The 144,179-nt window shown below is 39.4% G+C and overlaps 1 protein-coding gene across 2 annotated transcripts; it reads left to right on the top strand.

Moving 5' to 3' along the window:
- Positions 1-29,641: 29,641 nt before the first annotated feature.
- Positions 29,642-129,646, top strand: TRPC6 (transient receptor potential cation channel subfamily C member 6). Of its 2 annotated transcripts, none has more exons than XM_056329613.1 (12): positions 29,642-29,780; positions 90,465-91,239; positions 100,026-100,211; positions 102,363-102,527; positions 105,092-105,305; positions 107,146-107,373; positions 110,575-110,839; positions 113,731-113,926; positions 115,558-115,761; positions 123,134-123,217; positions 125,099-125,174; positions 126,689-129,646. In XM_056329613.1, exons 2-12 carry the CDS (start codon positions 90,553-90,555, stop codon positions 126,838-126,840), a joined length of 2,457 nt encoding a protein of 818 aa, XP_056185588.1. In that variant the 5' UTR covers positions 29,642-29,780; positions 90,465-90,552; the 3' UTR covers positions 126,841-129,646. The 2 variants fall into 2 exon arrangements, with proteins under 2 accessions (XP_056185588.1, XP_056185586.1); XM_056329611.1 differs by lacking the exon at positions 29,642-29,780 and adding an exon at positions 29,935-30,456.
- The last annotated feature ends 14,533 nt before the right edge of the window (positions 129,647-144,179 follow it).

Below are 144,179 nucleotides of genomic sequence, written 5' to 3'. Positions count from 1 at the left end.
CCCACCTGGGATAAGTTAGATCAACTTATTCCTGCTGTGAGAGGCATAACATCTGAGAAGACTTTGCCCACAAATCCATATGAGCAGGTTTTGTAGTCTCTTTCTTCTAGAGACTTCAAGGCTGTACATTACTGTCGAAGGCCATCTTAGGTTCCTAAAAAGAGGAATAGGCAAGCTGAGGAATTGTTATAATCCTCTGAAAGCACTTAAACTGCTTTTGAAAATTCTGTGGCATGGTCGTTGCCATCATTAGATGCAGACATGCTTTTGAAAGCCTTTCCATTAGCAATTAATAGTATGACCACTTCTTCAAGCTCACATTACCCCACATGTGTTTAACAGCAATGATACACATAATTTGGGAATTCTATATTTGTAAATTTTGTTATTAATCATAGTTCATACACGTTCTATTCAGAAGAATGGCTCGGCATATCTGGTAGTTTCTTTTTGAACTACTTCAGTTTGAGGTTTCAGTTATCTTTTGTTTCTTAGAAGATGCACTTATGAATATTATCCTGATGAAAACAGATGTTCAGTTTTGTTTTAAAAACGTTAAATCCCTTGAGTGCTGCAACTGCTTTTTTAGGCATTTGGCTGACAGCAAAACCATTACTTATCGTGGTTAATTCTTTCTCTTTTACAAGACACCAGGTAGATTAAAATTGTTATTTTTTTGAAATTTTTAAGAATTAGTCTTTTACTGATGAGGGTAAACATTATATAGTAAAATCAAAAACATTATCTTATCTTTCAGGACCCCTTAAATACGGGCTTAACCTGGATGCACATAGTAATTATTTGGCACATGTTTCATTTTTTAGACTGAGTACAAAAATCACAGAGAGGATCATATCTCGCTAGAATATAATTTCTGTTTAACACCAGTATTTTGACAGACCCATCTCTGACAATGGATTTCTTTGGAGTCAGGATTTTTAAATTGATGTAATACCATAAAAGCTTGTAGAATGAGTATAAGTATGGAAAATCAGAGCTGTGTAATCATTTGATATTTCACTTCCTCAACAAAATTCAAAACAAAGTGTATTTAATTCATTCAATACAGTTTGCTTCACAAAAAAAAAAAAAAAAAGAAGCAACAAAAAAGGGATGTGGTCTATTTGGTCCAGTTGCTCATAATCATCAATCAGGAAGTTAAAAACATAACATTGGTTTTAACTCATTTACCAATAAGGTATTCTTCAAAGTATCTTCCTTCTCCTATGAAAGTGGTCAGAATGAAAGTTACAGTGAGACTCACATTTCTGTGCTTTCTGTTGACATTATTACAGCCTCTGAGAACAGTTAAGCATTCACTGGAGCACTTAACTAGGTGCTGGGATCCAAGTGTCTCACTTCTGCAAGGTCTGAACTAGTGGGGTAGAGTATCATTTGCCTTTTATTCCCCCTGTACTCACTGAGCATTTTATAAAAAATCTGAACCATTCCAGCAGAGAAATTGAAATTAATACCCAACTGGCTGCTGCTGATATGTGCATAAGAGATAGAAGATGTAAACTTTCTTAAATACAGAAGAGGAATGGAACCTCGGTCTCCCATATTCTGAACATGTGCTACAACCTTTAATTGTAGGATAATAAAAGGGGAGCATCACAAGAGGTGAGTTCTGACACCTTAATTTAGGTGCCAACATGTGACTTAGGTGTCTAGGTTAATACCAATGGGATGTGTAGCCAACAGGGAGCCAATGGAGCCTGGAGAGTAACTTGTCCTTACAGAGGGATTCGTTGCTGTATCCATTGTATTAGTAGCAGACTGGCAGTAATAACACAGGTCCAACAGAAAAGCTGGAGTGACAGCTGGAGGGCAGGAATGAGATCATGAACTATTTAAAACGGCCCTAGATAGTGCTGAGTGAGCAAGATGAGAAAGATCTCAGAGCTGTCTGGGGTCTCTTGCAATGATTGCAACAGAAACAATCCTGAGATACCTATCTCAAATGTAGACACCTACTTATACAATTTCAGATGTTTTAAATTAGGGGTAGATCCCACTATCTTTGTGCAGGATCTCTGTGAATTTGGACACTAATTTTATGAGAATCAAAACTATCTGAGGGATTCACATTTGTATTAATAATAGAAACTGCAATCTGATGAGTAGTAAATTTAGTTACAACATTTCGTCAGGCTTGTGAAGAGTGAATGAAATCCTGAAAATAAACTGTTACAATAAGCAACAACTAAAAAGTTATTAGGAGATACTTTAAAAGGAGTGAGTACTATCTTATTTAAGAGTAACTTTTAATCTGAAAGATGTAGTCAATAGCACTTCAATAAAATTTGGAGATGATGCTGAGCCACAACAGGAAACCAAACACAGAGGAGACACTTTAGAAAGGAATGTAGCAGTGTATTGGGAAAGACACCAAAGAGTGGCCTACAGAAGTGAAAGACGTGTGTCTCAGATCTAGCAGGCGAACATTAAGAATTAACAATAAGAGTATTCTGCCATGCAGGAACTAAGTGAACCAAGGAAGTCCTCTGTCTTCTGAAATGTCACTCGTGCTTCACAGTAAGAACTAAATATTTTAAGGAAAATTCAGAGATTTGCTTTCATTCTAAGATTTATGAGGAAGTTCTAAGTAATAGGATCATAACTTTTTTTACTCAGCTTGACTCTTAGGGAAAGATCTGTCCTGTTCTGCTAAAGTAATTTCTGATGTGGATGGTGTTTTACTTCTATTGCACATGACAAGATGCAGAATTAATTTCATTCACTCAACAGAAGTCTATACATGGGTTAGCTTTCTGCCAGGCTGTTGTGTTGAATCAGCTCAGAGTTGCCAGGGCCAGCAATAGTCAAATAGAAGATCAAGGGAAGAGAGGAGTGTGGAGCTGAGATGAGGGACAGAAGCTTTTCTGCTTGGAGTCAGTGAGTAGTTTGGTTAGATCACCCCCATTCATGAAACAGCATCTAGAGCTAGGTGACACAGATGTTTCATGCCAAGAATTGGATTCATAACTTTAGTCGTCTGCAACTGAACCAGAAAGTCCAGACATGTGGCAAAACTGCTGTAAATGATCAGCAGTGTCCAGTTACCTGACAGATGCCATAAAGCAGGCTTCCTGGCTCAGCTCTGAAGAAGGGTGGAAATTACAGTCATTTCAGCTTGATTTTGCTAAAAATCAGGCAAGCATTAATAATTTAATTTTGAATAGTCAGGTATAAGTGTGTACTATCACTTTTCAGGTATCCCCTAATGATCAAATGATATTCCACAAAGACTTTTTAAGGAATCATTTTTGTGCAGAGAAGGTCATAAAGGGTTTTTCAACTGAGATTACTGGAAAAAGTTATGCATGTATGTAAATGACCCTTTCTTCACACCTGAAGATGGAACACTGAACTTCAAGACAGAGACAGGCGCAGATTTGTAATAGCTGCTCAGTTTCACTACACTATAATAATAGTATTTTAAACCTTCATTAGGCACTTGCTGATTTATGTGATGTTGGGGAGTTTTGGTAAGGTTCTCTTGGAAATATGCTTAGCAGAAATCCAAGAAAATTATTCACAAAAATGTCTGGTGTGACATTGATATGAAATGAAATAGCTTTGGGCTATTCCATCCAGGTGCATTTGCAAAGGTAGGAATTGCCTTGTTGGTCCTGCAGCAGGCTCTGGAACGTGGGGATGGGACTTGTCTGTCTCTTGATTCAGGTCAAAGTCTCCAAAAACATAAAGTAGCCCAGCACAGTAGAGATGGGGCAAGTGGTGCACAATGAGGGAACTGTGGGCAGGCAGGACAGGACAACTGCTAATGCTTCTAAAGAGTTTTTATTGGAAACTAGCAGAGTTTGGTATTGGGGGCTGTGTAGTTATACAGAGCTGGATTTTCCGCAGGGAAATTAATTTTCACTTTTCAGATGTGAGTGCAGACTTGAGCACTTTCATGTCAGTTTGCCTTTTTTTAAAAGCACACTCTGCTCCTGTGGATGGAGAACAAAATCATAATTGTACTGTGATGTACCAGATAAAGTCCCACTGGACAAATATTGTCCTGTTTCAGGCCTGAAGAAGTTTGTGTCATTATTTCCTTAGCTCTTTGCAAAAATGTTTTAATGAGGTATTTCTCTGTCAGAACTGCCAGAGGCATGAGGTGGACATTCCCAGCTCTCTTAGCTCAGCTCACCTTCTTTGGGTCGGGTGTGATGTGGTATATTGTCTGTAGAACAGGGTGACTTCTTCTCATAAATTGAACAGGAATCAAGCATTTTCTGAAGAATGAAACATTTTGGATTAATCTGAAATTAAGTTTTCCAGAGTTTTAAGAAAGTCCTAAAATATTCCCATTTCATATTAACGTTGTTTCAGCTGTGGCTGGTTTTTTTCTCTTCATTTGGGCACTGAACTAAAGAGGCATTATTCATACAGCTGTACATTTTAAGTCACTTGTATATTTTACAGTGCACATACCATCACTGAAGATGAAGACTTTTGTCTCTAATCCTTTCTAAACATTATATCATATTGTGTTTATAAAATCCAAGCCAAGGAAAATTAACCAGAATTTTACTATGATGATATTTCCAGAATAGAAAACTATTAGTATCTCTGTGTTTGCAGGTGGAATGCCTGAAATCCCCAGAGATTATGAGACTCACTCACTGCCACACAAATAGCCCAAACAGGATTCTGCACCATTTTTCTGGCTTTTAGTATAGCATGCAGTCACGTGTGTTTCCTTCTCTGTAGGAAGTGTAATTACAGAAGTTTATGCAGATAAAACTTCAAGTGTACTTTATAATTTTTTTTTTGTTTTTCCTTAAGAGTGGCTCTGGGAAATCAACCTAAACAAGCAGTAAATAGCAATTGATTTACCCTGAGTTTTTACTAATGCCCTCCATATGTTTTTACATTATATATTTTCTTTATTTTATGGCACTCTGTAACTTCATGATTTGGATGGGAGTACATGCATGGTTAATTCGGCTCATAAAATGCACAAAGCAACAGCCTTTCATCTTACTCTGGAAACATTTTATTGTCTGGTTTTCAAGCAAGCAGAGGCTGATGATGCATAGAAGCAGCTTAATACATTTCTTTAGTATTTTCATGTAGTGGAAATTTCCAGTGTAGTATTTCTATGATCAACAATTTGATTTATATCTCTCAGTTGCTGTTCTTTTCCTTTACAGACAAAAACATTGTTTAAAGAACGTTCACTTCACATGTATTATGGCCTGCACATTTCTATCTGTGGGATGCATCATAAATTGTTAGATGTAAAAGCATTTCATGAAGTACTAGAAAACCAAATTCAAATGAAACCTCTGTCAGCTTGTGAAACACCTTATTTTGGGAATATTTTTATGAAAAGGAAATACTGTGTTTGAATTCTCCAAAATACCACATGATTAACTGATACGTAAGTGTAGCCTGCTATTCTTTCAAGGCACCACAACCCAGAAGGAGGGAGGATAAGTCTGCCAGAGACATTCCTGATTAATCATTGTAAATCATGGCACTTTGCGCTTTCTCCATTCTTGGTTATAGGCTGTGGATAATCTGGACCTCATAAATACTTGGCATGCTTACAAACATTTCTTGGTAATCCTTTCCTAAAAGCAGATATAGAACAAAGCTCAGATAGAGTCGGATGATTTTTTCACATTATTTTTTCATGTAATGATGATTTTGTTAAAAAAACAAAGATTTTGAAGTTTTATTATTATTTTCATAGGAATATCTACAATGCTGTACATAAAAAATCTACTATAAATTTACCAGAAATATTTTCTCCCTCAGAATGCTGAACTATACACAAGCCAAAACCAGCTTTCTATGGATTGCATACTTTGCATCTCAAAAGTTATATAATGATCTGTAAGTATCACCTAATTTTGAAGATGCTTTGCTTGTGTAAAATAACATAAATATAACAACAAATGATGAAAATGAAATTTCTGAATTTTCATTCTTCAATAAAAGATTTTAACAACATCAAAAATGCTCATCCACCTCACAGAACTATAAACATTTCAGGCTAGTAGCAGATCTGCTAAAAGCACACAACATGAAATAGTTTCAAGAAATCTGCGGAAAATTACTCCGAGGCACTGAATGCTTCATCAAGTTGGAAAAATGACCAAAGATAAAGAATAGTTAGTTAAATCAGACTTTCATAAAACATTTTCATCAGAAAGCTGAATTGTTGAATAAAATCAATGGAAGCAAATATGTTCTTATCATTCAGTGCTTGAGTTGATGCTGTTGTGTTGGCACATTGTCCACAAGTCTGTATGCTAAAAACACCAAGCTGAGCTTCTGCATCAGCTAAGTGAGGGAGTTCTCTGTTCCTGCTGCTGTAAGCACCATGTGGGCGTACATTATAAGTAAGCATTAAGGTATATCCCATGACAGCACAAATAAGTCTGTCTGGAAGTGAGATTCCCCTTTTAAGTAGTTTTACACTGGATAGTGGATATCCAGCCAGGGAACAATTGCTGTTATCTATCTTGAGTTGGGATTCACTTCCTCCAGCCTCAGCTATCTGGTCTGTGTAAGTCATCTAGTGTCAACAACAGAATCCATATAGGAGAGGAAAGGAGCTATGAAAAAGAAATGGAAACAGCAATCTTAATCCTTGTATGCCTGACGGCAGCTCTTAGGCCATGTAAAGGAGAAGGCAGAAATATTTTAATGAAGTTTTAAGATTTACTATTTTAAACGTTCTTTCTTAGCAAAATGAACTTTTAAAGTCCCTTTAATAAAACATAAAAAAATGTACAGTGTCCTATTAGGCACTGAGGAATTGGTAGTGGTTAGCTAAGTCTGCACGTCTGTGAGCTTGTGTGCACAGAACTTATATAAATACATGACAAAGCTCAGAGGTTCCTCCTCAGCCTTTTCACACCCAGAACTGAGAAATCTCTGAAATGAATATCTTGTTCTTGAAGGCCTGTTTTCAGTGCTGCTAAGTGTACAGGGCACCTAGCGCACTGTCTTCAAACTGTCTTCATTGTGACAGAAAAAGGACATTAGGACATTGCTGTTCTGTACAGAAGAACTTTCCCAACACTCTCGTTGCTTATGAAAAGGCAGCGTGCTAGAAGTATTTAAGAGGTGGCAATGTTTTTATATACTTTGACTACGAAAGGAGAGTCTTTCTCAAGAAAACAATCATCTCATTTAATGAGCAAAAGCATTACTGACTTCAGGAACTCTAACAAGCGTAACGAGATCAGACCTCTGCTCTTGAGTTTGAAATTATTTTTATAGACTTAGTAGCATTTTGAAAGATACAATAGGCTAAAAAATGTGGTGTTCAAAATAAGGTAGTCAACTCCCCTCTGTTTTTATTGCTGAACATGTTACATAGCATGGAATATTCCTTTGGTCAGTTGGGATCAGCTGTCTCAGCTGTGTCCCCTCCCAGGCTCTCATGCACGTCCACCCTACCCTCTGCTGGGGCAGAGTGGGAAAAAGAGAAAGTCTTGATGCTGTCAAGTACTGCTCAGCAATAGCCAAAATACTGGTGTGTTATCAACACTGTTTAAATCACAAATCCAAAGCCCAGCACTATTCAGGCTGCTATGAAGAAAATTAACTCCATCTCAGACAGACCCAGTACACAGTGTTAGTATTAGCCAATTATGGACTGCATTTTTGAAACAAAATAACTAGAACATACACTGTGATATATTTTAATCACCCTGTATGACTGTGTCAAAAAAGTAGTACTTTCACCTTTACACCTCCAAATAAAAACAATTTTGTATCCACAACATTGAAGTTAACTGATGGTTTATTCTTCTTTCAGAAGCTACACAATAAATAATTTATTTTTTGTAAAGATGAATGTTGTGAATCAGAATTCTTTAGTCGGTCTGAAAATCAAGTCCACATTGAAATTGCCTACTGTCCTGCTTGGGATGGACTGAGAAGAAATTTAGATATCTAGATTTGAGATTTATTATTATTGACATTATTTATTATTATTGACATTATTCAAGTCAGCCTCTGTACGGGAATCTGAAACAGGACAGCTATGAAGTTTAGTGACATATGTGTTCTGAACAGCAAATCTCTTAGCCATGCCCAGCAGCACCCTGAACAGGAAGACCTCTAAAGTCTACTTCCATTAAGATACTGACCTAGGACTATTAAAACCATCTCTGCCCCCTCAAAGCCCCATCCAAAGGTGTTAACTGCTCCTCATTGTGCTGCATTTGAGCATCAATTGGCTTCAGAAAAGCCAGCTGTATTCTAGGCTGCATCAGAAGAAGTGTGGCCAGCACGTCGAGGGACATGATTCTCCTCCTCTGCTCCACTCTTGTGACACCCCACCTGGGCTACTGTATCCATCTCTTGGGCCCCCAACATAAGAAAGACATGGACCTGTTGGAATGAGTCCAGAGGAGGGCCACAGAAAGGATCTGAGGGCTGAAAGGGGAGGTGTCTCCTACAAGGAAAACTGAGAGAGTTAGGGTTGTTCAGCCTGGAGAAGAGAAGGCTCCAGGGAGACCTTATTGTGTCCTTTCAATACTTAAAAGGGGGCCTCAAGGAAAGATGGGAGCAGACTTTTTAGTAGGGCCTGTTGTAATAGGACAAAGTATAATGGTTTTAAATGAAAAGAATGTAGATTCAGACTAGATATAAGGAAGAATTTTTTTTACAATAAGGGCGATGAAACACTGGAACAGGTTGCCCAGAGACATGGCAAATGCCCCGTCCCTGGAAACACCCAATATCAGGTTGGATGGCGCTTTGAGCAACCTGATCTAGTTGGAGATGTCTCTGCTTGTTGCAGGGGATTTGGACTTGATGACCTTTAAAGAACCCTTCCAACCAAAACCATTCTATGAGTCTGTGATTTTTGCTGATATATTAGACTCAGATGGAGTGGACAGTTGGTGATAGCAACATTTCAAAATAAAAAAGCTAAATCTGAAAAAGTCTATGTGCAACAGCCTTTAGAAAGATCAGGTTTTAAAATTCTAATTACAGAGTATTATTGTGATTTAGTATGACATTTGATAAACCATTCTTCTTACAATCTCAGACAGCCCAACTGGAAAATTTAGCTTTTCTCTAAATCAGATGCTTGGTTTGAGCAATTCACACATACAGCATCAGGTGAGCACTGTTCCTGTTTTTCAGAAGTTAACTACTGAATACACTGATGTCTATTTGAAAAAAAAATTGGAATATTAATGGTCTAAATCTCGTAGGTTTCTGCATTTTATCCCTAGGTGGGACTTCAGAAGAGAAAAAAATTAAACATATAGTTCTGTTTAGATTAATTCCCTAAGGATTTTCCCTGTACTTCTGGGGTCTGTGATGATGCTGTTGAATCCCATCAGGCTCTGTATGCACAGGGACCAAGTGTCTCTTTACTAGTCCCTCATTCAACCTGCTGGCAGTTTGAATGCCAGATTTTTCCTGGAAAAAAAAATCTGAGGAACCAGGAAAACAGATTCAGAAAAAAGTAGCTCAGTTCTTCTGGGTTTTTTTTCTGTGATTCTGGTAGGAAAGCAGGAATGATGAACTGTTTCGGGGGTCTCTGCAGATCAGTGACTTCAAAGCACCCAGAGCCCTGGATTTGTGGTGGATTTGGATGTCTCCGCGGGTGTGTGGAAAGGTCAAAATGAAGCAAAGGGTAAAATGTTGGCTTGTTCCCCCCTCTCTTTGATTCTGATTAAAGTCATACAGTGGATGCCTGCTGCACAATTATATGGACATGGAATAAAGCAGAATATGAACCTCAGAATCTGACTTAATACTTCTACTTCAGTTGGATTAATTTTGAGGCCTTCACTTCACTAGGCCAGATACGGCTCTAATATGGTTGGATTCTCATTCCCCAAAGTTAAATTTGTGCTGTTCCTCAACACTAAGAAGATGAAGAGATGCTGAGAAGTTGATTGGTAATTGAGTTAATTTTTAATAGCTTTGGCCTGATTATTTTGTTTTGTTTTAAGAACATGGTTTTTAATGTTGGAAATCAGATAGAATTTGATTACTAACCAGAGTAGGTCTCCTAAATTTAATTGTGATAATTTGAAGCAACTAGTTTTATCCAGGTATTTTAAAGCATTTATTGCTTGTCTATAGAAAGACTTAAACACATGCGTATGGACTACACCACGTTGCACTAGCAAAAGTGCTTGTGTGTAACAGCTTTCTTGGCTCTGCAGACTAAATGGCTGTGAATGAGCAATTCAATCTTTTCTCAGCACATTTTTTTTTATTATGATATTAAAGTATATCTCTTTGCTATATAGATGACTACATTTTTCATAGATTCCTGGACTCTCAAATTTAGGGAAAATAGATTGAAAGTTGACTGAGATGTGTTCCTTATTATTTCAGTTAGCATAATTATAAATGTGGTAGCAAGTACCTGTACCTGCTGTTTGCAAACTTTCATTTATGACTACACTGATGAAGAAAACATCTCTCAAATCAGTTTCAACCTTCCACTGTGGAAACTTCAGAAGGAGCATGGAGTGACAGACACAAGAAGTAGCTCAGAAAGAATACAGTCTGTTAGGGAAACTCCAGCTAGCATCAACAAAGACTGAAATGTGTAAAAGTCATTGATTGCACTGCCAAAGGGTTGCAAAATAGGCATGAAGCATAAGCTAGCTAGAGAAATGAAATCCAGACCTGCATAGAATTCTCTTAGAAAGATTGCTGTTATCACCATGGTCACTCAAAGTGTTACCCTTGCAGGTTTTCAAGCAGTTATCTTGTCAGAATCCAATTAAAAGTGTATTTTTATTCCATACCTAGTTAGCCTTACACTCATTTGCCCCACTACCTGGGCTTTGGCAATGCAAATGCAGATTGTAGATGATGTTTGCAGTCCCTTTCAAACAGTTTTACATTGCTGAAGTGGTGGGAAGGGCTCTTTGTAGGAGAATCAGGCCTGGCATGTCTATTAATATTTTGTTATGAGTTTATAATGAAAGAAATTATTACTGGGATGGGTTTCAGTAAGCTGAGCAGGAATGTGTTTACATACAATTGGGGACTGCTGCCTTTGAGAGGTTTTCAGGCAAAGACTTGTATCTTACAAGGAAGATTTTAATACCTCACGGACAATAGTGGTAAGTCAAGAAAGGACTTACATGAAAGGAAGGAACAGGGGAAGAGTTACTATTTGCAATAGAAACAGAGAAAATTTATTTGGTTGATCTGCAAAGACAACGAGGAGTCTTGATGCAGATAGTGCTGCTCTTCATTCTGCTCCTCATTCGCTATTGAAATTTAGGAAATCAAAATTCTCCTGTGTCTTCATTTATACATAATTCATTCCTGTCTCCCAAAGTTGCTTCAAAGATTCATTAATTAATTAGTGTTCATGTAGTAAAGTCCTTAGCTGAAGTAATTTGTAAGTTCTGTCATGAAAGAAAAAAAAGTATTGGACCCTGTAGAAACTGAAGGGGGAAGTTCAGCAGTAGCGCATTTTATCAAATACCAAATCAAGGGGTGTAGGACTGTGAGCAGTTTTATTATTTGGATTGTGTGAGAATGGGACTGTAAAGTGCAAAAACATGGATATAAAATCAAAGGAGTGATCGTATGTGATGAAAGTAAAACATAATAGCACACCAGACTTGAAATTTTTTTATACAAGGCATCTCTGAAATGCCAGTTCCCCCAAATTATTTATTTAACACAGATGGTTGAATTATTCAGGTTTAACAATATAAAGCCATGCACAAAAAAACTTGTGTGTTGCACGGAGGTACTAAATCCTCCGGGACAAGCTCTGAGATCTTTGCTCAGCCTCCACTCAGCCCAGATTCTCATAGGAAACTTTTAGTAGAGCCTTTGTTGGGTGAGGGCCACACTGGAGCACTGTGAGGATTTTGCAGTAGCTGAAGAAGGTTGATACTAAAGTCAGGTTTTTGTTTAGGGTTTGATGATTAACAGAGGAGAAACAAAGTTCTTAAAACTTCTCAGATATAAGGATCTCACAGGGAAATTAAAGTTTGGCCAGGCTGTTCTTCTAATATCTTAATGGTAAATAAGAATTAAGGGTTTAACGCAACAGCTTTAATGTGTATATGTAAACTGCGGTGCAGCATTAAGTCACTGTCATAAACCGCTGCAAAAGACTCATAAAGCATTGAAGAAGGAGTGCATAGTAATTGCTTAATACTTAATACAGTGTTTCAGTATTTTCAGAAACAGATTGCATAATGATGACTTATCGCTAATGGATGATTAACCAGGAACTTAGATTGCCTTATTTAAATACCATATATCATGGATTCACTTAGGACCATTGAATGGGTTCACTCTCCACTGTATACCGGGAGTAACATCTAATAAAAACCAGTCAATATTCTTGGGAAATGCTGCCGTGCTATGAAATACCACCAACTTTTCTAGACTTTTGTCACAGCCTCAAAACTGCCAGTGGTTTCTGCCTAATGATACAATGAAATAGCTAGCAGTATTTTAAATTATGAAGGGTTCTTATTCAGATAAACTTTGGTACCTCCTTTACCTCCTTTCTTTCCTTGAATAAGATGAAGAAAACTAGTTAGTTCTTTTTCAGCATTTGTTTTTGGCATGCTTGAGAGTGTTATCTGTGTCATACAGATAGAGATTTTAAAACATGGAGAAACAAAATGATTTGGCAGCATACAGCAGTTAATGGCAGAATTAGGAACAGCTCCCAAGTCAGGTGCCAATAGGTCCCAGGCCAGTGTTCAACCCAGTAGATTGTTTCATCTGTTACTGAACTCTGCTGTGAAGTCCAAATAAATGGCTTCAGAGGGAATGAAGATGAGAATGGGAATCCTTTCCATAGCTCTACTGAATGAAGGCTTTGTAAACCCTCTGTTGCTATGGTAAATGAGATCCTGTGCATTCCATGAAAAAGGATAAATATGGTAGTCAGAGATCCCTTTGTACTGAGGCAATTACAATACTTGCACCTGAATCTTAATGTTGTAGAGATGACCTTTTCATCTTTTGATTCAACCTGTCATTAGCCTTGCCACAACTTGTCATTCTCTAGATGAGTGCATTATTTACAGTCACAAAGTAGGAAGGTTTTGGTGTTCAAATGAATCATGAAAACCAACATTACCCCCAAAATAGCTTGGAGGGCTGCTGCATCAGTGGGTAAGAATGGAGGATACATACACACAGAACTTCCCAGAACTGTTGTCTCCAGACTGGAGGTCTACTGCATATATTTTCCCCTTATAACTGGAACAAATTCCTGCTCTGCTTGAAGTCAAAATTAATTTTAACATTAAAACCTGAAAATTATTCTGAACATTAATCCCAAGAGGAATATGAAGTGGATTCTTATTTTCAAGTCTGTCTTTGCAACCCAGAGGACTAGAAGCTTTTTTTCACTGAGAACCCCTGTGCAAGTAACATGAACCCAAGAGATGATGAGTGAAGAAGACAAGCAGTATCTTTAAGACTCAAGTTTCTAAACAGTAATTTTCAATATGAAACACTTTACTCAGAGACAAATAACAGCAGTCCTGTGGTTCAGAAAACAATACTATGGGAGTTTTAACCAAGAATTTATTAAATAAATTAGTTAACCCACAACAATTTATTGTCTCCAGTGAAAACTAACTTCTGAAGCAATCTTGCTGAAAAATCCTGTCTAGAATGCTATTGTGGTCTTGGCTACTTTAGCACTTCCCAGAAATCTCAGTGTTTCAGAAAAAAACTGAAGGAGATAGAACCTGAGGATTCATTTTTGCAGATATTTTCTACTCCCAGCCTTATAGCTCATGTGTTCCTTTCCAGTGAAACAACATAGACTCAGAAAAGTATCATAGCTGAAATGACTTAAAAACATTTAACCACTGTATTTACCTTAGCACAGAAAATGGATACAACCCATCATTAAATATGGGATTTGGAGAGCAATTCCAAAGACCTTCATTTCTGCAAAGATCACGTATTTAGCAATAAGTATGTATATAGTGTCACAGAATCATGGAATCGTCAGGGTTGGAAGGGACCTCTGGAGATCATCTAGTCCAACCCCAGTGCTAAAGCAAGTTCACCTAGAGCAGGTTGCACAGGATTATGTCCAGGCGGGTTTTGAATGTCTCCAGAGGAGACTCCACAACCTCTCTGGGCAGCCTGTTCCAGTGCTCCATCATTCTCAAAGTAAAGTTGTACCTCAAGTTCAGATGGAGCCTCCTGTGTTGCAGTTTGTGCCCGTTGCCCCTTGTCCTGTCCATCGGCACCACTGAAAAGAGCCTGGCCCCATCCTCCTGACACTCACCCTTGAAACATTTGTAGACATTGATAAGATCCCCTCTCGGTCTTCTCTTCCCCAGGCTAACCAGGCCCAGCTCTCTCAGCCTTTCCTTGTAAGGCAGATGCTCCAGTACCCAAATCAGCTTTGCAGCCCTCCACTGGCCCCTCTCCATTAGTTCCCTGTCTCTCTTGAACTGGGGAGCCCAGAACTGGACACAGCACTCCAGATGGGACCTCACCAAGGCAGAGCAAAGGGGAGGATCACCTCCCTCGACCTGCTGGCCATGCTTCTCCTGAGGCACCCCAGGGTCCCACTGGCCTTCTGGGCCACTCGGGCACACTGCTGGCTCATGGGCAACTTGCTGCCCACCAGAACTCCTGGGTCCGCCACAGAGCTGCCTTCCAGCAGGTCAGCCCCCTGCCTGTACTGGTGTATGGGGTTATTCCTCCCCAGGTGTAGGAACTTACACTTGCCTTTGTTGAACTTTATGAGGTTCCTCTCTGCCCAGCTCTCCAGCCTGCCCAGGTCTCGCTGAATGGCAGTGCAGCATTCTGGTGCACCAGCCATTGCTCCCAGTTCTGTATCATCAGCAACCTTGCTGAGGGCACACTGTCCCTTATCCAGGTCACTGATGAATAAGTTGAACAGGACTGGACCCAGCACTGACCTGTGAGGAACAGTGCGGGCTACAGGCCTCCAGCGAGGCTCTGTGCTGTTGATCACGACCCTCTGAGCTCTGCCATTCAGCCAGTTCTCAATCCACCATCCATTTGTCTAACCCACGCTTCCTGAGCTCACTTACGATGTGATGTGAGACGGTGTCAAAAACCTTGCTGAGGTCAAGGTAGGCAACATCCACCACTCTCCCCTTGTCCACCCAGCCAGTGTCACTACAGTGAACAGGGTTACCTACATAGACCTAAAAACCCTGCAGGATTTCAGCTATTACTAGGTGTAAAATGTCATGATATAGCAACCTATTAGGTCCTCTGTAATTTGTTGGCTGGATTTATAACCGATTCAAAAAGTATCCATTGAATATTCATGATATTACAGAATATAATATTGCAAGCACAAATATTCCATGCAATGATAATTTCCAAAGTAATTTCCAACAATTCCCAGTAAGCAACGCTGAAACAATACAATCAAATTCCACTGGGCTGGCTCATAGTTTTGGTAGAGTTTTTGGTATTATTATGAACTATTCATAATACAAAGATGCTGATCTACCTCATCCAGACAGCTGAAATTGGCTTAAAGCTTTTGTCCCAATCCTGCTAATATTCAGCATAAACCCTTCATTCTTTTATAGTCTTGATGATGGTATGATTTCCATGGATTCTGGTAGGATCAGAATTTTGTACCAATAGCTAGTTTTCTGCTGGACTATCTACAGAGGGTGACACCATCAAGTCATTACTTTATCAGTAATTCAAACAGTTCAAACTAATTGTCATTCTCCAAAAAGATAAAAATGTTCCAGTGCTTAAGTGATGGGGAAAAAGATCAATTTTACTTGGCTTCTTAAAGTATTTCATTCTGACAGTGTGTAACTCAATTAATTCTGATTTAAAAATTTTAAATGTAATTACTAAAGGCAAAATAAAGTAATCACACAAAAAATAAAATAATCAAGGTGATACATTTTGAACTGATTAACAATGGCTGTTTTTCAGCTCAGGATTTAATTGCTTTCCAAGACAAAAAAAAAAACCCAAACAAAACAAACAACTTGTGAAGGAGTAACTGAACATTTTGGAGACACTGGATCTGCTGAACATCGACAAAGAAGAGTTCTGTGTGAAAAATTTCATCAGCTTTAGTCAGGATATAATTAATATTATGTAAGTTAGTTTGTATATGTTGGACAAGATTCAGCATTTATGTATTTTTAAATCCTTCAATATACTTTATTTCTGACATTCTTAGAATTGTTTGCTAGGGACACAAATTGCTCTGACAGACTAAATGAACTCCTTTTTGTATGAGTTTATTGTTATTAATCAATATTATGAAGTAAAACAAAGAGTGTCACCTACTTGATGCAATATGGATAGTTTTGTGGGCGCTATTTTTTTCAGGTAATTGTTTGGTTTGTCCTTGTTATACACTTCTTTTTCAGCTAAGAGAGACTACCAAAATCCTGTGGAGACCAGCAAAATATTGTTAGCTGTATTTTCAAAAAACACCATGTACAGTTAAAAATACAGTAGTTCATCTATTTATATCAATAAGCAGGATTTTTCTAATTTAAAAGAGGAGATTGATCCACAATGTAGTATGGAGGACCCAGCCAGGATTAAAAATATATCACTATATCACACAACTCTGGCTCCATGTAGGTAGCATGGAATTTAACACAGCCAGTGTAGGATAGTTACATAGTTTTTATTGCAAATATACTCTTTTTGGATCTCAGTAAAATCTATTTAGGTAAAAAACATCTCAGAATCGAGGTGAACTGTGCAGAACAAACTGCGTTCCATATAACTGATGTGTGTGTAGCTGTGTGCAGTAGAGAATTGCTGTAGTCTGCATACAGTTAATGTATTTTTCGCAGTCTGTTTTCTTAAGCATGGAGGAATCAGCAGACTGGCGAGAATTTGAGAACTGTGAAGTCTGGGGCAAGCAAGATGTTTTGTAACTCCAACTTGACTTGCAACTTCAGCTTGGAGAAGAAAACACAGAGACCTGCTGACTAAACAATCAAAAATCTGTTAAACTTTACCTGGAAACATTGCATGAAAAACTTCCGTTTGTCTCTCAGTAGGACTGAAAAAATTTTTCTCTGAAAAAATTTCTTCAATATATTGAACATCAGTACTCTTAAACATCAATCTTGTCCATAAGATTTAACTTTCAATCCAGTCTTGCTTTTTACATACATATTTATCCATTCATTCCTCATTAATCTTGCCAAGAATGAACTGAATACCCCAGACCCCTGTTGTGGTGTTTGTGCACATTGATACTTTGCAGAATCTCATTATATGTGGTACACTTGGTCTCAGGGGATAAGCAAATATCCCTGCATATTTACTGAAAAAGAAATGAGCATAACAATTCAGTGCATTCATATTCACATTTAATTTCTTTGCTAGCGTATCTACAAATGCAGCAACCACATAGACATTTTGCAAAGCCTGAACAAAAGGTATCCAACCAGATTTTAATATTGCCATTTCATTAATTATTGCTACCAAATAGAAGAGATCAGTATTTTGGAAAGATTTCTTTCCAAAGAAAACAGAATTTTTTTCAAAAAAAGCATTTCAATTGTCCTAAGAAAATAGTTTAAAAACCCTCTAAAGATGTAGGTTTTCTCAAATTCTTAATTAACATCTTTTATTTGAAGGGGAAAATAGTATTCCTTAGAGCTGCTCTGTCTATCCCTCTGCCCTAAGCTAATCCCACTCCTTTTGTGGTCTAATTTTAGATTAAAAAGAGTCTTTACTAAATGTTAGAATTGTGTTGGTTTTTTTTTCTTTTGAGGGTTAAGTGTTCATGGCAGGAAATACAGGTAATATCTCAACATTGCTATTTGCAACAGGTGAGTCTTTAAACAAATATTCCTGTTTAACACATTTCCCAGTGTTATGTATCATGACTTCATGGGATGTGCATGCATCTATTACTACAACACGGTCTAAGTGTTATTGTGATGACTATTGGCAGGGGCCGGGGGGGGGGGGTGCGAGGCAGGGCTAAAATATAATAGGTGAATGCTGAATTTATTTGCTTACATTTTGCATGTTTGCAGTGTAAAAACATCCACTTCTGGGGTAATCCCTTAGGCTTCCCTGCAGATCAGTGGGGGAAAATGCCTTCCTGCAGCATGCAATTAGTCTTAACCTTAATGTATAGACGATTACCTATAGAAGAAGCCTAAATAGCTATACGCCTATGTTGTAAACTTCTAAAGGTAAGTTAAAATGACTTCCCACCCACATGATATTCCTAAAAGCCCAGGGATGTTGTACCTCTGCCTCCAAACATACCTTCCCTCTTTGATACCCAGGCAGCATCCCTTCATTGATACTGCGGATAGTTTGGTAAAGGATTAGGCAGATGAACACCACAGTGCATTTTATAAAGTCCATCAGAAGGAAAATTTCCCACAGAGAAACTGCAGATATGCCATGATCTGTTTCATATTTTAACTTTTCTAGATTGAAATTTATTTTACTTATGTGATGCTGTGTTTAATGAATATATTTCCTGTAGCTTTCCATCGACTGCAACAATGTTGTAGATGCCTTAAATTTCTTAGTTCTGTTACTGTGTTATTTAAATCCTTCCATAGTAGCAGAATTTTCACAGAACAAATAATAGCAGATTTCTCAGAGCAAACTTCCTAACTACAAAAGAGTAGTAATCCAGTTGAAAAGACGTGTCTTGTATCCTGAAGTAGAAATGAAAAGTCTGCGTTAAAGCACAGCCTGTTTTGTGGGCTCTGCCCTTACTTCCTGGAAATATGGAAGAAAATGCTCAAACCATTAGACTTTACCATTGCTTATAACATCATAGTTATATCAAAACTAGAAGTAGCAAGCTTAAATCTATCCATCAATTAAGTTAATAATACCAGTGTAGGATATATACCACACTTCAACAGTGAAAGAATCTTCATTGTATCTAATAAAGGAGTATGAGTCATTGTAATTTTTTTAACTAAGTGGTTGACCTGCATCAAAGAGATTTCACAGGCTGTATCAGCAGTGATCATCACTCCTGAAGTGCCATGATTTAAAAGCAACAGGCAAATGTTATGCACCATGGCCTAGTCAAACCAGAGGCCTCTGTAACCCGTGAATTACTAAAATATTGTAATCAACAACAGTATAAAGTATTTTGTGACACTGTGGTGGCATAGCCAGACACAACAAATAAGCATCTTGCATAAGTATGTCAGCAATGTAACCTCTGAAGGGGATGATGATTTACTGTTTCAAGAATGATCATGTTTGACAAGACCAAGTAGTTTGTCAAACCTAGCGTTCTGGATTCTGGATTTGACAATAATAGATGCCTAAAGGCAGTGCAAAATAAGGCAAACATAAAATGTCATCTTCCTTTTTTTTCCTTTTTTCTGAAGATTGAGTGAGTTGTTTCTCAGAAGCATGTCTGGAGTCAGTTAATATCCATTTGCTTAGTGAAAATTGGCATTAATGCATTTAACTCAAAGATCACCTGTCAGAATAGCAATGTTCTCTGACTATAAAGACCGATCTTTTGCCACCTAGCATTCACTAGCACTTATGCCATCTCAGGGATGCCCACAACAGTGAGGCTGGTTCTCGTGGAACAAGGCATATGAGTTTCCCTCCCAGAGGTGCACTGATCGCTAAATCTGTCAACCCAGGGGTAGAGAAATATTCCAAACATCTGTGATGACTCCAAGCAAAAAAAATCTACAGAAACGCTGTGCATTTTCTGTCCTGCAGTCATGCCATTTTTTCCAAAACCAATATTGTAACAGTCCAACACTTGTGTAGAGACCAGTACTATCTAATACATTTTAACATCTCATATTCCAGAGTTTGTATTTATCCAGGTTTTAGAAAGCAAACTTAGCACTTTGAGAATAAATGAGGTGAATAAGACCCTGCCTTCTTTGGCTAATTACTATAGCAACCAACCAATTTCCCAAAAGAGATCATGAACAGACATGTTACGACAGAAAACTGAAGGGAAGGAATGACATGAAAATCTTCTGTGCTCCATATCACAGTTGCTATTTCATACACTGATGCCACATGAAATTTAAGTTTCATAAACTCAGGTAAAATGCAATTAAACATCTGACTGTTGTCCAGTGGCAGGACACAGACTGACTGCTCACTGAGGTCTGACATAACGATGGGCAGAATTGATTGTCAAAGCATGTCCTGGCAGATGCCACCACAGCTGTCTGTTGGATAGATGTCTTGGTTTAACCTCAGCCAGCAACCAAGCCCGACCCAGCCACTTGTGCACTCCCTCTTCCCATGTCAGCATGGGGGACAGAATCAGAAGAGTAAAAGTGAGAAAACTCGTGGGCTGAGGTAAAGACAGTTTAGTGGGTAAAGCAAAAGCAGCGCATGGAAGCAAAGCAAACCCAGGAATTCATTCACCACTTCCCACGGGCAGGCAGGTGCTCAGCCATTGCCAGGACAGCCGGGCTTCGTCACGCGGAACGGGGACTTGGGAAGACACACACCATAATGCTGAACATCCTCTCCCTCCTTCCTCTTCCCCCAGTTTATATACTCACCATGACATCCCATGGTATGGAATATCCCTTTGGCCAGTTCAGGTCAGCTGTCCCAGCTGTGCCCCCTCCCAGTTTCCCGTGCCCCTCCAGCCCTCTCGCTGGCAGGGCCCAAGGAACACAAAAGTCCTTGGCTCAGTATAAACACCACCCAGTGACAAACCAAAGCCATCAGTGTGCTATCAACGCTGTTTGCACACCAAAGCCAAAACACAGCACTGCACCAGCTACTAAGAAAAAAATTAACTCTACCCCAGCTGAAACCAGGAAAATGGAGGACATATATCTTATCCAGAATGCTGGATAGAACTTGTGAAATTGTTTGTGACAAACTCACTATGTAGCAGACTGAGTTTTCTCATTATTTTCTATATCAGCTCTGTATTCTTCCTCAAGATATATATGTGGCTGCTTTATATATACTATATATTATATTTTATAATTTAGTTCATAGAATTCAAAAATCACTGTATGTAAAAAAACTTCATCCCAGAAATCTGTTGTTGTGGGTTTTTTCTAAAGTTACAATAAGCAAATAATTATCCAAGTTTTATGATATTATTTCTTCTTTATGATTGTGTGGTGCAACTTTCAAAAAAAAAAAAAAAAGGAAAATAATAGCAGTAAGTAAAGGATAGTAACTGTCTTTTCTTGAACAATCTCAGCCACATGTTATCGCTGATATGTGATTACAGACATGCTTTTTCTCTCTAAACAGTTATTCAAACTAACTCTTAGTAATCTAGAAATATGTGAATGCTAAATAATGGCTTCCATGAATGCAGGGGAACCAGAGAGTCACTCAGATGGGAAGGCTGACGGTGCACATAACGGAGGAAAGCCTGTGGTCCTCAGGTGGAGCTGTTTTAGGTGGCACATCCCTTAATGGAACTGAACAATTTTTTTCTTAACTCGCTGTTCCCTGATTTCCAGACAAAACATATCAGTCCAATCATCTGTAGCAAGAACAGAGAAGACAGGGTGACAGAACTACACTGCAAATATATGAAATACAGGCCTGCCTGCAGGAGCCGGCGGGGGAAGTCTCTGACAGTTGGCAGTTGTATAGCATCAACAAACAAATAAAACGACATATCCGAGTTCAAAGACTTTCTCTGCTTGATGCCAGTCAATACTTCATCATGTTTTCTCTGTAACACTGATGCTCTCAGACCTTAGAATTACAAGGAAAAAAAATCAGCATCTTATGTTTTAGAAGGTGGAATCCCCCTAAAAAATTAATGCTGAGAAGCGCAAAAGCCCTTTACTACTGAAGTCACTGAATAAGATGGTACACTGTCTACTTGTAGCAAGAGAAAAAGAAATGAAAAATGGAATATAATTCCAGACTGGATTACTTTATTTCATAGAGCATTGCTAACAAGAAAATTGGGGTATAAACTGATTTACTAAAAAAGAACATGATGTACATGTGTAATTCAGAGAAAACATAAATTAGAGATCATTTGTGAATAACTTAGAAAAGATATCATTGACAGATAGAGTGTTCTGAGTTATAATTTTTAATACAGGAGAATGAAATCAGTGGGGTATCAACAATTATAAATTCCATATTGAAGGCAGCATTGCAACACTGATATCCATCATGTCAGAATCTCTAAATTATAAAGTCAACATAGCAGTGAGACATATTCAAGAGGTACTCACCACAGTTAGTCTGCTTTTAAATAGAACAAATCTGTTGGTCTCCTGTCAACATATTTTTTCAGTTTGTGGTTCTATCTGTTTCTCAAAGGAGGCAGAAATTTGCTAGTGTTATGCTGGGCAGATAACCGATAACTGTTATATGGGTATCATCAATAGGCATGGGAGGACCCCCTCCCAAAATCATATGCTAGTATCCCTATGCATGGTATAGATATGCATATAGGTATATGGTATGACAACTAGAGTATCTGCTGTGCCAGGTAACTGGTGTCATCTCTTCATATGACATAGAGACAAACTTGAATATTAAGCCGACCGGGTTAACCCAAGATTTCTAGTACTCACCAGAAAAAAAATAACCATTCTTTTCTCATTATTAGGAGCTTCACACCTTCAACTTCCAAAGATCACTTAAATTAAAATGAAAAGGAAATAGAAAATGTTGCAACTGCTATGAACCTCATCATTCTCATGGCTGTATGTTGTCATGCCAAGCTAAACAACTTGTTTGTATAAACATACTTCTTTGCCAGTAAAGGTTAAATGTCAGCAATAGTTTGAGTTTTTAAGAGCCTCATTTTGCTAAAGGTCTTATTTATTTGTCACTATTTATGATACTGTTTATTCTTTTTACATTGGTAGGTCTAAATATCAAATGTCCAAGATGAGTACCACATACTGGTTATGGAAAGTATATATGTGAAAAGCTCCAGTGTATCACATTCCTTACTCTTGTGATAAAATCAAGGACAAGCAGAGATGCTTTGAACTGCTTGTGCAGGACACAGAAATTAATAGTATCTTGAGTGAACATGGAACGCACACTGAAAAGCTCTTATGTTACTCATTAAAAAGACAAATGGTTATTGAATGCATTTTATTTCTTTATGTAATGACAAAAGGTAGACAAAGGAAAAAAATCTAATTTTGATCTCACAGTGATTTAATAATGCTGTAGTCCTATTGGTTTCTGTCAGGTTACTCTTGCTTTCAACATACATGATCTCTGGTCCAACATCCCTTTACATATACACTCTTTTTGAAAAGTTAAAACTTTTCCACTTCCTTGGAAACTAACAAGATATTTTCCAATTAATTCTATCTAGTTTTGACTTCAAATATCCTCCTACTGACTTAGAATATAGGAGTATCTTATTATCTGTAATGGCAATAGGGGCTTGATGACTAGTAGTGTTCTTTATTTTTGAGCAGCATGCCTCAGACTACTGAGTTGGAAACACAGTGTTTATTCAAAACTCACAAAATTATGTGTAATGAAACTGCAATGGATTTAATGACAATATTTCAGTTGTACTGACTTTCACAGTGTAGATACAAGTGGGTGTTAGTGCATTTCAGATTTTTAAAACTAATCAAGAATAATTAATTATATCATGCAAACCAAGGCAAATGTAGCATGACAGACCTTGTGTGAAAGTACATAGAGAATTGTACGTTTCTGACAGCAAAAAATAGAATAATGGCTGAGTGGGTTCCTGTAAGTCATGTGTGTGTGTACACATGAGTAAGTGATGGTGACAGAAACATCCCTGGTGGTCCAGCAATAATGATGCTCCTAGAAATCTCTGTCTCCCCACAAACTAGTGTATGAATGTCCAGGTAGGAACACATCCTTAAATTAATTCTTTCTCATCGCAGACCCTACTTAGCTTCCCTCTCTCTTACAATCCAAAAGTCCTTCAGTATCTCCAGTGCCTGAACACCCGAGTCGTCTTAGCCAAGACATTTTAGACAGCGTTTGGAACATTTCTACTGTTCCTGTGATCCACTCCTAGTGCTCTCATCTGGGTGCTCACATCCACTAGCCATCTGAGCCCACCTCCTCATCGAGTTCTCCTTTGCAGAAAAAAGCCCAGCTGCAATTTCTGCCAGTGACTAAAATTTGCACTTCAGTTTCACAAATGTATCCAGGCAGCATTCCAGGAAGAAAAGGAGTACAGGTATGAGAGCTGAATTTGAAGTAGACTGGATCATGACCATAAGAGACTAGACAAAGGAAGAATTTTAGAAATAAAAAGGTTTCTTGGTGGCACGACATGATTCTGCCTTCGTGCACATTTAGACAAAGGCAGAAGTTAGCTGTGATTAGAACTAGTAGTTGACAATGGTTATTCCATTTTTTTAATAGAACTAACACAACTACTGAGTAGCAATGGTTCAATACGCTAGCTTTTTAAAAGCAAGTTTTGTAGTCCTGTACTACACAGTAGCAAGGAATTCCAGCAGGCAGGTTATTACACATCTTTCACACCTCCAAGAAACCAGCATTCCTTTGCTGTATACCATACTTTTCTTTCCAAGTGATGCTCACACCCACAGCAGTGATGCTGCTTAGCCATGGCACAATTACACTGACTTTCTCCTTTCCTGGTTTATTCAAACCTATCTTTGACAGTACTCCCAGTGCAAAACAGGGTGCCAGGAAACTGACTGTGGCGCGGGCTGGAGTACCTTTGTTACTGCAATCTAACCAGCTCAGATAACAAGGCTTTGGTTAAACACAAGCAACTAAACATCATTCTGTGAATCCTTGAAATTTTCCTTGAAAGTACAGGTTGATGTTGCCACTTTGTTTTCTTCCCAAACAGGTTTAGGTTAGCCTGCAAGTGAGCAATACAATTGCACCTATATTGTGCTGTATAGAGATAACCTTTATGTAAATTATTCCGTGAGGCTGAATCATGGCACTGTGCTGTTCTGCACAGCTTCTTTTTCAGCTTTCATTGCCATGGTACCCAAGTGACTTCTAGTAGTGCATTAAGCAATGTGCCTGTCACCCGTCAGGCAAGTTCACTGTCTCTCATCCTTTCTCCAGCACAGGGAATAGGAGCTTTCAGTTTCTGTTTTTCATCTTTCTGAGTGAAATACTTCAGTCACTACACTTGATGGAGTGAGTGATGATGGAATAGTTTGTAACTTGCTGCCTGTAATGAAACTAATTAAGCCAGCTCTAAACTAACCCTTCCTTCCATTTCATACCATTTCGTAAGTTCTTTTTAGCCAAGAAGACAGATGTATTTTCAAATTATGTAATAAAAAAGTTGAATATAAGGGAAACATAAAGTAGATAGATTTTGAAATTTTTGTATTATAAATTGTAGGTTTTGTATTTCAAAAGGTTAATGTGTATACAAGTCAGATAAAGACTCTGTGGTGGGCTGACTCTGGCTGGAGGCCAGGTGCCCACCAAAGCCGCTCTGTCCCTGCCGTCCTCAGCGCTACATGGGGACAGAAAATATAATGAAAGGCTCGTGGGTCAAGGTAAGGACACGGAGCCATCACGCAGCAATCACCATCACGGGCAAAACAAACTCGATTGGGGGAAATTAGTTTATTACCAATCAGGTCAGAGTACGATAATGAGAAGTAAAAACTAAATCTTAAAACACCTCCCCCGCCGGCGCCGGGCCCGGGGGCCGCAGTCGGTGCCGCCCCCGCCGTCCCGGCCGCTCCTGCCCCTCGGGGGAGGGTCCTCACCCCCTGCCCGGCCCCGGCGCGGGGTCCCCCCCACGGGAGGCGGGTCCCCCCCACGGGAGGCAGCTCCCCACGGGCTGCTCCAGCGGGAGCCCTTCCCAGGGGCTGCAGTTCCTCACCCCCGGCCCCAGCGCGGGCCCCGCCGCGGGGCGCAGCCCCTCAGGCCCGGCCGGCCCCGGCGCGGCCCCCGCGGGGTCCCCGGCCCTGCCCGCAGCCCGGCCCCGGCCCGGGCTCCTCCCCGCGGGGCCACGGGCCCTGCCCGGAGCCGGCCCCGGCCCGGGCTCCTCCCCGCGGGTCCCGGCCCCCTGCGGGCACCCCCTGCCCGGGCTGCGGGGGGGAGCTGCTCCCCCGCGGGCTCCGTGGGCTGAGGGGCACAGCCTGCCCCGCCGGGGCTGCCCCGCGGGCTGGGGGAGCCGCTGCTGCGGCGCCCGGAGCCCCCCCGGCCTCCTCCGGCCCGGCCCGGCCCGGCCCTGCCCCGGGGGGGTCGGGGCTGCTGCTCTCGCATATTGTCACTCCCTGGCTAGTTCTGTCCCCTTCTTAAATGCGTTACCCCAGAGACGCTACCCCCGCGGCTGCGGGGCTCCGCCTTGGCCAGCGGCAGGTCCATCTTAGAGCCGCTGGCACCGGCTCTGTCGGACATGGGAGGAGCTTTGACATCTCACCAAAGCCACCCCTGTAGCCCCCTGCTACCAAAACCTTGCCACGCAAACCCAGTACAGACTCAGAATAAACGGCTCTTTTTTTCTAGTTCCATATTCACTCTGATTTAAAATACATATCTGGATGGGAGACACTGCAGTGAAGATCTGATAACTTTTTCTAGAACACGTATGGCAATTTCATTGCAATTCAATTTGCAATTTAAATGTGTAATGGAACACCGCATAGATATCAATAACGGGTAATCCCTTAACAAATAGAATACGTTGTTTATCTTTGCAAAAGAAACACCAAGTTCATTCACAAAGCCAGAACAAAATAAAAATTTCATTTTGTTGTTGGAAAGACCTGCGAGAATTGTAATGAACAGCTGAAGTTGTACTCTGATGGACATCTCTTTTTCTTGCCTCTCACAGAAGGAAAGGACCACTCCCTTGCTTCTTCACCCCAGCATCATGCCATCCGAAGTAATTCTTTGTAACCTCACTAGCTTTCAGGTAGTTACAGAATGGATCATCATTCCAAAGAAGGAAATAGATGGAAATTTACTCCTTCTATATCCTGAACAGTTCTGACACAAATGCATCTAAAGAACCATAAGTGCTACAGGACACATCACCTTTAGCCAGGGTTTCCATCTTGTGACTCTTGGAACATCCACTGATTTCAGAAGACGTGTGTTTATTTAATATCTAGGAGGAGTATCGCCCACTTCCATAGTGCTGCATGTTTTCACTGTAACCAGTCAATGGAGGCTAGACAGCTGCTGTAGTACATTCAGACTCTATTTTTTACAAATCAAGTTGTAGTAATTCAGAATGAAAGCTCAGCATCTTTTTCTCTTTCAAGGATGGTGAACATTTTTTGTTCCTATGACTTGATCTGCCCGATGTTTCGGAAAAATCACACAGCTGTTTAACTCAGCAAGCCCTACCAGTCCTTGATGAAGTGAAACAAAACTGCACCCTACCGAGGTGGTTTCTTAGAGGTAATTCACACTCAAAAGCATGTAGGGATGGAAAATCATAGGCATTTCATTTATCACCTGATCAAATACAAGAAGACAGTGTAAGTACGAGGTTTTTATCACTGTTCCCGAGATAATAGGTACTTTATCTGTTCTAGAGAAAGTGTATTGTCCAGTGCCTGTTCAGTTCTCTCTATGTAAAGATTCCTTTTTATAGTTCATTTTGATAGTAGTGCTATGAAATATGAAGGACCAAACCAACAAACCTGTATCACAGACCATGACCATCACATGCTATTAGTCTGAAATAATAAAAAAGCTTGTACTGAGATGGCCAAGAACTGGAAGAGTTCATAACTCTGCCATGTTTCTCAGCTATCAAATACTCAGAAGCAGCTGTTTGTGGTTAATTTTCAGTAAGTAGTGCCTAAAAATACTGATGTAGGCTTCCCTGTTGACATTGGGTGATATTCTTATGGTATATCAGTTCTACAGCATGTACAGATAAGAACACCATATTGTTTTCTTCCACTTTCCATTACTGCCACAGTTGCACTATGATCTGAAAGAAACCATAAAAGTCATCACTGCAAGATGTGAGTGTGGCTTCCAAATCTGTGGCAGATTTGGGATAGGTGAGCAACTAAGAGTGCCTGGGGTGATACCAGAGCTTATGAGGCTGAAATAAGAACGAAGACCAAGGAAGGCTTGGGATCTAGGAAGGGAAGCACCTGAGGAAATGAGCAAAGTCACTAGGAAGCTGAGAGAGATGCACAAGTATCATGGGGAAGATAGGAAATAATCCTAGAGGCATTCAAACAATAAGTAGAAGATTGAAGGAGGCAGCAGAATAAAGTGGCTGAGCAGGCTCTGAAATCAAAGGATCTGATAACCCATTGCAAAGTAGGATGTTACTAGGTTTTTTTTAAAAAGCAAATATACCAGAGGGTGAGCAAGAAAGAATGGGAGTGGGGGGTGGGTGGGAAGGACCTGGAAGAGAGGATTTGAGATACCAGTCTAGTATCACATAAAGCAATTGAAATAAAATGGAGAAATAACAAAAAAAACCCCTGGAAATATTTTGGGAATATACAAAAAAAAAAAAAGACTACTTGGAGAAGCACTGTATCTCATAACAGAGTAGGCTAAGTGAAATGAAATTGTTATGCACAAGAGCAGTGGAAGACATTAACATTCCTCAAATCGCAAAGTACTCTGTTACTGGTAAACAATATTCTTACAATAAAAGTATGAGGTATTACCAACAGCACATTTCTCAAATGCAAAACCTGCACATAACTTTATAATACCTGTTTTTATAGTAATATGAAATAAGAATTAGCATGAGAACTATAAAATACACGTGGTAACATTGCTACTAAGCCTCCCATTTTTAAAAAAATCCACTATATTTAAAGAAAAAAATGTTTTGCAAAGAGAGGAAAATTTCTAAAATCCGTTATAAGAGCCATAACTATGAGGACAAAAGAAATTTCAGAAACTTTGAAGAACTGTGCAATCACCTTTGACCACAGGTATTTCTGAACCTCATCTGAAGGTCACATAAATACTGTCATAACTTCGGTGAGCTGTGGATCTCTTTATACACCTCCTCCTCTTGCAGTTCGGTGGGTGAAACGGGTCTCGGTGGCTCAGGCAGTCACTAAACCCATGGTCTGGCAAAGGCTGGTGCAGGGCACGGGCAGTGCCCGCCTGCCCACATGCTTTGCAGGTCATGGCGCTGGGTTTGCCCAGCCAGTTCCTCATCCTCTCGCCAGATTAGGGGAAGGGGTGCGTGCCTGGGGAGTGCGGATCTGTGCGCCGCTCCAGCACAAACACGGGCAATGGCTTTGCTGTGTGGACATGGCCGGGGGTGGGGGAGAGATCGTATTGGGATGTACTCAATTTTACCTCTACATTTGCAACATTTAGTTGTAAATATTCCCTTATGAAACAGTAAGTCTGTTATGTCTCATGTGAAAGATGCTTACTGGTGATGTTATTTCTTCAGTGCCTTACATTTTTTCCTGGAAAAGTTTGTCATTATTTTAGTGTGTTTCAGCTATTACAATCTACTAAGTAAAATAAGAATAACGTCAAAAAAATCGCTACCAGTGCAGTAGAACTGGGGAATACAGGTGGACTGTGTTTGGCTGAAGCCTTATTACTCCAGAACTGTTGCTTTTTGGCTAAGAAAAGTGATGGGTTTGCCCCGCTCTTATATTAGAGGCGATAAAAGCAAGCTGTGCGGCGAGGCGGGCGGACAGCGTTCGCAGGACAGCGGCACAGCACCGGCCGTGCTTCCGAGCCGCAGAACAGCGGGACCCGCTCCTGCTCCCTGGCGGGGGGGTCCCCGCTCCCGTCCTGCCCGATTCCTAGGGGAGACTTTGGCGTGTTCCTTCCCGGACCGCCGTGGGCCGTGCTGCATGGCAAGCGGCTGAAGGCGAGCGCCGTCCCCGCCGGGGTCTCCTTTAGAGTACGGCCCCTCTCCTGGGCAGCGCCGCGGCGCGCAGGTACGCACGGCCCCGCGCCGGCGGCCGCACCGAGCGGGCGGGGTGAGGCGCTGACCCCGCGGCGGGCGAGAGGCCGGGGCGGCCGCGGACCGGCAGCTCCGCCGCGGCGGGGCGGGATCGGCTCGGAGCCGGCGGGACCGGGCGGGAGCCGGAGGGGGCGGCGCGGAGGGGGCACCGCAGCCCCTCGGGGGAGGCGAGCGGAGCCCGCCGCCCTCCCACCTCCCGCCCCTTCCCGCCGGCCGGGAACCAGCCGCGCCAGCTGCCGCGCAGCAAACTTTACAGCCCCGGTTCCGAGCGGCGGGCTCGCCTGCGGCGCGGCGGGCGGCCGCTCCCGGGGCGGCGGCGGCGAGCGCGGCCCCTCCCCGGGCTCGGCGGGGCGCGGGGCTCCGTCCGGCCGCGCTGCCCGCCCATCGCCGGGGGACGCGGCGCTGCGGGAGGCCGAGCCGCAGTGCCGCGCTCCGCTCGCTGCCGCGCTCCGCTCCGGCGTCCGCAGGGCGCCGCCGCGCGTCAGGGCGCCTCAGCCGCGGGACACCATGAGCCAGGCGCAGCCCTACGCCCCGCGGAAGAGCAGCTCCCCGGCGGCCGGCGCCCGGCGGAACGACAGCCAGGACTACCTGCTGCTGGACGCGGAGCCGAGCGAGGACAGCGCCTTGCCGCCCTACGCCTTTTACCCCGTGTGAGTCCCGCCGGGCGGCGCCGGGGGTCCCTCTCGCCCTGCCTCCCCCCCTGCGCGGAGCGGGCCGGGCCGGGGCGCCGGGCTCTGCTCTAACTGCCGCTGGAGGGGGAGAGGCGGCGGCGGGACAGGTGCTGGCGGGCTGGGATGGGCCGTGCCGTGCCGTGCCGGGCCGTGCCGGGCCGTGCCGGGCTGGGCTGGCCGCCGCTGCCGGCGGCAGGTGCCGCTGCGCGCCCGCTGCGCTGCGGGTGGGGCAGAGCCCGTGGCGGGACCCACCCGTGGGCCGTCGCGGTGTGGAGTCCGTCAGCGTCCCTCGCCTTCCCCGGTGGGGGAGCGGGGTGATAGCGAAAGCCAGAGGAGCGGCGCTAGCAGCCCCCTGCCCGGCCGGCAGCGTCCCCCCCGGCGCTGAGGCGGGCGAGCGGCCGCCGCTCTTTGCCGGGGGGTGGGGGGGTGGGGTGGGGGGCTGGGGTGGCGCGGGGGCGTCCGTTGCACTTGCAGGGTACCGAACAGGTTTAGTGTTGCCCCAGACACTGTAACTCCTGTCGGCGGTTGCACCCCCAGAGAGCACGCGTTACAGGCGGGTTCATAAACCCATAATCCTTTCATCACTGCATTTTGTCAAAATCATGTAGCCTCGTGTAATTTGTCATTTCATTCTCTTAAGTTTTGCTAAGTAATTATTATTTAAGGCAGGGTGTGAGAACATATGCAATGTAAACTAAATGAAACATAAATTACAAAGGTTCGGGAACCGCGATTTTTAATATCCAGGTCAATTGACATTCGGTGTTGACAGTGTCCCTCCGGTTATGTGTTGTCAGCATGACTTCTGCAATTACCACTTGTTAACGCTTTATCCCACAGAGGGGAAAGTGGGTATGAAGCAGTGCAAGAGGAGTCCTACACCCTCAGATGATTGCCAGAGGATGTGTACTTTCTTTTGTACAAACTGCATTTTATTGTTTAACTGGTAAATTCCACTTATCAGTCTCTCCTAATTTTTGCTTCCAAATACCTGGATATAGGAAAGGAGTAACAGCAACAAAACTGGCAACACTCATGCTGTTTATTTATAAATTTGGCTAAGAAGAACCAGAGTTTTCAGAACACTGCTGTATTGCTATTCCTAAGTGTCTTTGTAGAGTACTGGTTCAGTACGCTCGGGTAGCTGTAAGAGCATACATTATTGCACATTGGACTTAAACCCCATTCCAAAATATATGAATGCATCTGGCTAATGAATACTTTCTGAAGAAAGACCTCATGGCGGTTAGTTCAGGGATTTGTTCTGATCAGTGGACTCCAGCTTTGAACTAATACAGCGGTTCTGAAGTTTCTTTGCTGTGTACTCATCAGAATGGTTGTGCAGTTTTAGGAGGATATATCTTGTGTAAGTGATTCAGAGTAACCCTTCAGTCAAAATCTGCAAGTCAAAATCTGTGGCGTGCTGGTCTTTTCACTTTGGCGGTATAAGCCTGTGCTGGCAGCTCTTGGTCCAGCACACAAGTGTGGAGATCACCTCTCGATGGCTATAAGGAGAGCCTACATCCTTATCAAGTTGCTTTGTAAAACTAGGGTAGCGCTAAATGCAGGAATTTATCTCCAGTTATGTCATGTCACGGTCTTGCCTGATTCTGTAGTACAGGTAGGTCCAGCACCCTGGAGTGCCACGGTGATGGAAGGTGTTTCTGTCTTGTCTTTGGAAGAATAGAGAGAAGCCACCTGATACAATTGGTGGGTATACATTTGAGGAATGTGCTCCTCAAATTTGTGTCATCACTACTAAAAAGGGTACTTTAGTGGGCAGTGCTTGTTTTTTACATCCATGTTAGGCATGGGGAAGCTGTCCTTTGGGGCTTCTCTGGATGTGAAAAAGAGCCACTTCACAGGCACTTCTAGACAATGTCTGCAAGGAACTCTTTGGCTGGCAGGCGTGAATGCAGTGTGTATAGGCTCCTCCAGGGTATGGTGATTACTAAGCACAGGTTTCGAATTTTCCTGCTTAGGCACCACTACATCATATTTTAGGTACATTTTGCAGATCAGAGGTCATTAGTTTTACTATGGCTTTCATATGGCCAAGAACATAATCATGTGGGCCATGTTTGGGATATACTGTTTATGTCAACTACATGCAGTAAAAATACTTTTTTCTGCTTTATTTGAAAATCCTCAAATGACAAGTATTTCCTGATGTAATTATGGTAGAGAGTATTATGTGAATCTTACCTTGTATCTGTAGAGTCTTAAGGTCTCTGGAGAGCCCAAGGATACTGCTGATGAATGGCACGTACTACCCTGACAGATAAATTATGTAAGATCAATTGTTTCATGGGCTTTGAATCTACTTGAACTCGGTGTGCATACCTTATGAAGTCTGTCCATACGTGTTTTGTCAATGTTTATTCTTTAGCTGCTTCTCCAGAACTGCGGCAGCTTGTCCTGTGAGGTGCTATATTTTTCCTTGAAGTCCTTGTTTGAATCTTTAGTGACCATTCGATTATGAGTCTAAACCATGGGGTCTGTGGGTCTGTCTGTTGAGATGGAGCTACGTGTCCCTTGAGATTGAATGGTATGTCCGCATTTCAATGCAGACACAAGAAAATAACCCTCCAGATCACATCATTTGATGTATTCTGGAATTTTATAACTAAAGTGACTTACATTTCACTTAGAGTATTTCTTGGTATATCCAATTGCTCAGGGTGTTTTTCTCAAATGAATTAGAAAGTGGTAGGCATCATTTGCATGTGCAGAAATGCCCCAAGAATGTATTGTGTGATGGTGATTAATGCAGAACAGTAATGCAGAGTACAACTTTGTCCAAAATATCCAAAACTAGACTACCTGTAAGTGTTGTAGTGGCTGGATAATTAATAATAATAATAATAACAACAACAACAACAATAATAAATTAAGATAACTATTTCTTGTATTTGTAGCTAAAGCGTTAATCCATCAAACTGTTAGTTCAGTCTGAGCCTTGATGTAAAGCCCCCTTATAACAGCAAATAATTGCCAGTTTAATAAAAGACACTGAGTTTGCCTTCCCCCTCCCCTGATGATTTTTCAGATGATGCGTTAATTGTAAAATATTGTGGTCACATTAAAAAAAAGAATAATTGTCAATGATCAGGCTAGCTGGCTTGATGGTGTGTCAATGAGTTCAGCAGCACTGATTGGGTTATTCTTTTAAGTTTAGGCTATAGTGTACTTGAATATTGAATTACCTGAAAACTGAAAAAAAATTTGAAATACTGACCTGTTAATGTTAACTGACCCTGTGAGTAGCAAGAGACCCGACAAACTTACTCATATATTCAAGGCTTTGCGTTTCAGTACTCATGCGTAACAATATGCATCATGTCAAATGAGTATGAATTCAGGAGCATTCTTTCTGAAGAACAGCTTTACTGTGTCTGAGGTAGCTGCTACCTTTGTTGCAAACAAGACTTTGGCCAGGTATCCTGGGCTCATCAGCAGTGCCAAGTAGGGTTACGCAGTCTTTTGGCAGTAAGTGGATAGAACACACCTTACCTTTATGGTATGTGATATGGTGAAAAAAAAAAATTCTAATGGGGTTTTTGACTGAAAAATCTTGAGGTTTTTTTTTTTTTTTTTTCAGAACATTTGGTAGGAAAACCACTATCTGCAGAATTTGTAATTAAATAGTTTCCAAAAGATTAGGCTACTTTTTAAGAATCTAATAACTGTATATTAGAAATGATATGCCAGTAAACACTTTCTTTCTTATAGTCCTCTTCCATCTAGTCAAATCTGGCCCCTAATGTATGAAAAATACATTGCAACATACAATACATTGCAACATACGTGTCAGAAGACTGCTTCCTGAAATGCAAAAATGCAGATAAGATTTTTTTTCGGTTTTGTTCCCCCCCCACCCCCCCCATACAAGTATGTCATTGGCAAAGAGCCTGGTTTTGTAGTTTAAAACAGGATGGAAAATGCATGTTAAAGTCTAACCCCAAATCTGAGTGCTGATGTACAGTGCGATTTGAAAGTGATAGTACTTTTATGTAAACTTCCCTGCTGAAAAAATGTTATTGAAAAATAGATTGTCAGCGTACTAAGCTAGTGAGGATCCATTAATTCAGTCAGACATCTGGTTATATTGCTTATTTATACTTTGAAATATTTTGTATCATGAAAAATAAATATGTTTTCTTATACACGTGAGGAAGGATAATTATGCGTTAAAATGTCAGTTGTGAAGTAAACGAGGCACAAAAATTATCAGATGAAAACAGGGGAATAAAGGGTTCTGAATGTGCATAAGTGCCTTGAGGCATAGATTATTCCTCAGCTTTTGTGGTTTTCAGATCAAGTGTTTCTCAACACTATCAAACCCAATGCATACTTTAAAACTTCTTTTTTTTGTTAAATAATATGTTTAATAATTTCTTTCTTGCCTGTAATATAACAGTTTCTGCTATTGGCATTAGTATTATTTTTGTCTTCAGCCTCAACTATCTTGCTTGAAATGACCTGAAAAATTATCTTCCAGCCTCTTCATTAGACATAATCTCTTCAGGGAGTACTGTGCAATGTGGCAGCTGTGTTTCAGATTGCTAGTCTCTTTGCTGAGATGCTACGTCCTCTGAAAATACGTTGCAGTAGTTTTGTTGATAGCAAAAAGGTAGAAGAGTTGGTATGGAAGGGGATCATTTCCTTTTACAGCCTAATGGATGGAACATTTTCCTATGAATTAGGACTAATGGATCTACTTCCTGCTGAGCACAGGAAATAAAAACATGTCTGGAGCTCTCACATTCTGGGTGACTGAATTTAATCCCTGAAGTCCTGGGTAAAAGAATGTGATAATTACCAAACCCCAGAAAATCCAGCTTTTAGTTACCTCTGTGTTTCTTACAAGTATCTGGAAGAGAATGCTTCACTTTTGACAGTAATTGTATCTTTAGTTCAGTTCTGCTTTTTCCCCCCACATATGTTTGTTTTTGATGAAGAGTTGTGGGATTTGTTTGGTTTAGTTGTTAGGCACTTTTGTGTTCATTGCATATGCGTACTAATTTAACAGTGAACTAACTTTGGTCAGCTCCATTACCTGAACGGTTTCCTAAGCTAATACTTCATAATCAGTTTTGCTTGACTCATTGCAGTATTTCTGTAGCTTTATTTATACCCTAACTCGTACTTAGTTACCAAATGAGTGAAAGTCACCTCCCTGTGGGACCTAATTTTATAAAACTGGAAGCTTTCCATGTAAATATAAGTCATTTGTTAAATTTGCATGAGGAGGATTGAGTAGTGATTAAAAAATGTGTGGGATATATATGGCATACTTAACTGTTAATAACAAGTGTGTTCTTTGTCAAACACCCTCCCAGCAGCATTTGCCACCACAAAAGTTGAAGGTTATAATAACTTGGCTACTTGAAGAATTCCTGCCAGCTATCAGTATCCCCAAATAAAGGTGACTTGGCATGGTAGGTCTTCTTCATCAAGCTGTGTTTAGACTTTTCAGCTCTGCAAACATGAGCAAAAGAAAATGTTGGCAGTTGAGCTATATTCATCAAATTCTTTATGACTTGGTTTCATACCTCAAACTGTCATGCAGGGCACAATGACTTAGCAAAGGGCTTCAATCTTAAAGTGCATAAAATGGTTCTTACTTACATGTTTGTGCACATACTTGTGAGTTAAACACGCACACGGAGTACTCAACAGGAGGCTTAAAGGATTTGCTTTGATAAGCAGTATTTAAATGTAAGTTTTGATAACTAAATGTGGACAAAAAGCTTCGTGATAATTAAATTACATGCAGTTTTCGCTGAAATGGATTATCATTTTTTATCTTGCAGTAGAAAAGTTATCGTTTATTTAGCAGTGAGAACTTAAGTACATAATCAAATACACTGGTTTTAGCAAAATAGAAGTTACGGAATATAATGTGAAGATGACTAACTAAAGTCTGGGTTTATTTTCTATATCCATTTCTATACAACAACACTTTTTCATACCGTGAGTGCAACTGACATCTCTATTGTCCCCTGCAACCTACTATATCTAAATAAACATTTGTCAATATAAAAAAACCCAGAAAGGCACTAGGAATGAAATGTGAGATTTGGTACAGGAACCCCAAGTAAGTGGAGCAGCAGAGGAACTGCATATCAAGAATTGTCATTTTAGGTGTGTTCTCAAAGCTATGTGGGAAGTGTGGATAGCTTGTTTTCTGCAAGAGTTGAATGTAATTTCCTTTTGTTTAAAGAAGTTACTAATTTGAACAAAATGGCTGTGGATGTGGGTTTTCTGGGTGAAAGCTTTGTTGTGGATGGGCCACTTTCTTTTAATGTGGAATAGTAGTGATGAAATAAAAATTACAAATAGTAGTAATAATAGTACTCATGAATCACCAAGAAGTAGATGTGATGCCTGCCTCTTTGCTCAAACATTCCTTCAGTAGTGCCCTTAGTCATACTGCTGTTACTGTTTTTCCTTATACATCATTAATTAAAACCAAAACCAACCTTGTACACTCCCGTCTCAGCAGAACATGACTGGAGTTCTTTTTTGCCCTTAGAGATTGAATAAATAGTGTTTTTGATGTCAGTATATACCTTATACGAAAGAACTGAGTTTTTTTTTAAATTACTCAGTATCTGTGAGGCCTTCCTGTGCAGGTTCATGGACCAAAAGATCGTGGTTGATGCAAACTGGGTTTAAAAGTACCCCGGAGAACAGAATATAGATCGCAAGGTCTGGTGTTGCAGCACCAGCAGTTTTACAGAATATTCACACTGGAGAATTTCCATGAAACTTTGCTGCTTTGTTACCAATCTTGAATGAAACGGTGCATGTCTTACAAATGATACCCATGTTCTTTTGAGTTAAGTCCTGGTTTGCTGAAGGTAGCGGGAGTTCTACTGGATAGCCCAGGTGTTTAGCAGGTTCATATTACGAATTGACTTGGTTATAAATGACTAGCAGCAGCAGCAGCAGCCCCTCCTGACCACGTGCCAGTCGTGGTTCCAACACACCTACATGTGGCTCTGTTGTGGTATGCAAATAGTTGTGCACGTGGCAGCTTATAATCCCTGAGCTGCACAGGAGATCTCATTTCTAATCAGATGCTGGTTAATTGCTGCTAGTAAGGACAAGCTACTATTGGAGCCAGCTGAATTGTTACTTTGAAAAGAGAGGACCTTGATTTCGCCATGACGTGAGGGGACCTGCCACGTGCAAGCAGGCAGTGTCTTAACTTGGAGCTGGACAGTAACTAGCCTGAGACTGAGGAGGTGTTGCAAAAACTTGGCAGCCACAGCTGTCCTGGTTCCTGCTGAAATGTTATTTTTATGCATCCTGATCAGCTTAACTAGCAAACAAGTATGTGCCCAGCAGGCTGTCAGGGTGGACTACAGTGCTGGATTGTTGCCTCCCATCTTCTTCTGTCAGCACTGGTGATAGTTCAAATAAACACTTGGTTGTGCTGATTTTCCTCCTGGCCCAGTCTGGGTTTTTTCTGTCAGACACATTAACTGAATTTAGGAATGATGACTGATTGCTTAGATGCGTTTCAAAAGGGAAGATTCCCTCATTTTTAAGGAGTGATTTATGTTTTCTTTTTCTTCTGCAGGGTTTTTGCCTGTAGTGTAAACATTTCAGCTGTTCCAGACATGATTTTTCTCCCTTTTTCTAGAACAGGTGACCAGGTCAGACTGCTATGCTTTGCTAGTCCTACTCTGTGTACGTGTCTTAGGCCTGCCAAGTGGTAACAATGCAATACTTGATGCTTTTTGTGAAGCTCTTGACGTGCATTGCAAACAGACATGTTGCACACCATCCAGCTGTCAGCCTTCCAGCTGCTGGGTGCTTGACAGCAGAGAGTGTGGTACTTAGAACAGCAGTGATTTAAATCACAGATTGCATTAGTTAAGCACCTCAACAGCACCTGACACATCACAGGAGACCCTAACGGCAGTGCCACCAGCATGCATCCATGAAATACTTCTAACTGCTGTGCAGCTTGTGGGAGGATGCTTTGGAAACTGGCGCTGCGAAGCTGGCGAGGTCTTTGCCATTGAGACTCATGCCGTGAACATCATGATTACCATTTCCCTGCTAATCATAGTGTGGGAAAGTGCCCTCCCTACCCCAGATGCCCGCGCATATGCCGAGTCATGTATAGCAGAAGCACGCTTAGGAGTGGGGTCTTGTGATGGAGGCAGTGTTTGATACATCTTGATCACTGGGCTCCTGCACCCGTCCCACATGAAACAGCTGAGCTTGAGAGAGACGTGTGTTAACTTGCACGACCCACCACACAGGAAACCTAGTGCCATGAAAAATTCAGGTATTAGTTAAAATAGTGGATTGTAGGGTTTTTTTCCTAAGCATTTGCAATATGTGCCAACATTTATGGTCACGTTCTGGGAGTTTGTAACCATGTTAAGTGAAATATGTGGGATCAGACTGAAATTTTAATTTTTTTTTGTAATCCTTTCAGAAAACACACTGATCCTGTTTGAGAATTATTCCTAACCAACTGTTTTTCATGACTGAAGACTATAAACAATTTTTCCTACTGTTTTGTGATGCAATAATTTATTTTCTATGTTACTTCAGTTCCACTCTGCTAATCTTTGTTTTTATGCATTATTTCCTTAAGCTAAGCTAAAATTACTTTCAAGTATCAAGTGTTTTCTAACATTTATTAATGAAATATCACATGAAGTAGAAGTTTCTAGTTTATTATCTGCACTTGCTAAGTTTGCTGGATTATACATGAGTTGAAGATACATTTATTTTTCTTGCTGGATTTATTAATTTGTAATTGATTCCAATAAACCTACTATGATCCAAATATATTAAGTACAGAAAGGTGTTTGAAATGGTAATTTAAAGATTGTAGAGATTTACTTTGGGCACATGTGGGATAGAAGTGTTTTTAGAAGTTATTATAAATGTATATAATACAAGTGGCACTTATTCAAAGGGAAATCCTGTGCTCTGAGAATTCTTGAGCTTTTCTTAGCTCTGAAGCAAAGGAAGAATCTGCCTGCACTGTGTTCACTGCCTGGCTTTTGCTTTGCTCTGTCCTGAAGGAGCACATGGACCAGGATGATTGCTCAGAGGGTTCTGGCTCTGTATAGGATCAACATGCTCCACTGTACCAAGGGGGTGAATGAAGTTAACTCCAGTGCAGTGGGGTACTTGAGGACATTTGCAGTTGAACTTCTAAAACTTCTATGCAGACATTTAAGTCCTGCAGGCTGCTGGATGGCAGTGATGACTCTTCCTCTCTGTAGCTCTTTACCTCTCCTTTTAAGAACAAGTTGGCTATAAATTTCTCAAGACAGTTTTTGAAGACTGCTGCTCTTGTAGCTTTCTGAAGTGAGTCTTAGAATCATACTTCTCCCCTTAAAATAGATGATTCCCCCCCACCCCCCCGTCTGTAAGTGTAAAAATCTGAACTAAAAAATGCAACAACTGTTGACAAAAAATGGATAGAAGTGCAGTAGTGGTAACAATAGTTAGTTAATATAACTTCATTTTGAGGTAGTGGGAATGGGATGAAACTTTCCAAGGATACTAGATATTTTGTATGGCCTCACATTGGTATTCTTGCTTCAGCATCTGGAAACTAAACCATGCAATATCTAAATCTCTGGAAAGTTTGGGCTGTAATCTGTGCTACTGTTTGAATCCTGTGGACATTGGTGAGGCTGAGAGTCTGTAACGTCCTCTTGCTGGCTGGGAGACATGCAAGAGTTACAACAACATGGCAGATATGGTGGAGGAAGAATATCAATATCTTGAATGGACATCTAAGCAACAAATAAACCAAGCAAAAATTAGAGTGGCAGAGGAACATAAGTGTCTGAAGATAAAGTCTATATTATTTAAAACATTTTCTAGAGCACTGCTAACAAAATAATCAGCGATAGCAGTATCTCCAGAATGTCTGCAGGGTGAACACTCTCTATGGTACGAAGTGGTAGAAGATTTTTTGTTTTCAACTTTTCTTCAAAAATAGAATTGTAGAGGATTAAGTCAGAAAGGTATTTAATCATTTAGCAACATCTGATGTGAGCACATTGGTAGGTAAACAGCAACTGATGTGATAGTGAAATTTCAGCAGTGCTTTGTATGATAAAATAATAATGATCTTACCTAACAAGTTGATATATAAAATATAGACTGGGATTTCTTACCCCACAGCCACTTCCAGCCTAAAATCAGCAATGGCATTTAATAATAGGAAGGGAAACCTAAAAAATATTCTAGGTAGGGATTTACAGAGACAGCAAGGCTAATGCCTCTAATCTTACAAAGCTATCTGAGGATCTTTAATGACTTGAGGTTACAATGTTATTGATTTTTACATCAAATCTGAAAAACAGCAGAAATTTCCCTAGTTAATCAGTGACAGCATAAAGGGAAATAATATCCTTTGTGGATTAACCAGCTTCAGTTTATGCAGGATTTGTGGCATGTCTGCATGGATCGATGAGGAAGGTGCTGGTACAGGGGTAGCAGCACTGCCGGTATCTGTGTGCCTTTTCTGACCTCTGGCTGTGCTAAGACTTCTTACTCACAGCATGCAGGTCTTTATCTCCAACGGGTCAGAAGAGGCATGGAGGAACACAGCAAGGAGGAAGGGAAACGGGGAATCACTGTGGGGGGCGTATGGTGCAGTTCCTGTCTGGACTTCTTTTTCATTGAAACTTGAGTAGGAGATGGGAGGGATGATGCATGTCCAGGTGTCACCCCAAAGACAGCAAGCATGCATGTGTACAGGGAGGGGCAGGAGCTTGGGAGCACTGCTGCTGTTGGAGATGTATGCTTCTGATTGCTTCATGTTCATGAGTTCCCAATTTCATGAGTTTTGAACTTCTACATCAGGTTATAGGTATTGCGTGTTGTGGATAAAGCACAGTAGGATTGATAAAAACTCCATCCATGGATTATTTTCAAACCACATATTCTTTAGTAAAAATGTCAGGAACCTTACCATCTTCTTTTGCTTTTGCTTTAGACATGGGATTTGAGGTTGGAAGGTAGAAATCTTGCTGGTACCTGCTTTCATCCCTCTGGTGGTCTTCAGGCATTTAGTCTGGCTGCTGCTCATGTGGCAGGAGTGGTAGCAAATGTAGGAGAGGCCAAGAGGTTTGTTTGAAACAAAGCATCCAGCCTGACCCAGTAGTCTGGGCTCCTCCTGTGGTGTGTGAGAGGCAGGCCCCTCCAGGGGGTAGTTCATCAGATCTCTTTCAGGACTGGGTGAATCATGCTGGTAACTAAAATTTCGTGGAAGGGTTGCTGATGAATAGCAAATCTGTATTGCACAACACGCAGACGCACTGGCGCTGACTTTGGTGGGATTTGTGTCCGTATGCCTGTGGAAAATACTATCCTCAGTCTTCAGTATCCCTCAATGTATATTTTGTACTGTGTTTTACTGTTTGTGTTGTAGTGTATCTCAATGATTGATAATTTAAATTTGGAAGAAAAGATGATGTATTTCAGGAACAGACTTTAGAAATGAAAAATAAGTGTTATACATTGAAAATTGGGTATTTCTTTGATTAATGCTGAATTCTGACATGTTTCTGACCTTTGGCTACCGATCTACAAAACATTTAGATTGACTATTTTTTTTTTGGAGGAGAGAATTAAGAGATACTTTTCATGTTAATCATCTAATCATCTGCACTGCATTAGCGAACAGAAGCAGGAAGAGGAAGATGGGATATAAGTAGACCCAAATGGCTTTATCTTTTAGCAAAAGTAATTTTTTTTCTAATCTTAAATTCAAATTTGAGCCAAGCAGCTAGAGGTTAATCTTTAATTTTCATGAAAAGTTTTACTTACAGTTAGCAAAAATATTAAATCTGATTATTTTTTAAATAAATCATAATGGTAGAGATTGCATAAGCATCACAAAAGATTTTACAGAATTTCAGTTCCTCCTTGCTGATTTTCCAGTTGGCTGTCGTGAATAAAGTATCATTGTTAGTGGTGATGTACCTTTGTCTCAAAATAGAACTTCCTACAATTAAAGGTGTTTACTAACATTCTGTGATGTCAGATCATGTTCTTCCCACTTGAGTTACATGCATGGCTTGTTGATATCACCTTTAATTGATTTAATGCTTCTGCAGTTTGCATGCAGGCTAATACAAACTGAACTTGAGAATGTATTTCAGTTGTAACCACAATTTTACGCTGCAGTTATTTAGAATTTTAAAACATTAATTGCATGAAATTTGCATAAAGTTTACATAGAAAACAGGAACATTTTCTGTTTAGGAATAAATGAAAATCTTCATTTTCAGTATCTTGGTGACCTGAAGGTTCATGCAGAATTATTTCCCTCCATTCATAAATTATTTTCATGTGTACAGGTTTTTGTTTCAAGTGGCTAGTGACTGTCCCTGGAATTTAAGGAAGAATCCTGCCCACTAGTAATCATAGCGTAGCATGCTGTTTTCTCCTCAAGACTGAAAGACACCAAAGATACGTTTCATTTAGAGACATGAGGACTGTTTCGGAGAGTCAGAATTGCATGAAAGATGCAGCAGCAAAGTGTCTTTTCTGTGTGAGAGGCAATTTCTAATTTCTTTATCTGGGAATAATTCTTTTAAATGTATCAGTGTTATACTGGGAGAGGGGGAATGTTGCCCCAGATACGAATTGCCAGCCAGACAGCCCCTGGGCAGTGTCACAGTATAGCTGGCTGCTTTTTGTTGTAAGAAATACGGAACAAGATTTGGAGGGCTGAATGCCACCTGAATATTGTAGTGCATCCTTCTTTGCAAGCTCACAGGCAGACTCAGCAGCAGGCTGCTGCTTCTTGGCTCGTAAGGGGTGTGGGGTGGCTCTTCTGGTGTGCAGTGCAGAGCTGGGATCCTGCCTTTGTATCTGCTGGGGTTGTACTGCCCTGCTATGTGATGATAGCAAACGGTCAAGTTCATTGTAACTTTATCAGCATAATATCCCTTCTGTTTGTAGTAGGTGAGCATATCTTCCTGTGATGCTCATTTGACATGTTTGCATGTTGCTATACTTAGAGCAGTGAACAAACGAATCATTAGTGGAATGTGTTCACTGATACCAGTGGGTATCACTGTCTTGGCTGAAGTCAGTGATTGACAAGATCACCTTACCGCTTGCTCTGCTTAGTAACCCCTGAGCTCAAGACAGACACAAGGTGGAAGGAAACAAGAAAGCATCTATTCCTGCTATCTATACCTGAAAGTATCAGTTCTGAGAATGTAAGAGGCAGTGCATACCAAATTATGACTGCTAAATACCTTACAAAAAAAGGTAAGGTGGTAAAAACGATGTAACTGGAAGGAACGTTTCAAAGAAACGTAGAAGGTTAGGGATGTGCAAAACTGACTTTTTTGCCACCTGTGTCCAGTCATCAATTGACATCCTCTTAAAAACTCAAGGTAATTCCCAGAGAACAGCAAAGCCAGCTGAAGCTGCTGTATGTTCTTGTGCCCTGGAACTGGATGTCGCAGAGTGGGGGAGAGGGACCATGAAACTGTTTTCATTACACTCTTTGTATGCAGCATCTACAGAAACAGTATATTGATCAGACTGACTTTTATATCCCAGGGATTATTTCTGCATGACAGCATGACTCTCTTCCTCACACTTCACTTATTGCTGCTCCGGAGAGTAAGCAGTATAACATTTACAAGAGGATCATGGGGGAAAAAAACAACTTGCTAAGTTAAAACTCTGTGAGTGCATGGGTTTTTTTTCGTTTGTTCCCTGCCTTTGTTCTGGGATGTCATCATGCAGACTTGGCAAAACAGAGCAATTTCATTTGTCCAGTAGAGAATATATGTGAATTCTGTGTTCCCATTTTCCCAAGTCCTATGTAAAATTGAAAGCTGAGTAAGTCTGGAATTTCTGTTCACATGAAACATTACTGTTCCTGTATCTGTTTTCATGATTAAAATATTAAAATTTCAAATTTTTCTTTTGCCAAATAAGTCTTGACCACACTGTTCTCAGAAATATTTTCTATTTACGTTTTGATCCAAAGTGTTTCAGTATGTTTGAAGTAAGAATGTTTGTCTGTTGAAACCATACATAAGTCAATTTAATGTTAACTGCTTTTGTTTCCCCCCACTGGCTGGCTGTATAGAAGGCAGTTTCAGCTCTCTGCTGAACCCTGTTTCAAGTAATGCATATGTGGTGTAACTCCCTTGGCAGGCAGCAGCATTCAGAGTGTATCTGCATGTTCCTGTCTGATTGATGTTGTTCTCTTGGGAGACCAGCCCAGGCAAGGCGGTTGTGACCAAAACTACAACTCTGTCTCCTGTCTTTAGGAAAATCTAGTTAGTTGTCTGTGGAGCGGATGCAAAATCTTATCAAAATCGTACATTTCAAATGAGTTACAAATCAACCATGTGAATGCTTTCTTCTCCACAATAAGGTTTTTTTATCCAAGTAACAGAACATCCCCTTCTCTCCTCATGTATTTGGTTAAAATCTGGTTAAGTGAAGTTAGAAGTTAGATGAGGAAGAAAAATTCCTGCTGAATGGTTTTGCTTTTCAGAACCTGTATTTGCCACTGGATGAATGAAGAGGCTACTTTGATTCTTATTTCTCCTGGTTTAGTTTATTTTTCATGAAGAGGCTACTTTGATTCTTATTTCTCCTGGTTTAGTTTATTTTTCCAGCAGAGAACTTTCCTTCCGTCCTCCAAACCTGATGTTCTCTGGGTCTTAACTCTGCTAGTAAATGTGATTTCACACTAAAAAAATGCCTTATGGTATTATTCTGCTTTGATTCTATATAACTAAGACTTAATTACATTAAGTTCTTCTCTAAAGTATGTTGCAAAACCAGTATACTTTAATAATAATTAGGACTAAGTAAGAACTGATTTTGGTTGGTATTTACCATTGCACGGCAAAGTCAGTGCTCCAAAATCTGTGTTTATGTGTCTTGTTGAGTAAATACCCCTTAGGAAGATTTCTCATCTCTTTATTTCACCATAGTGAATTATTTAGCAGTAAGGTGCGTTTGTGGGGTGTCAAAGACCAAGTTGCAAGACCTGTTTCAGCTCAGGCAGAAGTCTCAATCCCCAGTTGCTACCTCCCAGAAAAATGTCAGCAAGTTGGAACAGTTATTTTGTCTGTTTCTTGGGTTTCTTTTTGAAGATAAAGGTCTCATAGTTTTCCACTGTGAAAGTGAACCTCTTGATTTTCATTTAAATGTAACATTGGTCTTTGTCAAGTAGTTGTAAGAGCCTCTCTGTTATTCTATTATTATTACCTAACTGGACAGCTACAAGAAGTAATGGTATCGTCAAATACAGTAGCTCAGGGATTTCATCTGTTCTGTGGGATCAAAGGCAGCATGATGTTCAGTGGATGCCAGAGTTTTCTACTTTCGAGTGGAGGTGTGAGGCAGAAGGTTCTTTAAATTTTACAAATGTCACAGGAAAATATCCTGCAATTATGAAGTAAATGTTAAAGGTCTCATTTTATGTCTTTGATCTATCAAATATGGTCTCTCTTTTACATTGTGCCGTGTATTGGAATTGTTATTACATCTCAGGTCTGAGACCGGTGAATGATCTTTTCTTGCTGGAATTGCCCATGTGTCTTGCCACCAATTCTGTTTTCACTAAGTGTCCCTGAGGTCAGGGTATAAAGTACTTTTATTTGTGCATAGCAGGGAACAATAAACGCCATCATTGTTTCTTTAGCCTTATGAAGTAATTATTTTTCAATAACAGTTAAAACAGTTATTAGAAGTAACCCAAATTAATTGCTTTTTTTACACTGTTGTCCCTTTTATGTAAGCACACATTGAAATGCTAAGCATTTTTGCAGTGACTGTTCTTTATCCTGAAGTTATATTGTGCTGATTTTTAGTGGAGTTTTTATTTTATTTTATTTGGTGTAGAATACATATTTCTTCAACCTACTTTGCAGCCGATAGTGGGTAGCATCTACAGAAATAGCACTGCTCCCTCCTTTTCACATAATTCAGTTTCATGTTTTTAAACTGTTTTTAGTTTTCTTCTGGGTAACACCACTCGGCTTTTCTTTTTGTTGAATACCACTTTGTTTTTTAAGCACTTCTAATGTAAATCATATTACCTTGCTTCTTCCATTTAATTAGCAATATATCACATTTACATAATGAAAATTACTTCTTAACATAAATGCAGGAAGAGTATAGATAGGCACATTTCATTATTTTCCCACAAGCAGAAGTTTTCATTTTGTAGGAATACCTCATTAGACAAACATCTGTATTAGCTGAGGGACACATTTCATTGTGTCACAGGGTATAATGAATTAACAAATGGATAAACATGTTAAGGTCCTTAACTAGTCAAATGTGACTGCTAGAATAATCATACCCATTACCTTTTTGGAATTGTGTTTTTATATATTATTGCTTGTCTGGTTTATGGGAAACACAGTTATCTCTAGGTTAATTGTTGTCTTTAGTATAGTTATACCATCTTCTAGGTTTTGGTTTTTTTTGCATAGAACAGAGAACTTTTTGTCCGTTCTTCCTCAGGTGCTGAGCAGAACATGTATGTGCTGCTTCTTCAGAGGGGGCTTCTTTCACCAAACCCTAGCCACTCATCTAATTCCAACAGGTTCTCCTATTACTATTTCCTTTTCAGACACTTAAAGGACCTGTAGTGCTTTTTCCTGTACTCTGAGTAGTCTTGAGGTTGTTGGTTGTCATTTTCCCAACTGGATATTTACATGGATTTTATTTCATATCAGTCCCTTTTATCCACAGTTCCATCCACTCATAACTTACCATATTAGTCTAGTTTTTCTTCAGTCACATGGGACATTTGTATTCAGCATCGAGTATCCATGATGCTGAAGTCCATATTTTTCTCCCATCCTGATTTTATTGGCAATTTTCTTTAGTTCAGAGGCTTCACCCGTGACAGGTCAAGATCAGGGAGAGACATCTGAAAAGATAAAATATTTTTTAAAAAGAATATTATCTGAATAATATTTCAGCATGAGGAACTGAATTTAGGGACTATACTTAGATGCTGTTTGATGAGATCTTAGGATTGTTATATTTCATGTCTACAGTTCTCGGAAAAAATCAGACACAATTATCGTCAATGGTAGTGATGAGTGGATTACATTGCTTTCAGCTAAATTTGATGTTAATAGTTAGATTTCAAGTAATAAATAGAGACTGAATAGACCTCCTGAGGGTAACAGAATTACCCAGTTTTTGGTTACAATCCAGAAGCTGACAAATACGATTAAAGCACAGTTTATTGCTGTGTTGGAGTGTTAGTTCAGTGCTGGCTGGAGAGCATGCTGGTCTGCCATATCCCTGTTACAGGCTCAGTGGTTTGTGTCATTTCATGGAGAAACCATGCAGGTGTATTTCCCCTCATTCTATTAGCCATATTAGTTTTTTCTTTTTTAATTTTCTTCTACTCTCTTCTATCTTTACTTGCATTGCATTTGGAAATATTGGGGTGATTTTAGTTGCCACATTGTCTCCTGTCTAGAATTCATGCTTCGTGACCTAATAGTTTTTTATTGTTGTATCTGTGCTACAGAGGATAAGAATTATTCTACTGAGGATCAAATTTTTGTGCGTGTTCTTCTTAAAAGATGCTCAGTAGTCTTAAGTTTAGGACAAGCATGATTAGCTAAAATTAATAGAAGTTTGCAAAAATAAAGTCAAAGTATCGTATTCAGACTTCTTACCTTTGGCAGCATTCCTCTGACCAAGCAGAAGCAGCATCTAGCTGAGATACTGTCTTGTTAAGGCATTTTACATTACTTTTATCATGCTTTCTCTAATCCTCTCCAGCTTTTGTATTGCCGAAGTTTTTTGTGTTTCTCTGTCCTTTCTGGTGGTACCGTACCCCATTGCCTGGAACTACAACTGTATATAAACTGTGCTAAAGGTAATGGTGAAAACTGTCTGACTCATGCCAGAAGTAATTCATGCCACTAGGAGAACAGGGAAAAGGAAAAAAAAGTCGACCTTGTGGGTGTGAGCTGAATTCTGATTTAGTGTTTCACCACGTGCTTGAATCTCCCCATGCAGTTCCTGGGTTAGTGTATTACAATTGGATTTATACCCATTCAGTGGCTGCGATGGGCTCTTTGTACTGTGTGATACATGTTTGTTTTCTCTCCTTTTATAACCATATATATAATATATGCATGCACTGATACATGTTCCCTTTTTTCCCTTTTTTGAAAACAGATGGCATTGCTGGTACCCCCAAAGGGCATTGCAACTTCTGAGCTAAGGTACTACTGCCAGGATACCCTTCCGAAACTGGAAAACACAGAGAGGGACAGGGAGAAGATAGAATCATGTCTCTGTCCCACAGGTACATAAAAAGGGTGGCCGAGGTAGCCAGCCTTTTGAGATGCAGAGCAAGGGTTATTTTGCACCTTGTGTATACAGAATTGTTTTATCTGAGTTAGTTTTTGAAACGTGATGTTAGCCACTGCATGGCAGTTTCTTTCTTTTAAATGCCAGCTGACATCATTTAATGTCATTTAATGGATGGCTTGAGCATGTTCAGGGGGAGTCGGGATGTCCTAGCATCACAACTTTTAAATACAAGCCTACAGAAGGTCTGAAGCAGAAAGTCTTCTCAGTTCCCCAAGCACCCCTTGTTATTGTAGTAATATGGCAAAGTGACATGCTTTTAGCATTCGGCAAGCGATTGCAAACATAAACCAAGTGGTTAAGTCAGAATATGGTATTTTCAAACAAGGCCCCACAGAGCTAAAGACACAGATATTTACTGCTTGAGCTTAAATCTGTTGTCTGGAAAGAAGAGAATACCCTTGGGTTTTTGTGTTGACCAGGAATAAAGTTGGGAAGGGAAAAGCTAGAGTCCTAGCAAGCGTTGTCGCAGATGTGCCTGGTTTCACAAGCCTGAAATCTGCTATATGTCCTCTTTTCAGCCTATACTGGCTAATACTTTTGTACTTTGTTGCAGTTGTCAAACACAAGATGTTATTTGTAAAACTCCCCAGGTTATTATGGCTAGGAAAAGATAGTGCTCTGTAAAGCACACCTACTGCTGGTAGATCATGGCATTAATAAGAGAGTAGTTAAATGGAAAATAAATGTCTGTTGAAGTGATTGACAATTGAAACCTAAGAGATGTGGCTTGTGAAATTTTTTAAGAGAAATGTACCAAACATGGGACTGTAGTACTGAAGATGCAATCCAGCAGAATGCCATAGAATCTGTTTTGACAAAAGCAACAGCAGCTTTATGATGCAGATGTTAAAATGGAGAGTGCCACAGCTGCCCCTCTGGTTGGCTTGATTTCTGTATTCTGCTTAATCACAGAAGCCGGACAGAGATGTTTTTGTCTGGGGAGGCAAAACTCCATGTCTGGGAAGGGTGTAGGCAGTGTTACAGAAGCTGCTGCCTCTTCTGAGGCGGTCTCTGAGTATGGGGGCTCCCTTCAAACAAAATAGTGATTGATTGCTGAGCAGGGAAGCATGAAAGGATTGATGTTAGTAGTTTAAAAATGAGAGGACTACCAGGCACTTGTGAAAACAAACTAATAGCTGTCAGGTGTCATTACACATGCTCAAATTGCAGCTCTGTAGAACCTTCTTTTGCTTTCAAATTCGTCTGTACACAAAAGGTGTAGGAAGTAGTAGAAGTAATAGGAAAATGTAAATTATCTAAGCCTACCCTTAAGATTGACTTGCCAGTTCAAAAAGCACTTGAGCTTGTGATTGAGTCTTAATGCTTGTAATGGAACTAAAGTGTATTCTTAAGTTAAAATGACAAAGCTTCTTTTATGAACTTAGACTTTCACTACAGAAGAGCATATGGAAAGAACCCATTCTGATATTTTACTATTCTTATGCTCCTACAAAAATATTTTTTCTAGTTTCATTTGTGTGGTATTTTCATTGTAAAGAGATTAAATAAAAAGTTTTAAATATATTAAAATAGCTGTTTTAATTTTCCTAGTGTAGATTTGACATCACATTCCTGAATCCTGAAGATTCGCTGATACTTATTTTTCTTTTATGGTTTATTACATTGGGAAGCAATAAATCAAGTTTTCTGTAGTATCTGTTTGAATATTAATGAGTCATTTAATCGAGTTGATAATATGAGTTAGAAATTTTGCAAGACAAAAATGTAAGTTCTGGTATTTAACATTAGTGAATAGTATTCTTATGATATGTTAGAAGGATGGATGGGTATCGTACATATAGTAAACTAATCTGTTTCTGTATGTGAATTTTATAAACCATGTTGTAAGGCTTTAAAGCACTTGTCAGTTTTACAAATTTAAAAGAGGATAAAAACGTGTTAATTTGGATAAATAGAGATTGAAAGATGATTTGGCATAGATGGGTGGTAGGACTTACCTGCTAGGAGGTTCTATTGATTGTAAGGTATTAGAATGAGAATTACTTTGAAGTTACATCTCAAGATATATAGTACACTCACAAGCTGTGAGGTTACATTAAGGATTTCTATACTGTGAACTGATCTAATTTTGATTTTGGAGGTTTCTGAACTGGCTAGAGGGCATTATTTGTTTTTCTGCAATAGGTGAAGTTTTTCAACTCAGGGCAAATGGATACTCTTGGCATCCTTATCCTAGGGAATTTAGTGAGACAGATATTACCTATGCTTTCTTTATTAAAAAATGTACATTTCAGTATGACTAAAATTCTTTTTTAGAAGGCATTATATCACTCAACACAATAATTAGAAATTAAACAATGAGTTATATGCTGTGTGAAAGTATTTTTCCATGTTTGGCATTTGTTTAAAGTCTGCAATATTTACTGCATATTGCACAGAAACGGAGGCAGCTTTCAATTAAAATAGGTCCTACTTCTCATTTACAAGGCTGATTCTGATGCCTTTACTGATGTTGGGAAGACCCAGACCCAACATATGCCCAGTGTAATACTTGGGCAAGTTTACTTGTTCCCTAGTTGAGACATCAGGTACACGACTTCTAAATTAGCTTCTTAGAAAGCATCAGAAATACAGTTGACATTACAGGGACTTTGGGTTTGGAAGAGGCAGAGACCCCACAGACTTCTGAGGTCAGTGTCCTCATTGGCCAGTACCTGGGAGAGGCCAGTCCACCTGAGAGTGGAGTCAAGGCATGAATGTCATGGTCAGTGTGTGAAACTTGACAGATCTGCAACAGTTGCCAAATAACTTGACTATGAACAAAGGTGACAGAGAGTGGGGTGTATCTGGAAATGTTAATTGTATCATTTGTTGAACTGCTGAAAGATGTTGAAGTGATACATTGAGGAGTCCAAAAAAAATTCTTAGAAGAGTGACAATATTCAGACTGAAAATAACAGTTATAGTGGTTTCAGTGGTAATACAGTAGTAATTAGCAGAGCTAAATTGTTATAAAACCAGTCATGGGTGCCTTCAAAGAGCAATTCTCTGCTTTGAACTTTCATCATCACTGGACATCCCATTTGTCATCATTTTCTTTAAAAAAAAAAGCTTGCAGGGTGTTGTATATAATATACTTAACAATTGATTGTCATGGTTTGCCCCCAGCTGGTGACTAAGCCCCACGCAGCTGCTCGCTCACTCTGCCCCCCGTTGGGAGGTGGGAGAAAACCAGAAGAGTAAAAGTGAGAAAACTCATGGGTTGAGATAAAGGCGGTTTAAGGGGTAAAGCAAAAGCCACACACACAAGCAAAGCAAAACAAGGAATTCATTCACCACTTCCCATCGTCAGGCAGGTGTTCAGTTGTAGAGGAATGAAGCAGGTTAATTAACATTGATTATATACAGCTGTGGGCTGGCTTCAGGGGCGGTGGGTTGGCCGATGTAGGTAAGGTGCAGCTGTGGCTGGTTCTGTTAAGGGGCTGAGAGCCAATGAAGGGAGAGCAGCCCAGGAAGAGAGAGGAAGAAGCAGAGACAACACATGCCCTGACTGAGGAGAGATGAGAAGAAGGCAGCAGAGGGACTAGCATGAAGAGTATGTTGGTATGAGATGGTAAAAGACCTTGTTGCGGCTGGCTAGTTTGGAGAGTGCTGTGACATTTGGTTATCTTGAGGAAAGGGCTCCCTTATGCACAATGGTTATTTGGGAAGACAAATGCTGTCACTCTGAACATCCCCCCTTCTTCTGTCTTTCCCCAGTTTTTTTGCTGAGTATGATGTCTTGGGTATAGGATATCGCTTTGGTCAGTTGAGGTCAGTTGTCCCAGCTGTGTCCCCTCCCAACTTCTTGTGCACCCCGAGGCCACTTGCTTTTGGGGTGGTCTGAGAAGCAGCAAAGGCCTTGGCTCTGTGCAAGCCCTGCTCAGCAGTAACGAAAACATCCCTGTGTTATCAGCACTGTTTCCAGCACAAATCCAAAACACAGCCCTGTAGCAGCTACTGTGAAGAAAATTAACTCTATCCCAACCAAAACCAACATATTGCTATAACTAGCTAGACTGCTGGAGTCACCCTAAAGGTCCCTTCGTAATCAGTATAGAGAAATAGTCATCTTTGGTGCACAGTTTAAATCAACCTGAATGTAAAACACTAAGGTATCTAAAAGTGCAAAGTGGGTGAGCTGTACCCTTGGGGGTTCTGGTTCTGTCAGTTACACTGTGAGCATGTGGTCTAGTTCATGTGCCCCTTTCCACGTTGTACTTACTATGTAATTGTTATTTAGATAATTGTATAGAAATGCAGAGCACAGCATCTCGGTGGTGGTGTAACAGTCATATACATTAGTTGTGTTTAAATTATTTTTTCAGGCAAATTAAATGGAGTATCTGGACTTCTGTGAATTTATTCCTGCTTCTGGTTAGAAAGGCTCTGTAATGCATTTTCACGTGGGTATTGAAATGTCAAAGGGTCATGTAGAACACCCAGCTAGGGAGCCCATTAGAGTTAGAAGCTCTTCTACCTTGAAACAAGCTTGAACATCTCAAGTATGTTCAACAAGTAGAACAAGACCTATGAGAAGCTCAGCCCTGCCATTTTTTACTCCATTGTGCCAATTAAAATGTGACATACAGAGCAACGCCTGTTCCAAAATAAATCTTTTACAGACTTTTTTTTTCTATACCTTTGCATTTGCTGACTAGTTTAGTCTTTTCTCTTTTTTAATACTATTGATTGTAATAAGATCCCCTTACTATCTTTTTTTAAATTAAACGTCAGTGAAAACTGATGCCAGTAGTACATTAACTGCGTTGGGATTCTTAGATCCACTATTTTTGTTTTGCCATTATGCTACCTTCTTGAATTATAACCATTTCCCTTTCCATTTATTGACAAGGTTCTCATTATCACGACTCAGGCATTTTGATCTGAAACATGTAAAATTAATTTCCTGTTGCTCTTCAACTGTTCCGTAAACAAAACAGTGGATAGATGATTGAAATTAATTTATGAAATGTGATCAATAAAAAGTAAGCTGCATTTCAGTCAGATAGAAGCTCGAAAGAACAATTATAAGACTGTCTCTTAAAATGAAATTTCGTGTTGGTAGAGTTGATTCAAAACATGTTATAAAAAGAATAGGAAAAATATTACGGTCATTTTTTCCAAGGCTAAGAGAACCTTTCAGTTTCTAAAGGCAATCTTTCCTTTCCCATTTCAGTTTTTAATAGATCTATCAAATAGGGGTGATATTTCATGACAGGTGAATGGTAGATGTACTAACCCTGTTTTAGGAGAAGTATACAAATTTTTAGAAAAAAACTTGAAGGAAATAATAATGAGACAAAACGAAATAAAATGCATTGCAGGCTAGTACAAGACTAATTGTATATGAGTAGGAAGGACAATAGAGTTAATTTACCAGAACTCAATAAAGCATTTGATATCATATAGGAAGTGAAGTTGGAAAATACTCTTCTAACTGAAGAAACGGATTTAGTGGAGGGTAATAGAGTGTTGAGTTCTGGTTTCCAAGTCTTTACATTTTACAGTTTTTCTTGATGTAACTCCTTGCCTAGTCCAAAGGAATAGTTATTCCTTTCCTCTTTGAAGCATTACCTATCTTAAAACTTTTTTGTAGAGTGGAAGTCTTCCCAGATTGAGGATAAATGATCCAGTTCCTTCAGTCTTTTCTCAAGAGCTCTTTTCTTGACTTCTGAGAATTTATTACCACGTGCTTGCTGGTGATGATTGGGTTCCTATTCAATCATTTTGCAAAAGAAGTTGTTTCTCAGAAATAGTTCCTGATTCTTATGTTTCTGTGCTTCCAAAATATGCTTATTTATTCATTTTTTTTAGGTGGAAAAGGAGGCTTCCTTTATAATGGTAAATGAAACAGCTTCTGGAAACATTCCAGGGTACTGAAATGCAGTTGTCTATACTATTAAGTTGTTCACAGTCACCAAATCATTGAACAAACGTGGGCTGAAAGGGATCCGTCTAGGTCATTTAGACCAAACCCCTGCTCAGAGAAGGTCCAACTAGATCATATTGCTCATGGCATTGTTCAGCTGAATTTGAACGGTTTCAGTCTCCAGCAGTGGAGATTCCACAAATTCTCCGGCCTGTCTGTGCCACAGGGAGGAATTGTTTCTTTATACCAAATCTAAATTTCCCGTGTTGCAACTTCTGCCAGTTGCATCTTGTCCTTTCACTGTGCACTTCTGAGATGAGTCTGGCTCAATTATCTTTACATCCTTCCAGCAGGTCTTTGTAGAAAGCAGTAGTATCAGCACCTCGGCTTTCTCTTCTTCAATCTGACTAAGCCCAGTTTCTGCAATCTCTGCTTTCATTTCTTGTGCTCCAGCACCCTTGAGCACTTGCTAGACTCATCTCACTATGCCCATGCTTTTTTTTTTTTTTTTTTTTTTTTTGGCCAGAACTGGACACAGTACTCCAGTGTGGCCAACAGAATCTCACCAGTGCCCAATAAAGGGTAAGTATTTCCCTTGACCAGCTGGTAGCAATCCTGCTGATGCAACATTGTAGATGGTTGATTGCTTTTGCTACAAGGGCACATTGCTGAGTCCTTTTCACCTTGAGGATCTTCAGATCCTTCTGGAAACCTGCTTTCTATCCAGTTGTCCTCCAGCTGGTTGCATTGGGTTAATTCATCCCAGACATAAGGCTCTTCAGTTGCCTTTGTTGAAGTTTGTGATGTTCCATTTGGCCTGTTTCTCTAGTCTTTCCTCTGAATAGCAGCCCTACCTGCTAGTGTATCAGACACTCCCACCATCTTGTTAGGGGTGTTCTCTGTATCATCATCCATGTCATACACTAAACACTACTAGCATTAGTATCTTTCCTGGAGGGATACAGTGGTAACCAGCTGCAGTTGGACTTTGTAGTGCTTATTACCACCCTTTGAGCCCAAACATCCTGGCAATTTTCTGCTCATGTTGTCATGTCCTTCTCCAAACCATATCCTGCCAATTTGTCTATCCCACTGTGGGATCATATTGAAGGCCTTGCTGAAATCGAGGGAAGTGGCAGCCATTGCTTGACCGCAGTGCAATGAGCCCATCATCTTGTTTGTCACAGAAGGCAATCAGTTTGGTCAGGTATGATTTGCCATTTAGTAAATCGATGCCGACTATTCCCAGTCGCCTTGTTATCCTTCATATACTGGAAATGTCTCCTGGGAGAATTTGCCACATAGCTTTCCTGAGGAACTGAGACAGGGGTGATTCACCTACAGCTCTGCATATCCTACCTCTGGGGAAGCCCTGCTTTGAAAATGGATGTGGCATTTGCCTTTTCTAGTCATCGAGAATCAGGAACCTTTCCTGATTGTCAAAACCTTTCAGAGATAGTAGGAGGCGACCTTGCAATGGTATTGATGAGCTCCCTCAGCAACTTTGGATGTGTCTGATGTGATCCATTTAACTTAAGTATATCCAATTGGCCCAACTTAATCTTATTGTAATGTTGTTAATGCTTTGCTCCCCTAAATTCTGGTAATTGGCTCAGGGATCTGAGGGGCATGATGACAAACCTTCCCAGTAAAGACCAAGGCAAAGAAAACACCCAGTACCTCAGACTTATTCATGCCTCTAGGTTCACTGACAGTGGTCAGTCTGGACTTTGTTCATCCATGCTGGCATTCATGCTTGTTTGACTTTTGGTACATCGCAAAGGACTGTTCTCAACATTTTGAGCAGGGTGCCCTGCAAATCAACAAGTTCTCCTTGACTTATATTCCCTCCTACAGGATACTGCCAAACAAATCTCTGAACAAGCCCGTGTTTGCTCTCCTGAAGTCCCAGGCTGTAAGTCTGCTTGCCTTGGTCTTGCTGCCTTCTTTCCGGGTTTTGGACAGCACAACCTCACAGTCCCTGCAATGCAGACAAGGCTGTGGTTGACTTTCGTATCTTTAACCAGTTATTTGTTTGTGACTAACGAATTGGAAAGTTCCCTGACATGCTTTTTGCCTAAGTCATCTGCAGTCTCCCAAACAATTCCCTTCACAGTTTGGGAGTTAAGAGTGTTGCTGGAACTGTTCCCAGTTGTTGGTTTTCATGCAGCCACTCTGTTTCAGCTGTGAGAGGGTTTACTGGAACTGAGCACAGTGGTCATAATTGTGGACTGCTAGATGCCAACTGGCATTAGTGACCTGAAACATTCATTTTTACTAGAGCAGATGTAGCTGAGGATTAGTCTTACAAGCCTGCCGTGCAAACAGTTGACTAAAATTGTCAAATACGCTGTACCAGCTAGTGCCAATGAAAAGAACACATTTCTTGGTTCTGCAAAAGCAAACTTTCCTTAGCTCTAAAACTGGGATAGATAACAGAACAAATGATAGAGAAATTTAAGTGTGTGTGTGTGTTCCCCCAAGCACTCAGCCAGTTCTGACGTGGGAAAGTTGTAAATAGAGAATTTGTTGCTGGTAAGAGACAAGTGGTCTGTCTGGTCCACCCATAACTCTGTTGCTATACTGGTTTTCCTTGCTCCAAAAGTTCTCCATTTGACTTAAGTTCGCTCCATGCTGATTCTAGAAGGAAAGCATGAAGGAGTAGCTGATATTCTTTTATGCTGTCTAAACCGGTCTATGCATGCTTCCAAAGCCCTGCATCTAAAACATGACCTGGAAGCTTCCTGGGTCACAGCGTCCTTCCCCTACCTACATCTTCCCCACACCCCTCCTGTCCATTTGGTTTTATAGGACAGAAACTCTCATATGCAGGTTGGGAGGAAGCCATAGTAATCACAATGTAACCATTGGAAAAATAATCTCTGACAATATGCTGAAAGGGAATGTATTTATAGTTGTACAATAGAAGTGTAAATGTGTTCTTGAATCCTAATAAAGTCAAAACATGTCATGGTAACAAAAAAGAGAAATTGGCCTGAGGAACACTTATGAATTTATTATATGACAGTATTTCATTGAAAAGTTATTCACAGTGTTCTAGGCAGAATTTATGTTGGTGTTTTTCTTTTTTTCTTTTTTACTGTTGCAGTATTTCCCGTGGATGTTTTACTTCCCTGAACTCCTCTGTACAGTACTTCTTAAACAGTACCCTTCTATATGGTGGTACTTCTCTGTACATTTATTGAAACTACTTAAGAAGTTTTTGCATTTGTAGTGCTGAAGTTCAAACCTGTCTATTGATGTGGTTCTGCAGTTACGGGCATCTTGTTCTGGATGGAGGTATCCTACTCCACTGTGGCTTGTACTGCCCTGGAGCTCGTAAGCCAGGACAGATCGCTCTTGCAGAATGACCGTGTTGGAACCAGTAGGCATTGCTGAAGAGACATAGTAGCTGGATGCTGCATGATACGTATTTACTGGCTCGTTTTTTCTCCAATGCTGGAGTCAGTAATTTCTTGTGTATCCCAAAGTGCTGGAACATTGTAGGACTCCTATGGACTCAGTAACTTCAGTTGCTCATCAGCTCTAGGTTGGCTTTGGGCAGTGCAAGTTACGTGTCTGTGCAGTACACTCCCGCTGTGCGTATTGTCACAGCTTTTTCATTCAAGGTCAAGGTGCATGTGAGGTTCATAAATGTTCCTTTGTGCTGTGCAAAAGTTTCTTACGGGAATATTTGCTTGTTAGACACAGATTATCTTTTTACTGTTGTGGGTGGGACGGACATTCGCCTTGTTAAACACAGGTAAACCAAAAAATGTCCTGTAAGTGGACTTCAAGACAAGTCACAGCTGAAGTCTGCAAACAATAACAGGCAGCTTGTCAGTCTAAAGGTCCATTGATCCTGGAGGACAGAAAAACTTTCTAGATGAATAACGATGAGTTGAAAACCCCCTCACATTCTGTCACTGCTTTTACCTCCAACGTGAGAAGCCACCTAATATCCTCTTTCAAACCCTGTAGAAGAGATTTTCAAATAACTTTATGAAATACTTTGATTCCATTTAAAAAGTTTTCTTTAATTTCAAACTTCAGATTTCAAAAGTAGGTTTTTTAGTTTACAGTTTTCATAGGCATTTGTGGTTGACTATCTTAGGATTCTGGTTTCAGCAGATAAATAAAAAGAAGTTCAATCAGAAAGTTGTTAGAGATTCATCTTTTCATTTAGATTCTGTTAATGAGGCTGAATTTGAATGAGTATGTGCAATGTTTCATGGTAATCTAAGGACAAGCACCACTGCAATGAAGTGTGCAAATGAGGCAATGAGAAAGCTGAGAATCTCTTCCTCCTCCAGTAAATTCACACCTGAAAAGTGAAGGCAGGTTTTTTGAATGTTCCCCAAAACCATTCCCTGAGGATTACATAGCACCACTGAGATTCCATCTGAATATGAGGAAGAAGCTTTTTACCTTGAGGGTGACAGAGCCCTGGAACAGGCTGCCCAGAGAGGCTGTGGGGTCTCCTCCTCTGGAGACATTCAAAACCCATGTAGATGCAACTCTGTGTAGTCTGATCTGGGTGAAGCTGCTTTAGCAGGGCATTGGACTAGATGATCTCCAGAGGTCCCTTCCAACCCTGACCATTCTGTGATTATGTGGTGACAGAATACAAGAATTGATACTTCTATATAACCAATTCAAATCTACTCTATGCTATCAAATATGTGGGAAAGTTCCTTGCCTAGCTAGAAGTGTCATACTTCATGGAACTTCAAGAATCTAACTTCAGAATTACTAGTAGCCTCTTGCTCTGTTTTCATAAGAAATTACTTGGCATTCTCATTTTAATTCTTCAGCTACTATCAACATATATGCACTTAATGTTTTTGGCTGTCTACAAAATTAGGCATTTTATGTGCACGGTATAGAGGGCTTACTGTTCTGACAGAGAACCTCTGCATGGGTACGTATACACAGTCCTTCACACGTGGATTTGGGCCTGAACTTGCTCTTAGCTTTGCTATGATTTGCCATTGCTATGGTGCATCATTTGGGTTGTGAGCTAAGCTGGAAGGCAGATGGCTCAGACTGAACTTTTGGGCTAGCTGTGGGTACTCAGCTTTGCAGTTGGAGTTTCATGGCAGGCCAGCTTAGAATGTCAGCAGAACAAATGCTCACCTGCAGGTAAAGATTATAAAAATGCCAGAGTGTCATTTTTGATGTCCATTAATGTATCTGCCTAGTAACTTCAATGTGGCTGTTTATGCTACATAAGGAAAAAGGAGAATCTCCAGTGATTACAGGTGTATGGTCTATTCTGCTGTTAACCTTAGCTATAATTAAGGCACTGAACTGTCACCTGGAAATAATATACTGATTACAATCTTTTTTCCCCCACCAAAACATTCCTTTCCTTGCCATTTTGTATTGATTTCACATTTAAGAACATTTTCAAAGCCTTTGTTTCTTCTTACTGCTCTATTTTTTCGCTCAGCGCTTACCTTCACAAACAGGTGAAAGATTGAAAATTGCCTACATAGAAGGATTCAAAAGACCCAAAGGATACTGATATAGCCATTAGTTATGATGAAATTGCTGTGCTGTCCTTTTTGGGTGACTTCCTCGCTTTGTTTAATTTTCTAGAAAATATCGTAACATGCCACTTAACAATTGTAGTCTTAGAGATATCATTGTTGGCTGAAGTTTCAGTTTCTTTCAATTGTTTTAATTTTCCATTCTTCAAACTCCCTCCTATTTACAGATTCTACAAGTTTCAGTTATGCATTGGTGCAGACCCCTTTTGTTAGGTTACAACTATCTTCTAATTGTAAAATTATATTTACAGTTTTACATTGTAGTCAGCATGTCCAGAAAAAAACAGATAGCTGATTTTTTTCTAATAGGTGTAAATATGAATTGATTAAAAAGGAATTAAGGAAGACTGGGAAAATAACTGCTGCTGCTTCTTGTAGAAAGGACCTTTTTTGTTCTAAGAATACTATACATCTGTAATGGATGTGAGACCTCAGGCTTTTTTGTCTCCCTCTTCTTCTCTTAAATCTATCAATAACTGCACAGCATTCTTTCCTCCTCTTTGTTTTGTTTCATTGCTTGTCCATGGAAATATATGGGGGGAAAAATAATCTTGTCATTTAGCTAGCCATGTTTCCTGGGATATGCAAGGTTTATTATTTGTTTTGGAAACACAGGAGCTTTATTAAGGTTATTCTTGGGTATCTGCTCTCTCCACATTTTTCTTGCAGGACCCAGTGTGCCTTTTTCAACTTTCTGTGAATACCCAGGAGTTTCACAAAACACCTGCAAACAGAATCAGTAGGTACGAAGAGTTGAAATGAGATTTATGTTTTTTCTCCCTCATAATCCTGTTGATCACAAAGGTACTGTTTTTTTCTTACGTGTCTGGACAGGGTCTCACAAAAAGGGTTTCTGATCAATGATTAGTGTGCTTAGGCTATGTCTGTACGAATAAATGAATAAGTGCCAGGGAATGTTCCTGGGCAGCAGAACTCAGCCATCTGTACAACTAAATTGTTAACATGGTCCCTGGTATGTTTTTGGGCTAAGCCAACTAGCGCTCCCAAATATTCCCACGCATCGCTTGGGAGTTAACCCAGGGCGTAGAAAATTTCCATTAGGTAGTCTGAATGCTGCCACCCTGTTTTGGTAACTAACAGTGTTTTAGTAAAGGGTCATGGGCTATTCAGCACCAGTTCACTTCAGTGGCCCCAGCACACTTCACTTTTTCGCACAGGTACGGTCTTAGAGCTTTTCCCAGTTCCCAGATGGACATCCCTCTGGTATCCTAGCTTCACATCAGAACAAGACCCAAGAATTCATGATTTTCTTCAGATTTCCCTCCTGCGTCTTGAGGCTTCCAAAGGAAGAAAATGAGTTTGCTGGCTGGAAGGCAACTATAGCATGCTCCAGACAGGTCCTCCGTCTGGACAGAGACAGGACCAAGACAACAAAGCACACAGTAGAAAGTACCTGCCATTCTGTTTCTCTATAGCCTTACATGATGTGTCCCATTCTAAGCATAAAACAATTATTTCAACTCTTTTCCAGCAGTAAAAGGGAGGATTCTGTATTTTCTTGGGAAATTACTTGCGTTGCAGATGCTTGAAGCCTATCATTCTTTTCATAACCCAGAGTGCCAGAGGCAGCTTATTAGCCTTCCCCGTGATCCAGCAGGTCAGTGCACCTGGCGTATGGGTTCAAGAAGTGTGAATGAACAAAACAGTGTAGCAAGTGGAAAGCAGGAGAAATGAATGAGCTCCATCCTCTCTATCTGGGATCCCATCTGTGAACATGTATTTCTTAATTATAGGGTTAAAGTCAAGTGCACACCTCTACCGAAAATGTAATATGTGATTTTTTTTTTTCTACATTTGCACAGACTGGATTGTTTTACGTAGTGCAGCAAAGCAGAATACATTAGTTTTTTAAGACTTGTAATTTTGATCATTACTGAGTGAAATCCCAGCCTCATTAAAATAAGCAGTAAAACTTATTGTCTTTGATGGAGAAAGAGCTTTATCCCCATTGGGTTTTTGGTGGCTTTTTTGTTTGTTTGTTTATTTGTTTGTTTTATCATTGTTGTCATACAGTGTGGTAACTACAGTAAGTTGGCTGCTTGTTTTAATCGTGTTTCATCTTCTAAACAGATGGTATTACTTCATCTTATCACAGGACTTTTCAGACCCTTTTTGACCATTAAAGGCCCAGACCAGTTCCCACACAAGTCAGTAACACTTGGATCAGATCCAAAGAGATGTTTGCCTTTATGTAGCTTATGCTGACATGGTACAAATGCAGCTGCCTGGGGAATTTTCACAGCGTTATTTGACCTTTTGCAAGAGCTGAGATTGAATATCAGAAATGTTTTTAAGAGGGCATTGGTTTTAATGTAAACCTCTGGGATACACACTTTAAATCTAATTTCTGGTATGACTTCAACAAAAATTCTCTGTATTATTTTTGATAGAGGGGCACAGCTTGAAAAACTAGTATGGCTCAGGTTCCAGAGGCAATGTTGTTATAGTCAGAATGCTTTAAGGATGTTGGCAAGATAAGGTTTGTGGATAAAGGCGACAACTTTCCTGGACCAATTAGTGTAGACCTGAGTCAGAACATGCTAAAGTCATCTGAGAAGATTAAGACTTCATCATGTAGGTATCTACATCCCAAATAGGCATGCTTAGCTCATTTTGTAATCGGTGGAGATAAACAGGCATTTCTAATGTGTAGTTCAATTTAGATGTTTACTTGGGGCAATGAATCATGCTATGGGAGGGCTTATTTCTGTCCATCAACAGTGTCGGAGATTTGGGGTGCCTATCTCAGTTGCAGATGTCTGCATTGTGAACATCTATATTTAGTCAAATCAATCCCATCTGATTGTGTCACACATAATAGATATGATTAGACATTATCTAATTTTCCAAGTCAGTTCTGGTGTCAACATGACTATACTCCATTAAAAGCCATCAGATTATTTTCTACTGTGCTGAATGATTAATGTTTAATATTTTTTTTTTTAAGAAAACTAAACCAGACTGACATAACAGTATGTTTCTTGCTAGTGGATTTCTTGTGCAGCTTAAGTCAGAAAGATCTAGTGTGGTAATGTAGACTGTACATAACAGGAGAGAGCATGCTTGACAAAAGAGCTCCCTCCAGATCTTGTTAGTAGAAGAAACATGAGTGAGTCACAGTCCTGAGTCCTTTCAGGGAGTATTTGGAAATGCCTGGGGCATTCTGCTCAGGTGTGTTGAAATCTTCTGTGTAACAATATGAGAACTAAAGGGTAATTTGGTCCTTTTAGGCAAAGCTGCTGGCATCCAAACAGTCCTTCAAAAATTCTGTAACTGTTCAAAGGAAAGTGATTAAAGATTAGTTTGCTAGATTCTATTAAGAACATTTAACAATTAAAATCAAAAGAAGAGGTGGTAAGGAACTTTGAGTTTGAATTAAAAAATAAAGCATTAATTTAGAAATGAAACTTATAAAGTTGTAGACTTAATCATACCAAGCTCTGCTAAAACTGTGACTTGAATTTGTTGACATATCTATTTAGATATTTGTCCCAAGTTATGGCCCAGTGACTGGACTTCAGCGTTGGGAACAATTTCAGTACTTGTTCCTTAGACACCAGTTTTCACATCCCAATTTCTGCACACCCTGTTAATACACAAATGCATACACATCCCTCCCTTGCTCTTGTTGGCTATCTAAAAGTGAAAAGGTTCAAGTGTAGGTGTTAAATGAATGAAATGGAATCCATTGGTGAACAGAAATTTCCTATGACCTGAAATGTGTGTATATGGTAGATTTAGGAAGGAGGCTATAATGCCCTTTAATGGTAAGCTAGACATTTAGAGAAGTTTAAGCAGAGAGATACTTGTGGGGTTGCATGGTGTTGTACTGATAGGTGCTCACACATGAATGTATCTATACAACCAGTTCTTAATCTTTGAAGTTAGAGAGTACTAAGGATACCTGTAAGATAATAAAAGTATGTAATTAAAGGAAATTTTGGGTCCATATGTCTCCCCTTCTTGACTCATCCTGGGGCATTGTAGGGCCCAGGTAGATGGAGTCTGGAGGAGGTCTCAGCGAGGCAGGTCATTCCAGCAGGAGTGGTCATGCACTATTTGAATTTTGTCCCTTTATGAACTGAGTCACAAATAGAGCTGCTTACTTTGGAAATTGAGATGATGTAACACTCTAATGAGGAAACATTCCATGAAACTTACCAAAATGAAACCTACAGAGAGGCAAGGTAATTAATGAACATATGAGACCTGCATTTTTGTACATGCTTGCTCATAGCCAATGGATCAAGGTGACAGGGCATATATAGAGAACCAAGTGACAGCTGTGATAGTTAAGGCTGAAGGCTGCTTTTGATTGCCATGTCATCTTTGAAAAAAAATTATCATGACAGTTGGTACTCATAAAGGTAAGATCAGGATTCTTCTAAGTTCTTGTGAGGCTTCCTGGGTCTCTGTGGAGCAGCCAGCAAAATAAGAGTTAGGAGGCTTTAGATGCTATGTCAGTAAATAATCATAAGGGCAAAACCTTTCTCATAAAATGAGTGAAATTTATTTAGTTTTGCATAGTTTTTTCAAATAACTTCTGTCACATCATTGACTTCAGCACACATGAAATGGAAGTGAGTTTTTATTCTGGTGTAGTGTCAAAAGGGGTTTCAGTGTACACAGTCATAAGCAGATGTGAGTACCTCATGCAAAGAGCTGTGGCTGTCCATCACGAAAGCAATTTCAGAAGCTTAGGATATGGAACACAAAAAGTGATGTTTCACAAAACACAGGACATTTATTAGCTCTTTACCAAGGACAAGATTTAGGACATACTACTTTAATCCTAAGCAAAACAGGTGATTTGGGAACATTATTTAGCTTTGGATAGTGTTCAACAAAAAACCCACCATAGACATATCAATGCCTACTGCCTCAGATATGTGAGAGGTTGCATTTTACTCCAAATTTATTTTTTGTGTTTATTATTCAGTCTTTAATAGGTTTTGGTTTGCGAAGCCTGAAGAAAAGCATACTGTTGCTCAGGGAGCTGGTTACACGATGCTATTGTTTCCAGAAGCAAAAGCAGACAGAAGTTGATTGTTGTATCTCGGGGCCACTATTACCAAGTATGAGATGCTAACACAAGACTTATGTTTCCTTTTAAGGCACAAAAATGACAATTTGGCAACTAGCTTGTGACCTTGAAGGTAGGATTAAAATGTGTCCTTTTGACACTGAGCAAAGCACTTAAGACTTTTAAACTCTGCACTGATGGGCCTGCAGAGAATCCCAAGTTAATATTCAAGTTTTGCTCCGTGCCTGCAGTGACTGGAACTTGTCATTTCCTCGCTAATGAACTTAAGGACAAAAAAAGAAGATCCCCTAGAAAATAAGCAGCTCCAATCTGTTAAGTTCCTTTCGTCCTGTCCCAAATGTGTTGACATCAATGGGAATATTTTCCTTTGTTGTCTGCAGGTTTTGGATTTGAGTTTCTGCTGTTTTGAGGAAAGCAGAATCAGCTTTAATTGTAATTTTTTGAGATAAATAGAATCAGCTAACAGATATAAAGACAAATAGATTATGAATGTCCAGGTAAGTTCCAAGTTCCAGGAAGTGGCATCTGCAAGTTTCTTTCTTGCAGTTTGCTTACTTTCCCACCCTCCACCGCAGAAAGACTAACTCAGCTGGGAGGTCAGCTTGCAAGTTTTCAACGTTTTTGTGGAAGTGATAATAGGTGTAAGAAGCTTTTCCTGGGTACAAGATAATGTGAATTTTGGCAATCTAAGAAAACATGTTCTGACTATTGCCTTATACATTATTGATGTTGCCCATGATTTCATGTGAAAATAATAACCAAAATGCTTCACCACCTGCTGTTTCTTTGACTTTTTTCATGCTGCATACAGAGACCCTAAATGGTAGCAGTACAGCTGTGAGTAGAACTTCTGTAATCCTGTTATGCCATAGAGGGACTGAATCTTCAACCAGGAGCTGTATATTCATTCCTTTCTCACAGTCCATTTATCCTGAAGGATTCTTGCATGCAAGCTTCTGCAGCATGGCTATTGGGGAGTGGCATTTCAAAGATGTGTATCATTGGATCCGTAAATCTTTCACTATCCTGGAGAAGCGCATTTAGACCTCCTCGCTAGTTTCTGTGCTTCTGGGAATGGAGAATACAAAAGATGGCTTTATTTTCTTTTGTATCTCTATAGCTCTTTGGTGATATAGCACGAGAATTCACTGGTCTCTGAATATGCAGATGTGATGAGTTTGGACGGGTACTTTCACTGGCATTGAAATCCAATGAAAAGTTTTGTAGGGCACAAGAATTCTTTGAGGAAAATAGAGTTTGAGCAGAGCAGACCAGCATGGTTTTCTTTCTTTTTTTTTCTTTCTTTGTGGAAAAATGTTGATTTAATGATGCAAAAGGAGAAGGGGGACATACAGCCAGAAAGTGCCCAACAGTACACTATCCTGGCGTATGTATGATCCACATTCAAGCAGTCTATGACACCCACGGATTTTAGTTTTGCGAAGAAACATACCTCTTGCAAAGGTCGTATACTGCTTCAGGAAACTGAGTCTGTATTCTTGAGTAATTTCCTGACCTGAGGTCCTGGTTTTTAACTTTTCCTTGAATTTTCTCATGCTCTCTCCTGTTTAAGGAACATTTTTCCCCTTTGGATTAACTGACTGCCATGTTGTCATTTTTTAAGTGCCTTAGATAATCCAGGTGCCAGCATGAGAAGTATGTTTATGAGTCAAATTTCTTACATTATTTTTCTTCTTGTCAGCGGGGCTTCCTGATATAGCTGTGGAATGATAACACAACCCTTCTAGGTCGTTCAACCAATTTTTTTTTGAGGGCGCGTCCAGCAAGTCCTACTCAGGAGACTCTCTCAGACTTCATTCAGGTTTTTTTTTCTTTAAGAAAAAGTTCTCCAGTGAAGACTGATATTGTTGACAATGTTTCAATTATATAGTTTGATATTTAATACTGTTTTATTATGATTATTTATTTCCAATTTTAGCTAATTTAAAAATATTTTCCCCTTCCCTGCCTTATTTTAATGTTTGCTTGTCTTTTTTTGTTAATTGAAATGGGTCAAAAACTTGAAAAGTTATACTTTAGAGGCAGCAAAAGTGAAAGGAGATCTGTCTCTGTCTTGGGATTGTTTTTCTTCTCTAACTTGTAATAAGTTTAGCATCCTTTCAACAATTTCATTATTGCTATTGTAAAGCTGTCATCATTGCTGTAGTAATTACAGTAAGCAACAATTTCAACAGTTACAGTATACATGAAAAGTTATGCGAAGGAACACTGAAGAGTGTTACAGTTGATGATGCAGACAGAGGAAACATAACATATTAAACGTACTTCCTCCCTGCTGTAGCAATGAAAACGCATCTATTTTCTTGGAAAAGATGAGGTTGACAGTGCTTATAAGCATACTTTTGCTATCATTGACCTATCTATAAGAATGGAATAAACTAAAACCTGGGTTTTTACAGTATTTACAGCAAATTCAAGTAAAATCTTGGCCCTGATTTACAGAAGGTTAGTAAGACTTACGGTGAGAGACCAGTGTAGAAACAGATGATCAGAGAACAGAAAGGAATAGTACGACTTTTATATGAAGACCTAAGAAAGGTCCCTACATTTTGTGTTTGTGTGTTATTATGGGACACCATGCTGTTCTACATACAAAATACCGTAATCAGGAGAACAGTAATATCGATGGAGTTTTTATAAGGAACATTGAGTAATCATTTCTTTGTCATTTCTGCTGTTTCTAGTTTATTTCATCTTTTCCTTTTATTCAGTCTTGGAAGTTATTTTTTTATTTGCTTTTAATTCTCTGTGTAAATTTGCTCATAATGGATAATAGCAGTCTGTTCTCTTTTGCATGATTCTTCTCAGACCCTCTCATAGCGCCTGTCCTTTTTCCCCCATAGTCTTTTCTGTTGTTGTCTTACACAATATCTAAAAGCATGCAGACCTCAGAAAGAGCGAGCTGAGTTCATCTACCTTATTTTTAACTTATTTCTGTAGTGCCAAGCATTACACAACTTTTAAGGGGACACAAAAGGTGTTTCAGTAAGAAATTAATCCATTCTGAAACTAAAGCTAGCATTAAATGAATTTATTCACTTTTTTGGATAGCTGAACTAGTTTTTGTACAGTGGACTTGGCCCAGATGCTTCATATCACTATTACTTATTTATAGGTAAAATGTAAAGTATTTTTAGAAAAAAAAGAAAAAGCTCATTCTTTGCTTACAAGAGTTTTTTTTATTTAGGTCACATAAAAAGAAGGGTGTGGGAAATTTCATTCAATATGCATGAAATATGGATAATGAAATGTAGTTCTGGCTGTGTTTCCAAAGGTACCAGTCTAGATTCAAGCTGCAACGTGATTTGTAGCGAGGTGGAGAGCCTAACAGTTACACCAAACACCAGCTTCTTTCAGCTAAATTCAAAAAATTCTAGATTATATGAATTATTTTTCTGCTTCTACAAGTTAGATCATTTGATATTTTCCCATTTAGTATTAAGTACTTGAATGCTTTCACTTTGGTCTTCTGAGTAGAGAATAATTTTCTGCTGCTTGTCTTGTATGTGGAAATATTGGGATTTCTATAGAACGGTTTTCTTTGGGCAGTGTGCAGGTGGGATGTGAGGACGTTTTGATTTCTACGGAAATGAGCTGAAGTTTAGACTTTGGGATGGTTTGCTTTCTGTGCTTACTGCTAGAAAAAGCAATTCAGGGTGAGCCTGGACTACTGAACAGCTTGACTAATGTTGAAGAAGCGGCTGAATGGGTTGATTAGATACCTTCTAAAATTGTCCAATATGTTTGCTTCATGTTCTTTATCACTGTGAAATTGAAGCATTGCGCAAACTCCTAGAGTAAAATTACAGGATTTTTTTTCTCCGTTCTTCCTTTTTGATATTTCACTGTATTATTTACATACCAGACTGTCTTGCATCCACCGATTTTTCTGCATACAGAAACCAATGAACAAATGAAAGCCACAGCTCAGTGCTCAGCAAGGAGGTGGAATGGCCACTCCACTGGGTTCTGCTCCAGCAAAGTCTTCTGAGTGGAGTAGCCTAAACCTCCGGTCCTCCTCCTCTTAACAGAAAGTTTCTAAATATTTGAAACCCTGTTTGACGACAGCTTGTTTGGATGTAATTACCTTACTTTATCCCAGTCTGTTATATTTTTTTAAGCTGTGAATTATTTTTTTCCACCAAAACTGGCCAAAGGATAAATTAATTTTTTTGTGTATTCCTTGAAGATCAAGACTTGCATAGATTTTAGGTAGATTTATTGTTTGTCTTGTGAGATAGATTTTTAGTGTGATACAGAGAGCAATCTCCTACTAAGCAGAACAGCAATGGTTTAGCTGTTCTCAAATACAGTTTAAGCTTGTATCCCTGAAGTACTTTAGAGTGCCTTTTACTTGCAGAGGTGATGTTGAATGATTCTTTTTAGTCTTCATATATCTGCTTCATCTCTGTATCAGTTACAGATGCATGTTCATGAAGTATGTTCATGTGTTGGTAAGTAAAATCAGGAATTTGTATCAGGAAGATCCAACTAGGGATCTGTCATGTTCTGATTCCTCTGCTTCATTAGTAATCTGTGAAGGCTCAGTCCAAAAAAAAAACAACAAAAAAACACCACCAAGAAAATTGAATGCTTTAAAAGGAATAGGGAGTGGATATGTTTTTTATAAGCTTAATTAAACAGTCTTCAGAACTAATTGCTTGAGGTGGTTAGTAAATCTAATGAAGAACAATGATTGTGGTTCTTTTTTCCCCCATTTTTACTCTGCAGATAAAGTAATAATTGTCTGGGCTCAATATAATACCCATGTTATTACTTAAAAAATGGTCAGTGGTGCTAGAAGGTGACCTGCTCTTTGTACAGGTTTAGCATTGCTTGCTATAAAATGTGTGAATGGAAATTTGGCATGCTTGGAAATGAAAAGTGAATCCAAGCTCTGTATGGCAAGTCCATCTAGACATTAGATTGTGGTCCTCGTTCCTTCTGTGTTATTTCCAGTTCTTGTGCTTCAGTGGTCATCTTTCGTTCTGTTGCTGGATAGTTCAAAGGGAAAGAATGGTTCGTGGAAAAGCAACCATATACACTATACATAACTATAATATTTTAATTTGATAAATTGGTTGTTGTGTGAGCACTCTGAAGTTTCTATGGTTTGAGGTATCAGAGAATCCCTGAAAATAGATGATTTATCTATCAATAGGCAGCAGAGTTGGAAAGCAAGAGAGCATACCTTGTTAATTTTCTGAAGTAATTTTTAAGTACCTTTTTTTTTTTTTAAGTACCAACAATGTAAATGTTGCATCAGATAAGTGATACTCCCTGGAGAGAGCATATCTGTGTTTACTAAAATCACTTGACAAGATTCCTCACTGGAGGTTATGAGCTGTGGTAAAATGATAAGTGGAAGATGAAATAGTATACTGGCTAATTCCCAGGGACCAAGGAACAGCCATAGATGGATCTTTGCATAATGGAAGGGAGCTAAGAATGGAGCAATCCAGCAGCCTATTCCTGCCAGAAGGGGAATTTTATTATACTGCTGGGCTTATCCCTTTCTCAGAGGTGAAAGACAGTTAAGCAGTGGTAATAGCACAGGGAGGAGAGACAAATGCTGACCTACATCCTGAAAAAATCATAGTGTGTGCTCTGGGAAAGTAAACATACCTCCATATTTCTAAGAATCAGAAATAGAGGTGGTAGATGAGCTTTTTTTTAGCTGAAAATATTATCTGGTTGGGATTGTTGGATTTTAGGGGTAAAACCTACATTTATATTTTACATCTCTTGCCCTTATTAGTTATCTGCCTGCCACAGTCTGGTGTATCTCCATGCAGAGTTTGTGCAACTTTTCCCCTGTGTGTATTCTGTGGGGAATTTCAAAGTAAGGTGCCTTTTCTGCATGTTCCAGTTTGGTTCACTGTTAATAGCAGCTATCTTCTAGGTTCAAACCATGTAAAGTACAGCCCATCGCTGCCATAAATATCTTTCATTGTATAAATGAAAATGAAGAACCCAAAGGATTGGGAAGAACGGTGCATTGCTTTTCAAGTTTTGTTCTAGTATTTTAATTTTATTGTATATTATTATTTCCAGGCAATTTGTTAATATCTACTGGCAGGTTTTGCATACAAGTAAAGTAGGTGACAATATTGTCTCCAATGAGTGTTCATTTAAAAATCAGTGAAGGGGTTAAGAAAGTGCTCGGGGAGAAGCATTTCACGAATGAGGTTAATTATCACATATGTCAGTAAGCAGAGTTCAGTTCATGAAAAAAAAGCCCACCGAAAAATGGCAGAATGAGCAAGGACTGTGGTAAAAGGTAGAAAGTTACAATTAAAATAAACTGAAGAGGAGCAACACTAGCAAAAGTGTGAAGTTTCTCTTATTTTAAAATGTCTTCCTGAATGTGGCAGCTTTACAAGCTGAAGTGAAATTAATCTTTAAATATGCAGCTCCGCTGTTATCGGAAGGCTGATGCTTCAGGACCATAATAGGACATCTCTTCATATCTGAGGCATAACTTAAATACATCCTTGTCCAGCATTGCTCAAGGGTTTTTTTTCTCCTTTCCATTTTTTTTTAAAATTTTTTTTGTCAACAATATTCAACCAGGACCTTTTCCTGTCCCTCTGTGCAGCCGTCTACAGATCTGCCTGTTCTAGCAAGCAAAACAGAATACTTCATGAGATGCTGTTACTAAAGGCTGCTAAGTTAGGTTTACCCATCATTTCACAGATTTAGGCAGTTTTTTACATGCTGCATCTACTTACAGCGTTCAGCCGTGGTCACCTAGAGTCACTGCCCCTGCAGTTCCACAGCTGGGACTTTGCTGGAACTTATAAATGTGTAACTGTATTGGAGTATTGTCTACCTCTTCAGTCCTTACTCTTTGCTTTGGGGATATGAGCTGATGGTCACTGAATGGTCTGATGGTCACTGATGGTCACAGTATGGACTACTGATGGTGTCACATCCCTGATCGCAGGCAGCCTGAAGCTGTAGTTCCATGAACTGCTATGTTATTCCAAAATATATATATGAGATCTCCTGCCTCTATTTCACGTTCACCTAGTCCCAGCAGCGTTAAGCCTTAGAAGTAGTAAAGCACTACTAAATGGGATTATTTGTACCTCACTGAAACCCCATGTACTTGCATCTTACGTTTTTTTTCCTTAAAGGTCAAGATATGCCATGCAAAGTGTGTTTCATACGTTACTGTGTGTACTATTCAGAAGTGGGTAGCTACTTTTAGAAAAAGGTTCTGAGCTGTGCTGTCAGATACTTTAAGGGACTTGAATTTCAAAATAGGGTTGGAGGACACAGGGGAAAATTTTCCTCAGCTATATTTTTTACAGTTCATTACTCTTGTAGGTAGAAGTTCATCATCAGAATCATGAGGCTTACATCAGTGTTCTTCTGTAGCTGTGAGCCATAGTTGTACAAGGTTTTGCAAAGCAAGAAGGGCTACATGTAGAGAATGATAGATGATGGTACAGAATATCGGTGTTACTGCAGAGTTTATAGGCTGTTGCTGCAGCATCAAGAGCTCATGCTATTGAACTTTGACATTTCAACTCTGGAATTTGCTGTTGAAGAATGGACTGCTACAGAGGTAATCAATTAATGATTGATCTCCCTGTCTTTCTGATGCATTGCACTCAGATGTTAGCATCTTTTAAAGCTGTTGTTTAATTTCAGACATTGATATTTATTAGAAAGGAGCCTAAATCAAGATCAGCTGTCTGAACATTTGAGTTCTTCAAATTCTAAAGAAAAATTGTAACTCGGGCCAGTTTCTAATCCTTACATTTACTTGCACTAATCTCTTTAGTGTGTTTTTCTCTTAGGCGTGAAGTGATTTTATAAACACAAATGCATTAACTGTAAATTACCATTATACTAAATCAGTTTCCATGTCTCTGTGATAGATTGTGGCTTTACTCAGAGGAGCAATGCAAACATAATTTTGTCTAGTATATAGACGTACTTTCCTGTTGCCTAATTTATTAATCTTTATCCATACTCAAGTTTAGCTAACAAAATGCTCATACAGAAATGAATTTTTATTAAGCTACATTGTCACAGTATGCACATATGTATATTTACAAATTATTAAAATTATTGGCCTAAATCCAAAACTCTTCTAAGTCCTAGTCAGAGAGTGACAGAAGAAACAGTCCTTTGAAGAGGTTCCTGTGATGCTGCTCTTTATGAGGCACCCAAAGAAGAGCTGTTCACCTCTTGGGATAAGATGAACAGCCTTAAAACCCTAGAGAACATGCCACTGTACTGTTCTCATGGTGGGCTGACTGTGGCTGGAGGCCAGGTGCCCACCAAAGCCGCTCTATCACTCCTCTCCTCAGCTTGACATGGGTAGAGAAAATATAATTAAAGATTCATGGGTCGACATAAGGACAGGGAGAGATCACTCCGCAGTTACCATCAAGGGCCAAACTTGACTTGGGGAACATAAATTTAATTTATTACCAATCAGATCAGAGTAGGATAATGAGAAGTAAAAGCTAAATCTTAAAAACACCTTCCCTCCACCCCTCCCTTCTTCCTGCACTCAACTTCACTCCCATATTCTCTACCTCCTCCCCCACAGTGGTGCTGGGGAGGGGGAATGGGGGCTGTGGACAGTTCATCACATGCTGTCTTTATCACTCCTTCCTCCTCAGGGGTAGGGCTTCTCACACTCTTCTTCTGCTCCAGTGTGGCTTACTCCCATGGGACACAGTCCTCCACAAACTTCTCCAGCGTGGATCCCTCCCACGGGACCCTGTCCTTTAGGATCAGACTGCTCCAGTGTGGGTCCCCCATGGGGTCACAGCCTCTTTTGGGCATCCGCCTGCTCTGGCATGGGATTGTCCACGGGCTGCAGGTGGGGATCTGCTCCACCATTAACCTCCATGGGCTGCAGGGGGACAGCCTGCCTCACCATGGCCTTCACCATGGGCTGCAGGGCAATCTCTGCTCCAGCACCTGGAGCACCTCTCACCCCTCCTTCTGCACTGACCTGGGTGTCTGCAGGGCTGTTTCTGTTACATATTCTCACTCCTCTCTCTGGCTGCAATTGCTGTTGTGCAGTAACTTTTTCTCCTTCTTAATATGCTATCCAAGAGGTGCTACCACCGTGGCTGATGGGCTCGACCTTGGCCAGCAGTGAGTTCATCTTGGAGCCAGCTGGCGCTGGCTCTGTCAGACATAGGGGAAGCTTCCAGCAGCTTCTCACAGAAGCCACCCCTGTAGCCCCCCTGCTACCAAAACCTTCCCATGCAAAGCCAATACAGTGCTGTTTACTGCCGTGGGGATGAGATCAGATTATAAGAGAAGCTGTTGGAATCTGCGATGGGCTATGCAAACAGCTGCCGATACGGGAGTACCTTTACGGAATATTCTGTCCAGTGTAAAGGATTCAAAAGACAAACTATTACTTCTCCTTAGTTCTACCAGTAGCCCAAGAAAATCTTTTGAGTCAGACACCTATATACAATTATATATATGATTGCATATGTACATGATTTGATATATGAAAATATATTAACAAGGGGTAAATTACAGACCTCACAATATCCTGTCTCCAACAGGGGCCAAAACCAATGTCTGAAAAAGACTATGAGACTGGTGAAAAGAACCCACGCTTTCCTAGCTTCCTGCAATTTACTTCTTGGAGACTTCAGAAGCTTGGTGTTTAATAGTAGTAGTGGATTTCTGTTTGCTGAATTTGTCTAGTTGCCCCTTGAACCTATTGTTAACTTTTAGCACCCGTAGCACTGTGTGGCAGGTTCCACATGCTCACTGCACAGTATAGAGGAACACCTCCTTGCTTCTTTTGACCAGTTATCTGCTTATTTGTTTACTGCTCTGTTTTCTTCAGTTTGCTTTGTAGCAAAGAGTTACAGGCTCTGCTCGTACTTGTTGTTGGAAAAAAAGAGGAAGGACAGGCAGTGTAAGTCATCAGCTCTCCCTCCAAGTGCTATTTAAAAACATGCCTATGTGTGGTCAAAATCAAAGACTACATGACAGAAGAAAAATACACACTGTAGAAGTGCAATGTTGCATTGCCAGGTAGTTTTAAATATGGTGTTCTGTCAGTTTGTCAGCATATGCTCTCTAGAGGGAAGGGGTGTGTGTGTATGTATATGTGTAAATGGGGCTTTGCTTTTTCTAGGCTCCTGACTGTTCTCTTGGATTCTCAGTAGCAGAAGTTCAGTAGTTGCCTTATGATGACTCAGAGATCTGAGCAAGCAAACTGTGTGTGAGAAGTTCTGGGGACAGGGAATTAGATAAGGGGACTGACTGTAAGCATCTAATTTGTGAACTGTAGGCAATGAGCGGATAGTAAAGCATTAAGTGCTGAGAAAAAATATCCTGGCCTTTCTGGACCCATAGGTTTCAACCTGTTTTCTGTTTAGTATTCCTAAAGCTAGAGATGTTGCTTTCAGGTTTTAATGCAGATCAGCTGAAGGACCACTATTACTGATTTAAACATGAAGAAAATGTCCAGGTTCTGTTTATGCAGTTGTGACATGGACACCTACAATACAGAGCTTGATAGAGAAAATCCACAAGAAATTACATTGTCTATTCTGCTTTTCACCTGTCTTCTGGATCATCTGTCTATTCACTTGATCATCACCATAGGTAAGTCATCTATCTGTTCACTTGATGAGTGAATAAAAATACAAAATATTGATTGAACACCCCCACACACACCCCTACACACCCATTTTGGCATCATAGCCTATTGTTGTGACTAATAGAGTCACAATACAAATACAGTATGAAGCAAAACAGGGTGGTGTGATGGACAAAGGGAGAGCACAAGGAAACAATGAAGTCATACTAAACAACTTTCTAGACAGTAGTCTGTGGCACAGACCAGTATTATTATAGGTGTTTGTTAAGTAGTGTTAGCCTATAGATTTCCATACACTTTGAGGTGACTTTAATGACCACAAGAATCAAGTCTCCCTCTCTTCTCACACCCTGCCACTGATTTCTGTCTGATACTACCTCCTACCATGGGCCAGCACAAGTGTTTACATCTGTATGATAAACTGGGCTGGAGAGCTGGGCTTAGAGTAAGCTTTTCTAAATATTTCTTTTTTCTTCATATACCCACCCACCCCTCAGTGTTAATTTTCATTTAGGTAAGCTGCTTGATTGGAGTCTACCTGCCCCAGTACTTCTGTCAGAATAACAAATGGCATGGTGCAAGTAGCAATGAGCAGGCAAAGCAGAGCAGAGGGCTGGGAGTGTTTCTGCAAGAATGCACATGAAACAACATCCTGACCTAATTTACTAAGCAGCTAGCAAAAGGGGTTGCACTGCTGCACCATATAAATTATGACAGTATAGTAATTAACCTGTTTAGTTGAATAGAAACCAATTTTAATCCTTTGCAAGCTAAAAAAAATAATTTGCCCCTCAGTTTCTATGGGATCAACATTTTGCGTCACCAGATTTGATTTGGAGAGATGAAACATTGAACCTTGTCTGTAATTTGTAGTTTGGAAGACAATTTCTCTTTAAGGATCTCGGAGTTTCCGACAGGGGAGTACCAATATCTAGTTGCTTGTATATAATAGTTTGTAAAGTTTGCTTTGTTTGTATCCAGTTTTAGCATTGGTACAAGTATCTGTGTTCTATTTTAAGTAATTTTATTTATAACCAGTGGGACACAGCACTAAAGCACATACTACACGGTAGCATAACATTCCAGAGATCTATATGAGAAGTGGGTTTGAGCTTCTTCTCACTTTGTTCTTAAGGAACTCTGATAAAATAACAAGGGCTATCTTGTTGATGTCTGTTACTTCTTCACTAATGTAATAATGGTCTTCTGTTCATAGAGGCATGTTTGTCACAGACAGACAGCTGGTTTGTGTTGCAGCCATTATATTGATTGTGATCCTTCTAACTGGACAATGTCTCAGCTTCAATTTAAAAAAACATGACCTGTTAGATTTAGTGATCTAGTCTACAATTCATCAAGAGTAGTCTTATGATAATAATAGTGAAAGAATAGTAACAGAAAGAAGTGACATTAGGAGAGTTACAGAAATTTCAGTGGTGGATTTAGTATGAACTAGATAGGGTTTTTTTCAGTGGATTTACATCTAGGTAAACAAATGGATCCTAAATTGCCATCTCTGATAAAGTCAGACCTTGAATTTTTGATTGCTAACTGCTTATTAACACAGAAACCACAGTGATAATTAATGGAAAGGAGAAGCTTGAGGCAGTGATTCACCTAGCAATTGTTATCTACAGTAACCTTCATGATAATAACTACTGATAGTCATCTCATAATGAGGTGAGTAATGAAAACCCGTAAGTCATCAGAGATGGTGAGCACAGCAGACTGCTTGCGTAACACGTATACTGTACAGTATTATTAGCTCTGTAAAAGACGTGGCTTGAACTGGATAGCAAGCACTTAACCAGAAGACTGAATTCCCGAAAGGGGAAATAGTTTCCAGCACTAACAGAAGGAACCTCAAAAAGAACTGCCAAGTGCAGTGACAAAGTTAGGCACTGCCTGATAACTGAGTGAACAAGGCACAGGACATTCAACTTTGCAAAACATGCAAGCTCTGATGGACCTATACAAATTGTTTAAGCCCCAACTCCAAAGATGCAACCAGAATTGCAGAATGACTGACTGCATCTCAAAATGGCTATGTGTAAAACTGTAGGAATAGATACAGAATGTAGCCTATCCCTTGGAAAATGCTGGAAGTGGGGTATCTCCATAAACACGTGGCAATGAGGGCTGTGATGTACTTTGGGTATTCCATACAAGAAACACAAATAGACAAAGTAGCCAGCTTTTAAAATTATGCTAAAGTCATACTTTGTATTTAATTTGCTTCTGACTTTCCTTTTTTTTCCCAATCTTGTAGCCACAATGCTGGCTTTAATTTGAATTATTAAGACTTTTTGGTCTTTGTTTTACTGTTGCTGAAACCAGCAAACTTTGGATAGTCTGCCTCCAGAGAGGTGGAGGGTGTAACAAAATTATTCAGATGGTACCTCCTGGAAAACATGTAAGGAACCTGGAGCTATAGATTTTTTATGGAGAAGTTGCATATAGAGGGGAATACTGGTGTCGTCAAGTGCCAAGCTTGGTAAGGTGTTCCCTCTGGTGGGCAGACACCAGTATTCTTTGTCACCTTCTGCAAGAACAAATCTGGAAAAAAAAAAAAAAAGCTTCTTGACTTTAAACAACCTCAGAGTAGCACATTGATCAAATTATCTGTGAAACTAGGCAATCATGCTTAAAGCGTATTTTAAAGGTTGAGTGCTTTCAGTGTGTTTCATAGTTAAGGCAAAATGTTTGAGCAGGTTTGTATTAGGTATAAAGGAACTAGTTTTTCAGGCATAGCTAGACACCATTCTGAGCAAAATCAAGTACTGGAGAATAACAATTCCGTTTTTCAGCAATGACCCTAAAATTAGACTTCAAAGTGTATATTTAAGGCTTATGGTCAAAATTTTTAGCAGCCAGCATGAAATTGTGCATGTGCTCAGGTACAACAGGATCTTCAGACCTACAAAACCCAGTTCTGTAGTAGTCTTCTAAAGTTTACAATTATACTAATCCTCAGAGAAAAGGATGATAAAAATAAAAATGTTTTCTTTTGAAACTCTATACTAAGCAGTCCCAACCTATTTCTTAGTGTCATCTGTCCTGCTTTACCATCCTATGCTCTTTAGTCTGCTCCGTTTTCTTTGCTGTGCAAGTGTGGCATAGAACAGGTTCCAGACTGGTAAAGCACTGTTCTCTCTCCCTTTTTATTTTTAGGAGAGAACTTAAATACCGTTTCCCTGTTTAAAATCCTCAAGCAATCAGCTCTAACCTTTTATTTGTTGTTTCTGATAAATCTCCTTTAAGCAGATTCAGTTACAGTTTTCCAGGTTGCCTTTCTTCCTTGGATTATTTTTCTCCAGACACTGCTTTCCTAATCATTCCCCTAAACTGTTCTGTTTACTTGTCATTCCCATTTCAGTGGTGGGCAGCTGCTTCATCAGTAATAAGCCACCGGTTTTATTGCTGGAGTGAAAGATCAGGGTAAAAATTAGGGGGAGTGGAGGAGCCTTATGGTATAGGAGGAGCCTGGGAAATGGTTGCTTATCCTAGGTTGCATGCTTTCTCTCCATCAACCATTAAATAGCCACTGAACCACTTTCCAGGGGAGACAGAAAAATATTTTGCTATCTCCTGAAGAAAACATTTGTCAGACCACTACTCTTCCAGGTTCACATCAACAAATGTGAACTCTTCACCGAGCTGTGGATGAGGAAACACTCTCTAAAATAAAATTGTTTTTGACTGCTTCTATACAAAGGCGTTTCAACAACATAATCAATCAGCTTGGAGTAAACACTTCTCAGCAGTATGTAAACAAAAAGCTATGACAGTCTAGGTCTCAGAACTGCCTCCAGGGCAGTCCCAGAAGACACATCAGTTTCAACCGTAATTTCAAGTAACAGTCTTAAAGATGACTTAGTGTTAGATGTTGGATGCCTCTGTCAACACTCAACAGTTTGCATGCCTTCAGTTTGTACAGGCTCTATCGTCGGTGATCAGATTCAGCCCAGGGAGCTGTCATGGTCCGTAGTTTGTTACTGGTTTCTTGAGAGAGACACACTTTGTGACAGTTGCACGAGTGTGTGTTGTAGTAGTGAAGGACGTGGGACTGTCCTTCGCTTTAGTGATGGATAATGGAGAACTGCAGAAGCAGCATGAGCACTGAATAACATCATCTGGGGGGGGTTGCCTTCCATCATGAGACAAATATGTCCCTGTTACTAATTTGCAGCATCGATTGTAGGCAGTAGGGCTAGGTGAGAGACATGGACATCTTAGCCTATTCCTTTCCACCAAGCAAAGTCAGCTGTTCCCTAGCTGTTCCTGCCACTTGTTTATCTCAGCTGTCCTTCAAGACCTCTGGTGATGGAAAACCCAAGGTTTTTTCAGATACTTGTTTCCAGATGTTCACTGTCTTTATTTTAGAATTTATCTAATCTCCTTTTCTACAGCCTATCACTTTCTGTCCTGTAGCATGGCATCATACAGAGGTTCAGACGTGTGTATGTAAGCTTGCATCCTATCTATGATTGGACTAAGTATATATTATTTAATTTTACACATGTTACTATATAGTTTGTATATGCTAATGTACAATATTATAAAATAAGTTTTACTAATTGTATAATATATTATGTTAAATACCACATATATTGCTATATTTTTAATATAGGTATTTGATAAATAAGATTAGAAGAATAGAATATCCACATAATTCTGTTTCTTCCGAAATATTTTCTCACCATCAAGTTTTAGGAACTTCAAAGCCACAGGTAGCCTACCAATCCCAGACCTGAATAGACTCAAATTATTCCCTTCCTTTTACACCATTCCTCTGAACACCATCTATCTTCCTTCAGTCTCGTCTAGATTAAACAAAACCTACTTGTACTTTATTTCATGTCTTCTAGACCTTTGATCAGGTCTATAGTCATTCTCTCTAGACTAATTGCAGTTGGTCTGTATCATTCTTGAAGTGCAGGGCCTGTGTCACCACAAGTTTGTGTAAAACCAATGTTATTTCATACCTATCCCTTCCAAACTAAGCTAGGCCATTCCCATCTTTTAATGTGTGCTTACTTATTCTAATTTGAGCGCAAAGCCTTCTTGTTTTTAAATTACATAGTATATATTTCTTTACTTCTTGTTTTCAAATTAGGTGGTATATATTCCAGCTCACTTCTTACCAGGCCAAATCGAAATGCTAGCTTTGCTTTCCTCCCGTTTTCAGTTCCTCTCAGACTAAGTTGCTATGCAAATGTAAACCATGGAGTTTTTATTTCATCATTCCATCATTTTATTAATATATTAAATAATACTAGATCTAAGTCAGATTTTCTGAGCAAATTGTCTTTATAACCTTGGATTGGTAACTGGAGTTTTCCAGCCAGCTATATTCCTTCTTCATAATTTCATTCAGCCTCTTCCTCTAGTTTTCTTGTTAGTATATCGTGTGTGACAGCAGCAAAAGTCTTACTGAAGACTGGTAACATATATATGGGTCCTGCCTGGCTCACACGGCTTCTTAGTCTGTCACAGAAGGAAGTTAGATTTTTTCAGGATAATTTATCCTTGCGTGTTTGATGTTGATGGTCTTATTTGGTATTAATTCTTATCTGATCACCTAGTTAATTGTTAATTATTGACAATTTACCAACCACATATGAGAATTAAATTTGAAAACTATTGATTTAGTTTACATTGGCTTTTTCCTTTTTCTTTTTTTTTTAAAAAAAAAAGGTTCATCACCTTTCAAATTTTCTGGAAGCTCACTCACAGAGGTGATTCAGAGGTGATTGCTGATGATTTCAGCATTGTTTCAGCTGGTTACTTGAGTTTCAACAAGCAGTGGACACTGTTGTGGCGCTTAGCAATTAGCCAATTTTCAAAATTCTTGAACTTCAGGAGGTTGAGCAAGTATGGTGACATAGCTCTACTTTCTCCATTTAATTTGCTCAGAGAATGTTTCTTTCTATGGTTTTAATATTTTTCTCTAGGGTGCTGGCAGCAGTCTCAGCCCCCTTTTTTCCTTGCCACGCTTCCAGCCTATGGATTTGCATTGCTTGCGGTATACATGAGTACACATGTATTTTCTCTTCATGAGAACTACAGGCATGATGTCTCTTTTTGCATTTAATATATGCAAGTGAGAGGCTTCAGTGTGTTGTCTTTTACTAAAGCATCATCATGAAGACAGAGGCATAATTGGATTTTGTGAGTTTATATGTTCTAATTTCCTAATAAGTTGTACAGTCTTCTTCCAGAGATAATGAACTTTTGAAGGTAAGCCAAACCTCAAGTTTAAATAAGTTAACAGAATACTCTTACACAGTAAGTTTAGAGTATAATAAATCCATGAGTAAAGGAAGAAGAGGAGGCGGATATCTGTCAGTATGCAAGCCCATTCAGCTTCTAACAGCTACGGCAAACTCTCCTGAAAAGCTTTTTACTTTAGGTTATAATACCTACAGTTGTTTCCCGTGCCCAAACTTTCCCAGCTCCACAACTCTTCATAATGAATGTCTCTGTGCTTGAAGGGAGTTGGGAGTTGAAATTGGATCTTTCAGTAGAAATTTTCAGTTCATAGATCAGAGACTCCCTGTCTGACACCTGACTACAGAAAGTCAGCAAAGGCAGAAGACCTATCTGGCTTACAGAGAACTCCATAATGCCTAAATAATTTCTTGGATGTAAATGCACCAGAGAGCACCGAAGATGTACATTTTAACACAAAATGGCTGCTAGTCATTTTCCTGGAGACACTGACACATGGGTTTACTGTACAGTTTAGGAAGGTGTACTTGAGCGAGGTTTTATTCTGTGGCAGATTTAACTGCATGGGCATAGCAGGGAATGGAATGAGCTTGATTTAGCCTAGCAAAATGAAGGTTGAGACGGGATGTGATTGCTGTGGGTTTGTGTGTTGCAGGTAAGCATTGTCAGGAGAAAGTGCTACTTAATTTGAAATATGAATCTGGTTCCTAAACAAAAAAAAATAGATATAAACTAGCCATTATTAAATGAAGGCTGAAAATTACATGAATGTTTTGAATTGATAGAACAATCAAATTTCGTATTAGTCTTTCAGTGGAATTAGTGAGAGAAAATAAAATTCCAGCGAGAGAGCGATTTCCTTTAAGGCAGAGTCTGATATTTTAATGGGGGTTTTTTGAGATGGTGTATGTACTTGTAAGGGAGTTGACTCCATCATCTTTCTGTGGGCTAAGTACCAGCTAAATTATATACATTAAAGGAGGCCTTAATCTCACCTAATCAGCTAGGTTTCTTTGTTAAACAATGGAAAAATGTAGGTGCTCTACATGAAAATTTGTGCTATCCTAGAATAAATCCTGAAGGTAGACAAGAGAATTGTCTCTCCTTTATCTATACAGTAGATCTAGATGACCAATTTATGCTAGAAGCCTACTGTTCCTACGAGAGGACTGAGATGAGTGGAATACTACCCTGTATAATTCACAGAATCAACCTTATGCTTTAAGTGGAAAATACAGTAGAGACTGTGTGACCCCTGCTGCTCTCTTGCATTTTATTTCTTATTTTTCGTAATTTCCTGTAATACGGTTCCAAAGTGACGGTATTCCAGGCTTGGCCATGCTGGGTCTTAAGTAATAAGTAGTAAGTAGTCATTTAGGCTGCTTTCCCCCCCAAGTGCTTTAATAATCTGTTGCAACTAGCAGTTTTTCAGTAGTTCAGGAAGGTTGAGGTTTCAAGTGGCTTTAAGACTTAAGTGGCCAGAATCTAGAATCAGTGCTAACATAAGCATCTTTTTGATAAAAAATGGACTGAAAAACCTTAGTAATGGTGAAATAATTGTGAGAACTTCAGAACATAACAGAAATGAACATACACTTCTGGATCACCAAATTCCTTTCCCTGCTCTCAGAGGCAATCAAGTATCTTATACTCTTCTTAACAAACTCCTGAATTACTGTTTATTGTGTGTGTCTAATTAATCAGAAATAACAAAACAGAACAACTTGCTTTCTCTTTTACAATTAAACATATTTATGGTCTTGTGCTGCAAGAACCAGTTTGAATTACAGACCCTTAACTTTAATTAACTATAATTGCAAATGAGCAAAACAGGAAATTTATCTCATACATATGAGATATATTGATGCAGGGAAAAAGTATTACACTGAGATACTAGAGCTCTGCATCAGACCCGTCCTACAGTCCAGCAAACGATGCAAAAATCCGTTTCATTCTATAATGAGTTCTACTCCAGAAGATGAATCTAGGGAATGTATGTACTTAATCTCCCCTTTAAGCAATGATTTTTTCTAAATCCAGGCAAGGAAAGAGGAAATGCTACTGGACAAACAAGTTAATTCTAAGTGTTCTTCACTAGCAACGATTACTCTTTGTTTTGATAAATCGTATTGAATGTATTGCTGGAATAAAAATATAATCAGTTTCTATTATTTGAAAAATGAAAGAGAAAGTGTTTAATGAACTTCAGTTCTTGGCTGGGTAGCTGAAGTTGTTAACATCTCAGGAAAAAATAATGACTGTGATCCTGTTGAAGGGTTTGCTTCCTTGTATAAGGGAAGGAAGGATCAAATGCTAGCAAAGTAATTTTATACTGGATTAGTTTTGCAGGGCACATAAAGATAGGTATTTAAAACCAATTATATTATTATTGTCACTTGGTTTAAGTAAGATCTGAGTCTACACAGAATGCATCTTTTTTTTGAGTTTTAAAAATGTTACTGTGATTTTTTTAACAGGCTGAATTTATTGCCTGTTCAAGTAACTTCAGTATAAATTATTAGCAGTTAATTATTGCTGCACAGATCATGAAGAAAGTAGTTCAAGATGGGGAATTTTCCAGCATGCTGGTCAATGGGATGGTTTCTGCATTTCAGATGACTGTTCTACTGCAATTCAATGATTACTTTATTAAAAACTGAGAACCTAGTGCTAAACCAGAGCTAAAAATTCTGAAAACTGTTTCCTGCAAGTAAAAATTCTCCTGATCGCTATGCTTTTTAAAAGGTGACAGAGAGCCTTGCAATGACATCTGCCAGCTCCCTCTGTACCCTTGGATGCAAGATTTCAGGATTCTGTGTCTGTTTGGCTTAATTGCAGCCCAGGTCAGTCTGCCTTGAATGCAGATAATGCTTCACTCTGCTGGGGACTTTTGAGGTCTGGGCACAGACCTTACTGGTGAAAACTGAGGGAAAGCAAGCCTTGAGTACATCAGTCTCACCTGTGTCCATGGTCACCGGGTCCACCAATCTGTTGAACAGTGGGTCCATATGAATTTCTTTAGTTTTCCTTTTGCTTCTGGTGTACTTTCAAAAGACAGTTTCTGCTGGTCTTCACATCCTTTGCTACTTTTAACTCCAGCTGAACTTTAGCTTTCCTAACACCATCTTTGCATGGTCTCCATGTTTCTGCTAAAAGTGAGCATCAGGAGGACAGGAATAACCAGTAGCGTGTTGTTATGAGTTCAGCAGGTGTGGGGATTAGGTAGCACAGACAAAGAATGGGAGAGACACTGATGGAATAAGGATTGAGGGAGACAGACCCATGATACCAGTTGGAGCAAAACAACAAGTATTTCTTAAAACATGTCGGTTTGGGTCTTTAGAATTAGTTGAGGTAAAATAAGGTAGAGGGAACATGGGTGCTCTGGGGATTTCTAAGGTGAGGGATTACACAGTGACTTTTGTTGGAGGATGGTCATCACATCTTGAAGTCTGAAGTGGGAGAGGGAAACTGCAGTAGCCATGGTGAGAGCAGAAGTACAGATAAGGACAATTGTAGCGGTTGTTACGCTGACGTATGCTTGTGTTAATTCAAATCTTTCAAAGCCTTTCCTTTGCTAAGTGTAAGAAGTAGATTAAAGATCATACATGATAGACACTGGTTAGTTTACTCATTGCCTGCTGCTGCTGCCAGTTGAGTCAGCTGCAAAACTCGCACTGAGAAAACACTAGCATCTCTAATGGCTTTTATTGAGCAGAATAAAGCCTCTGTGGAAGAGGCTTAATACTGCATTGTTTCAGAATTGATCAGGATATAATAGAATTTTTTACTATAATTTGATTAATTGGGCTGGGGACCAGAACTTGCGTGATGTGATTAACCTGCTACGGAACATGTCCTGCTATTACATTTCCATTGGAGTTGTACTCTGATGCCATAGCAAACACTGAAAAGAAGTACCATTCATTTGAATAATAAAACTTACATATCGTTACTGTGATGGTGCTTACATTTGACATAAAAAGATTGAAGAGAAAATGATTGTAACTGGTTGTAACTGATTGTAAAAGAAAATCTGATTGTAACAGTTTATTCAAGTCAAGAACTAAATCGCACAGTGGCTTCTGAGATAGAGGAGGATGTTTTCACCTTTTGCTATCCTGACTTGCTGAGCCCTGCACAATCCCAGTAGCGTTATAGCTTCTACTGAAAGAAGAAGGAAAATGAAACACAAGTCAAATATAAGTCAAATAAGAGGTTGACTATATAATATCAAAGCAATCTAAATTATGCGAGGGCAATTATATCTACATGTAACTACTACATGTAATAATTAGTTATTTGATGTTTTGTAGTAAATCGGTTTTTACACATTCTTAGTAGAGAAACATTTCTTTCAAACAACACAAAATATTTAAATGCCAGAATGGCAATATTTAGTTCTATGTGTAAATTCATTTTGAAAGCAAACTTTTTTATTAGTAGTAAATACAAATCCTATGAATTGTGGAACAGTAGCTCAGAAAAAAGCTATATGCACTTATTCTGTATTTGTCCTAGTTTTCCTGTATATATGTGTTGAATCTTGTAAGCTTTCTCTATTTTTCTAAACTGAAAAAAACACCTCAAAAGTATTCCTTTTTAAAGTAATTGCTTTAAATGCCACCTTTCTTATCTGTATTTCATCTGCAAATGCTGTTTTGGACCAAATCATGCTTTATTCTTCCTACTTGTTTTGGGCTGCCTCCTATGGTGATTTATTAGGTTATTCCATTTATACATTCAACTATAAAATAGAAAAAGTGCAAAGCAGTATGCATCAAAGAAACAAAATGATCATTCAATAAAGGTGCAGGAGAACATTTATATATCTTACTGACAACTGTCCAACCCAGATACACTTGTCTTTCTAAATATCTCCTAAGAAACAGAGGCAATTCACAATTCTGTGAACACCTATGACATCACATTTTTAGAAAGTCTTAAAATCAGTACAAAGTGTTTGCACCCATTTTTTATATTTTTTTTACGTTAGAGAAACTTTAATTTTTATCATTTAAGCTCTAAAACCAAAGCATGTTTAATTAAATTTGGTAGAAGTATACATGTACAAGACATGTAACTAAACTATTCTGTTTCTACTTCAGCTCTAGTTAATTTTCCTTTAAAAATGTGGGGTTTTTTTTCCAAGCATTGCACAGTTTGGATATCCAAAGGCAATGGCAAATGAAAATCAGTTCTGATCAGTGAATCAGAGTCAACTAAATATTTTTTTCTCAAAATTTTATTATTCTCACACTGAGGTGCTTTTTTCCAGGAAGCTATAAAGCTTAAAAAACCATATAGCCGGATTAAAGCCCTTGCTGTAGGATTAAATTAATTGGGATATTTAAGTCCTTTATTTTTTGAGAACTAACTCTGTTCTGGAAGTTAGGGAAGCTGTCTCCCTGTGGTCTTGCTATGGTCATCTCGTAAGAGTTATTCAGTGCATAAATTTTAAAACCTGCTGTGTTTCCCCTTACATTCTTTTATTTCTCATTCCCCACCCCTCCCCATCTTGTCTTTACCTTCCTTCTCTTTCCTGTCTCCCAGTTGATTTTCACCTTACCAATACACAAACATTCCATGTTTGAAGAAACTTTTCAGAACCATGTTACAGTCCTTTAAGGTGTAATTTTCAAAACTGGGTAGCCTGGCATCTGCTTTCCCTACTGTGATCTCTCCATTCTACCATTTCATCCCTGTTCCGGTTTAGCACACGTTTCCAGTGAGCACTTGTAGATACATCAAAAGAGTGGCTTCTATTTAGTGAATCTCAGTTTTTGACACCAGTATTGCACTAATGCCAGTAACTTCTTCATTTGCAGTTTTGATGTTTTCTATGAAACCTTTCCAAAGACTGTCTTTTCAAAAATATATTTTTATTTTGAAATACCTGGAAATATGCATAGAAAAATTTGAACATTTAGCATATTCACCTCCTATAGGTCATTAGCATATATCCATGCTCTATCATATGCTTTGAACTCACAGTAACTGAGACAATCTTTGTAGATAATCTTGAGGAGCAGGAGATGGTAGGATCTAACTTTATTCCATATCATGAAATGGGAGACAGTCTGAGCTAAGGTTGTAAACTTGCTATTGTAGCATGGTATTAGTACTGTCTGCACGTTGAACAACAGTACAGTTGTCAATTTTGATATATTCCACATTCCATACATGTGATTATCTTGCAAAAAATCTGTCTTTTTAGTTCTAAGACTTTGGCAATTTGAAGCATTTCCAGTGTTGTAGAGGACTATATCTCTGGAACTGAGAAGGCAGGAGGCAAAAAACAAATTTATACTAAAGTTAAATATAAACAATATAGAAGAAATAATATGTTGTAATGTTACCTTTTGTGAAGCCGTTTTGAGTCGCAAAGTTTTTTACTGTCATTTAAATACTCAGATTCATATTAATTAGTAAGTATTTAATGAATAAAATATTGCTTGTGGTTTTGTGGGAAATACTGAAAATAGTGAAGTGTATTTGAGCATAGGTATGTAAAGAAGCATTAAGCTGCCATTCAAAAAGAAAATAAGATGAAGTAGTGAATATTTTGTCATTTAGCAGAGTAATTCTAGGAGAGAAAATTATTTGCAGTTGAATTTCTATTGAGAATTGGGATCTTAGTTTACTGAAATAATAGTCATGAATTAGATTTTCTTACTGTTAAAGAGAATGTAGCATATTTTGTAGCATTCCTCAGCAAACTTAGCTTCTGTGGTTCACTTCATGTTTTAATAATTGAATAATTTTAAGTAATTAAAAATTAATGTAAGAGGTAAGGAATGGCTGAGGGTTTCAGTAGTAGAAGCAGAAAAATGGACAACATTTCAGAGCTATCATGAAACAAGAATTGGCAGGATTCTTGTGGAGGGATAAAAAAGATATCAAGGTTATGAACTGTAATAATGAAAAGGATGGTGCAGATGGGGACCAACAGATGTCATACAATGTAGTCGATTGTACTGATTCAATTTATGACTGAGTATTCAATTACAGATGTCAGAGAAACATCAGCAGAGAAGAGGAAGACTGATCCAAAATGTAAGTTAGAAAGTAGCTGGAGTAGTGATGGGACGAGGAATAACAGGAGCGAGTGAAGTCAGCCTGCCTGCTTTTCTGAGGCAGAAGGGAATTTAGGGAGTTTCCATGTCTGTGTGCCCTGCTGCCCTGTGCAGCCCCTCATCCCTCACCCCGTGACTGCTGACTCCTTTCACATGTTGACTTCTCTTCACTCTGATCTGTGACTTAGCACCAACATAGACCAACTAAACAGCTTCGGATGAATGGCATCCTGAAGGGATGGTGGCTTTCGGAAGGGCCACCTGAGGGCAGCTAGGCTTGTGTGGTATCACTGGAATGCCTCCTGTCAGCTCAGCAGACATGGGCTGTTCTCACTGCCTTGTGCTGTTGATACTGGCTGTCTCTGAACTGTGGCAGTCACTGCATGTCATCGCTGTTCTCCAGGTCCTCTTTGTATTTAAAATATATATTTAAACAATGAACTTGAGATCTGATGTTCTTTTTTTTTTTTTTTTTGATACCCAGCTGTTCCGTTGGTCATTCAAAATACCTGCCAGATCTAGCAGAAGTGTCAGAAAGTAATACATTCATCCAGAGAAAATGTAGTTTAGTTCTTGAAGCAGTTCTCAAACTTAGCTGAATGTTTTCTGTTGGAAATAGTCTTGTAACCAGAAAGTGAAATCTTAGCATGTAAAAGTGTTATAATGCTTTCTTCTTTTCTAGATTGCAATAGGAAGCACTTTTTCTGTGAAATGACCGAACATACCAGAGGGATGTGTGACATACCAAATGATGATGATAAGTTGAGATAAAAGAGCGCTGGAAAAGCAGAGAGGGGTTTCTGTGTAAACCTGAGAAAGAACCATACCTTCAAAGCCATTATTCTACCTGTGTAACATGAAGCACAGTCCAACTTCACTAAAAATTATGCAGAAGCTGTGGAGGACAAAGTAGGGAAAAAAGTGTAGTCTTAAATGCTGATTGACTAGGGCTTTTTCTTCTTGTTGAAGTAAAATGTAACTGGCTACTGATTCTAGGGCTTTGTAGTGACAGTGGTTACACAGGGTGTCAACGTCAGGGTTTCTGGTCTCCCTTCTGCTTTAAAAATATGCAGCAGATACATTGTTAAAATACTTTTATTAATCTTTTATTTTAAGTGGGTATGCCCTCGCATAAACCAGAACGAATAATTTCTCTATTTTCACACAGCCGAGGCAACGAGAACAGACTAGCACTACGACGACAGACCATTCTTCGGGAGAAGGGGAGGAGGCAGGCCAGTCGAGGGCCAGCATATATGTTTAATGACCACTCAACAAGTCTTTCTCTTGAGGAGGAGCGCTTTTTGGATGCAGCAGAATATGGAAATATTCCAGTGATTCGCAAAATGCTGGAAGAATGTCCCTCCCTCAATGTGAACTGTGTAGACTATATGGGGCAGAACGCCTTGCAGCTGGCAGTTGCCAATGAGCACCTGGAAATCACAGAACTTCTGCTGAAGAAAGAGAACCTGTCTCGGGTTGGGGATGCCTTGCTTTTGGCTATTAGCAAAGGTTATGTTCGGATAGTGGAAGCCATTCTAAACCATCCCGCATTTGCTGAAGGCAAGAGGCTTGCATTGAGTCCCAGCCAGTCAGAGCTCCAGCACGATGACTTCTATGCATACGATGAAGATGGCACTCGGTTTTCCCATGACGTTACACCGATCATTTTGGCCGCTCACTGCCATGAGTATGAGATTGTCCACACTCTGCTGAGAAAAGGAGCTCGGATTGATAGGCCCCATGACTATTTCTGCAAGTGCAGTGAATGCAGTCAGAAACAAAAGCATGACTCTTTCAGCCACTCTAGATCCAGAATCAATGCCTACAAAGGTCTGGCCAGCCCTGCTTATCTGTCTTTGTCCAGTGAAGACCCTGTAATGACTGCCTTAGAGCTCAGCAATGAGCTGGCTGTGCTTGCCAACATTGAAAAAGAGTTTAAGGTGAGTAGAGGGATAACGATTCTGACAGACACAGAATTGCAAAGTTCAGTCAAAGGTCTTTCTCCCATTCGCTAAGCAGTAGAAGATCAGCATCATCTTCATAAATGAGCAGGATAACATGGGCAAATATGTAGCTGTTTAATGAATGGAAGATTTAAATCTTTGGGAATGTCTAATTGCTCTATGCTGATTGTAATTCAGGCTGCTTATGTAGAATGTGCCAGTGAACTCATCTTCCACTTCCTATCAGGTAGGATAGTAAAGGAGGCCCTTCAGACCTAGGGGTGAAGCTGGCTTAGGACAGGGAAAGGAGGAATGGTCATGCAAAACAAATTGCACAATTCTATTAAACCCTCATGCATTCTCATTTTCTCATAGTTGGACTGAAAACTTCCGCACTCCTTGCAATGTTTTGCACTTATTGACAAAAGGGACTCTAAATAACGTCCTCCTCTTCCTTTCTTAATATGCTGCTGTTCTCTGATATTTCTACTAATCTCTTAATGGTTTTTATTTACTTGTACTTATTAATATGTCAACTCCGTGAAGTTTAAGACTTTTTCCGTGTTCTATAGAATGTTAATGTTTCAAAAATGCATGATTTTGAAAAAAAAAAAAAAAGAGACTCAGAGATTCCAGGCCACTTAGATCACTTAGATTCTTGAAGTGTGGGTGTTCTTTGGGTTTTTTTTGGGTTTTTTGGTTTTTTTTTATTTTTATTTTGTTGTTGTTATGTAGGTGCCATAGTGCACAACCTACAAAATTATTTACCACAGTTTATTTGTGTTAAGACAGTCAGAATGTAAGCTTTTTTCTCTCAGTAAATGCAAATTCAGGCCTTGTGCAAACATTGGCAGTGTTAATTATGACTTAGATTAGCTAAAGTCCCTTGGACAGGGTTTACCTTATGGGACCCTGTTGAAAGCAGGTGCTGGTATATGATACTACTGCGACAGAGCAAGACAGATAGACTTCACTAACAGGAGATCAAACCCCTCCAAAGCAGTAATAGAATAATTTCCAACATTGTGTTAGGAAGAGTTTGAAGTTGCCATGACCATTATTTAATGTTAATTTTCTTAGCAGTGGCATAGTTCGCAAGGCCATGAACCCGTCTCTGCTCAGCCAGCCTCAGCTGAGATGCTGCAGTTCTGAAGCAATTACTCTTGACTTCTGCTCATAGGTGTATCTTTGTGGCACCAATCTGTTGTAAGAAGCTGAAATATTTCTTGGAGAGGGAAAAGGAGCAGGAATGTGCAAAAGGATCTTAGAAAAAGCAGCTAAACAGCTGGCATAGGAGCAGAGGATAATTTTTACTTTTTATCAATAAGATGAAATTCTGGGAAGAGCATTTCAGCTTAAAGCAGAGAATGAATGTTTTCCCCATGTATTCCCTAGTTTTCTACTAGGACCTCAGTGGACTGTGATTTCATCCACTACTTTCATGTAAAATTCAGAGAAGAGTATTTAAACCACATACTGTTTTTTCTTTCTCTTTAGCAGCTGCTGAAGATGTGAACAAAAGGACTTGATTAACTCAAAGGGGAGTAAAATTAGAACAGAACAGAAAAACATTTTTCATACACCATCAATGCAGCCTGTTAAGTTCACAGCTATGTTGAGATAAATAGCATATCTGATTTGTAGGGACTCTGTAGCTCCGTTTACCACAGTTGGAGCGACACAAGCTAAGATTATTATAAAGATAAATAAAATCATAATCTGCATCATCAGCAAGAAGTGTCCTTCAAATGTATGCTGCAGTACACAATCCATGAGATGAACTGGTAGTGCAGTATTTGTTCCTGATGCCACTAGAGCAGGGAATGGAGCACAGGGATGAGAAGGGGTGGGCTGGTTCAGATCACAAGCTTCTGCAGGCTGCCCTGAAGTGCCATGAGCTCCTCCCAGAGTGACTTGGTTTTGTAGCTCCTCTTGTCTCAGTTGCCTTTTCTAACATTAGAGCTCCACTTCCAGCATAGTACTGTATAAAGAATTGCAACAGAGTTTTTGAGGTACTGTCCATCAGCAAAATCAGGAGGCTTGACAAGAGACAGAGCAGCTCCATATTGCTTGCTGTTTATCAGCCAAGCTCTGCTGGGGATGTATGTGTTCTTTAGAGTAGAGTGAAGGTGAATAGAAACAATGACAAGCAGGAACACAAGGCAACATGGAAATTTAACTCTCCCTGTGGTGGTTTGACCCTGGCTGAATGCCAGGTGCCCACCGAAGCCACTCTGTCACTGCCCTCCTCAAGCAGACAGGGAAAAGACAATATAACAAAAGGCTTGTGGGTCAAGATTAGGATGGGGACATCACTCAGAAATTATGTCACAAGCAAAACAGACTTAGTTTGGGGAAAATTAGTTTAATTTATTACCATGAAAATCAGAAAAAAAACCCTTCCCCCCACCCCTCCCTTCTTCTTGGGCTTTTGATTCCCAGTTTCTCTATGTCCTCCTGCTGAGCAGCACAGGGGATCGGGGCATGGAGGTTGTGGTCAGTTCATCCCACATTGTCTCTGCTGCTCCTTCCTCTTCACACTCTTCCCCTGCTCCAGCGTGGGGTCCCTCCCATGGGAGACAGTTCTTCTTGAACTTCTCTGACATGAGGCCTTCCCACAGGCTGCAGTCCTTCTGGAACAAACTGCTCCAGTGTGGGTCCTCTGTGGGGTCACGAGTCCTGCCAGTAAACTTGTTTCAGTGTGTGCTTCTCTCTTCATGGGTCCACAAGTCCTGCCAGCAAACCTGCTTCAGCACAGACTTCCTCCAGGTCACAGCCTCCTTTGGGCATCCGCTTGTTCTGGCATAGGGTCCTCCATGGGCTGCAGGTGGCTGTCTGCTCCACTGTTAACCTTCATGTGCTGCAGGAGGACAACCTGCCTCACCACGGTCTTCATCACAGATTTCAAGGGGATTCTCTGTTCCAGCACCTGGAGCACCTCCTCCACCTCCTTCTGCGCTGACCTGGGTGTCTGCAGAATTGTTGCTCTCACATATTCTCACTTCTCTCTCTCACCGGTGCAGATGTTTTTTTTCCTTCTTAATATGCTATCCCAGAGGTGCTACCGCCGTTGCTGGTGGGCTCGGCCTTGGCCAGCAGTGGGTCCATCTTAGAGCCGCCTGGACATGGGCGAAGCTACTGGCACCTTCCTTCACACAGAAGCCGCCCCTGTAGCTCCCCTGCTACCAAAACTTTCCCATGCAAAGCCACTGCATCACGTTTCATAAGGAGCAGGAAGCTGCCAACATAAGGTTTTTTGGGAACATTTTTGTAGGTACTAAAATCAAGTGGTGGTTCTGGATAAATATCAAAGACCGTGGAGTACATTAATACATGCACTAATGAGAGTTAACATTTACCCTATCAATAAGTGATAACATTTACAGTATTTGGACAGTCTGGGGATTGACTGAGAAATACCTGGCTTAGGTTCAGTGCAGGCAGTACAAAGGTTGTGTGTACAATTTGTGGGAAATGGATGCTGACATCTTCACTGAATCTGGGCTTGTTTGTGCTCCTGCAAGCTCATATCCCTGTATTTAGCAGCAATGTATTTAAAAATTATTACCCTTACTTTATTTCAGGAGTTTGCCACAATTATCTTGACAGTGTAGTCCCTGCATAAAGATGTGGGTTTTGTAAAAATGTGTTACACGTGTTAGTGTAATCAAAACAAGTATGTTGTTAGTGCATAGATTAGCTGGACATGGCAAAGCTTTAGCTCCACCTAGGGTTTGTCTGTGCCATTTAAAGTGTTTCAAACCTTAGCTAAATGAAAATTGAACTTTCTGATAATACACTGTTTTAAAAGTCACCTGTTGTATAGTGACAATGGGGTATTGTTGAAGAGCAGCTCCCTAGTGTGTGCCAGTGGCACAGATAATTCCCACGTCTTCCTCAGAGGCAATGGAAAGGGCTAATGCTCAACTGTGATGCTGGTTTTTCTGTGACTATCTTAAAAATGACCTCCCTCTCCTGTCTTCACCATCCGTTAATGTCAGAGATAACAGTGACCATGAAGCTGTGATTTGCACGGAATAGGAAATGCCATAATCAGTGGAAACCACTATTCTCTGGAATAAACTCCTTTCTTTGCTGCAAACCTCTGCAGCAGCATCATCTAGTATTACGTGCCTGCTGCATTTCATTGCAGGTATTGTTTTTACAAGTGTTTTGGGGGATCATTCTTTATTAGGAGCAAAACCAGAAAAAAGTAGAAGATGACTTGTGAAGGAAGACTAACTGGACAGATGTGTCAAGCACAGTGTAGGAGCATATACCAAGCAAATAGCAAATTCAGGCTTCCTGAGTAATTCTGAGATCTTCTCTGAATGCCATTTAATTTACCTTTTTATGACATGGATAAGTGTGTAGCTTTTACAAGGTTTGATGTTATACAGAATATTTTTATTTTGGGGGATTGTTCTCATATTTTCTGTCATCTAAATAATTTGCCCACCTTAGAGCTAATATCTCTACTATGTCCATAAGGATGTAGATGATATTTGACAAATGTTTTCCTGCAGAGATGTGGCCTGGAGTTTTGAGAGGGACAGCTGTGGCCTAGTGCTGTTCAAAATGGATAAGATTTGCGTTTAGTACAAAGTCCACTGCAGCTATAATGGCAACAGACTGTTTTATTGTTTAATGGGATGGTGTGGAAAATGTATTTTTAAATTAAACATAGATATGTTACTGTTTGCTGTAGATTAATACCCCTAATAAGGTCATCTGAGTTTGCTTTTCTGATGAGAAGTAAAATCCAATTTATCATCTCAAAGTCTGATTTTCTGTTAGTTTTCATTTATACGACTGCCGTTACAGAGATCAGATCCCAGCCTTCATCACAGATACTGTCAGCTCTCTTAAAGAAAAGGCATCACCTTTTAGAAGAAAGAAATGAGGCACTAAAGGAGTAAGGACCAACTCTGTAAAGGGAATAATGTGTTTATCCACCTACTAATATGCCTAAATCTAACATTTAGGTCCCACTTACATTCAAAAGGCACTCTGAAATCCTAAATCCTCATACAGCAGTATCCGTGCTTTTGGTTCACTAAGCAGGGCCAGGATGTGGTCTGGAGCACTGCTCCATCTCATCTGTGGGGTTCAGTGTCAGCCTGTGTCCTGAGAGCATTTTCATCCCAGGCACAGTCTGGGGGGAGCAGGAGCCTGTGACTGGTCACAGGAGGCTGCGTGGAGAAAGCCCCTTTCTTTGGGGAGAAGTGGCTGTGGTGATGCCCTTCTGCTGTCCCGCTTATGTGGTCAGAGGTAAGGCAAATCATGGTCAGCTGAGGTTTTCAGTGACTATGGCCTGCTTGCTGCCTTACCTGGGACACCAAGACAGTCTGTGGCTACTCCCACCACAACCCCTCCTGCCTACCCCTCTCAGCAGCAGCCACTATCACCCCCACCCCTCCTGCCTCTGTCACCAGCATCTTGTTCCCCTGGTTCCTCATCCCCCACAGCTCACCCCAAATCATCACCTTCCTTTTGAAGAGTGGGAGCAGCCTATGCTGCCCCCTCATCCTTGGTGTGGCAAAATTTGGCAAAATTGGGTTTTTCCTAAACTGCTCAGGAGCCCTGAACCAACATTGCCACATAAGTAAAATAAATGACACGCACGCTTTGTTGCAGAATTAAGGGCTGATTCTTTTTAGAGCCTCCAACTGTAATTTAATTGCTAACTACCTTCTCAGGTCTCCCAGGACTGGTTTTTTAGTTCATTAAGTTTTACATTTTGCAGTAAAGGAGAAATCATGGAGTTATCTATGTGCCTTTGACAATTTTCAAAAATAACTTAAGCCAAAACAAATGACCATGTTCCCTTGGCTCAATGGTAAGAGACATGTGAGACTGTGGGGGAGGGGGAACTTCCATGTGTGACAGAGAGACACCGAGATGTCTTCAGCGAGAAGAGTGTATTAATCACTTCTGCTGTTGCTACGTATTTAAGTGGACCAAGAAGACCAGGGGCAAAAGGCAGCCTGTGCAGTAGTCTCTGCAAGTTAACACTTTTGATTTCTTAGAAAAAAAGTTGCCTGGCTAGAGCTACTTGCCTTTTGTTCAGATGCTGACAAATCTTCCTGTGGCAGTTTAAGAAATTATCATCCCATCTGTCCTCCATAACCTTCCCCAAAAGGATAAAATCTTCATACATCTCAAGACAGCAAACTGCAAACTGGAGCAGGGACATGCGTTGCCTTCAGCTGACTCTGCTGTCTTACAACCATCCGGTGCCATGGCTGGCAGGGAGGTGGTGATGCTGGGCTCTGTTCAGTTCCCCAAAGCTCGTTTGCTGTAACCTGACTGCTGAGGACATTTCAGCTACCACCACTGATGACAGCTGTGGCCGTGTTTCAAAGGAGGGGAAGCTGCTTTACTGCATTTGCAAATGAGAAAATAAAATGATGGAGTTTATGGATGAATTTACTGGGTGATAATATATACTGTGATACTGTGTACAAACCTAAATTCAGAAGGGATAATTTTGCAAAATATGAATGAGGGTAGCTGGTTATTTTTAAAAGTGCCCATTCAGTATTCATTTTGGTAAACAGGACTACGCTCAGAAAAAAGCATGTTCTTCATTAGAGTAAATTATTGTATATGAGTTTTTGCTTTGAGACTACCCTAAGCCATTGGATTCCACCATGGAGTGATGGTCTTCTCACACACTCTTTTGAAAAATCCATGTCACGTTTCAGTCACCAGAGCTGGAAAATACTGATGAAAACTGTGAGTGTGCATGTATATACATATGTCCTACCAGAAAATATGCTCATACCAATATACTACAAATCTATTACAATATTTTGTACTAGTTATTTATGAAGGCCAGATGATTTTGTTCCTCAATTTATTGAAAAATACTCCTTTCATTTGATGTTCAAGGGTCAGATATCAGTTTGGAACAGTTCATGGTGTGTAGTTGTGCAAGGGTGGATAGGTTGGCTCTATGTTTTCCCTTTGTGAATCGCAAATGGCTACTTTTCCTTTCATTTTGAAGAAGACATTTATGCATTATAACAACTGAATACAGAACTGCTGCTACAAAAATGAAAGCCAAACAGAAGGTCATACATTACTCTCAAAAAATGTCTTTCTGTAGGGTCAAGAAGTTAGGATTTTGGTTAATCTCTCTTGTTACTCTTCTGAGAGGGAAAACAAATGATAAAATAAACAGCATGTCATGAAATAGTTTTAGTATTTAGCCTCTGTTGTCTTTATAGAGAAATTACATTAAAGTTCTTTTCTCTTTTATGACAGATCTGAGCTCTCTTGCTTACACTATATTATTAAAAAGATAAATCACTAGCAGTTTTATGTAGGCATACAACAGCTGCTATAACTATTTGTCTGTGAGTGTTTGCATCCATCGAAGTAAAATGAAATGTAAAACTTGAATGCCATCATTTAGTATAACCAAGTAATAAACTGGTATTGTGGGTGATAAACCACAAACATGCATAAAGTACACCGTCAACAAATAAATTAGGGTATTACGTATACTAAAAATAATGGTTTCTTTTCCAGCCTGTGCATTAGATGGCAGTTAGTATGAAGGAAGTAATTAAAAAGAAGGGACTAAACAGAGACTAAGAGTGGGAGAAGGGGGAATGCTGTGAAGAACAGACCAGAAGAGGGGGGAAATGTGTCACTGTAACATGAAATAGAGACTACATGAGCAGTCCTGTATGGTGTGGGGTGGTTGGGAATTTTTTTCATTCTTTTGTTTGGGAAAAATTCTACAGTAATTTCATTTTTTTAAGTTGTTAAAATTAGCAGAGATCATGTTGACACATGTATGAATAAATCTCTTGTAAGATCTAGGCCAGGGGCAATTTATATGTACACATTTTTTAGCTTTAGATATGTATCTATATTTATATCCATCTAACTTCCTACCTGTCTAGCTATGTTCATCTTTTAAGACCCAAACACAGCTGCAAGTAAGGAGTGCTTAACAAACTGGATTGTAGTGATCAAAATATATTTTGCTGTTTTGACTTAACGCCTTTTGGAAAACAGTGGCTGAGAAGGGTATTTGGTAGCTGAAACAACTGAACTTGAAGCTGTAGAGCAACGTTTTGGCTCACACAACAAAGTCTGTCATGAGATATGCGAGCTAGAGAGCACTGAGTTGAAGTTAGGGATGTGATATCACCAGACTATCTGTAGCATTGCTGACGCTGTTGCTGGACAAGAGCAATCAAATTAATGTTTGCAAGCTAAAAGAGATGTTGAAAAATGAGAAAGATAAGATTTACAAGACTAATTCAAGCCTAAGAAAATTCAATATATTTACGTAATTCTCAAGAAAGTTGGGAAGTTGTTTAGGTGTGTTCTCTGTAGGATACTCGTCTTGTCCAACTGAGATCTCTACAGTGTGATGTTCTACATCTGAGCTAGTTATCTAGACCTCTGTGACAGTCAGTGAATAGAGAAATTTCCCATGCTATTCATCTCAACTTGAAATAGACATTAAAATATGACATACAATATTTCTTAAAGTGTTTTTTTTACTTCCAATTGGCTCTAAAGCAAGTCTGTAGAAGTAATTCAGGTGTAAAAATTAATAATGTGAGACAAATCCTAGTCTTCGAATATTTAGGGGAAGCACATGCCTGATAACGAAGTGCTGTTAATCTACCAGAAAAAAAATACATAACAAGATGCAAACAAGCTATTGATGCTCATAGACAGGTAGCTGGGATGTAGAACTACTTATCTCATGTTAGGTATAAACAGCAAGTTATCTTCTTTCTCCTTTTCTTTTCTAGAATGATTACAAGAAATTGTCTATGCAATGCAAGGATTTTGTAGTTGGACTCCTTGATTTGTGCAGAAATACAGAAGAAGTGGAAGCTATTTTGAATGGTGACGTAGAGATGAGCCATAATAATGGAGAACATGGTCGCCCCAGCCTTAGCCGCTTAAAACTCGCCATTAAGTATGAAGTTAAAAAAGTAAGCAATTATGTTGATCATACATGTCATGCTAGTGGTATCAAATTGTGCTGTTATTAAATGTTTATGTTTTAGTAGCCTATGACACTTAAATGAACATTTGGGCCCTTCCTGTAGAGTGTATTTTACAAACAAAAGAATCCTTGCCCCAGATAGCTTGCAGTATAAACAAGAAACATGTATACTGGTCACAGTGAGTATGAGAGCAAATGGCTCTAAAAAATGTGTAGCTATATGCAAAATGTGTAGCTATTTACTTGGGTTTAGTTTTAATCTATTTAAAAAAAAAAAAAAAAGATGGAAGAAATTTGCATTACTTCTGCAGCCTGGAAAAGCATAAAATTTAATAAAACCCAGAGGATAGCACAGCAGTCCCGTGCACTGCGTGATAACAAATGCTGATACACATTTTTGTCAAGCTGTTTTGTCTTACTCAGAAAGTTGAGAAAACAGTGAAATCGCGTGTCTTACAGGAAATATGTATTTGTCTGTATAGAGGATCAGAGACGCAATCTAGGAGTAATAGTACTGTGGTTCTCAGCTGAGAAGAACAGCAGGCTCCAGGTAGTGTCAGATACGGAAGTTATTGTCCCTTCTTTGGCATGCTTTCATTTCTACTACCTAATGCTCTGGTCTGCATCTGAAAAGGGCTCAGCAAAACCAGTTGAGTTAGTAGCTGCACCAAGACCCAGAAAACTTCTCTTGGATAATGTAAGTTGTAAAGTTCTGGGTGATGTGTTTGTAAACCAGGAAGAAATGATTTGTGTGGTGAAGTTTGTACAACCGAAGATCAAGAAGGTACAACTCAGTACTATATTTCCCAAGCAGATTACCCTAAAGTAGGGTGACAGAGCAGCAAGAGCTTTGATAAAACTTTTCCTACATAATGAAATGGATCAGATCAACACTGGGAAAATAAACATATAACTAACTAGCTAAATAAATAAATAAACCTTATTTTAACAACAACAGCAAAAAAAAAATAATAGAAAATCAGGACTCTTAAAAATCCAGTCTGGACTGAATGTACAGGTCTAATACATACAGATCTAATTTATCAGGGAAGAGTTGCAGATTTTTTACAGAAATTGAGTTCACATCTCTGGGGGACACCTAAAACATTTATATGTGAGGAGTATGTATGTGTTCACGAAGGGAAGAAAAGAAGAAAACCATTTTGACTGAAAAGCACCTACCAGTATATGAACACAAACCTGCAAAACACTTGGCAAGCTACAGTCACTAAGGAAAGCTAAACCAACTTTTGAAGAGATGGTGCCATGTTGACCTTGTCCTTCATAGTATCTGAATCTTAATCCCTCCTTGAATGTGAACTTTCTTTCAACACTTCCTCCTACCTGAATAAAGGCATTTCTTGCACCTTCAGCCAGTCATCCTTTAAATATAGAGGAGCATTCTATAAAAAGACTACCTAGATTCAGTTAAATTTTTATTTGTATTTCTAGGTCTAGACTTCTAAATTTACAGTGCACAAGAATCCACTCTTTATTAATATCTACCTTTGTGAGATGCTTCTTATACTCTCCAGAGGTTTTGAGAGAAAAGAGGGTTATAGGCCAAACTTCTCAGTTTTGAGGAGTTTGTCCAAAAGATTCCAGAACCAAGTTATAAATAGTCCTTAGCTGATTTCCTGCATCAGTAACAGCTATTTTCTTATGCCAGCTGAAAAAAAAATGGTATTTTCCATGTTAGCATGTGATGGTATGGCATATTCTTTGTTTCATAACTAAAGACTATGTAGCATCCTTTGCAGAACACAAAGACCTAAAGTTTTGGAATTTCTGAAGTAGCAGCATGAAAATTATAAATGTCGGAAACAAGTAGAGTTTGCCCAAATAAAGTTTGTGTTTTAATTACCCTTGGATGGAAAATAATAATTTGTGATGGCACAGTGTCAATAAAATAAGAGGGTTTTTTACGTTAAAAAATCTATTGTTGCTGATAACATGCCTGCATGATGGGAGATTATGCTCATCAAAAACCATTTTCTTATACCCTTGTTAATGCTCCTTTTAATGTAAGCTGAGTTGTTGCTATTCCAACTTTGTTAATGAGTTTCATATCACAGTTATTTTAATAAAAGATATTCTGATACCAATATTATTTTTGTGCTCCTTTTCTTTGTTACAGTTTGTAGCACATCCAAACTGCCAGCAACAACTTCTCTCGATCTGGTATGAGAATTTATCAGGTTTACGGCAGCAGACCATGGCGGTGAAGTTTCTGGTTGTTCTTGCTGTTGCAGTAGGACTGCCATTCCTTTCAATGGCTTACTGGATTGCTCCTTGCAGTAAGGTCAGTCCCTGGAATCTTGTAATGGCCTTTTATTAACTCCTGTATCATCTGCATGTAGATTCCTGTCTGGCAAAGATGAAGCATGAGTATAAATTACTGGCGTGCTTAAATAATACTTGAGCGATATGTGATTTTAAAGCTGAGTTAGAATGGAGCGGCTGCAAGATTGCATGTTTTGACAATTGTAGTTAAGACAGATAAATACTGTGTTAAATGCAAAGTATATTAAATTAAATTACAATGGTTGAGCAAGAGTTGCCTTGTAGAAATTGTATTTTAGAAACAATGAATCAAACTATTCTTCATTTGGTTGTTGCCGTAGTAGGCAGATTCAGAGGATCCTCATTTCCCATTGATTCAGAGCTAAACTAAGTTCAAGCTGTAGGTTGGTTCCAGTTACCTCAAAGGCAGTTTTATTTTTGATGATTAAAAATTAATAGCTAAAAGTCACTGAAACATGAATGCTAGAGATTTAAACAATCATCACCAGTTTTGTAGAAGTCAAAGTGAACTGTGTTGGCTTGTCAAGACAATTCTAATACTTGTTATGTTTCATGAGGTTTTTTAAGCAGTCACGCAGCCTCCCCTGCATCCATTTATAATGCACTGTCTGGATTTGGGTGCTACCGGTGTATCTGTTTTGGATGATATATAGTATGGAAAGCCTTTCCACTGAAGATGCGTTACAATCCGTGTCCAATTTAAATGGACACTGATGGAAAAATTCCTTTGAGAGTGTGTTAGAGGGAACAAATGGGATCCTGTAAGGATTATTCAACAGATTGTAGTATAATATCCACGATTTTAGCACATTGCATCCTGTGGTGAATACAATAGTTCCAGGGGAAGAGGAAGTTTGAAAGAGAGGACTGAGTTCATTGTGGGTTGTTTTGATTGTTCTCTGAGAGGAGACAGGTGGGCCTCTTTTTGTTTGCCGTATTTTTAATTTCTTTCAGTCTGGACAATAAAAATCAGTTATATGATTTTCACTTTTTTGTACAGTTTTTAGGATTTTTCTGAATACTTTTGTCTTAAAACACACCTTGGGATTCAACATACTTCAGTAATTGTTTTTTCAACTACAGCAGTGACATTATCTGTTTGTCATTCTCCTTTTTCAGTGTTTTTTTGGATGTAAAAGCTATTTCAGAGTAGCTTTTTAAAGTCAAGGTTCAAGGGACATCCTTTAAGGTTTCACTTCAAGATACTTTATCGTTTTCTAACTCTGCTTTATTGTTTGTGGGTTTATGACTGTTCCTTCCTAGTTTGAAATAAAATCTTTCCCCATGACAATTACCTGTCCTCTTTGTACTTCATGCAAAATAATTGGTTGTTGAAGTTCATCTCATGAAGCTGATGGAATATTTTGTTTAATAAAAGACAAAGTAATTTCATTGGGTGAGAAACATAATGAATGTTATGGGTTTGCAAAATATAAAAGAGAAACAAGATCAAGTATTGTGCCTGCTAACCTTGACAGTGTTCCTTTAATAGTATCTTCTTTTTAAATTTATCTGGTTTTCTTAATGTTATCTGTATTTGAGACCTTACCATCGCATCCTTGGCTGCATCCTCTTATTCTGTGTTTCTGTAAAAGCTGACTGTAAGGACAGGAAAATTCTGACTTTAATATTGAAACAAGTGTAGTGAAAATATGAATACCAGTAACTTATTTTTCTGCTTTCCCCTCCCTTTTCCAGATCACAGATTATTATATGTTTCAGCTGAGATCTGTGACACTTGCTTTCAACTCTTGTCAAGGAATTTTTGTCAGATACAGATACTGTATTAATCTAAAATAAAAAGGTATTTTTCTGCAGCTGCCAACTAAGTGAACAAGCTAAAACTTTTACTATTAATACAGGCACTCTCAAAAATAAATAATTCCTAAAAATTCATCCTTATGTGAAGTTGTATGGAACTTGTAGAGTTTTTAAGTGTTGCACTAAACCATTTTAAAGTTGTTCTCAGTCATGACAGAGTTGAGGACATTTCCTTTAAAGGAGTCAAGAAGGAATTAAGACACTACAGAACTATAAACATAACCTCTTGGGGCCTCATGACTTTTTATTTAAAAAATAAAGTTGAGAAAACTGGATGATAACTGTGCTACATTAAGTATCACGTCAGTCAGGAAACAGAATTCTTTAGTCATAATCCACTTTGGTGATAATTTAATGCTTTTAGTTAAGTGTCAAAATCTTACTGTTTTGCCGCCTCATAAGGATGACTAGCATGTAAGACATTCAACAGCTATAATATTTTTTTCTCTTGATTACCTATAATAGACATAGATGCCCCAAAATAATTATAGATTTTTTTCAAAACATTGAGTTAAAAATACATATACAGTGAAACAGGTAGAATATCCCTCTGAAAACAGCAAATAAGTAGAAACTTTAAAAGGTGACTGTCAGTATGGCATTACAGTATACAACTTTTTCCAAGTATTTGTACCTGTGTGTTATTGAAATACATATTTCTTGTGTTACTGTTCTTTTTATACATTTTTATTTTGGAAGAAAGCAATGCAATATCCTTCTGTTTCATAACCTCTGTTACAGCTGGGGAGGATAATGCGTGGACCATTTATGAAGTTTGTAGCCCATGCAGCCTCTTTCACCATTTTTCTTGGTCTACTTGTCATGAATGCAGCTGACAGATTTGATGGCACCAAACTCCGACCTAATGAAACAACAGGCAATGTAAAGCAGCTATTCAGGATGAAAACATCCTGTTTCTCATGGATGGAGATGCTCATTATTTCTTGGGTAATAGGTAAAGAGTAATTTTCAATTAACTTTGTCTTGCTATGGTTTCAGTGAAGCTGGACCCAATTTAATGCTTTGCTCTTCATGTTACGTGTAAAAACTGCAACAAAAGGATTTTACTCAACTGGCTGCATTCCCACATTGGCCTCATGTTTCTTATTGGATGTCAGCAGGATTCACATGTGCCTAGTTAATCACAAACATTCAGTTGAGGACTTGGGTGAAATCTGAATATGAATTAGTTCTTAGTTCGGTTTTATGAATATCACTGGAAAGTGTCAGTTTTATGGGATTTTTTTGAGTCAGGCTGTGTCAGCTCCCAAGGGGAAAGATTTCTACATCATGGGCTAAGATTTTTGTGTCCAATTGCCTCCTACTGTTACAATTCTCTCATTTTGCAAGTATGCCTGCACAATTAATGGTGTGTAGCTGAATGTATTATTGATAGAAGAATATAGACCCCTGAACATTCAGCGGTAGATGGTTCCATCCCTACATAGGGGTGAAATGAATACTATGAACACTACTCTGAGCTGAACCATTCAATTTGGTGATGCAGTACTATTCAGCATCAGAACTTGAGCACAGATCCTCAACAATATTTTAGCTGTCTGATTCCGATTTACAAGTCAATAGCATTTAGTCCAATGGGGTTTAGATGCCCAAATATTTTAAGGATCAGTGTTCTGGTTGGTAGTTAAGTCAATAATATGGGAGAGTTAAGTTCAAGCTAAGTAAATCTGTTTCCATTCAAGAGTTTATGCATTTAAAATATTTTGCTTTTAGGAGTTCTCAGTGATTGAAATTGGAGCCATTTGTACACCAGCTGATTCTTATAGCTTTAAAAGACATGGAAAATCTTTATTTATTCCATCATAAAGCTGTTTATAAATTAATATATAATTGTATATTATAGGAATAATAGGGCACTTAGATTTCCGAATATTCTATAAATATCAATGTTTTCATCTGATAATAAAGGAATAAATAATAATTTCCCAATTTGAAGTTCTATTTTGCTAATTTAATCTGGTTTTCTTTATTTCAGTGTCATGCATAAGACTGTTTATGAAAAATTGATTCAGTGCATACAGATATTGCATTGAATTTCATTACTGTAATTAACATCATAATTGTCCTTATCTGAAAATGATGAAAAGTTCCTTCAGACAATTTGATAAGTATAAAACCCAGTAACATTATTCCAGTTCAGTTTTTTAACTCTCTTTAGAATCCTAGAAGTGTAGCTCATGATTAAATCAATTTTATCTTAAAAAGGAAAAGGATTTGCTCAATAAAAAGGATGTCGTAAATGAATACTGTACTCATATTTTATTATTAAGGGAGGATAATTAGGAATCAAACAGATACCTTTGCCCTACTGAAGAAGCATTAGGTCTGATTCTTTCATGCTCATTTGTCACATATATTTGCAATTTCAGTAAAAGAGACGGTACCAAGAGTATTCTGCAAATAAGAAAATACGAGTTCTGTGATTAGTTCTACCACTGCTATATGATCATGCCAAAGCATTTCTACTCTTTCTGTCTCTTCCTGTGTCTGTAACAGATAGTAGTACTCACATCCCGTTCTCTTTGAAAGCTTTTGTGGTTGTACAGGAAATAAGAGTATGAAAGATTGTTATTATTACTCATATGAGAAAGAAGTATTGGAATGTATATGAACCAGCAGGTTCAAGGATTTTAGATTGTGTTTGAACTTCCACTGACCACAATTGTTTTGAGTTTGACTGCAACCGAGAGCATATCCTATACATAACAAAAAAACAAATAAAACAGATGTGAAGATAAAAGAACACACTGTTTTCTCTGTTCTGTCTTATGCAGGCATGATATGGTCTGAATGTAAAGAAATTTGGTCTCAAGGTCCAAAGGAGTATCTTTTTGAGTTATGGAATATGCTTGATTTTGGTATGTTAGCAATTTTTGCAGCATCATTCATAGCAAGGTTTATGGCATTTTGGCATGCATCCAGAGCCCAGAACTTCGTTGATGCGAATATGAAAGACCTGACAAGTCCAACACTGGAGCCCAACATAAAATACTACACCTTGGGTGAGTTGATTGCACGTGATTAAGATTTACTTCTTGGGCCAGGATGTATTAACAAGTCTCTAGTTATATCTACAATGTACTACTTAAAAATTCCCCACCCCTTCTGTTTCTCATCCCTGCTATTTGATCACAATTCCCTTGGGCTGTGTTCATACATCGCTTTGGGGACTGTTCTAGACATGAAGCACTGAAATGATCTAAGATCAGAACTCCCCACTGTCACCCCACCTCTTTTCAAGATTATTTTAATCCAGGTCATTTGATCTGTTGTTACACAGTGCTGTCCTGCAAAGACTTGTGTTGGCACAACTGTGAATGTGATGTACTGTAATGCAGGGGCAGAACTAAGCAATGAGACGCAGGGAGTTCTTAAACCTGCTTTGTCAACATAACCAATGTATTTTTAATATATTCTTTGTTCATTGTATTATTTTAATATTTCTCAATCCACTCGCTTTGCCAGCAAGAGATAAAAGTCTTAGTAAACTTGCTTGGCGTATATGAGAAGTGACTAGAAGTTATTTTGCCCAAATAAGAAAAAATTAAACTGTTTACTTGTGTTCGCTCTCCATACCACCACATCTCTTTTCTCTTTAGTAGGTATTTTTCTCTAGATACTGAAATATGTCAGTTTCTGTCTCTGCTCCATGCCTTAAATACTGTTTCTGATAAGGTTGCATTTCTTCATTATCTAGGCTGTAGAAAAAGCAGAACAATTAATATATCTATTCTTAAACCCATTAAATTTTAGTCTTAAAAATTCTACTGGGAAGTTACAAATTTCACATAAGTTATAAAAGCAGCTAGTTAAATATTAATTCAATTCTCAGTAACACACACTTGAAGAATTTGCGAACAGGGACTGTTGTTTATGTTCACAGTTTCTGGGTATGACAAAGCACAAGTCTTGTAACTCATTTATGCTGCATAATACTGTATCATCTAGCAAGGCAGTTTTCATTGACATCAGTCATGAGCTGCGACTCTTATGCACTTAAGCAGAGTTGAGCCATTTTTTAGTGTATGCACATACACTGAAGTCTGCTTGGATAATTATCTATGTATGGTAGTGCTAACATGGTTAATATTAATAGTGAATATTTAATGCCACAGGTTTTGTCATAGGCTAGCAAACATAACTTTGTGGACTCCAGGTTGAACATGAGTCAGCAATGGGCCCTTGCGGCAATGAAGGCCAACGGTATCCTGGGCTGCACTGGGCAAAGCATTGCCGGCAGGTCGAAGGAGGTCATCCTTCTCCTCTACTTGGCACTGGTGATGCCACACCTGGAGCGCTGTGTCCAGTTCTGAACTCCCCAATAAAAGACAGACAGAGAGATCAGAGAGAAGGGCCTATAAAGGGCCGCAAAGATGAAGGGACTGGAGTGTTTCTTCTATAAGAACAGGCTGAGAGAGCTGAGACTGTTCAGCCTGGGTAAGAGAAGGCTCAGGAGGGATTTCATCAATGTATATAAATATCTGAAGACAGTGTGCAAAGAGAATGCGTTTTTCATTGGTGCCCAGGACAGGACCAGAGGCCATGGGCACAAACTGAAACACAGGAGTTTTCCTCTGAACATCAGAAAATATTGGTTTACTGTGAGGGTGACTGAGCACTGGCACAGGTTACCCAGGGAGGTGGTGGAGTCTCCATCCCTAGAGATGCTCAAATGCCATGTGGACATGATCCTGGGCAACCAACTCTAGGTGACCCTGCTTGAGCAGATGTATTGGACCAGGTGACCTCCAGAGGTCCCTTCTCATCTCAAACTTTCTGTGATAATACAGCTTATCTGGAAAGATAAAAGACATCTGGCTACTAGCCCATACTGAAACATCTGCCATCTTTGATTTTACTTATCCATGAAATCTGAGGTAAAGCTAACATAGGTATGTCTGCTTATGTGAAAATATGCAGTCTTTTGCCGTATAGACATTTTATCATTTGAATATAATGTGTATTTTATTGAGGAGCTCAATAAACAAAAGCATATGTACATACTTGCAAGAAACATAATAGCTACCAAGGCAATGAATACGTGCTAACTGAGCCTTGTGATGCCTAAAACCAGTCATTCAGTACTTTGTCATGATACATGAATACTGGCATGGCAGCAAGTTCTTTGAAGAATATAATTTCCTGATGTCTGTAAGGACATCTTGAATAGTGCTCAGCATCGCTGGGTATGGATGTATTTTAAAGCTGTACAAATAATTGACTTTTATTGAATGGTTATGTGTCAGTTAACAGCTCAAATTAGTATTTTTCCAAATGCCAGTGATTGCCTTCATTGCACTCTAAATTATTTGTTTCCTTTTCTGCCTTTACCATAAATCCAGGTAGCAACACTCTCATGAAAGGTAGGTAACCCATCCCAGGTTAACCTCTTCTCTTTGCTTTGAAGCACAATAGTGTATTGAATTTAAGCCTCCCACATCATCATATTCCAGCAAGGAAGTTTTCTGAAGGGTATTGCATTGGATTTCTTCTTCTGACACTTTTCTGTAAATATTTCTTTAAGTACAGGTTTGAACCTGTATGTTCTCCTCTGCAGTTGAATGTGTTTTCTGTCAAACAGCAGCATCACATGCGTTCATTGACAGAATGAATGTTCAAGTAATTCACACAAGTGGATTAGCTTCAACAGAAGAGATTGATAGAAGTGATGATAGAAAAGGTGATGGAAATGGGTGTTTGGCCTGTGCCAGGAAAAGGCCATTACCGTTTCACTGTGAGTAAAAGTATGGAGTAAATAGAAAAAGTAGAAAAACTTTATTGTTTCAACAGTTTTGGAGTTGTGGATGGTATTTAATGATTTCAGATCCCCACACCAAATGAGTTCATTTTGAGTAGCTCAGATAAATTGCATTTCTAGTTCAATTTATTCAGTTTTCATCACCTGACACTGTAAGTTAAATTTTGCTTAAATTCTCTAATAGGCTGGGATTGAAATCCCAAAAAGTTACCTCAGTGATCTTAGAGTCCACTTTTATAATCAATGGAGATCTAATCAATACAGCCAGTGGAGCTGTGAAATGGTCCTGTGAGCACTACCTGGCTCAGTTTCGTTGGGTAAACGTAAGTGTTTGAGTTGCCCAGGGTTTCTTCCCTCACCTCCAGCTGCTGTTCCAAAAAGACCTCCCATAGATCTATACAGATGTTTTGAAATATTGACAGAAATTCTCATCTTTTGTTTCTAGCCAGAATCAACTGGGATCCATCTGATCCTCAGATCATATCTGAAGGCCTGTATGCAATTGCAGTAGTGTTAAGTTTCTCCAGAATAGCCTACATCTTACCAGCTAATGAAAGCTTTGGACCACTGCAGATATCACTTGGCAGAACTGTGAAAGACATCTTCAAGTTCATGGTGATATTTATTATGGTGTTTGTGGCTTTCATGATAGGCATGTTTAATCTCTATTCCTACTATCTGGGGGCAAAACAAAATGAAGCATTCACAACGTAAGTACACCTGATGAAACTGTAATGATTGTGGGCTGGTTTTATGTAAAGTCAGTTGTTTGCATTGTATGTGTTGTTGACTAATTGCTTTATAAGGTTTGCATCTCTTAAAAATGTGTTTGTCTTGGATTAAGTAGTAATTTTTGCTCTTGTTACTGCTGTTTAAAGGCTATATTTGAAATCAGAATGAGCTCTTGATCCCAGCAGTGCTATGGTAAATCAGGAAAGAAAGGGTGGGAAAGGTGGGATGTAGCTGCCCTTTACGTGTGATAGCAGCCAGAATGCCTGTACCTCTGTCTAGGGAGGGATGGTGGGCCAGTGAGAGCTTACAGATCAGGATGAGAGGGAAGACCCACATGGGTGACATTGTAGTGGATGTCTGCAACAGAATGCCCGATCAGGAAGACAAAGTAGGTGAGACCTTCCTCAGACAACTGGAAGAAGACTCACACTTGAAGGCCCTGGTCCTTATGGGGATTTTTAACTACCCTGATGTCTGCTGGAGGAACAATACAGCAGGGGACAAGCAGCCCAGTTTCTGGAGGGCACTGACAATAACTTCTTGACACAGGTGATTGAGAAACTGATGTGTGGAGGAGCTTTGTGACACATGACTTCTACAAACAAGGAAAAACTGGTTGGGTATGTGAAGGCTGGAAGCAGCTACCATGAGATGGTGGACTTCAGGTTCCTGAAAAGACAGAACAAAGGAAATAGCAGGACCACAACCCTGACCTTCAGGAGAGCACACTTTGGGGTGTTCAGGGAAGAATCTCGTGGGATGAGGCCCTGAAGAGAAGGGCAGTCCAGGGAAGCTGACTGATTTTTAAGAATTGCCATTTCAGTGCTCAAGATTGGTCCATCTCAACAGGCAGGAATCCTAACAAAGGTGTTGGGAGGCCTGTATGGATGTATAAGAGTGATTGATAGGTCATCTAATTGTGATGCCACTCAGAAGGACCACGACAGGCTGGAAAAATGGGCTGACAGGAAATCTGTGAAGTTCAACACAAGGAAATGCCACATCCTGCCCCTGGAGAGGTAGAACACCAGGCACCAGGACAGGCTAAGGCTGACCAGCTGGAAAGCAGCTTGGCAGAAAAGAACTTGGGGGTGCTGGTGGACACCAAGTTGACTATGAGCCAGCAATGTGCCCTTGTGGCAAGGCAGACCAACAGCCTCCTGGGCTGCATTGGGCTGGGGAGGCTTATAAAAAACCAAAAGGACCTCAGACCCCTTACACAGCACTGTACATGCCAGATGAGCTGGCAGCGCGGCCTGTAATGGCACTCCATGCACAGGGCTTGTTCCCGGGGTTATTCAGGGATTCTGGGACATAGGCTGGGTCAGACCCTGAGCCTGCAGGACAACATCCCGCCTGCAAGGGCGGTCAGCACCAGCACTTCAGAGCCCAGCTGCAGCGGCTCCCTACAGCATGTGGGAGCAAGGCTGGTTCCTCCATCAGGTGCTACTGTCATCTGTAATTGAAGCAGCCTAATCACTACAGTGTGATACACATTATAAAATATTTGTAATTTAATTCAGACAACTCTGATTATTCTTACAGTAAAAAGAAATAATAATCTTATCCCTCTTTTAAGCTCTGGCTTTCCAGTTTCCAATGGAAATAACCTGTTGAATCTTGAGAGGTGAAAATAGATTCCTTTGGGGTTTGGGGTTTGGGGTTTTTTTTAAAGTCTTTATTTCCTTGGCAGTTCTTTTTTTCTTCTGCCACCATAGGAACATAATTCTGAATTTACTCTGTCAGGAGTTACTTGGTATACATTTGTCATGCCTCTCATTTCTAGCTGTGATTTTAACATAAATCACTTGAGTGGAAACTCATTCTTTTCCGTGCTCTGCAACCCTTGCCGACTTAATTTCTGATTGTTCTGATATTGAAGCTAGAGCTGTTATGAAGTATACTCAGCCAGGAAGAAAACTTGGCCAAGAGGGAAAAAATTGTTACTACTTTTCTAGTATTAGGAGTTCACACAACAGATAAAGTACCTAAAACTCCTACTCACAGATGGAATACTGATAAAATATTATAAGCAGAGAATTACACTCACAACTAAAAATGACATTTCTTTTAACTTTTTTCCTTCGCAATAATGCAATAAAATAAAAAAAAATGCTTTACAAAATATGCTTTTGCATTTTTTGGACATGGGGAACTGAGATCTCTTAATCAAAGCAAGAGAAAGTATGTCTTCAAACAGGTGGAGGTAGATAGGAAAAGTACTTCAGAGGTTTGGACTCACGTTTATGTATATATATAAACTGATGAAGAGGAAATAAATGCATTTAAATTAACTAACCTGAAAAAAATATTATCAGTATCCCCACACCATGGCTTATTACCTCTACCTTGGATTTGTGGAAAAGTGAAAACTCAACTGGAGGATTGTGCTCTGTGAGACCATTTTTTGAAAAATGCTGATTTGCTGTCAGACATGCTGTCTTCACAGTTTCAGAATGTTAGTCATAGTACTGGTGAAATAATAAATACTAAGTCATCTAATAATGCAATTAAAGTATTTATAGGTTAATCATTTTTGTTATTTACATTCAGATTATCAGCAAGTGTGTAGCATGTAGATTAAAGTAGCTAACAAGTGAATCATTGTCATCTTTTGAGGATGAATATAACCAAATCAGATGTCTTTATGGTCAGTCATAAATATTCGGAATCTTATATTATGAAACAGCCTGTGCCTATCAAAATAAGTAGTCCACGTGTTCTATAGAATATCACTGTGATAGAGTTCTACATTGTGATAATGGAAAAATTTCTACACTGTACAAAAAATGGTAACTGGCAATTTATACAATAAGAATATACAGCTTTTCTTCAGTAACCTATGTGTGTATTCATTTTCTCCTTTTAGTGTTGAAGAAAGTTTCAAGACATTGTTCTGGGCTATATTTGGACTCTCAGAAGTTAAATCAGTTGTCATCAATTATAAACACAAATTTATTGAAAATATTGGTTATGTCCTTTATGGAGTCTATAATGTCACCATGGTCATTGTCTTACTGAACATGCTGATTGCAATGATCAACAGTTCATTCCAGGAGATTGAGGTAAAAATTCCATTTGTGATGAAGCATCACCAAATTTACTGTTATAGCTAATTGTCTAAATCTTCTGGAAAATTTTCTTGTTGACATCTTATTTAAGAAAAATAACACAGAGGCTTTTTGAATATATTAGGAGAAAATATTAATTCCACTGTACATTTTATTATAAAGTACCTGGAAATTATGCAGCTGCATGTGCATGCAGTAGTAAGAGCTAGACTTTACTAAGAAACTGCTGTTGAACTGTGTTGTGTTCCTGAAGAGGATGGGCTATGTTGTGTGATTTTGTGAATCTTTCATTTGCCTCATTTGCAGTTATTATTTGAGTAGTGTCCCTCTTGCTGCAAGGATGTTCTCGTTCCTATGCCTTGACCTTGCAAGCAAGTCTGTAACATGCTGTTTTCTTCTTTCATTTAAACAACTGTTCTAGTTCTATTCAAAGAACAAAACTTTGCTTGACAAAGTAAGCAGCAGGGCTACTGAAAATCAGCACGAACTTTTGCATACCATGGAAAACCAAGAGCTAAGTAATTATCATTGTTTAGAAAAAAGGAAGCAGATCTCAAGGAGCTGGGCCATCCCAGCTTTTCCCAGGTGACACCTTTGCCACAAAGCAGCAGACTCAGGTTTGACACCACTCTGGTCCTAGCTTCTGGGCTCTGGTTTGGGGCTGTAGCGTTGTCCAGCTTGAACAAGAGCAACACATTCTCTAGGGAGGTTCAGGTTCTTCTGACTCAGGAGGCCACAGAACAAACTATCAGGTTCAGAACAATAAAAAACAGGCTATTATCCAAAAATATGGTGAGCAGATTCAAACAGCTTCTAAAAACAGCTACAGCAATATTAAGTCATGTCCTTGAACATGACGTCAGTCCTTTCTGCAGAAAATTCTCTTGAACTTTACAGGGAGAATAAAGTGAGTGTTTTGTCTATCATAAATGTTAAGCATAAACCATGGTGATGATAGCATATCTGATTTAGTCATATATTCAAGCAAGTGGAAGGAATTAGGTAAGAGTCATCTAATCTTTTTTAACTTTGTGTGTAAAGTAATGGAGTAAAAATTTAATTTAAAATTCTAGTACAGTGTCATCTCAAAAAAAATTAATTGCTACAGAAGAGAACAATAATATAAGACTGGTAGTCTCACTGAGATAGTTCCATTTTTGTTTCGTTAACATAGGGGTTTTCCTTTTTATTTATTGAGCATGAGAGTGTTCTAAGCAAATGGCTACTCAGGCAAGCCCTAACAGATGTATATGAGTGTTGCCAAGCTTTAACTTGGGCTTTGTATTGTGTGCTTTTAAGTCAGAGCTTTCTTTCTTATTAGCATGCTTTTAAAGAGCACCAAATAGAGAGGTCTGTCTTTGTGATCCTGTATTGCAGATTATTAGCACTTAGTCTGGAGTAACCAATGTTTAAATCAAATCCACTTTGTTCTGTAATGGCATTATTTTAAATGGATTAATAAGAAGTTCCATTCATTGAAATTCGATTTTCAGATTAGAAACAAGCTCTTGATCTGTTTGAGATTAACTTCAGCCAATTACACTCAAAACACACATAAAGTTTAGTATCTTCAATACTCAAGGTGGTATTAGTAGTGTATTAACAGCAGTGTTTCTGTTTTACAGGATGATGCTGATGTAGAATGGAAATTTGCCAGGGCTAAACTTTGGTTTTCTTACTTTGAAGAAGGAAGAACTCTTCCAGTACCCTTCAATTTAGTGCCAAGCCCAAAATCTTTGCTGTATCTCCTACTCAGAATCAAAAAATGTATTACTAAACCATTTCTGTGCCAAAAGAAAAGCTTCCAGGAGGATGCAGAGATGAACAAGGTAATTTTATAATCTATGTACTGACTGCTAATTTTAAAAGATAGAAACAATTTTAACTTCATTTTTGTTGTTGATTTGTTTTTCTCATGGATTTCCCAACATACTTAGTCCCTGCTGAAGTCAGTCTCTACGTACAGGCTGAAATTCTTACTTTAGTTTTTAACATAAGTATTTGTCTACATCTGTAAACAGTTAATTCCAAAAGTGCCATTGTAAATGTACAGTTCTTCCCGCTGCTTCTAACAGAATCAGAGAATAATTCAGGCTGGGAGGGACTTCAGTCAGTCAGGTCTTGCAAACTTCAAAGGCTGGAGATTGCACAACCTCTCTGAGCAGCCTGTGCCACTGCCTGACTGTCCCTTATGGGAAAAAAGTTGCTGCTTCTACCTGTCATTTGAATTTGTCCGTTGCCTGTCATCCTCCTGTCCTGCACCACTGTGAAGAGCCCAGCTCCATCTGCTTAATGACCTCCCCTGTGCAAACTAGGGGCTGCTCTTGGGTATGCCTATAGCCATCTCCGCTTTGGGCTGAACCAGCCCAGATTCCCCAGTGTCTCTTCACAGGGCAAGTGCTCCAGCCCCAAACATCTTGGTGACCCTCTGCTGAACTTGTTGCAGTTTTGTAACATCTTTCTCATGTCCCCTAAGTCCCCCAGGTCCTTTTCTGCAGAGCTGCTCCCCAGGCAGCCAGTCCCCAGCCTGTCTTGTTGAAAGAGTTATTCCTTCCCATTTGTCCTTACTGAAATTCACAGAGTTCCTGTCAGGGCTGTCCTCCTGGATGGCATTCCTGCCTTCAAGGCTATCAGCTTCTGCCTACCCCCCTTGCCACCCCTCCCATCTCTCACCCCCACCCATTTATATGTGTCTGCAAACCTGACAGGAGTGTGCTTTGACACCCGGTCTTTGATAAAGATGTTAAAAAGGGCAAGTCCCAGGATAAGATCCCTATACTATTTTCTAAGCACAACCATCCAGCCAGGATTTTGTCCATCTAGTTGTCCACCCATCTAGACAGTAACATCCTAAATTGAGTACAAGAATATTTTAGGATACAGTGTTAAAACCCTTGCTAAAGTCAAGGTAGGTGACTTCTCCAGCTCTCCCTTCACCTGAAAATTCAGTCATTTTATCTCAGAAGGTCATCCAGAGGGCTAGATGGGTTTTATTTTTCATAAATCCACATTTACTTTTCCCAGTCACAATCTGCTGTTCCATGTGCCCAGAAATGTGTTCCAAGAGGTCTCAATCCATTATTATGCCAGTTACTGAAAGGAGATTGAGTGGCCTGTGGTTGCCCAGATCATCATTTAGAGCTTTTATGGAGACAGGTTTGACATTTGTCTTTCTCCAGCCTTTGGAGACCATCCCCAGTCTCCATGGTCTTTCAAAGATGATAGTATATTTGCAAGGACTTCATCTTCTCTCTCAGTACCTGTGGATGCAGCCCATTGGGTCCAATGGACTTGCCTGGGTGCATTGGACTGGGTCAAGTAACCCCTGACTGGACCCTCCTCCACAGCCAGTCATTCTCCTTGAATCTCATCATGGTTGTCAGTGGAAGAGTAAAAGAGAGGAGAAAATGGTTGCAAACCTAGAAGGAAAAAACAGAGCTATAGGGAAAAGTCCCATGCCTCTGACAAGCCTCTGCCTCTGGTTAAGTTTGTAATAGTCTATAAAAACAAACATGTTGCAAACACTGTGACCAAAGTCAAGATTATTATTAACTTCAGATGTCTTGTGTGCGCTACTGGTAATTTTTCTAGCTTTTCACAGGTCTGACTTCATTTTATTTGGGAAATCTAATCCTAATGTATTTAACAGAAGTGATACTGCATTTGCTCAATTTTTTAGTGACTCCAACGTTTGCAAAACTTTTCGCTAAGCTGCTTGATGCAAGTTGATTTCATAGCTCCTGTGAGTGATCACTGAAAGTCATCAATGAAAAATCATGACTTTAAGGAGATGCATATGTTTCAAATTTAGTGATGGTGAGAAACAACAAATCATTTTTTTTTTCTAATTCACTCGATTTGTGACTTTGAAAAACTCCTAAGTAATAAGAAGCTTATTTTTAATGTCCTTTTAAAACAAAATTTATGTTCCCATAAAACAGGTACTCTTCAAAACCCCATTCTTACACCCTAGGTAAAGAAGCTGGATTTTTATCATTCCTTTCCAAAATTATATTCAAACCTAGCAATGCAGATGGCTAGAACGGTGCAAAGTGTAATAATTACCAATTCCAGATAAAACAGTAACAGTTGTGTCTGCCTTTACAGCAGACCCTCTGAAAGAGGGCTGTAAGGATGCAACCATCATTTATCAGATTTTTTCCTAACCCTGAATTAATTTTTAGTTTTCAAATATTAATACTTTCCACTCACTGCAGACTGTAGTATAACTATCATAAATTAAATGCGCTTACTCCCCAGCCAAAGAAGGCATAATAACGTGGTTGCAAGTCAAATGAATAAGAAAGCTTTATGCTGAAAAACATAAAGCAGCTGAGTTGCATCTATTAATTCCTCAGCTCTTCTAGCGGGGTGACTGATACTGCCAGATGATTACATTTTTACTTACTTTTGGACTGCCACATACTATGGAGCTAACTTTATTTGACTTTGCACTTTTTAAAAGTAGCTAAAATGTTTTTGTGTCACATTTTGACCCATTGTTGACGATACATTATTGTTGAGACTCTTTTATGGCATCTTACCAAAGGCATTCTTAGGCTTTTTAGGTTTTGACTTTGGACTCATACTGTGCTGAGCAGGTTGGTGCTGAGCAAGGAGCTGCTTGGGCAAGGAACTGCTATAAATGCAATGAGCTGTGCAAAGATAAGAAAACCTTTGCAAAACCAGACCCAAGAGCTGGTGGCTGTGGCTGTGCTAGTAGGTTAAATGTGATAAGGAGATCATCTGGGCACTGAGGCCAGTTCAGCAATGGCTTGCTCCTATTCAAGTAGTTTTCCTCCCAAAGTACAGTTGCTGCAAGGTATCGTCCCCAGACCATTCCAGCTGCCAAGCTGTGCCTAGGGAGAGAGACAGTTGCTCTGGTGCAGGTCGTATTGGGAGGACACTAAAAGTTAGCTGATAGAAGACATTGCATTGCAGTACCCAGAAATGTTGACATACACCGGAGTTTACCGATTCAGACCCAGCCTGTGGGTCTGTCTCCTGCAGAGCCTGCCTCTTCTCACTGCAAAAGCAGCTGCAGCACCATGTCCAGTGTAAAGATAAGAATTAGGATGGGAAGGGAGAAATTTCTGCCCCCAGAGCCAGCTCTGCCCTGATTACCAGTGGCAGAAAACGAAGCCAGATGTCCTCAGGACTAAACGGCGAGTGATGTACATAGCTGTGTTCAAACTGTAGCACAACAGGAATTTCTTGAGACACATCTACATATACTAATAAAGGGTGTGAAGATGTTTTCTTTCAGGCTGTTGATTAAAACAAGCAGATTTCTTCTGGTTCAGGCTACAATTACTGTTTTAAACATCAAGTGAACAAGAAACTCAAACCAAAAAAGGGGAGAAATAAATGAGAAAAGGGGTGGGTTTTAAAGAAACCTACTTTGAGTTGTATTCTAAATTGAACAATTGACTTGTGAGTGAGAAAGTTCATGGTTTACGAGTCACAGAGCTTGTTTATTCTCCTGAGCTAAAAACCTAGTGGCAGATGATGTATTTAAGCCTTTTTCTGAAAATTTGACCCTTCAGAATATAAATGAGGGACAACTAGTTATTGAAATAGCTTTAAATCCTCAAACAAACAATAAAAAATATGTTAACTTTTCCTTTCCTAGATAAAATGGTGTTTATGAAATTTTCACAAGTGATGGCTGGTTATGGTAGTACAAATTGGGTCATTTTTAGGGAACCCTCCCTTCTGGTCCAAGCACATAGCACTTACTGGCATTCAAAGTCATCAGCTGATTCCAAAAACCGGGATTTAGGACATTAACCAAGTGATACACAAAACAGCTACAGTAATGGCATTAACGTTCTGATTTCATTGAATTTTAAATAATGCTAGAGAACGAGAAAATGAGAAGAAAGTTTGAAGAATAAGGTGTTTTCTAAGAGCAATGCTCTATGTATGCTGCACTTCTTTCACACAACACTCCTGGAGGAGAGTTATTTTTGTTAGGGTTTATAACGTTGTTTTATTAAAATTACATTTTTTCCCCCCAGAGTTACTCGTGCAGATGTTCAGTAGATACTAGCTTAAAAATATAAATTCTATTTTAGTCATTAATGTCACAGGCTGAGTTTAGTAGTAATTTCTGAGAGAGGAAAAAGCCACAGGAGTGAAGCTTAAAGAGAGTTTAAAAATTTTGTGTAAAAATGGAGTTATAATGAAATCTTGGCAATCTCTGCCACCAAGTGGTCATTCAGCAATGTGCAATAGATGTTCTGTCCTGTTACACATAATCAGATGTAATGAAGTTGTATACTTCTGATTTACCTGCCAACTTTAAAGGTGCAGTCTGTAGCTGATTAAAAGTACATTATTCTGTTCAAAAAATGCAGAGTGCTGAAGGGTCAAAGTTTAGATAAAGATGATACAGTGTGTCTTGTTTTTACAAATTTGCAGTGTCTCACTTAACCCATTTCACCACGTTACTGATTTTGCTGTTTCAAGTGAAATTCAAGTTTTAGTTAAGCAGTGGATTAACTTTTGAAATCAACCAATGTACCATAAATTTGAACGTGGTAACTGGCATCACAGGCTCCATTTAAAAGACATGATAAATGCTAAAAAATACATAATAAAATTCAATACATTTATAGATTATATGTAAACTGGTAAGTAATGGGGTCACGAATGGTATGACATCTGCAGAAAAAGTCGGAGAACCACAAGGGCTGGGACACCAGCCACACGGCTGGAGCCCAGCTTCATGCCCTAGGGCAGCTGTGGCCAGGGCGACTTTCCTTTGCCACTGCAGAGGAAGCACCCTCTTATTCTACTACATTATTTCCGAAAATTGTGCATTAGGAAACCAGGAGCTGAAAAAGCAAGAAGGTTTGTTTTTTTCTCTTTTAATCTAGTAGTAAAGGTGAGGCCCAAGAGAGTATTATTAGTTCTAAAATCTTGAAAGATATAGTGATTACACAGTCATTTATACTCACTAGCCACTATTTTTTATTATAAATCAGATGTATGGTTTAAGTTTAAACATTTAGATAAACTTATGTTTTCTAATATATAACCAAAACTTTTAAGGTACCTTTTTTCAAGCAAGAAAAAGCAGCAATAACTTGCCCTTTTTATACATCTTAAATTCAATTTCCATTCAGATTCAGGTTAATGTGTTAGAGATAAATATAAATTATTTATTTATCTATTTTTATATTACTGTATGTCTTCTATCATTATTTTCACTTAGTCAAATAAACATCATCTGAATATATTTTAATGTTTTAAGAAATATATGTATATAGATATTGTAAATCTTTCTAAGGAACAAAAACAAATTCCAAATTCAGTGTAAACTTTATATTAATTGCAAATTAATATATTTTACCAGTAAGTGTAGTGTTTTCTTCAGGAAAAAGATATCAAAGTACAAACCTGATGTAGAGAAAGCTGTCCCTGTCCATGCCAGGGCAGTTGGACTACATGGTCTTTAAAGGTCCCTTCCAACACAAACCATTCTATGATTCTATGAAATGCTAAATGAAATCTAAAAATATTTAAATTATTCCCTGTTTGCAGATTCATGAAGACTTACTTGCTTTAGTGTTTAAGTGAATATAAAGTTATTTGAAATTCTAGAAAACTAGAAGACTTTTAAGGACCAAGCTGTGCAGCAGCTAGGAGAATTGAGAATTTTAATTGATGTCCTCATTGTTGGTTAAACTACTGAATCTGATGCCTCATTCAGCTTTTTTATACCTATATAATTCCCATTTTTTTTTATTTTAGCCTTTGTGTTAGAATAAAGCCCCTAAAGCTCTCTGCTGACTTGTTTTTATCATTTTCTACTTGGCAACTGGTGTATATTTATCACATATTTCATATTCCTACTTCCATTTATTATCAAAAGTTCAACTATGGGAAGTTCCCACTATACCTCAAGAAGTTTTAGTGCTTTCAGTTGCAGGAGAAATGGCTACGTGAAAGCTTTAGCCTTCATTAATATCAGGCATTGTTTTGTGGGCTCCCTTGATGTGTGATGTTCCTGTACAGCTGCATAAGCATCTAACCCTTCCGTGCTTTCCTCCCTACCAAACTATATCCCAGCGTATCCCACATATTATACCAGGCTTCAGAGTACCCCAGTTTGCTTATCTATAGGTGCTTGGTGCATTAAGACACAGAGATAACCAATGTGGAGAACCTCACTGGAAGTACAGCATGATGCCACAGGATCTGAGACACTCCAGCGATAGCCTTGTGCTTTAAAACAGTACAAATTTTATTGGACCATGTATAATTAAAGAGAACTGACTTTTTTGTAATGGTCCCACTTACTCCTCATCCAGATCAATCATGATTTAGATTTAACTTTTTTTTTATTAATTTCTTGCACCACTACTCATTGAACTGGCCCCATTATCAATCTAAAGTAGTATCATTTGTTTCATTTTGACAGTTGCTATTCACTCTTACTGCAGCCTAGTCATTCAGCCTGAGTCTCAGTTCACTGTGCTGTAAAGCTCCAGTCCTTCTCAAAGGTGTAAATCAGTAATTAAGCATGCACAATGCATCCTCAGTGTTTTATCGGGGAATTATACCCTTTCAGCGCATGTAGGAAAGAAAATGGGACTCAAAAATGTCAGCTGATAATTTTGTGGTCCCTGGCATGAACTGCATAACCACTTACATTCAGCCGTTAGCGTAAGTAGAGGGGAGAAGCAAACTCCTCGCGTATTTTGTGGTAGTGGAGGTCACACTGGTTATGGGGAAGTGCTATGAAAGAAAGGAAAGGGATAATTCTGCTGTGTCACCTTCCTTGGCTTCTCCCACGCCTTGCCTTGACTCTCTCTCATCCATTGCCTACAAAGCTGTGCTGAACCAGTGCTGCCTTCCTCCTGACGTGGATCCCCTTCCTGCGACCTGAGGGACAAGAGAAGGCTCAGGGGGAGGTGGCTGCTCAGCTCTGGTCCCTTGCACATGTTGGGAGCAGGTGGCAGGCAGAGTAAAGATAGAAAACCTCCCATTTCTCACTTTCCTGCATCACAGTCTGAAAGGGTTTGTTTCGACTCTGGTGATGAAATTCTGCACAGGTATGAGGACTTTATCACAGTCATTTAATACTCCCCAAATTGAGCTTAAGAGTTAATGTTCTGTCATATGATAGATGCATGAGGTAATTTTACCATATTGTGCTTCTATTTTGTACTATAAATAATGTTTCCATTTCAGCTTGGTCAAAGGAAGCAATCAAGTATAAGAAGCTCAGATGAAATCCACTTAAACAGTTTAAACAATCCTCCAAGGCAGTACCAGGTAAAAAAAAAGAGTTTATTTTTAAACAAAATCAAGAAGTAATGGAACTGGCAGACTGACAGCATGAGGACAGTTTTGAATTTATGTTAAACAACATGAATCAAGAATAAATCCACAGACCTTGTATATATCAGAAATAAATGCACTGATTTAGGTATTTGCAGTACAACCTGAAGATGTTTGTATCTTCTCTTTGTTTCTTAAATGGTATTATTATAGTGCAATATTTTAAAGTGCTTGAAAAATGTTTTTAATTTTAGAGACAGATTGAGTTCTCAGCTGCACAGTGCGAATTAAGAAAACCAGAATCTTCCCGTTTCATCTGCTGAACCAGCTCAGCTTATTGTGTCACACATCTACATACGAATACCTCAAGCACTGCAAATATCTCTCAGCCTTTATGCGATCAATAGTCTGTTTATTCTTAGTCTCATAAACAACTGCAGTGAGCCTTTGTGCAGTTACTTGAAAAGAGACCCAGCACAGTCCACGTAAAGCTGAACTGTTCTGGTCCAGAGGTTGCTCCTTTTCTTCCTGTAATACCACAAAACAGGTAGAAAGGAAGAAGCCAGAGCTGCCTGGGCAATAGAACAAGACTATCTGAATGCATAAGGGTATAGAAAACAGGTATACTTGTTTTAACTATAAAACAGAAAAAAGTTTTTCCCCTTGTGCAGGCTAGTTCTGCAGTGTCTGCGTAAGCCTGTTCCAAAAATTCCCTGACCTTTTTCACAGCCTATCTCATTATGATGCAGTGATAGATACTAAGGCTACACATTTATCCCATAAACGTGAGGATGTGTGGCTTTGTATTTGAAACATTCTCAGATTATTACAATAAACAGTACAGCTGCTGACCTTGCAAGCACAACTGTAGTGATGCTCTGAAACCACTAATCTGGGATGATTCACCTCACAGTCACCTCCAGTCAGGTCTGTTACTGTGAAGACAAAAGCAGATACATAAACCTATGTATATTTTATATCTTACAATGAAACCCAAAGAGTGTTGTCGTGGTTTACACCATATGAAAATATGAAACCCAAACATAGAAGATAGATCCTCAAAGGAAATTAGATACCTTCTTCTTACTCAAGTAATTTAAACTAATGAGAGAATCAGGGGTGGAATAAATTTTTCCTGGAAAGGTGAAATTTGCATCTAAATTTGCTGGCCTAGGTTCCCCTTTTTATTAGCAGAGAGGGCAGTCATTCTAATAGTGCAATTTATTTCATCAAATTTAGCTGTCTGACATGAACTGTGCTCTCGGGTTTGCTTTTTCTATCCACAAAGGCAATTAAAGGTGACTACCGCAGATACATATATTTACATTAAAAAATATCTGTATTTGCTCAGATGAGTCCCAGCTGACATGTTTAAATGACTCTTAGAATTGTGGGTCCCATTTTCTCTAGGCCTCACAATAGGAATAAGAAAACTTAGCAAATATAATATAAAAATAGATTAAAATAAACTGATGTCAAAAGAGTTTAGCAATTAGCACTGCTAATCAAGAGTCATAATCATATTCTGGTAGCAATAAAGGCTAGAGGGTTTCACCTACATGGACATCAAAGCTGCATCTGTATTATTCATTCTCACAGACTCCAGTAGTAGATTGAGCTTCATGAATGATAACATTTGTAAGACGTGTTTAGTTTGTAAACTTTCATGTTCATATATGTGCAGAGTCATGGAGTTTAAATATCTACTGTAGAAGTAAGGAGAGATTTTGACATTATATTCCTTTAACCTGGCAAGTCCTACACTGAAATGTCTGAATGCAACAGAAGTTAACAAAGTTTATATTTTGAAATGCCATAGCAATACTAGAAAGTCCAACTAAGAAAACTTTTTTTTTCTTTCTTTCTTCTCTGCAGAAAATAATGAAACGTCTCATTAAAAGATATGTACTGAAAGCTCAGATAGATAAGGAAAGCGATGAAGTCAATGAAGGTGAGTATGCTGATGCATTGTATGTATATCTAACCAGAGAATCAAAACAAGCTAATTAAAGTGGTTACATGTGCCACCTGAAAGAAATGTTTCCAAAATACTTAATCCACTTGACATGTTTACAAGTGCAAGATGTAAAATTAACATGAAATTGAAGTTAGAGATGTGGCTTTCTGTGTCTGTTCTCCCATCAGAAACTCTCACTGACCTGATAACTTCTTGTGAAAAGTGTTTCTGCTTCTAGTAATGCCCATACATTTCCCATGGTGAGGCTGTATTTAATGCAGCAGCTGATTTGGGGCACCCCTGTATGAATTCTCCCTTGTGTTCTTATTGGGGGTTCATGCATGGGCGTACGCATGCTTCAGATATTTTTGGGTGTGATTTATTAGCTGTAAACAGCTAGTGAATGCACTTTCAGAAATTTTCTCATCTGTTTGCACCTCTCTGGTGTCGGAAAGATGCAACGCAGCAGGAAAGGACCACTCTCTTTTGAACAGTGAGAGGCCTTGTTGCTGGCCAGGAGGACTCAGGCACCCCTGATCTGCATGATCTGCACAAAAGGACCTGGGTGTATTGTTCAACAGCCAGCTGAACATGAGCCAGCCGTGTGCCCAGGTGGACAAGAAGGCCAGCAGCATCCTGGCTTGTATCAGAAACAGTGCGGCCAGCAGGACAAGGGCAGGGATTGTCCCCCTGTACTGGGCACTGGTGAGGCTGCACTTCAAATACTGGGTTCAGTTTGAGCCCCTCACTGCAAGAAAGACATTGAGGTGCTGGATCGTGTCCAGGGAAGGGCAACGGAGCTGGTGAAGGGTCTGGAGCACAAGTCTGATGGGGAGCAGCTGAGGGAACTGGGGTTGTTTAGCCTGGAGAAAAGGAGGCTCGGGGGGACCTTATCGCTCCCTACAGCTGCCTGAAAGAAGGCTGTAGGCAGGTGGGTGTTGGTCTCTTCTCCCAAGTAACAAGTGATAGGACAAGAGGAAACTGCCTCAAGTTGCACCAGGGGAGGTTTAGATTGGATATGAGGAAAACATTCTTCACTGAAAGGCTGTTGAACCATTGGAAGAGGCTGGTTGGGGAGGTGGTTGAGTCACCCTCCCTGGAGGTATTTAAGAGACGTGTAGACATGGTGCTTAGGGAAATGGTTTAGTGGTGGACTTGGCAGTGTTAGGTTTAGGGTTGGACTTGATGATTTTAAGGGTCTTTTCCAACTTAAATGATTCTACAGTTATATGACCTCTCTTGAGCAGCTTCCGTCTAATGGATCATTTGAGTTTTGTGAAGTGATGTGATCTCTCACACTTTTGTCTTCAGATTTGTTTGGTTCCTGAACTGCATTTTCATTTCCTATCCCTAAGCCACCATTCACCAGCAGGCAGCAGAACATCCAAGTTTTCTTTTCAGTGAAGACATCCAGAGAAAACTGGATGATAACTGATAACTGTGAGATACTTGGATATGCTGGTTCTCCTTCGTTTCTTAATAGTGTGATCTTCTAATATCCATTACAGGTGAACTGAAGGAAATTAAACAGGACATCTCAAGTCTCCGGTATGAACTCCTTGAGGAAAAATCTCAAAATTCTGAAGATCTGGCAGAACTTATAAGGAAACTTGGTGAAAAACTGTCAATTGACTCTAAGGAAGAAGAAAGCAAGAGATAACCTAAATGTTTTAAGAAATGCAACAGAACGTTAACAATTCACTTAAAGCCATATTTCTGTTTTTCTCAAATCTAGCTCATATTTCTAGAACAGATTTGGAAATTAAATCATTCCAATTCTTTACTGAAAAACCACAGTTGCAAATCCTCTAGGTTTACAGTAGGGAGGAGATACCACTCAAGTAAAGGTATTTGTTCTTTACCTGCTGAAGAAGATGGAATTTGAGGTAATTTTAATATTCAGTTTACCTCTTCTAGCATTCCAGTGGAACCTTGGTAAGCCCAGTCATGAAAGGTTAAATGCATAAATCTAAACTTTTCCTACATTAACTGGTTATTTTTGCAAATTTCCTTTTTTAGACATTCTTAGGTACATTTTAGTGAAGCAAAAGAGAGAAATTTCAGGCTGTTACATATTTGTATCAAAACTTATTGAATTTTTCAAGCATTCTGAACTAGCAAAAAAAGCCTCTAACTGCCTTTGTAAAAAAATGTGCATGATATTAAAGTGATTTATTTGAATATTTCCTTGAAGAGGTAAATACCAGAATACTCACAGCACTGTGTTATACTTTTCCCTACTTATCCTTGTTATCACTGGACTATCCTGAAAGATACCTAAGTTCCAAGGGGAGTTGGTACATTAAGAAAGAAGTATTTTTCACCAAGTTTATTGAAAAGCTATTGCTGAGGCCTGAAAAAAACCCCTTCTTTAATCCAAAATAATTAAACCTTGAAGTTCTAATCGCTTTGAGAACTCCCAAGTTTTACAGCTTTTATGTCTTGAACCAAGACTCCTAAAGTGTGGGGTGAATGTTTGAATGTAGAGCTGGTAACATGTTTATTTAAAATGGAAGATACTAAAATGTTAGGTGCAAACCCTCTCTCTGGATTCTGGGAACATCATGCTTCAGGCACCATTTTCCCTGTGTTTAAACTTGTTTAAATGATTGAATTTTGTTCAGATCTATCCTTTACAAACAAATCCATGTTGTTCCAAAAATTCATGAAATCTCATATTCTATGGATTTGCATCCCTTGTCCTTTTTTCCACTGGAGAAAGCTCAGCTCTTGTGCTGTATTCCCTAGGACTCCTTCAATGAAGGATCTTCACTCCATGTCATCAACAGAAGCCTGTAACGCTTCCACCCTGCCCACTGCAATACTTCTACGTCTCCTTCTGTTAAACTGGACAAGAGGTAGCCCATGCCACATCTGGCTGATAGTTGTGTGGCTGGCCAGCTAGTATGTCCATGCAGGACAGCCAGCTGGTTTCTGTCTCTCCAGATAGATACAGGCTAAATTCCATCTAATTGTTCCCTCATTTAATACAGTAATTTGAGTTTCTCTCTTCTGACAATCACCAATTCTGGGACTGTTAGAAGCATATATTACATTGGGGATCTCTGCTCCTCTTTAAGCTTGGTTGAAATTAGTGAAAGGGCTATGAAAAATTGTAACGGGAACATCAAGATGTATAACACCTGTAAAGCCTTTCATACAGAAAAAAGGCTGAAAATGGCTTGTCAGTAATTGCTATTAAATTGGCTTTGTGAAATTTATTTATTGTGGAATGTATCAGAATGTTTATGCCTCTCCCTTTCAGGCTGGAAGTTCTTTTTTAATGGGTTTGGGTTAGTTTCTAGCCAAATTTACTGATAGTCCCTTTTTAGAAAATTGTTAGTGAAGTCACTATGTCTTTTCAGGGAAAAAAAGAGTGTATTAAACTAGGTTTTGAAATCACATGAGGACAGGTGGAGGTGAGGGGCTGTGTCCTGCCTGGAGAGGCACGGAAGTTGCTGTGGAGGTCAGCCTGCCCTTTGGGGTGTTTGTCATGGTCTGGGGGACCTGCTTAGCCTTCTGCTTGGCCCATGAGTTTAGCCACAAATGGATCGTGTGGGACGATCTGTGTCCTGTGGGCCTCAGGTGAAACAAACTCGGGGTTTAGAAATTTTAAGGCTCCTTCCTCTGAAGGAGGAGAAGGAAAGTGAGATTTCCAAAGGCAGTGGAGCAATTTGTATTAAACGTCCAGTGTGCTGGCCTGAAAAACTATGAGGTATGGAATAGCCAGTTTCAAAACTGGCCTTTGATGATGAAAAAGCATTACCTCATAACCTGCAGTATTTCCTGCGGTAATCAGCAGGGGCTACTGCAGACTCTGAGACGACCTGACCTACTGGTCTTTGGCAGAAACGCTCTGGCTTCTGTGTCAGCTGTTGTGTGGAAACCGAAGGCAAGCCGGGGCTGTCTCAGGCTGGAAGGCAGCATGCCGCTGCCTTCACTGCCTTTCGTCTTCTGGACATTCCTGCCTATATCCCTGGGCCAGCGTGGGACACTGATTTTGGGTTCCTGCTTGAGTGTTTTTGGCCTGGTTTTCTGAAGCAGTGAGCACTTAGTGCAGCTCCACTGAATGACCCTGTTCGAGGCCATACTACTTGAAGCAGGTCTTCCACCTTTGACAAGCTCTTCGGAAAATCTGTTGGTCAGAACTTGAGGTAACAAGGACAGTCAAAGTTCACTTTCAGTAATCCCATGTCTTTATTTTTGGTCATTGCAATGTACAAGTTGGATCTGCAGTCTAGTGCTAGATGATGGTAAAACCTTCGATCTCCGTAAAGCCAATGTAAGGAAATACATAAACACAGTTTAAGATCCAGGCACTTTTAAAGTCAAGTTTTTTATTACAGAGGTAAAATGTACACTGTGAATTTGTTTAAGCCCAAATTTTGACTTACCTTAATACTAAAAGATCATAATGTATATATTGTATTTCATGAAGAAAATACATATGGATTTTTTTAATTCAATGAAGATATTTTATATGTAGTTATTACTTATGGAACAATTTGTTAAATATATTTGAAGAGGTCTATTGCCAAATGTAGTGTGATAAGCAATGTAGTATTTAAAATGAGCACAATACCAAATATATTATTCTGATAAAAAAATTAAATATACCAGACTCAAAATACTGTTGTGATGCATTGTATGAACACATTGGTCCTTCACTACGAACCTTTGGCTGCTTTTCCTTGGAAGTCAGCACCAAGACAAATAAGGCAAAATACTCTAATTTGCTAGCAATACTAGAACAAAAGAAGTTTCATGGAAGGAATAAAATTCTTTTCATACTTGATTAGGTTCAAGGTCATGTATTTTGTCTGCTCTGACTAACTGTGACTGATGCTAGATGTTTTGGATCACCTGTAGTAGGTAACAGATAATTTGCATCCTACATAGTTCTCCTGGTTTCTAGTAAGACAAGATTGACATAACTTTGAGGAGGAGGTGTTTCCAGATTTTTTGTGAATTGTTAGCATAACAAGATAATTTTGCTACCTACTTACTTGTTTCTTTAAATCTTGTTAATTTTTTGAGCTCAGCAATTCACTTTCCGCAGCAGCAGCTTCCACATCTAAACCAGGTCTACTATGAAGTATTGACTTTATAATTTTTTCCCTGAATGTTTCTTAAGCTTGAATAATGAGACATGATGAGTAGAACCTGTCATCTCTTAGACATTCATTCTTATTTCTGTTCATACAAGAATATTTCACTAAAAGATATGAGAGCTTGAAGAAATTTTGAACAGAAGAAAATGCAGTAAGAAAACCCCCAAATCAACAAAGCTTTGCTCAAGGGTTTCTCCAGTATTCTGGATGAAACTGAATCATGCCCAACTATTGGCGAAAAGCCTTATACATCATGGAGGACAGCAGATACTTGAAAGTGCAGTGCAAGCTTAAGGTACTCAAGATTTAAAGTAACGGGTCCTGAGTAGGAGCTACAGGGTTTCGCGTATAGATGCAGACATTCCAGGTTAAAATCGGCTCTATTTCACCCTATTTTAAAGCACTATTGGGCCAGGCCAATGAATCCTACTGGTTTTAGAAGGGGGATCCACAAGCTCCTCCAATCTTAGGTGCCAGCTGTGAAGACTTCTGCATCTGAGCTCACCTAGGCTTTCTTTATATTCACAGATAGAAAAGGTCAAAGGCATGATTTTTTTTCATCTTAAAGTAGAAAAGTATCCCAGGTGAGTCATGTAGTGGAAGTGACCATTTCTCTCCAATTACTGTAAAGAAGCCATTGTAGCTGTTAGCAATGTTTGTAATAAAGTGGGAGAAGTCCCAGCTTGGCAGAAATGAGCACTGCAGTACACTGCAGAGCCCTGAGCCATCACAAATGCTCATTTGCTTGGAAGTGCATGAACTGTTGAGGTCAGTCATTGAGAGGGGCAGGATCTATCCTCCCTCCAGAAGAATCCAGCCCATCCCCCAGGGATGATGGGTGAGTCTGATTCTTCTTTACTTTGCAGCAAAGCATCTTTTCCTTCTTCAATAGTGTAACTGTGGGTAGGCATAAATGAAAATACTAACCGCATCTACCCCAGACATGACAAAAACCATAACTTACTGTACACATGGCAACTAAATTCTTGCCAGGAGCTATATGATAAAGAGAACTTCATATCCCATGTTTTAGCACATTGTGGTGAGCATATATTTTCAATATTATGTCTTTAATTGTACAATATACTGTTTGATCTTGGCAGTACTTCAGCTATAGCAGCTGTATCATGTATTTTACTAAGAACATGTTCTCATGATTGCAGTGTCCCAGAATGCGGTTTAGTCCAATGAGATCTTGCATTTGCCTCCTAAGAGATTTCCCTCAAGCTTGAAATTTGTAGCTGAACATTATAATTAATACATTATAGACCACATAATGTTCAACTGTACTCATTTGCAGAACAGTAGAAATCGTCCTTGTGTTGCAAATTGCTCATTTTTCATGTAAATATTTAACACTTTTTTTAATTTGTTAGAAAAGACCTGGTGTGAGTAATATTTCTAAGCACTTATGTTCCTGCTTAAATTTTAATTTGGCCTGTGGAAAATAGAACTCATAAATTAAAAAGTTTGTGTTTGGAAAAATACTTGTACTTCAGGAGCTCATATCAAAGAGAAGTTGGGTGAGCCTAGAGGAGTGTACCTTAAACTCAATGCACTTAGGCAGCCAGGGAATCCCATACAATACACTGCTCCTCCCTGGTGTATATGACCTTAGGTAGCTCAAAATATTTAATTTGTTCCCTTGTTTCCATTGTTGCAAAACCCAAGTCTCCTATTCCTCTTTCTGTTCTTGTTACCACCCTTAATGTGACAGTGCAGTAGGGATCACAAGATATGATCTTCCAGTGCTTTCTGCGTCCAAGCAACTGTATTTTAGTAGCATCTGGTTTTCTTTTAACCTTTTCAATATTCTGTGATTCAACTCCTTGACATTTACTCTTTGCTCCTTTAATTGAGACCTCCAATCAAAGTAATTGAAAAAGATTATACTGTATAGTATGCAAAGTACGGTTCAACAGGTAAAACATTATCAATATTAATAACAGCATTTTTATGCACTTTTATGTATAGATACTTTTATATCAATTTGATATTTCATTGTGCTTTATAAACAACAAGGCGTATATTCTGGTAGGTTTGCACAGTCTGTCAAAACAAGCAAAGGAAATATGACAAACAGTCCAACAAACTTTTGATTGTAGGCTAAACCTACTCAGTCTCAGCTAGTGAATGGATTTCCACAAACAAATTTATTTTTCCACAAGCTTTGTAAAGCTAGTTAACTCTCTGTTCCTCAGCTGCTTCATTTATGCCAGGGAAGGATGATACTAACTGATATTAACATGTTTGAGTAAGTAGTCTGAGGAATTTATAGAAGAGAAAACTTTCTCGAAGGGAGTATTTCCTTGCTTCCAGAAAAAAAAAAAAACCAAAAACAAACTATACTGGAACTCCAATGGTGTAATCCACTTCAATAGAGAAAAACCATAGGATTTCATGAGTTTAATGTCTTCACAGCAAAAGGTGTTGCTATGGGATTGTTCTTGAGAACTGCAGTTCTAAAAATTCCAGTTAGGACACTTACTGAGCCTGTCCTGTCTGTAGCCCAATTACTCAGTCCCCATCTCTTCAGTTTACCAAACTGAGGTGCTGCAGCTGGTTCACAACGTATATCACTTCTGAATGAACAAAAATCACTGACACAGTAAATTGTTTAAAAAACCATATATCATGAGCAAGTCTTTCTGGTGAGCAGAAAATAAAGTACAATACCATGTTGCTATCAAATCGTGTTGGTAGTAAAAGATTTAAGACTACATTGGGTGGCTGTGCTAGAGCATGTATCCTGAGATGGTAGTTCTGTTTTTCAGAAGAAAATGTTCCTCCTAGAAATGACCTTGTGCTCAAATTTGTCAGCATCATTTAAGAATGCTGTGAGTTTCTTCCCTCTGAAGCAGACCTTACACTTTGCTTTGCACTTTGAGGAAACTAAACTGCCTGATACAGCCACATCCCTTCAGCAGAGACTTCTCTCTGACTACAGCAGGCTGTTGACTGTACCATCAAGAGTGTTAAAACCCAGCCCTGGCTCGACCAAGGAAGATTTCTCAGTATCAGACTGGGAGGAAATAAAGACAAAATCACTCCCAGAGAGCCTATGGTTCTTTTACTGTCTGAAGTTTGCCTGTAACCACCCATGAATGTTCCACATGTCTGGTGATTCTGTCTCTTCTGGTTTAGGTGTCCACAACACCGATAACTCAGCAAGCCATCTAGGCTCCTCTTCTAGTCTCTGAAAATCCATGGAAAATTCTAGGGTACAATTTTAGATTCCATGAAAACATGCTTTCAAAACATCTCTTTCTCTCCACTGCTCAGGTAAGTCCCACCCACTGCCACAAAACCCTATCTGTGGATGTCTGTGTGAAAACCAGCACAGGTCGCCAGCACTTTCTGCTTCAGGGCCTTCACCCAGCACAGACATTTATTGCCTGAATGGTGCTTCAGGGCTAAATCTTGGCTTAAAGTGGAGGCACAGCCTTGGCCCAGTCTATTTGTGGTTCAAGATCTTGAAGAAAATATGACTCCTTTATTGGTTCACCAGTGAGGTCTGAGTGGAAGAAGTGAGCTAACAAGAACTTCTGCCAGTTGACATAAAAATATGCTGAGTGCTTTTCTGTGCAGATGCTTTCACAGCTTCAAACAATGCACTTTAGGAAGAGTGGGATTTTAGGTAATTTATTTGTGTCTGTTACAGATTAATCCCTATTATGCTTGGCTTTACACTAGAAAATCCAACAGTTCCAATTAATCTAGTAGCTGATCATTCAACCTCAAATTATTCAATTGTTGCATTAAACAAGCACCGAGATGTTTTTATTTCATGCAGGTAAATTTTCTAGTCACCAGCCAAAACTTAATATGACAGAGATGGTGTTGGGGATAGGAAGGGTGTTGATGATCACAGTGAGATATCCCCACCTCCCTGCCCCAGCAGTATCTAATAGGGTATGCATGTCATGGTCCTTGTGAGTTTTCTCAGGAGCTCAATAGGAGAGAGTACAGTTACACGTAATTTAAAATAATAAGTATTCTTTTTAATAGATGCTCCTGTTTTCAGGCTTGCTTGAAATTACTTCAAATACGTGAATGTATTTGGATTTATTTTGTACAGAGGACTGTACCCAAGCCCCAGGACTGCAGTCAGAGTACTGCCGTAGCTCTGGATCAAATAATTCCAGATCTTCCCTTACTTAAACAAAAGACTTGAATTTTGAAGCAGTCTTGGTCACTACATGCCTTTTCAGTAAACTGTTTCTGTTAAACTCACCCCTTCAGTTATTCTAACACTTCTTTTGGAAAGTAAATTATTAAGCTTACCCATTTATTTTTAGGTTTATTGGTTTACATACTTGGTTTGGGCAGGAATTCTGCTCTGATTGAAATAAATGTATTTCAAGCCATCATTTTCAATGTCTATAAATTTTACAGTGTTGTCATAGTGTAGTCAGCAGCTGCTCGCCAACAGTTTGTCATCCTAAGCTGCTTCCATGCACAATAAATATCATCGGTTTGTGCAGTGGCAGGTAAAGCCCTTTGTGTACCCACAGACCACAGGATGCATGCCAGAAGACGGCAGATGGTGATAGATACCCATCTTATTTAACAGGCTATAGCAAAGACAGCCTGGACTTTCTGGCAAGTAAATTATGTTTGGATTCGCAGGGCACGTTGTAGCAGAGCTGCTGCTCCTAAACTTTGCAGAGGCTGAGTCAAATTAATCCATCCCAGTGACCTCAGTGGCATTATATAGAGTGAATATGCCTCCCTGTTTACCCAGACAATTTAAATTGACTTTATAATGTGACTGAAAATTATCTACACACATGTTGTTCTGTGCAACACAAACCTGTAGTTGTTTGTCCAAAGTAAATTCAGTTTAATAGCAAAGGTGAAAACAACCTGGAGAAACCAGTCTTCAAATGCAATCTCAGGTGGTTCTCAGTTCAGGTGACTTGGTGGGTAAGAGGCAACTGGAGGGAAGAGTTACGGTGGGGTTTGAGTTACAATGAAGTTCCTCCCCACAGGGCTGTGGGTATGCTCCCAGAGCCCAGCAAGAACCATTCTGGTATCTCTGAGAAAGTTCAGTAACAATTATAAATTTCTAGTGCCAAAAATTGCAAAGCAAAACCTAAGGATAGTTCCAATATAACTGGTATAGTAGTGACTGTCTGAAAGACAGCTTCTAACAACTTCTGAGGTGTATGGTCCACCAGATGTCTCAGGAGAGTTAGATGCATAATTCCGTCTTTACCAAAAACCATATGGTAGTGGGTATCCAGGACAACAGGCAGAGAAACCATTGACACTCATCATCAGCTTTGCTGAGTTGCAACAATACATTTTTGTAGTGCTATCCAAAATAAATACAATTATTGTCTGGATCAAAGGAGTATTTGACGTAGCCTAGAAGCATATCACATTTTCTCCAGTTTATGAGAATTACGTTCCCTCTTGTTATGCTAACACTGTCTACATGAGTCCCACTAAATCCGATCTTCTGCTCAGTTCATCCCTGTAAATGTCTTAACAGGGTGTGCAAATACATGAAGTATCATTCTCTTTCCAATAAATAAAATATATTAACAATTTTATTTCCCAACTCTATTTCCATGTTCCTTCATCTACTTTTTTCCTAAATAACAAGAAGCTTGAAAACAAGAATTTCCCACAGCAGTGCCTTGGCCCTGCCTACATAAGCTCATTATACCATGGCCAGAGGTTTGAATTAACAAGTAGTTAGGAAATAGATGTATTGATTCAGTAACGATTATAAATATAACCTAGTTACCTTTGTGTATTACATTTATCAAGGTCATGACTAATCGCATTACTTGCATCAGCTTTCCAGAAGTCTAACTATTACAAAAGGAGGGGAAAAACAAAAATAAACAAACAGTTGTCTGAGCAAACTCAGTCCTAGAAACCAGAACCCCTTTCCTCATTCTTATTTCTTGCTGTTTAAGGTGTAAAAGGATTTGAGTATTACAAACAGGCCCTTAAAAGCCCAGTTACTGCTGGGATAAGTTATCCTTAGTGCTACAAGTGGCCATAAGTAACTGTACTACAGATACATCCCCTTCAGCAGTTTTCAACCCTATAAAATTCAAACCTTATAGCCCAGTTCATATTTTACCTGCACCTTCAGGCTGTAGCAGCAGGTGAATGTAATGGATGTCCTGGCTGGGCATCGGTGTAAATAAAACACATCAGCCCCTGATGGTGTGGTGGCTCTCTCTCTATTCCTACAATACTTTCTATTTTCCTGGAAGTGTGCATGTAACCTGTCTGCCAACATGCACACAAGCCTTAATGCGAGCTAAAACCTGCCTCCCATTTAGATTATTCAGATGAAGGTGTTTGTTAAGAAAAATCCAAGTGTGGAGGCTGAGTCCACATATATCTTCAAAGTAGGTTCAAGACTATTCAAGAGTATCCTAACTAAAGTGTATATGGACCTGACATAGGGATATGATGTTCATCTGGCCTGAGGTCACTGTTGTAATGCCCATAGTGCCATCATTCGACTCCATATGGCTCGCTTGGGTCAGATAAATTTGCCTAAAATCCTATAAATTAGGTACAAGAAGGCCTCCTCTGTTATGCAGGTGCAAGAACTACAGCTGTCTAAGGGCAGCAACAGAGCGTATCAGCGCACATGCTTTGGGTGAAACGGATCTATGGCACCACTTTTCTACCTAGGATTAAAAAAAATTGGGAAAACGACGTGTGACTAGAGCTAGTGCCTCCAGGAGGTCTCTCAGGCGCAAGGTGATGGACTGACCAAACCAGAGAAAAGCACCAGCACAGACATCACTTTTAACAAATGTTCTAAACAGTCTGTGTAGAAATGTTTATATTCATTTGCAGTGTATTGTTTTGGGTATGACTTTTTAAACAAAAAGCAACGTATGGCACTGTTGCTGCTTCCTAATTAAAAAACAAACCTGTTATTTGAGGTTCAGGCAAACTGAAGTACAAACTAGACCAAAACTCTGAACCTGTATCGATGTGGCAAAGCTTTAAGGATGAAAGTAAGAAAAAGTTCAGTGAATTCAAGACCTGCAATTTTAAAGGCACGTGCAAGAGCACAACCCACCACGCTGGGGCAGTAACTCCCTGGTTTTGCTTAACGAGCAGGTGATGGACTGACTGCACAGTGCTTCCAAACCTGCCATCTCACACCACCGAGCAGCGCTGGGAAAACGTGCTCACACCGACACAAACAGACACGCTTTGTTTTATACATACTGACGTATGTTCATATAAATTTACACACGTTACATACACACTTGTATATATATGTGTGTATGCACCATATATATGTATACATTATACATACACACACACATACACCTAACTTTCTTATTTGATTTCCACAGTGCCTTGGGTGTTCCCATACAACATTTCCTATAAAGCAAACTGTAAAGTGAAACTATGACTGTAGTGAAACCACCCAAAGGCTACAGCAAATGCTGAGGAAAATGTTTCAGACTTAGAATTATGCACCTCAATGACACGAGGAGAATAAGGGGCAATGGACGTAAGGTGCAAGAGGGTAAATCTGCATTAGATATTAGGAAATGTATTTTCCCGCTGGACATGCTCAAACACTGACACAGGCTGCTCACAGAAGTTGGACTGTGTTAATCTTTGGAGATTTTAAAAAACTGGACTGAATGAAGCCTTGAGACGTCTCAGCAGGGGTTGGATCTACTTTGACCAAGAGGCTGATCCAGATGATCTATTCAGCTTCCTTTCAAACTAAATTATTCTGTTATTCTGTATCTCTCTGATTATATTATGGATACCTTTATAGGCATTTACAAGCCTCAGTGATTAAAAGTGTTATCTGTATTTATCCAAAGCAACTATCTGGGGTCCTGGACCAGCCACGTTCGTGAAGCCTCTGGTTTGTGTTCCAGTAATTGAAGGGACGTAAGAAATCTTCTCAGATTTCAACATTTTGCTTTTCCCTTGGTGAGTCTGGGAAATTTATTAATTGTTATGCATGGCTTCTAGATCTATGATTAATCACTTCCCTCTCATCTAAACACAGCAGTTTTCCAGTATTTGTTTATTTTGTTTTCCTGGCCAAGGAAAACAACCAAGGAAAAAGCAGCCAAGCAAAAGCCACAAGCAGACAAATCAATACAGGCAAACAAAAATGCACTCATTCTTACGTGGGAAGGCTGGAGTCTGCAAAATGTATCATTTTCATGTAGCAAAAAAAATAATTTTCTAATCTGATGCAACAGAGTTGAAAAAAATGCCTAGAAAATTGTCTTAATTCTTTGAAAAGATACTGTATCAATTCTATGTGGTAACATTGAAATGAAGCTCTATAAAAGAAGTTACACCTCAGGTATAACTCAATAGAAATGTTTTAAATCCCTGAACATGGAAACTTTTAAGTCTTAAAATACATCTGCTGTCACTCCTAAGGCTAAGACTCCAAGGATGAAATGGGTTGTGCTCTACTTCACTTATTTTCATATCATCCTGTTTCTAGAAACATGACTCCAAAATCTTTTTCTCTGGTTTCCTATCTTGTACCATTTTGTTCAATAAACCCTTAGTCATCAATATTTGATGTTGATTTTGGAATAGCTGGGTGGAGGTGGGTGTCTGTCAGCTTGTTCAGAGTGGGAAAAGTTGAGAGAGAGAGAAGCGGATAATCTATTCTGGATATACAGCATTAAGACAAATGAGTTGGATTTTTTTGCATTTTAATTGTCATGGATCAACTTTAATAGGTTACAGGTAAATATGAGATAGGTTTTGATTCCTTCTTTCTTTTGTTCCTGGAGTTTTACTAGATTTATTCAGATTTTGTAAAAAGAAGTTGATTTACTATAAGCTCTATTTTCATTCATTATTTCTTCATGAATGCAAATATTTCCCAGTTCCAACAGCCCATGTTGCAGCTTTGCACAGGGCTTGTGCTGTATTTTCCTCACTCAAAAAAAGGATGGAGCCAGAGGTTTCTGCAGATGTCCTTGGGTAAATAGCCTCTTTAGACATATATAAGATTTGAAAATAGAGCAGGGAAATTGGCCCAGCAGCCCTGGAGTTCAAAAAGAGCTCAGGGACAAGAGACAGCCCTGGCCTCTGCTCCACACAGGCAGCAGATCTGTGCTGCCCAGATGGGAGAAAGCACAAGTGCCAGGACCAATGCTCCTTCCAGCTCTGCACGTACATGGAGGCTGGTGCTCCTTACCCCTGATTCTCAGCTGCTCTGGCTTTACAGTGATAAAGCCTGCAGAGACACATGAGAGTATAACCCTCAGCAGCATGGCTTTTTGGCTCTCCTGTGTTAGACCTGTCTACTGGCTCCCGAATGTCTCTCATTTCAGAACTGTCTAAAGGCTGTCTTGCTTTTACCCATAAAAAATGAAACAAGCCTGCCACCTGTTCCAGCATCTTGAAGCATCACAGAAAGCCACAGCTTGTGTTCAAGGCACACCTTGAACAGACAATATGATTTTGGGCCAGATATATTTCCTTGGGTCATGCTGCAACTGTGAAAAATGCAGCGCCATCAGGCTGTATTTTTATATTTCTCATCCATGCAATTCCACATCTGCTAATTGACTGCCCATTGTCTTATTTATAAATATGAGATCTCATTTTAATGTTCACTGTCCTTGTGACTTACGTTCATAGGTCTGATATCTAGTTTCTTCTTCTGGGGCTGGCACGTCTCCGATCCTGGCAGGGTCATTAGGGTTGAATTACTTCAGTCTCTGGGGTTTAATCTGCAGAAAAGTGATTAGGTGACATGGCCTTGTTCCTACCCACTTCCTTCCCTTGCTCTTGAGCCTTGACAGGCTGAGGAGTGAAGTGAGTGAATTGACCACAAGTTTTCTATGCCTGCTAGAAGCTAAGCTGAAACTGCTAGTTACCTGGAAAAAAGCACAGCTATTTATTGCTGTATTACATTTAAACACTATTTTTTTTTTCATAAGTAATTTTCACTAAAGCCAGTACTGCAATTTGCACACTGCAGCTCAGAAAGGAATAGGGACTTTTCAGAGTTTTAGTGATAATTCTTCAACCAAACAGGTGTCCTTTTGGCAAATTTTGTGAGTTAAAATTCCCTAGAAGTTTTGCTGTAGACAAGGTTTGTGAAATTATATGGGATCTAAGGAGGACTTGGAAGAACAGAGTAGGTACATTTCCCTATTTATGGCTGGGAAATGTTCTCGCTTTCACTGGATTTTTTTGGAGGACAGGTAGGCAATATTGTTGTCTGAAAGGTCTGCACCGCTGCTTTCCAGGTCCTAAGGGAAGAGGGTTGTGTGGAACAAATACATGATAAAGGATGCATCCTTCCACCAAAAAAATGACCCGACCAGTTTGCCTGATTGAGTTTTGGCAAACCGACTTCTTTAATGTACATCGGATAGATCAAGGCATGAATGTCTCATTGCTGTATGTTCTGCACAACACCAGTGCTCCGTAAGAAAACACTACATCACCCCCCGCATGTACAAACAGCAAGGCTGCAGCCTCTCTTAACCTAGAGACAGACCCGACTTCTGTGTGTTTGGCCCTAGTGCTTTGTGAGGAGCAAAATAAAGGGTGTTAGAAGCCTTTCATTGCCAGGGCAGAAAAGGTATCCTTCTATTTTTAAAGGAAATTGTAAGCTCTACTTGGAGTTTACCCCAAGGTGTAGTGCTGTTACCAGCTTCTACTGTCTAATATTAGTGCTTATACAGCTGCCTAGTTTCTAGCATTAATAAGAACACCTTTTGGATTAGAAATGCATTGGGAAGGGGTCTGTCTGTCCTTACCACCAAACAGGATCCCCAGCAGAGAAATCTATACCTGTGGGAATCCACCCAGTTGCCCCTCCATGGGCTGCTCCCAAGCAGTCCAGAGGTCCACACTGAACTTCCTTGCTCTGGACCTATTTATTGGATATGACGGCAAGAAAATAGTGTATTTTCATGAAAAAATAGTATTACTTTCATTAACACTTACTGCACTTTTAGTTACAGCTCCTGGAGTTTGACCAGAAAGCATCAAAATGACAAGCGAGGGACTGGAGTGACAACCTGCCAGTGCTCTAGAAGCACTCAGTGTGTTTTTTTCTGTGAAAATGGATGAAGTAGGCTGAGATGGGAAAATGAAGATTTCTTTCTCTTTTTCTTCAGCAGAAAACCTTCCCCCCCCCCCCCCCCCCCCCGCTTTGACCAGTGCCATTTCCTATTGCTTCTGTATAGGAAAGATCAAAAACTTTCTTACAAATAAAATTTTAACTACACAAGACAAAATTCCTTATTGGGAAAAATCCACTTTTTTCCAAACCTCCTTCTTAACCTTCTGAAATTCTTACATTGTTTGTATACTTACGACTTGCATATGCAACAAATAGACAATATATTGTGAATAGGTAAAGTATCCTATATATAGTGTCTGCATGTACATATCTATACAGCATAATTTATGTACATGTGCATCTATATTTATATATAGAAAATTCATAAAATACATACAATTCTATATAAATAAACATGCTTTCAGACACGCATATACAAACACACATTTTGCATTTAATCAAATGTCTACAGAACTCAAAATATTAGGGCATAACTTGCCTCAGTGGTTATCAATGCCAAACTAGCAGAATTTTCACTTCCTGGTTAATCCAGACCCAGGAAAAGAAGGCATTTTCCATACGAACTAAATGAACTATGAATTCAATTTTCTGTGAGTAAAGGGTTTGGCAAGATATATGTGTCTTCTAGACCTGAAATGTCACCAAGACACTTGGCTCACAGGATTCTGGCACTCCTAAACCTGGGCTACCATTGCTGTACAGACTTCATCCATGATCATGTGCTATTAATATAGGTTAAAACACAAAACCCATAATTCTAACCTTTTTTCCCCCCAATCCATCACTATAAATCACAAATAAAGGGCCAAATTCCAAGAGCAAAATAAATCTCCAGTCAAAATAAATCTTTTTTTATCCTAGTTGGAGATGTTATTAAAACTGACTGGGACCCACAGGATATGAAATGGTTGAAGTTGTCAGAAAAATCGTCATTGACTTTTAAAAAACAGCCACATCTTCTGTATTTTAGGTACTGAATAGATTACTCTTTGAGCTCACTCTAAAAGAACTGCTAGACATATTGCAACAGAAAAATCAAGTGGGAGCAGGCTTTTCTGGTCTGAAGCACAAATACTCTAATTTCTTAAAATATCTGAAGAATTTTTCCCCCATCAGTTCCCAGTGACATCTGCAGCATCACTTTGCCATGTCCAAAGAAATTCTGTAAGTGACCCAGAAAGTTATCAGCGCCTAGGGAAAAAACATGCAAGGAGTTAACTCTTCCTAGCACAGGGTAAAAAGTATATTTAGGGATTAAACTACCTGCAGTGGGTTTTATGGAAGTGGTTTCAAAACTTCATTTTCAAAACAGAAAAAAACCAGAGACGGATGATCTGCTATTACTTGCAATGAAAATAGACTGAGCAGGAAAGACACTTCTGTTCTGAAGCTGTGTTCAGCTGTTCTGAAGGTCTTTCAGATCACCTGGCAAACACATACTATATTCAGTATGTCTTTTGAGCACACAGAATTTAATAAGATAGCAAAGGAAAAATAAAAAAGGCAGAGATGCGCTTGTGATGGCACAGGAAGACACAGAGGAAAGACAGTTGAGTTTGATTCCAGTCTGGCACAGACCTCCCACCTCATGTTAGACCATGTCTGCGTTGCAAACTTGTTGGTGCAGCTCAGGTTTAGGGTTTTGCAGTAATCCAGCTAAAATAAACATACATTTGAAGACAGCCAGGTCGCCACAGATGCCAGCATGGACTTGTGCCCTGCACATGTCTGTGGGTGAGTGTTATGGGCCATGCCAGCTACCACAGCTGTTAATCATAGTCCACAGACTAGAGAGGGTGAAACCAAACTTAGAGCCCCTGCAGGTGTCAATACTGATGTATCTCAAAGCAGCTGCAAATACCTTGATGCCACATCAGCTTGAGGTGAAGTTGCCACTGTGGACCTCCTGCAAGAGTTTGCCTGCTTGCTGGGATGCACTGGCAGGGTTTCACATGGAAAACGGCAGAGACATAATGTTTCTGTGCCTGTTTCTTGTTGGTGTGAGAGAAACGATAGCTTGTTTTTCACTCCCATCTTGTCTCTTATAAATTCTCCAGTGATGGTTTCTTATGTCTCTCACAAGTCTATAGGGCTGGAATAACACAAACAACAACCAAAAATCAGGAATAAATAATGAAGTGCAAGAGTGTTACAAGTCAACCATCTGGCCACAAAAGGTTTCTTCAATGTTTTTTCCCTTGTCATTTTGATGCTCCAAGCTGTCTGCTGGAGCTAGGATGAGGGCATCACTGGCAGCTGCACCAGCAATACCTGTCAAGGCCTGATCAAAGATGTTATAAGTTAGAAAGAGGGAGGTTTATTTTCTCTGTCTGTAATTTGTTTTCTGTTGATATATTGCCTTTGGGCTTTACAGGAGGAGATGTGGGTGCGAGTGTTTAAAGTAAAATGTTGTTTTCCAGTGTTCCAGACCTCCTCTAGGATCTTTACCAGCTCTTGCTTCTCTCTAGGTGAATATGAGCATTACCTTTTTGGTGAAATCTATAAGGACACCCACAAGTTCCTTCAGAGTTCACTGGGAATGTTACTGGTAAAAACCTTCAAAATCTACTAAAAAACCTGCTCTCAGGGAGTCAGGCTCCCACCCATTTGTTAAGTGCTGTGTTGCTGCCTTAAAATAGTGCATTTGCTGGGAAAAACTTGCAGGTATTTTAAAATATTATCTGTGTTAATAGGTCAACAAAAGCAGCCAGGAGTCAGCCTTTTAAAAACCCAGACTCGTAAGTCCACCCCTCATCCTGATACGGGATCAGCTTTATAGATAGTCTCAGTCTGCTCTTA

This window comes from Falco biarmicus, chromosome 2 (genome assembly GCF_023638135.1).
Source record: "Falco biarmicus isolate bFalBia1 chromosome 2, bFalBia1.pri, whole genome shotgun sequence".
In the NCBI taxonomy this organism is placed as follows: Eukaryota; Metazoa; Chordata; class Aves; order Falconiformes; family Falconidae; genus Falco; species Falco biarmicus.
Note: the sequence above shows the minus strand (reverse complement) of the source record. Positions and strands in the feature narration are given on the sequence as shown.

Coding starts and splice junctions, on each gene's coding strand:
- TRPC6 (XM_056329611.1), top strand. CDS start 30,314: ATGAGCCAGGCGCAGCCCTACGCCCCGCGGAAGAGCAGCTCCCCGGCG. Junction 102,528..105,091: donor GGATTGCTCCTTGCAGTAAG/GTCAGTCCCTGG, acceptor CCTCTGTTACAG/CTGGGGAGGATAATGCGTGG. Junction 123,218..125,098: donor ATCCTCCAAGGCAGTACCAG/GTAAAAAAAAAG, acceptor TCTTCTCTGCAG/AAAATAATGAAACGTCTCAT.